At 36.1% G+C, this 144,179-nt stretch overlaps 8 protein-coding genes and 1 long non-coding RNA gene across 10 annotated transcripts; 4 read left to right on the forward strand and 5 right to left on the reverse strand.

Annotated features, from left to right (window-relative positions):
- The first annotated feature begins 15,861 nt into the window (after positions 1–15,861).
- Positions 15,862–19,952, forward strand: slc32a1 (solute carrier family 32 member 1). Its single transcript, XM_073851974.1, has 2 exons — positions 15,862–16,839; positions 17,562–19,952. The coding sequence occupies exons 1-2, from the start codon at positions 16,423–16,425 to the stop codon at positions 18,747–18,749; spliced, it is 1,605 nt and encodes a 534-aa protein (XP_073708075.1). The 5' UTR covers positions 15,862–16,422; the 3' UTR covers positions 18,750–19,952.
- A 2,515-nt stretch (positions 19,953–22,467) lies between these two features.
- On the reverse strand, positions 22,468–29,891 carry aurka (aurora kinase A). Its single transcript, XM_073852278.1, has 9 exons — positions 29,726–29,891; positions 29,314–29,382; positions 27,060–27,351; positions 26,936–26,969; positions 25,061–25,252; positions 24,140–24,278; positions 23,893–24,041; positions 23,561–23,735; positions 22,468–22,891 (listed from the first exon to the last, which is right to left on the reverse strand). The coding sequence occupies exons 2-9, from the start codon at positions 29,377–29,379 to the stop codon at positions 22,718–22,720; spliced, it is 1,221 nt and encodes a 406-aa protein (XP_073708379.1). The 5' UTR covers positions 29,380–29,382; positions 29,726–29,891; the 3' UTR covers positions 22,468–22,717.
- A 1,489-nt stretch (positions 29,892–31,380) lies between these two features.
- On the reverse strand, positions 31,381–39,018 carry prelid3b (PRELI domain containing 3). Its single transcript, XM_073852259.1, has 6 exons — positions 38,894–39,018; positions 36,056–36,224; positions 34,009–34,098; positions 33,561–33,631; positions 33,358–33,460; positions 31,381–33,175 (listed from the first exon to the last, which is right to left on the reverse strand). The coding sequence occupies exons 1-6, from the start codon at positions 38,923–38,925 to the stop codon at positions 33,059–33,061; spliced, it is 582 nt and encodes a 193-aa protein (XP_073708360.1). The 5' UTR covers positions 38,926–39,018; the 3' UTR covers positions 31,381–33,058.
- Positions 39,019–50,656: 11,638 nt separating this feature from the next.
- Positions 50,657–80,977, forward strand: pmepa1 (prostate transmembrane protein, androgen induced 1). The gene is made up of 4 exons (XM_073851402.1): positions 50,657–51,023; positions 73,733–73,887; positions 75,395–75,448; positions 77,043–80,977. Exons 1-4 carry the CDS (start codon positions 50,918–50,920, stop codon positions 77,535–77,537), a joined length of 810 nt encoding a protein of 269 aa, XP_073707503.1. The 5' UTR covers positions 50,657–50,917; the 3' UTR covers positions 77,538–80,977.
- Positions 80,978–90,295: 9,318 nt separating this feature from the next.
- Positions 90,296–97,787, reverse strand: pck1 (phosphoenolpyruvate carboxykinase 1 (soluble)). The gene is made up of 9 exons (XM_073851289.1): positions 97,722–97,787; positions 96,460–96,744; positions 94,956–95,140; positions 94,552–94,755; positions 94,288–94,475; positions 92,812–92,974; positions 92,498–92,722; positions 92,190–92,417; positions 90,296–91,147 (listed from the first exon to the last, which is right to left on the reverse strand). Exons 2-9 carry the CDS (start codon positions 96,681–96,683, stop codon positions 90,690–90,692), a joined length of 1,875 nt encoding a protein of 624 aa, XP_073707390.1. The 5' UTR covers positions 96,684–96,744; positions 97,722–97,787; the 3' UTR covers positions 90,296–90,689.
- A 4,601-nt stretch (positions 97,788–102,388) lies between these two features.
- Positions 102,389–116,399, forward strand: ccndbp1 (cyclin D-type binding-protein 1). Its single transcript, XM_073851494.1, has 11 exons — positions 102,389–102,517; positions 104,073–104,132; positions 104,213–104,292; positions 104,408–104,489; positions 106,974–107,070; positions 107,175–107,248; positions 108,453–108,529; positions 109,583–109,842; positions 112,002–112,062; positions 113,709–113,755; positions 115,966–116,399. Exons 1-11 carry the CDS (start codon positions 102,430–102,432, stop codon positions 116,075–116,077), a joined length of 1,038 nt encoding a protein of 345 aa, XP_073707595.1. The 5' UTR covers positions 102,389–102,429; the 3' UTR covers positions 116,078–116,399.
- On the reverse strand, positions 116,400–128,455 carry tgm8 (transglutaminase 8). Of its 2 annotated transcripts, none has more exons than XM_073851493.1 (13): positions 128,323–128,455; positions 127,344–127,505; positions 126,041–126,277; positions 125,839–125,957; positions 124,454–124,582; positions 124,153–124,330; positions 122,828–122,963; positions 122,616–122,725; positions 121,370–121,612; positions 121,010–121,288; positions 118,731–118,894; positions 118,514–118,647; positions 116,400–116,737 (listed from the first exon to the last, which is right to left on the reverse strand). In XM_073851493.1, exons 1-13 carry the CDS (start codon positions 128,372–128,374, stop codon positions 116,554–116,556), a joined length of 2,127 nt encoding a protein of 708 aa, XP_073707594.1. In that variant the 5' UTR covers positions 128,375–128,455; the 3' UTR covers positions 116,400–116,553. The 2 variants fall into 2 exon arrangements, with proteins under 2 accessions (XP_073707594.1, XP_073707593.1); XM_073851492.1 differs by having other exon boundaries at positions 127,344–127,508; positions 128,323–128,399.
- A 1,444-nt stretch (positions 128,456–129,899) lies between these two features.
- On the reverse strand, positions 129,900–144,110 carry gpr180 (G protein-coupled receptor 180). The gene is made up of 9 exons (XM_073851630.1): positions 143,875–144,110; positions 143,543–143,683; positions 141,562–141,762; positions 135,709–135,889; positions 135,571–135,620; positions 134,085–134,242; positions 132,737–132,928; positions 130,648–130,725; positions 129,900–130,567 (listed from the first exon to the last, which is right to left on the reverse strand). The coding sequence occupies exons 1-9, from the start codon at positions 144,011–144,013 to the stop codon at positions 130,421–130,423; spliced, it is 1,287 nt and encodes a 428-aa protein (XP_073707731.1). The 5' UTR covers positions 144,014–144,110; the 3' UTR covers positions 129,900–130,420.
- On the forward strand, positions 137,868–139,715 carry LOC141347684 (uncharacterized). The gene is made up of 4 exons (XR_012357404.1): positions 137,868–138,279; positions 139,161–139,289; positions 139,397–139,489; positions 139,570–139,715. It is a non-coding gene; the product is annotated as an uncharacterized lncRNA (long non-coding RNA).
- Positions 144,111–144,179: the final 69 nt, after the last annotated feature.

The raw sequence follows: 144,179 nt of genomic DNA on the forward strand, positions 1-144,179 counted from the left end.
AAGCACGTTCCCTTTTTTGAAAGTCACGTTACATTATTTTGCTGATTTGCATCTGAAATTAGGCTATTATGGAGGAGCGAAAGCGCACCACTGGAAAGGGGGCGGAATGGGGCGCAATAATCGTTTTTATCTTGATTACTGTATTTTTATGATCGTTTGAAGCCGAAATAGAAATCGAAAACTGAATTTCGATTAATTGCACAGCCCTATCCAAGATGTTTATGTCCTTCTTTCTTCAGTTGTGAAGAAATTATGTTTTTTAAAGAAAAAAAAAACTTTTTCTACTACTATGGTGCCCTGAGTTTGAACTTTCAAAATGCAGTTTAAATGCAGCTTCAAACGATCTCAAATGTGGTTGTAAACAATCCCAGCAGAGGAAGAAGGGTCTTAGCTAACGAAACAATCGGTTACTATTTTTTTTTAAATTGCAATTTATATACTTTTTAACCTCAAACGCTTATCTAGTCTTGCTCTGCCTGAACTCTGTTGTTTCTGGTTCAAGACAGTTAGGGTATGTCGAAAAACTCCCATCTTATTTTCTCCCTCAACTTCAAAAATCATTTCAAAATCGCCCTCCATCGCTGCAGAAGTACCGACCCAGTGTTCGCAAAGTGAACATGCAAAGAAGATCAAACACCCTTTACAAAAAAGGTAAAACAGTGATGTGGGACGATTTTGAAGTTGAGGGAGAAAGTGAGAGGTTTTTGACATAACCTAACTGTCTTGAACCAGGCAGGGCAAGACAAGACGAGCGTTTGAGGTTAAAACATAAATTGTAATTTAAAAAAAATAACCAATCGTTTTGCTAGATGAGACCCTTCTTCCTCGGCAGGGATCATTTAAAGCCCTTTGAAGCTGCATTTAAACTGCATTTTGGAAGTTCAAACTCGCGGGCACCATAGAAGTCCACTATATGGAGAAAAATCCTGAAATGTTTTCCTCAAAAAAAAAAATGTATGACTAAAGAAAGAAAGACATGACAAGGGGGTGAGTACAACTGTAATTTTTTGGAAGTGAACTTCTCCTTTAAGGTGTTTTTCTGATCATCTTCATGGACACACTAGAGCCAGGTTTGTTTAACCTGTCTGGCATTTACCTTCTAAGCTCTTCACTGGCGATCACACATTGACTCTAGAGCTTTGTCTTCCTCGCTGACAACGTTCAGAGATACAGGTCATTATATGAATCAATATCTAATCCGCCTTGGTGAGAAAACTCCCATTCAAACAAGACTAAAGTCCAATACAAATGTAATTAATCATAAATCATAACTGGTCAAACGTTTCAGAGAGAACGGGATTAAAGCGTGTTTGTGATGAGAGGACGGCGGGTCACGATTCACAGCTGTTATTCACAGCTGTATAGAGCCCAGAGCCATTTTCACCTCACAGACAGACAGACAGAAACACAGACAGACAGACAGCAGAGCTATTTATGCTGCTTCTTTCTCAGACTGAATTGCAGCTGTTGCAGCAGATAAAAACGGCACCTTTCAAGAGCGATTATCTGTGATCAGGTGTGAGGAGTAGAGACATGATAACAGCATATGTCTCTGTGTGTGTGTGTGTGTGTGTGTGTGTGTGTGTGTGTGTGTGTGTGTGTGTGTGTGTGTGTGTGTGTGTGTGTGTGTACTTTTCTGACACTCAGAGTGAAAGCAAAGGCAAGTCACAATTATCCCTCCATTACTGTACAACACAGAGAGTAAGACGGACAAAAGGAACATAAGAGAGGAACAGATCAAAAATAAAAAGCATTTACTCTCCCTCATGTCATCATGATGATGGATTTTTTGACAGATGACAGATTTTTTTTGGGGCAAAAAATTTTCTTTGAACAGTCAAATGACAAATGTATGAAATATACATACCATAGTCTCTTCTGCTCACCACGGCTGAATTTGTTTAATAAAAAAGTGTCAACTCAACCAGTCTCAAATTTTTGATTTTGTTAATATATTTCTAAAGAAAGATAAACATGGATAGTAATGAAAGTCAATATATTAAATGTCATGGATGGATATTTACTGAGTAATCCACTATTTTGCAAAGGGGGGGCAAAATGGCAATTTTCACCTGAGATTTCAGGGGGGTAAAAATGACTTCAGAAAGCTGGCAGCATCATGATGTTATTTTTAGAGATTGGTAGCTCTATTAGTAAAATCTATTGACTTTATCAATCTTTGTTGCATTATGTGCCAATGGTGACCATTTGAAAATAGGGAAACATCATTTTTAATTTTTTTTCTCCAAAGTTTGCAGGCCTGTAACTTAAATGTATTAAAGATATCTTAAAGGGATGGTTCGGAGTAGAATTGACTTCATTGCTATGCACTCCGAAACCCATGTAAATACCCCATCCAAAGTTTTTTTACCTTAGTCAAACATTTATGGAGATATTAGAGTTTTTCGAATTGCTTGTTACAGGAGTGAATGGTACATGTGATGTATCTCGTAAATTGCACCACTAAACGTGCAAGTAATCTTACCAAACTTGTACAGTAGTGTAAATAGGTTATGTACTCACAAAACGCTGCATCAGAACATTTGTAAGTCCACCATGAGTGTTTTAAAAACACGTTTTAGCCGATCCCTACTAGTCTCAAAAACTACAAATGGCGACACGTCGACGTCACTTCCCTGGTTTGAAAAAAGCACTTAAAAGTCCTCCTACAAGTTGACATGCACACAGATGTAGTAGGTGGACTTTTACGTGCTTTTTTCAAACCAGGGAAGTGACGTCGACTTGTAGTTTTTGAGACTAGTAGTTCTCCGGTAAAACGTGTTTTTAAAACACTCATGGACTCAGAACTGGTGTAACTGTTATGTCTTTCCCCGACAGGACTCAGACTCAGTACTTACTTATCTGTTGCTGCCTTCCCTGTAACGGGCCGCAGACTCAGAACAAGGAGTGTCTTTTGGAGAGGTGCCTTTATACCTTTCCGATGAGGAGGAGATTGCAATTTGGTGCTTCTCCATTTCCATGCTGTGATTGGCTGGTTCCATCAGAGCGGGGGGACATGGGGTAGCCCACCCTTCTTTCCTCTTGTGGAAGTCATTTGCATAGTCCAAACACAAAGTTAGAAAAGTGTCAATAATGTTTTACTGGTGCATTTCTCACTTTACAAAACACAATCAGAAAACATTTGGTCATTGAAATGAACACATTAAGTCCAAACATGATGGGAAAAGATTGAACTGTCATGCATGCATTCATTTGTCCATTAACAGCTGAGTTTGTGTAAAATGTTGCACTACACATCGCTGTCAGTGAGAATACTTATTTCTCTGAATATATAGTATAAGATGTGTGTGTTATGGTTCGCATCAGTTCAAGGTTTGAAAACATAGTTATGAATGGATTTGGATGGATCTTTGTGATCTCTCTTTGCTGTTGCGTCTGGAGATCCTAAGGAATTTTTATGGCTGTCACAGGACCGAACCTTAGGAATCAGTCTTAAGGTGTGTGAAGGGCAGAAACTGCGTCTTGACCAATAGGAAGTTCTGTCCTTCCCTGGTTTTTGTCCCAAAGGTCTCTTCTTGCCCTCAAAGAGGTGTCTGGCAGTTGTCCTGGCATCCTTATCTGATGGCGTTGGACAGTTTGCTTATGTTAGTCCACCAAGATCCAATCCAAATGTAGCAAACCTTTGTCCACTATTGTGGCCAGGGAGGGGCCCTCGTCATAAACTGGGCCCTGGAATGCGCGGTCCACTACAATAGTTCAGTCCCAGAGATATGGGGATCTCAGAGGCTCCATATTCAGATTGTTGAATATTACCCATTTTCAATTCTTGAAAACCAAATATTAATGACTTTACATACAATTCTATCAAAATTGCAGTCAACAGATTTTTACTAATTGAACTACCAATCTCTGTGTAAAAAACATTAAGATGAAGTAATTTTTAACCTTCTCTAATTTGGCTCTGAATCTCAGGTGAAAATTGCCATTTTGACCCCCCTCTATAAAATAGTAGATTACTCAGTAACTATTCATCCATGACATTTAATATTTTGGCTTTAATCATTCTACATGTTTATCTTTCTTCAGAAATAATATTAGCAAAATTAAAATTTTGATTTGACATGGAATAGCCCAGTAGTATTCTGAAACATTATTAAAGTTAAAAACTATTTTCTATATGAATATATTGTAAAATGTAATTTATTCTTGTGATGCTGTGATACATTTTATTTTTTGTAACATTATAAATGTCTATACTGTCACTTTTGATTAATTTAACTGTAGTTTATCACCGTTTCCACAAAAATACTGGCCAACACAACTGTTTTCAACACTGAAAATAATCAGAAATGTTTCTTAAGCAGCAAATCAGCACATTAGAATGATTTCTGAAGATCATGTGACACTGAAGACTGGAATAATGATGCTGAAAATTCAGCTTTGATCACAGCAATCAATTACAGTTTAATAGATATCACATAGAAAACAGCTATTTTAAATTGTAATAATATTTCCCAAATTTTTCCCAAATTTTACTGTATTGAAAACATTGAAAAATGTTACCCTCTTGATAATTTTAACAATAAAACATCCATCCAAACACATAAATAGCAAAGGCATGCTTATGAAACACCACATTTCAGAAGCTGAACTGGTATTATTGGCATCTATATTGTTTTCATGTAACCGAGTGCATGATTGAGGGGCCTGTCCACAATGTCAGATAATGGCAAAAGACAAATGGACCGTTTCCACAGCAAACAAAATGAATAGTCTTAGATTTCCCAGCCTCTCGTGAGGAGACCAGATAATGGAACATACCAAACTAAAAGCCAACCCTACAGGAAACATACAGCTCTGTGTTTGCTTTTCTACAGTGATGTGCATTTGTCGCGTCACAGTTGAAGGCACACGACATTGTATTACGCTGCACGCTTTGTGACACTTTTCAAAGAGAGGAATGATAGGGTTAAGCCTTTTACATTACTATTCACTTTCTGAAGAAAGAAAGTGGACAGAAAAAAGTGAGATGGGTCATATTGACCTCATGCTATCATACGCAGGTCAGAGCACAGCTGCCAGAAACATAAACCCTCCAAACTCCGCCGTAGATGAAGAGCTGACGCACGCGACGCGCACTTGACCTCAGAGCGAGACCCGTGAAAGGAAGCGGGTGTTTTAAAGGGCAGCGGGACTGCGGGGTGGAGCCCTGATGAACTACTGCCAACAGAGACGCACCACCTGCTATACATCAGACCACAGAAAGGGCTCGAGTCATGAGGAGTCTCAGATTTCTTCATCTTTTGAGATACTAAACATCAGGCATCTTTACACAGGCTGCTCTGTGCCTGCTCACAATTCAGTGTAAAGATGCATAAAGGCCAAACTAAATTATACCTGCTCACACACTAGTATACAGACTTTGTATTTGCTGTGTAAATGCATTTGTATATTTGTAGCAATAAAGTGATGGAACTATGACGTCATTTTGTAGGCCGATCAGCTGCTAGCATCACACTGGTTCCCTCGACAAAAAGACAATAGGATTTTTCCATAGGCATTTGGATTATCGCAAAAAAAAATAAGCTGTGTTCAACCATAGTTTATGAAACTTACATGTTTTGTCCATCAACACTGCAAAAAATGCTGTTCTAGCTTAGATTTTTTTTGTCTTGTTTCCAGACAAAATATCTAAAAATTCTTAAATCAAGAAGCATTTTCAAGATAAGTAAAAATTATTGTCTTGTATTCAGAAAAAAAAAGTTCATTTTTGCTTAAAACAAGCTAAATAATCTGCCAATGGGGTATGCAAAATAATCTTGTTTTGTCTGTTTGAAATAAGATTTTTTTTTCTTACCCCATTGGCGGATTATTTAGCTTGTTCTAAGCAAAAACTCACTTAATTTTGACTTGTATTGTATAAAATGATTTTTACTTGTCTAGAAAATCCTTCTTTATATAAGAATTTTTAGATAATTTGTCTGGAAACAAGACAAAAAATCTAAGTTAGAAAAGTATTTTTTGCAGTGAAGGTAATCCCCACAAAATAATATACTGCAAAAAGTAATTTTCTTGCTTAGATTTTTTGTCTTGTTTCCAGCCAAAATATCTAAAAATTCTTAAATCAAAATTGATTTTCTAGACAAGTTAAAAATATTATCTTGTTTTCAGAAAAAATAAGTAAAAATTAGGTGAGTTTTTGCTCAAAACAAGTAAAATAATCTGCCAATGGGGTAAGCAAAATCATTTTATTTCAATCAGAAAACTAGATTATTTTTCTTACCCCATTGGCAGATTATTTTGCCTCTTTCAAGCAAAAACTCACTTACTTTTGACTTATTTTTCTGAAAACAAGACAATAGTTTTTACTCGTAGAAGATCCTTTTTTGCAGTAAAGGATTTACTCCATGGATGAATTTTATTCTACATGAATCTTTTCTATAAAACTGGAATAAATTCAAAACTAGAGCCAAAATAAAACTGAAATGAATCAATAATAATGAACAGTAAGGAGTGAATAAGTTAAATAATCATAACTAAAGCACATATGAAAGCACCTGTTTCTATACATTTTGAAATAAGGTCCAATGAAAGTCAAAAAATCCTTGATTAATATGGATATTTTAATTAAAAACGAGTCTTTATAGTATTCAATAAAAATCTAGTAAATGAAATTATTAAATAACAGCAGAGTGAGCAAGTTTTTGATTATGTTCATTTCCTACCATACATATATATATATATATATATATATATATATATATATATATATATCAAAACTTAATTTTTGATTAGTGATATGCATTGCTAAGGACTTAATTTGGACAACTTTAAAGGCGATTTTCTCAATATTTAGATTTTTTTTTTGCACCCTTAGATTCCAGATTTTCAAATAGTTGTATCTCGGCCAAATATTGTCCTATCCTAACAAACTATACATCAATGGAAAGCTTCAGATGATGTATAAATCTCAGTTTTAGGTCTGGTTTTGTGGTCCAGGGTCACATTTATGCCTCTTCTGAGCAGTATTAAACAGTCTGTAAATGCCAACTCGGAAGCACCTCTGTGCCAACTTTGCGGTGTAGCCTTTACAATAACTAAAGTGTTTTGCAACCTTCTAACATCATACAGATGGAGTTTTCACACATTTCTGATAGGGTTATTAAACAGCACGTGATGCACCACACCAAACGTTCCTGTGGTCCAGATCCATACAGCTATTACTGGTCTGAAGTGTTTTGTTCACACATGGGTGAAATGTGTCTTTGAGTCAATAGGAAATAAAAGCTCACAGCGACTGCCGCCTCGGGGCTCGACTCTGATCAAACACCCACTGAGTCGAACGCGTGTGTGTTGTTTATTGATGGATGGAGCAGGAGTGCGTTTACTGATGGCCTCGGGTCTGACCCAGATCGCCTCTGACCCTTTCTGTGAGTCCAGCGCAGGTCAGTTAAAGAAGAAAACCCCTGAGAAAACCATGAATCGACTTGTGTTCCTCTAACATCATGACATGAATTCTGTTCATGGTCAAATGCAAGATGCTTACATATATTTTATTGGAATTATATAATATAATATAATATAATATAATATAATATAATATAATATAATATAATATAATATAATATAATAATATAATAGTCAAAACAAATATTATTTAGACACCAGATATAATTTTCTTTATATATATTTTTTTTTTTTTTTGGGTGCAGGACACTATAGTTAATTTATAAGTGAGGATAGCAAAGTAAATTAAACTGTGACATATTATACTCAAAATTTCTTCATACAGTAAAATTTATACAAATTTGGAACCAAAAATTAGATTTGACACTTTGATCTGACCGTGTTTTGTTACATGCCTTTCTATCAAAGTTATTTGACAGGATCAAGATGAATTTGTTCTTACATTTGTTCTGGCACAACTTTACTAACTCTTGGCTTCTTGTCATATTTTATAACCGTTTTCTAAACTATATAAAATAAACTGTGATAATGTGAGAAGTTTTGAAGGTGTCTGAAATTTTTTTGGTTTGACTGTATATCGCCAATGACATAACCCTCTGATGCATGATGGACAAGTCTTTAAATAATAAAAAAAAACCTTTAACCATTAAGGGTTTGACATCTTATAATGTACATGTTTTCTGGGATTATAAAGGTAAATTTAAGACTTTTAAGACTGTTAAAGATAAGGTATAAACTGATATCAATATGCAACACTTCACTGCAAAAAATGCTTTTCTTACTTAGATTTTTTTGTCTTGATTCCAGACAAAATATCAAAAAATTCTTAAATCAAGAAGGATTTTCTAGATGAGTATTTAAAAATGATTGCCGTTTTCAGAAAAAACAGGTCAAAATTAAGTGTGTTTTTGCTTGAAACAAGCAAAATAATCTGCCAATGGGGTAAGAAAAATAATCTTGTTTTCTGTTTGAAATAAGCTTTTTTTTTCTTACCCCATTGGCAGATTATTTTGCTTGTTCTAAGGAAAAACTCTTTATTTTGACTTTTTTTTCTGAAAACAAGAAAATATTTTTGACTTATCTAGAAAATCCTTGTTTTAATAATTCTTAGATATTTTGGGTGGAAATAAGACAATTTTTGCCGTGTTCAAAGTGTGAAAACACAATTTCCAACAGATCTCATAATGTAAAATGAAAGCTCCAGTGTTGTTGTTGTTGTTTTTTTCTTTTCCTGATTATATTGTATGTTTTTTGTAAATCGTATTTTGTCTGTTTGTAAAGAGTGTCAACATACTGCTACGCAAGAAAAATTTCATATTCGTCTGACAATAAAGTCACATCATCATCATCATATCAACATCTCATCATCATCTCCATTACTTTTAATTAGCTTATTACGCTTGAATCTCTGTTCCCAAACACTAGAATATGAAAAAAACTTGTAATACTGTACCTTTTGATCACACTGCAAAAAATAATGCTCCTTCTGAGTATTTCTGTCTTGTTTTCCAATGACTAAAGATGCTAAAATCAAGATACATTTACTAGAAATGCACAATTACTTAACATAAGCAGTCTTATTTTCTGAAAAATGCTTAACTAAATGAGTTTATGAGTAAAATATCATATTTATTTTCAAAGAGAAATTTGCATTACTCATTGATAAGAATGTTTTTTTGCAGGAATCTTTTTTTATTTGTATATTTTTTAAAGCAAATTACAAATTAATGAGTAAATTACTATTTTAATGAAAAAATAAACATTGTATAAAATAATAATCTATAAATAAAGAAATATTGCATAAATAAGTGTTTTCCTCTGGCAACAACATGCCTTTTATTTGTGCCCAGATCAATAGCGGTGATGTTGAATCATGTGCTGAGACTGTATTAATGAACCCAGACTCTATTCAAGTGCTCGAGGGTTTCCCGTGTGTCTGCCCGCTTCTGTAAATTGACAATCAACAGAGCTCTTTTTTCTCCTGCGCGGTCCAATTAAAATCAAAGGAAGAGCGTGCGATGACGTCACGACGCGCTTTTGAGCGCCGCAGCTCTGAATATTCATGAGTCTCGCAGCGATCGCTGCTCATATCTTTCATATTTGTCGAGATTTTATTAATGCGTTTCACATTTCATAGCCGAAACCGTCGCAGCTCAGTAGTTACGGAAGAAAACACATTCCCATCTCATCTGAATGAGCGCACTGTTATTAAAAGCAGGTGGTCCGCATCTCAATGAGTGCTCGCGTTTGTGTCGTAATGACTGTAATTATTGCTGTTTCAATGGGACTTCACTCACGGACAGTTCGGGTTTTACTCCAGAGGAAAAATAAGACAAAAACCAATTCCTGTTTAAATAGTCGATTCGAATTCAATTCCAGTTGCTCAGATGAAGTCAACAGCTTCAGAACTGCTGTAGCATTGATTTGTAAACGCGTGTTGTTTTGTTTAACGGGACAAAACTGTCCCATGTGGAACACGGCGCTGTTTCTCTTCATTTATTCATGAAGCGTTCGATGCGCGCGCACATGGACGCGCAATGAGAGCGCGCGCACGGTCTTTATTCAGTCGCTCTCGTGCCTTATTTGATTTATGTTTACAGTTGTGCATTTTGATGCTTTTATTCAATGCAGGATTCGAACTCGTGACATAAGCGTTACAGCCCCATGATCTACTGTCTAAACTAAAACTCAAATTTCAGTTCATGTTTCTGCACAAAACCTTACTAGAATATAATCTACCTAAATATATACTGAAATTATTGTTTTTACCATTTAGCATGAGCACATGCGCGCACGCACACACACACACACACACACACACACACACACACACACACATAGAGTCTATGTATCAGTCCATAATGGATGATAGCCGTGGCTGTAAGAAGCATATAATGGAAACAGATTGCTGTGTTGATTGTGTAGGCCTTAGGCTCTCCATCCCAGAGGAGCACTGCCAGTTTACAGTGTGTTCAAAGGAGAGGGCTAAAAGGCAATTACAATGTTAATGTGTCCTGGCGGGGGGGAACAAGGAGAGAAAATCCACAAGGTGATGGAGTGAGTCAGGACCGCTAGAAATACTGCCGTCTGGACCGCCAGAGGAAAGCAAAACGCCAGCAATCAACAAGGAAAGACACACGTATGAATATATGCAGGTCACTTGAGAAAAAAAGAGAAAGAGCTGCTCTCGTATCTGACATGTGGAGAGAGAGAGAGAGATTGAAGAGTGTATGTGTGTGTGTGTGTGTGTGTGTGTGTGTGTGTGTGTGTGTGTGTGTGTGAGCTGTGTTCATTCTCTGCTCTAGCAGGGTTAATATAACCCACATCTCTCCCGGGATCTCATAATAGGCCATTAAACAGGCGCATTAGGATAAATGAAAAGGCTTTTAAGTGGTTACCACAAGACCACCTGGATTTCACTCTCAGATGTGTGTGTGTTTATGGCTAAAGGGACAAATTTATTTGAGTTATGGGATGTGATTTTTCTGTTTTTATGCTTAGACTCTCAACACGTCTCAGCCTCAGTGAATTATCGTGATCAAGTTCAGGTTTACTTTAAATTTTTAGATAGCTAAAATATGCCTAATATGCATGCATACATACATCTATATATAAAGAATCATTAATTCATGTAGACAGATAAATCAAAGTAATACAGCAAAATAAATGTTCTGTAAACATTAGCACAAAAACATTATTTATATTTTTCATGAAACATTTCTCAAATGTTTCATCTAGCATTTTTTAAATGTTGCCATTTGTTTCAGAGCATTTAAAAGTAACATTACCATAATGTTTGGAAAATTATAAAATGGAATGTTCCCTTAACCTTTGCATAACCAAAAAAAAAAAACATTTAGAGAACATTCAAAAATAACGTTTCTTATAACTAAAGGGGAATGTTACCAAAACTTATTTTGTACTGGTGTCCTACACTCTTAAAAATAAAGGTTCCAAAAGGTTGTTTTTGCAGTGATGCCATAGAGATGAACCATTTTTGGTTCCCCAAAGAACCTTTCAGTGAATAGTTCTTAAAAGAACCATTTTGAAGAACATTTTAAAAATCAAAAGAATGTTTTTCGACTATAAAGAGAACCTGTTCTGCATTTGAAAGCTTCCATGGATTTTCAAGGTTCCCATCAATGCCAAATAAAGAACCTTTATTTTTAAGAATATAATTGTAATTATCTTTATAAAAGCAATCATAGGTAAACCTGTACACTCTTAGAAAAAAATGGTGCTTTAAAAGGTTCTTCACAGCGATGCCATAGAAGAACCATTTTTTTGGTTCCACAAAGAACCATTCAGTCAAAGGTTCTTTAAAGAACCATCTCTTTCTTCCCTTTTTATAATCTGAAGAACATCTTTCACCACAAAGTACCTTTTGGAAAACAGAAAAGTTCTTCAGATGTTAAAGGTTCTTTATGGACTCATTTAGACAAGAAAGGTTCTTCTATGGCATCGTGAAGCACCTTTATTTTTAAGAGTGTATGGACGAACTGCACTTAAACATTTTGCTTGTTAATCTAATTTTTGTTCTAAATGTTCATTTGCGAATCTAATATAAACAAACATATGTGACAATGGCATATGAGCCACTGCTGAAAGTGATTTTGTGAACATCTACTAGTGACTCCACTTATAAAAGCAGCACATTTTTGTTCTGATAGCAGCTAATCAGCACAATAATGTACTTGGGATTGTGATGCTAATAGTAATGGATTCGGAGAGGGGCCAATGCGCGCGATTGGCTAATTTCACTACGCCGCGTCCCCCGGAGACACACGTGTCTTTTCAGTTTGGCTCTCTAATTGAAGTGTGTTATGTGTTATTTTCTGCATCGCTGAACCGCAGAAGAGGCTGCCAGTGGTGTCGGCTCTTGGTTTCATACCGTGTCTGAAACGTAAGGAAAAAATACTGCAATGCAATTCAAAGCAGATACTCAGCTCTTAAAAAATGAAGGATCATTATTGCCATTGATGGTTCCATGAAGAACATTTAAAATCCATAGGACTTTCCATTGGACAAAAGATTACAATTGGGTTCTTTCAATTTTTACAATGAATTTCTCTGACAAGAACTGACGACCTTATTTGCATTGGAAGCATTCGACACTCTTAAAAATAAAGGCTCTAAAGGACTTTTTTGGATAGAAGAACCATAGAAGAACCATTTTGGTTCCACAATGAACCTCTCAGTAAACAGTTCTTAAGAGAACAATTTAAAAAACCTTTTCTAGATTTAAAAGGTTTCATGGATGGTTCAAGGTTCTTCAACCATCAATACCAATAAAGAACCTTTTTGTAGAAGAATGTAGCATCATGGCAAAACTCCCTCATTTGAACCTTTTCTAGAGAGTGTTGTTCCTTTAGTTAAAAAAATATATAAAACAGACACTTAAAATTAGGTTTCGTATTGTCATCACTGCCAAAAAAAAGCACATTAATTTTGAAGATCGCACCTCAAGTATTAAGTAAAGGAAAAGGAAAAGGAAAGGAGGTGACGTGAGGCCAATGGTGACCCATACTAGGAATTTGTACAATACACTGTCTCTATAGTTTGAGTATATTGCATTAATCATGTATTTTTTTATCCCTCTCACAGAAATGTGCTGAAACTGAACCACAATACTAAAAAACACCATGTAATATTTAAGATTGAATGCAAAATGTGTGTTTTGGATGCAAATACAGCCTTTGAACTATAGGAGCAAAGATGCATTCAAAAAGCCTTTGGAAAGTCATCAGATCTTCACTTCTTCAAATGACATTGCTTGAGCTCAAGCTTGCAGATGTGAGTTTGTCTGCAGTGAGCGATAAGCCTCATTACTCTGCGTCCCTTCTGTGCAGCATCATAGTTTTCCGTGTGAAGCTAATTAATGATCTGTCTCTATATAGCAGCAGAAGAAGAGGGAATTGCTCCGCTACACTAGCCCAGCTCAGTGAAGTGTGTAATGAGAAAAAGGACAGAGCCGAATGAAGCAGCCACCGGGACAAAGGACTGGACTGATCATTTGTCTGACGAAATCCTTTTGTTTCAGTACTCCGGGATCCACCGTGACAACACAAAAAGACAGACACAATCATGACACTGCTGTTCTCCAACAATAGCTCCGGATCACCTTGTGGAGCGAGATAACATTGAATCATTGACAAAGACAGCAGTGCGACACACCTGACTGATCCTGGATCAGTGTCCCCGGGGGACAGATTGAGGATTATGTGTGGAGAGACTCCTGGGAGAAGCACCCTGACCTCTTATTGCCCTCTATGATTTTTCTGAAGGGTCATAAACTGAATGAGAAACGGAGAGGATGTCAGATTCGAGCGCACAATGACGTGCCATCACATTCACGATGCAAAAATGAACATGAAATTAGTTCATGAGAATCACGTGTCTCCAAAAACACACACATGATTCACACAGAACAGGAATGTTGGGAAATATGACGACAGATAATAGTGGTTGTGAAGGTGAGGAAAATCGATATAATGCTTTTTCACAGTGGAGAACAATGACTTAACAAATCCTAAAAAAAATGAATGTCGAAACAACAGAATTAACCAAGCCTTGCATTAATAAATATTAAATGATTTCTTCATAATGCTCAGAAAGCCAAAAAGACATGTCCAGTTGCATGTGAATGGGGTATATATTATATTTTATATTGCATTCTATTATTAATTATAAAATATCAATTTGATCAAAGTCATCACCGTATTTTTTACTAAGTCGGCTGCTATTCTAATTTCCATCGTCACTCTTATTATCATCGTTGCTTTTCCCCATAATATATATCATCGGAATGGATAAACGCTCTGAGAGGCGCGTGATAAAGCCGGTGTGCGTCTGTTCTTGTCCTGATAGTATTTTCTCAGCTGTGCATCGCCGCGGATCTGTTTGCCTCTGATAACGCCGCTCCGATTAACCCGTTCCGCTCCCACCGGGAAACCGAGGCCGAGAGGCCGAGCACAGCCTGCGGGATAAAGCACATCTCCGGGGAAAGACAATCACTGATATGAGAGATTAGATATGGCCAATACACAGCAACACGAATTCTATATACAGTATGTTTTCCTACATTTACTGAATGTAAAGCACAATGTAGCCTTCGAATAAATTAGAAATACATTTAAATGAGGTTCAGAAAAAACCCTGACCAAATTAGCATTAAATTAGATGTTTTACTTAGAGTGATATTAATGAAAACGTTTCTAAAACATTTCGTTTTAATAAAATTCGTTTTACGAATTTGTTAGTGTTTCTTTATTCATAAGCAACGTTTCAAATAATTGCATTTACATAATTTCTTCTGATTGTTTTAATCACGTAATAGCCTTCAACAATCGCCCGATAAAGTTGAATAAATTCAATAAATTCGTTTTGTAGCATTTATTTATTTCAATGTAACTGTTATTTTGTTGCAAATATGATAAAGCGAATTGATCTAGTTTTGGTTATTCGTTTACATCTGAGCTTGAACTTAACATCTAATAAATTTGTAATTAGGTCAACATTTATTTATAAGTCCCAGGTTTATTTGTTTAACTTTTTTAACGACTAGTAATTTAGAATTAATTTCTTTCGAGAAACGGTAATACTGCGCGTTTTAAAGACCAAAGGATTTTATGGTATTTCACGACATTTTATAGTGAATAATTCGATCCGAACGAACAGGACTGTTATGTGCTCATAGGCCTAAATAATTTTATAAATCATAATTAATATAGATCGATCAGAACTACGCTTTCATAAAGTGCACATGAATATGATGAATACATGGCGAGAGGAAATGAATGGAAATTTCATCAGAGAAATAAAAAAACTGTCTCTATCGCTTAAAAACTTTTCAAAATCATCTTCATTCGCTTTAAAAAAGAGTCCGAGAACAAAATGCAGATTAACAGCCCAATGCACAATATTTCTGCACCGTGACAAATAATCCATGAGAAATACAAAATCATTAAAAAACTAAATAAATAAAAATAATAAACGCAGCATTTGCGATAAGTTAATATAAAGTAATCTATAAATCTAAAACAATAAATTCTGATTCATATCAGCGACGTATTTCTTGTTCATTCCCTTGTCGAATGAAGGAAGGTTTTAAATCCGTTCAGAAGAGTATTCCAACACCAACTCGAGGGTGGCAAGGCTCCTCTTGTTGAAAATGAGTTCTAAACCTTCATCTGAAGCAATAAAAACTGTAGAGCTCAAGATGCGACAGGAAAACACAACAAGAATATTTGGAGAACACTTTTAGTGTCCATGTAAGCGCTAGTAGGACGCGTGGAGACGGTTTATATATACGTAAAGTTATGCAACACTACGAGACCCCGGATGCCATTGGGTGTTGTGACCAAGTACATTGGGCATAATGAGAGTGGAGAGGAGGATGGGGTACTGCAAGCACCTCCCCTAGAAATGCAGCAAATCTTTACCCCGTTTTTTGTGGTGCGGAGTAGCGCGCGCACTGGGAGCCGGAGACGCGCGTTGCGCGCGAGACTCTTAGCATTGGCAGGCTGACGGTGACACGTGCCTCTCTCTCAACACCCCCGAGCTCCCGTGTACCGCATTGGCATCAGCGACGGCCACTGAAACGCAGGAGTCGACGCTGTGCCACGGATACAGAGAACGGAAAAGCCGCGCAAAACCGCGAGGGTCCTCCTTTACGCACTGGAACTTGCTCTCGCCCGGGAAGCGCGCATCAGAGTTCGGCCAGAAAAAAAGAGAGAGGAGCGGGCGAGCAGGATGCAGGTGCCAGGCATCATCTACGTCTGAAAGTGACATGAACCACGGAATTAGCAAAAACACCAGGCGTGAATTCAGTCACAACCGGAGATAACGAACACGCGTCTCCACGAGAGTCCGTTCTCTTCTCGCTCCGTTGATGCGCAGACAAAGAGCTCCGGTCTCCAAACTCTAAATTCGACATATCTAGAAAAACATTAGCAGAGCCATTCGAACAGAGGTATCTCGTTTAAGAGAGCAGCCATGGCCACGGTAATTAGAAGCAAGATCTCCAACAAGCTGTCCAACGCGGCCACCACGGTCACCAATAAGTCGCAGGCGAAGGTGAGCGGGATGTTCGCCAGACTGGGCTTCCAGGCCGCCACCGACGAGGAGGGTTTGGGCTTCGCCGCCTGCGACGATCTGGATTATGACCACAGGCAGGGGCTTCAAATGGACATCCTTAAAAACGACGAAATGGGTGGTGGAGAGGGCGGCGGCAGCGGCGGGGAAATGGGGGGCGAGGGGACGGTCGAAGGGGACAGCCATTACCAGAGGGATGGAACGGGTCCACCGCCCTCAGCGTCCAAAGACGGCGGCATCTGCTCCGAAATCGGCGGCCCGGACAAGCCAAAAATTACTGCTTGGGAGGCAGGATGGAACGTGACCAATGCGATCCAGGTAAGGACACATGCATATAAAATATTATTATCAATATGGAAAGTGTTTGCAAAATGTATATACATCATCTTTTAAATAAGGCAGTTTATTAAATGGCATAGATTTTTTCTTAAGCTGATGATGGGAATCTGGTTGATATTAAAAAAGACCTTAAGCTTTATAAAACAACATTCGATTAGTCCATTCAATATGCTTTTCTCTACTGTGATTCTGTGGGGTTTGCACGAGTAATTCCGCCTTTTTTCGACGTGCGTAAAGTGGAGACCATAATGTTCCTTTTAAAATCTCCGTTCCAAATTGCGCATTCGAAATGTGTGTTTTCTGCTTAAAACAGAGCATTAAAATACGTGTTTGATAATGGCATAAAAACGCGTGTTTGAACGATAAAACCCCCACATATTTAATCGTGCGCAGTTGAAGCTCTTAATATCAGAAGTGACGTCCATGACGTGACTCCCTGCCTATTTGATTCACCCTGATGACGACACAATGAGGTGAGCGTGACTTTGCTCACAGCAAATGGAATGTCCGGACTGAATTCAGCTGCATTCCTAATGCTCCATCAGAACACCTGCAGTCAGTGTAGAAGCTGATGATGGCGCATTCCCCCGCAGAACTTGCATAAAACACTTTGTATTGTGAATAGAAATCTAACAGAATGCATTGGGCATTACAGAGTGAAACATGTTGTATAAAGCCATGCTCTATGCTTATCTCCCCAGGGCATGTTTGTTCTCGGGTTACCCTACGCCATTCTCCACGGCGGATACCTCGGACTGTTCCTCATTATATTCGCCGCGGTCGTGTGCTGCTACACGGGGAAAATCCTCATCTCTTGCCTGTACGAAGAGAACGAAGATGGCCAGTTGGTACGAGTGAGAGACTCGTATGTGGATATCGCCAACGCCTGCTGCGCGCCGCGCTTCCCCGCACTGGGGGGCCACGTGGTCAACGTCGCCCAGATCATCGAGCTGGTGATGACCTGCATTTTGTACGTGGTGGTGAGCGGAAATCTGATGTACAACAGCTTTCCCAACCTGCCCGTGTCGCAGAGGTCCTGGGCCATCATCGCCACCGCCGCTCTTCTGCCTTGCGCCTTCCTCAAGAACCTCAAGGCCGTGTCCAAGTTCAGCTTGCTCTGCACCATCGCGCACTTCATCATCAACATCCTGGTGATCGCCTACTGCCTGTCCAGGGCGCGGGACTGGGCGTGGGACAAGGTCAAGTTCTACATCGACGTCAAGAAGTTCCCCATCTCCATCGGCATCATCGTGTTCAGCTACACCTCGCAGATCTTCCTGCCCTCGCTGGAGGGCAACATGCAGAAGCCCAGCGAGTTCCACTGCATGATGAACTGGACTCACATCGCCGCCTGCATCCTCAAAGGCCTGTTCGCCCTGGTGGCCTACCTGACGTGGGCCGACGAGACCAAGGAGGTGATCACCGACAACCTGCCGTCCAGCATCCGAGCCGTCGTCAACCTCTTCTTGGTGTCCAAGGCGCTGCTGTCGTACCCGCTGCCCTTCTTCGCCGCCGTCGAGGTCCTGGAAAAGTCTTTCTTCCAAGAAGGAGGGCGCGCCTTCTTCCCGGATTGCTACGGGGGCGACGGGCGACTCAAGTCGTGGGGTCTGTCGCTCCGCTGCGCCCTGGTCGTGTTCACCATGCTCATGGCCATTTACGTGCCCCACTTCGCGCTCCTCATGGGGCTGACGGGCAGCCTGACAGGCGCCGGCCTGTGCTTTCTCCTGCCCAGCCTATTTCATCTCAAGCTGTTGTGGAGAAAGCTCTTGTGGCACCAGGTCTTCTTCGACGTGGCCATATTCGTGATCGGGGGTATATGCAGCATTTCCGGCTTCATCCACTCCGTGGAGGGCCTCATCGAGGCCTACAAATACAACCTGCCCGATTAGTCTGGAAAACGGCCGGTGGTAGTTTGGTGATAAGTGTTACGCATCCCACATATTGATAACCAAACCGATAAGTTTCCCCCAGAAAAATAACAAAAGAAATAATAAATGAATAAATAACCATTCTCAACCCAGGTTCATTCAGATCTGACCTTAACGCACAATAAATCAGCCAATCTTCACGCATCCACATGAGAAATGCCTTGGACAGCAGCGCGCGTCACACTAATAGACACCAGAGCAAACATATATTTTTGTTTTTGAGCGAGCTAATGGTTTACAAGAGATTTTTTTTAGATTTCGACTCCACAGGAATCGAGAAAGAAATCATTTCACTTGCTAAACGCAAGTGCAAAAGCAATGCTGCGAGAGTGGAAATCTCCTGCAATACACCACTAAGAACAAAAACAACGAATTAATTACAGGGGACCAACGCCATGGCAATAAAAACACAATAGAGTATGGTTAAAATTATTTTTTCTTAATTCGATCTGAGGACACACACACTATTCTTATTTATTATCGCTTGCATTTACTGAACCAAAACGGAAAGGGCAAGATAGAAAATAATAATAATACTAATAAGACTAAAGGCAGCCTACTGGATGGTGAATAGAAGTACTTTAACTATGCATTTTGATCGTATGATGTCCATGCAGTATTAGAGATATTCAGAAGAAAACGAGGGTTTTATTCACACGAGGATTGCGCTGCGTTTCAATCTGACAGAAAACACACAAAGAGACTGGTATTTTTACACAACATCGAATAACGAACAAGAAAGAGTCGCTGAAGATGAAGACGAACAGGAGGAAACGAAAAACGAAATTCCAGAAGAAATTATTGGGAAATATAAATAAAAAAAAACCTTCCAATCGAATCACTAAATTTCAATGTTGAGCATTGCGTTGGTTATCGGATATCAAATGTGGTAATTTCAAACAATTAATGATGTTCATGTTCCCCTCAGTGAGATTTATTTATAGCGTCGTTGGATCGAAATCAAGTCTGACTCAATATTCGGAAATAAAGGGACTTGCATAAGACATTTTTTTCATTTTGTGCAATCCAATGGGTGCTGTGGAAATGTTATAAAACCGTATGTGTTGTGTTATTGTGGTTTAAAAGATGGAATGTATATCACAAAATCGTTATCATATATCGTGAAAATGAATATATTGAAGAATAAAGAAACGCGTGAAATTATATTGTACAACTGTTTTTTGGTTCTGTGTGATATGGAAAAAATGAAACACGTGCATCTTTTCCCTTCAAAACAGAATAAATCTACAAAACGATCCATCAGTGGAGTCCACCTCTCAGAGATTTATTCCAAACGCACATCTTTTGTTGAATTTTCAACATTTCTGTTTTTCGCTCATTCCAGGATTTGCAAAAGAGAAAAATAAAAGCCTTAACTGATGCATTACGATACAGCAGACTGCGCACATACTGCTCCCCACAATTGCGCTTAGAAAAATAGGCAGCTTTAATTCAGTATTATATATGTAAAAAAAAAAAAATAAAAAAAAAATAATAATAATAATAATAATGATTGAAGCTATTAATTGAATTACACAATGTCCTGTTTATTTCTATGACTGATTTCGGTCTCCAAATAGACTGTGCGTTTAAATAAATGGTAAAGCAAATGATAAACGTAAGCTGTCATTCGTCTTTCATAAGGCGCAACAGCCAATGACAGAATGAAGTGAACTCATGCAGAAAATACGCGACAGATTTTTGCTCTCGGCTCTGATTCCGCAGGTAAACATGAGAGCACACAGTCAGACATCTGCACAGGCTGTTTCTCATTTACTGGGGCTAAAATGAGAATAGAAACATACATAGATGAGCATTCACATAGACTATGGTTGCGTGCCTGAACAAAGCATAACTGAAAAGAACAAAACATCTAGTCTAAAGTCTATGGGAAGATAAAATACATTAGATTTTACAAAAAGATTATTTAAAAATACTTTAGATTTTTTTTACATCTGCACAAAATAATTTAGCATGACACTGGTTTGCCCCGTCATAGTCTAAGTGAAAAATCGAATCTAATGTCCCTTTATGTTTTAATATTAATGCAATAAACGCGTGTGGAGGTTTTTGGCAAATGTCGGTCGTGTTGGATTGTGGGAATTAGAGTCAACCAGGAGGAGCCATTTTCTCATTACTGGAGCGCGCGTTCCCTGAGACTGACTGGGACTGTAGTGTAGCGCCATCTTGCGCCAACAGTAAATACCAATACTACAGCAAATAAGATAACACTGATGTACATAAACAATCCACTTTTTTTGCACAGGATTTGAGGAGTATATCACAACAACAGCCGTCACCGTTTACACTTAGAAAATTGTCTGTTTGTAATTTCACTTCTTTCTCAAACACAGAGTGAGACAAGCCTTTTGAAACATTAATATTTTTGACTAAATTATATTTTATGGAAGTGAACAAAGCGCTTTTCGCATATGGTCTGCAATGTTATTAAGCCAACGTGAGTAACAAAAGTAGAATGTTTTGTTAAAGACTGTTTGGAATTGAGAAGAACAAACGGAAAATAAATAATCCTGTCTTTACTCACCCTCAGTGTAGTTCCACAGCCCAATGACTTTCTCCAGATAACACAGGTGGAGATGATTAGCAGAATGTTCTGAATGCTGTTTTCCACACTGTCGAAGCACAAAGCCGTTCAAACGATGTCAAATAAAACACCGGTAGTAGAACATTCAAGCAGTTATTCAATGAGAATCCGCGCTCATATCTCATGCCTGCATATTTTAATTTACGAACCTCAACCGTCACTTTTTGAGGCGCGAAGTTTGAATATGCGAAAGCGCCAATGAGATTCGATCGAAATAAATAGTAAAATCCACCATTCGTTATTTACATGAAGTAACTGGTTTTAGCTAACATTTACTTATTGCAGGTTTGCATACTATTGAGTTTGCATTTTACTGTTTTTATTTTAATAAATACTGAAAATGTGGGCGAGATGAGTAAATGTGTAAATTTAGTGTAGAACTATCATGGCATCAGGTTTACACAGCGGACGCAGTGCTTTCACATTTACTCCCGATTTCTCTCAATATGGAAACAAGAAGCCTGTCAGTCAATAAATGGGAAAAAAATAACTGAGATTAATGTACACTGCAAAAATGTTTCTTAATTTTGTCTTGTTTCCAGCCAAAATATCTAAAAATTCTTAAATCAAGAAGGATTTTCTGGACTACTAAAAAATTCTTGTTTTCAGAAGTCCAAATTAAGTGCATCTTTGCTTGAAACAAGCAAAACAATAATCTGCCAATGGGGTAAGAAAAATAATCTTGTTTTCTATTTTAAATAAGATTTTTTGGGCTGCCCCATTGGCAGATTATTTTGCTTGCTCTAGGCAAAACCTCACTTTTTCTTGAAACAAGAAAATAATTTACTTGTCTAGAAAATCCTCAAGAATTTGATATTTAGGCTAGAAACAAGACCAAAAAAAAAAGAGAAAAAAAAAAAAAAAAAAATGCATTTGAGTGCAGCTCAGATATTTTACGGTAAATTAAATAACTGCATTACTTTACTAGTTAATTAGAAAGTCATCTGACTTTATAACTCATGCTATAACCTTGTAATGCATTACCCCCAACACTAATAAAGAAAAGTCCTTCAACATTGTTTCTTACAGGAATTTATTCCCAAACAAACACAAAAAGCGTAATACATTAAAAAGTTCTATATTGAGCTCCTGACAAGTTATTATAAAAGAACATTTATTGTTTCAAGTAATGGTTAAAACTTTACAATTTGTCTTTATTACATATTTACAAATGCATGTAAATTGTAGCATTTGAACAGCACAACACGTAAAAACAACATACAAATCATAAAGTTACGGCCAAGAGCGGCAGCAAAGATCAGCATGATGAATCACTGCCACATTAGTTCGTTTTGTTCCACAAGTTCACATATGAAGAGTGAATTTAGTCACTGTTGGCTGGTGTGCGAGTGGTGGGTTTTTTGGTTGAGTTTTCCACCACCCATGGGTGCACCATGACGCCTTGGATGGGGAGCCGGTGCATTGGGTTGTGCTTCAACAGTCTGTTTATCAAGTCTCTGCTGCCCTCGCTCACATGAGCTGGGTAGGTGAACTCAACCTGGAGAGAGAAACAGATGTTTGAGGATGTGTGAACACCTGAATCAATCAAGACTGAAAACACAATGACAGTGGAAGCCTATAAAATACATCTACATCAGACAGACTGAAGATTATCTACATAAAATAGGTTTATATCATTTTGCAAGACAGAAATGTCAGCTGATCTTGACAGCACATTTTCCCAAAATAGAACTAAAAATGCTCAAATTAAATTAAGAGCCTCATTTCTTTAAATGCAACCCTGTTTCTCATTGTGGTCAATAATAAATTACATTAAGACTTGGCAGTAGGGTTCCATTACATTAGACATCACGATTCAGTACGTTTGCAGCAGATTAACCTAGTTTAAAATGTTTATTTCTACATGTTACCATTTAGTATTCCTAGTTTTTTTTTTTTAATAATACATTGAAAGTTATTTAAACAGGACTTACTAATAAATTAAAATTTATCAGTTAATGCATTTGTCAAGTGAGCTTTAATTTAAAATGTTATCACAATATTAATGCATACTAGCAAAAGTGTTAAAGGAAAAAAAAAAATCATTTTTTTAAAGTTTAGAGTTTTAAATATCTCAAACATATATTTCCTCCTGAAGGAGTAAATACAACAAAAATAATTAAACTTTTCATTGCAGTTCTGGTTAAATGCACAAAGTTAGACTTACTCTAGAAATCTTGCGGTATGTTTCTTCATGGCTCTTGGTTTCAAAAGGTGGACGGCCAACCAGAAACTCATAGCAGAGCACTCCAAGACTCCACAGATCGACCTTTTCATCGTGTGTTTTGCCTTCAATCATCTCTGGAGGAAGGTAGTCCAGAGTACCACACAGCGTTGACCTCCTGACAGACATAAAGAGACATATGAGAAACACACTGAACATACATTAACTCCAAACAAACACCCCAAAACCTAATCAAACAGGAAATTGAGCTGCACTTTAACGGTTAAATGACAAACACTGACATGCACAAAACCAAAGTTATAACCACAGCTGACCTGGAGGAGGGTGTGTGGACGGACCACCCAAAGTCTGCGATCTTCAGCTCTCCATTGGCCCCCAGCAGCAGGTTTTCAGGTTTAATGTCTCTGTGGATCACATTCTTCGAGTGACAGTAGCTCAGAGCATCTGCAAGCTCCATGATGTACTGCAAACAGACAATATACACACATTATTATGAGATGTTATCAGTCTTCATACATTAATCATGAGCGTTCAATATAGCAGCACACAGCGGTTTCTTACCGTGGCACTTCGCTGGTCGTCAAACGTCCCGCAGCGCTGGAGCTCTCCGTACAGCTCTCCTTTAGGAGCGAACTCCAGGATGAGATAAACGCGCGCAGTGTCGTGGAAATAACCATACAGACGCAGGATATTGGGATGTCTGAAAGGAGAGGAGACGGCAAGTTCACTTCACAACACACATCTTAATATCCTAATACAGGGGCTCCAACCCTACGGTTGGAATCATTTGAATTTTAATAACTCTGAATCCTAATGTTTTATGGTTTTGATTCTAACAAAGCTTTAAAAATAAATAAAAATTTAAAAAAAAAAAAAAAAAAAAAAAAAAAAAACCAAACACAACATTTACTAAAGAAGATTTTAAAGAATCTTTGCTAAACTTTTAAAACCATAGGCAAAAACTACTAATATAGATTTAAAACACTAAAGTCAAGGAAAATGTGAGTAATAAAACAACAAATAAGCAATAGCACAAAGAATTACAAATCAAGTCCAAGTATAATCAAGTGTAAAATGACACTGCATAGTTTTCTTCTTATTAATAAAACAGATTAATCTTGGTTAAAGTTACAAAAGTTATTCAGGGAAGATCAATGAGTGATTTTCTCTTTCCTTTTTGTCGTTTAACATTAACACCACAGACATATTCAGGTTTAATTAGACTGCGGTCATAAGACTAAACACACAGATCTAACATACTGTTACAGATGTGTTTTCTCTTTAAATGGTTTACATTCATTTAAGACAAACCCAACGGTTTACAAGTACATTTGTACATCATTTTGTCTATTCAAACCAGTTCTTGAGATCTAATCCTACTCAAAGCTGAAGTTTGCAAACATTCCCAGATTTGGTTTCATGAGAAATGAGTAATAATTGGAGTGATTAAAAACAGGCAGACGATGAGAATGCGATTCCTACCTGAGATGTGACTGGATCTCCACCTCCCTCCGCAGTTGGTGCTCCACTCCGGCTTTCTCCAGCTGCTTCTTGAACAGAACTTTGAGTGCCAAGATGAACTTAGTCTGCCGTTCCCTGGCCAGATACACGCTCCCAAACTTGCCTTTGCCCAGAGCCCGGCCAATGTCGAAATTCTCTAAACTCCACGCTTTCCTAAAGAACAGACAAAGACACAGAGACTGCCATGACTGCTGACTGATATTGAGACAACTGCAGCATTAAACACAGGGACAGAAAATAGTTTTTCCAAATGATCAGTTGACAGACTGTATGTCCTAGAGCCATTAGGAAAATATTCAAGAATGCAGGCGTTTATATATTTAAAAAAATAATAATAATAAAAAGTGACCAATTGATATCATACTTTCCCAGTTGATTATTCCATTAAGAAGTGCAAATATTTTGTTTTTTTCCTGAGTTTAATATACGCAAATAGGCATTTTCTATAAAAAAAAAAAAAAAAAAAACTTATTTGCATACATTCTGAAACAATCTGAGCACTGGATAAATCCAGGATCAAAATTCTCGTTTGATTTGCCATCATATTGGCGTTAGAGTTTTTTTTTTTTAGAGGGGATTTTTGACATTTTCACAATTTTATCAGGAAAAACTGAGAATTACAAATGAACAAATCCTTCAGTAAAAGCCTTCATAGAAAGGAATAGTTTGGTGTATGTAAGAAACTCTTTAAAGATGTCATAACTGAAATCTAAATGCAAATAAAGTATAATAAAAATACCTTAAGTACAGTGTTTTTTTCACTAGTCTAAAAGGCAACGTTATACACTGTGTGCATAATTATTAGGCAAGTTGATATTGTGGTCATTTTTTTTCCAAGCACATTTGACCAATTCCAAACCACATCAATGTAAGTGCAATGTGTCAGGTTCTCAGAGACTTTGCTTGGGCAAAAAATCCTAAAAAAAATGAACCTAACTTAAGAATAACATTCTGAAGTGTTGTGAAATACATAAAGGCTGTTTTTTTATAGGTTTTATAGACCGATGAGTTAAGAGTGACTCTTGAAGGACCAGCACCACATCCTCTTGTAGCACTCTTTCAAAAATATATTTTCCAGAATCTGGCAGTAAGTTAGCAGTTTATTTTGGTCCATCTCTGCAAGACAGACATTTCAGGATAGGAGATGCTACAAGAGGATGTGGTGCTGGTCCTTCAAGAGCCACTCTCAACTCATCGGTCTATAAAACCTATTTATATAAAAAAAAAAAAAAAAAAAAAAAAAAAAAAAAGCCTTTATGTATTTCACAACACCATGTTATTCTTATTAATTGAGGATCATGTTTTAGGATTTTTTGCCCAAGCAAAGTCTCTGAGAACCGGACACATTGCACTTCTGGAGACTCAAGGTAGGTTAGTTCTGGAAAACAGTGGCACTGGAGACTAAATGGTTCCTGATGGTTTCATATCTAATTCTTAACATGAGGTAAATCTCTTTTTTGCCTCATTTTATCTGTAAAAGAAAATGTGCCTAATAATTCTGCACACCTGAATAAAAGGAGTTCTTCACTTCCAGCCTTCATGGACAATTATATATCACTTAATTAAATACAAAATGAATAGTAGTTAAGATTGATGTGGTCTGGAATTGGTCAAATGTGCTTGGGGAAAAAAAAAAAAAAAAAACGTGACCACAATACCAACACGCCTAATAATTATGCTCACAGTGTAGTAGCAAAATAGACCAAAACCTCAATTGACCAGTGAATGATTTTTTTGGTCTGTAGCATCTAGTGACAGCTGCACTTTTAAGTGTAAATACCTGATATATAAATGTAGTCACTCAATATGATAGAGTATAATTTGTAAATTACTTACTTTGAAGTATTGGATAGTCCACTGGAAGGCGTTTCTGCAAGGCACAAACAGACAGAATCATTTTAACTTTCTCAACGTGACGTAATGTTATGAGATCAGACGAATCTGCAGAAGTCGTGCTTACGTTGTGGTCTGTCCTGTTTGCTGGGTTCAGTAGTTTTGTTAGGCTCAGCTACAGGAACCGGCTTTGGCTGCGGTTTGCTCTGTGCTGTTTTGAGCTGATCTGGATTGACGTTCTGGTCTCCAGCACACGTGGTTTTGACAGGAACTTGGACTCCTGCGGGTTTCTGCTGACTCACAGGACGCTGGACGCGCTGCGGTCCGTGTGCCGTGCCGAGAACACGCGTGTGAGGCGTCGTCACGGGCTTCTGAGCGCTCTGGGTCACCGGAACACGCTTGGGTCCCATGCCAGAAACCTGCAGAACAAACACATACATGGGTCAACAACTGATACTAGTTTTGAAAGTAAATCACTAAAAATTACACTATAACTTGCTCTAAATAACCTGATAACTTTCTGAGTAAATACAGATCTGAACATGAGATTTGGCATTGAGAACAGATGGAAAGCTGTTGAGCATTAATACAAACTCAACTCTTAAGAGTGGAGAGAGAGAGGAAGAAGGAAAAAAAAAAAAAAAAGCTAAAACAGCAAATACAAGCATCTACTAAAGGACATTTTACCATTTACTCTAATAAGTGCAGACCTGAACATAGCACTGTCTACACTACCATTGTTTTTGAACAATAAAGGCTTTTTAATGTTTTTTAAAGTAGTATCTTCTGCTTACCAAGCCTGTATTTATTAGAGCCAAAGTACATTTTTGAAATAGTTCTATATGAATGCATTTTAAAATGTAATTTTTTCTTGTGTTTTCAAAGCTGCATTATTAGCATCATTACTCCAGTCACATGATCCTTCAAAAATCATTTGAATATCCTGATTTGCTTAAAAAAAACAAAAAAAAAACACATTTACTATGTTGCAAATAGCAGAGATCCATTTTTCAGAGTTCTTTTATGAATTTTATGACAGAGAAACCTTTTGTAACATTATAAACGTCTTTATCATCACTTTTGATTAATTTAAACCATCCTTGCTAAAGTAAAGTATTAATTTCTATAAGTTCTTTCACTAACCAAGAAATAAATAAATACAAATATAGTACTGGCTTTTGAACGGTATAATGTTACAAAAGCTTTTTATTTCAGATAAATGCTGATCTTTCAATTTCATAGAAACCCAAAAAACTAATTTTAAAGGTGCCATAGAATGCATTGAGAGAATATTTTAAATTGTTCTCTGATATCTACATAGAAGGTATTTGGCATAGGAAAGGGCAAAAAACCTCAAGAAATGGTTTTACAGGTCCATTTACAACCCTAGAATTTGCCCCTGGATTAAAATGCTCTGTTATTTGGAAGCTTCATGAAAATTAATGAGCTCCACTCTGATTGGCTGTTTCACAGAGCTCAATAGCTCGCACATGGATAAAAAAATATTTAACTAGGAGCTCTAGCCGCTTTTAATATGCGGTTTGTTGAATCTGTCGTTTTGAATCACCAACATTTTACTCTCATTGGAGTGATCCATGTGATCAGCGCAGTCATCTCTGTTTATGTGGTGAGTGAAATCCTATGTTTTGCAATGTAACAGGCTAGCACTAGCATTAAGCTAACCGTGTCCCTTCTGTGGCTTGCCTTGTTTTACTGATGTAACCGATGATTGGGCGATGCAAATGTTGGAGGTGTAACTATTAACGATCCCCAAGACTGTTTCGTAACAGTCGGTGTTATGTTGGAATTGACCTATTTTTCGGTGGTCTTTAGCAAATACTAGATTTATATAAGGAGGAAACGATGGTGTTTGAGAATCATGGTTTGTCATGTCCATGTACACAACTGTTATTATTTAACTATGCCAAGGTAAATACAGTTTTCCATTCTAAGGCACCCTTAAATCTTGATCAACTAAACAGCAAATCAGAATGATTTCTGAAGGATCATGTGACACTGAGGACTGGAGTAATGATGCTGAAGATACAGGTTTGACCTCAGTAATAAATTGGATTTTAAAATATATTCACACAGAGAGCAGATATTTTAAATAGTAAATATTTCACATTATCACTGCGTTTGCTGCATTTTGAATCAAATGAATGCATGCAATCTTACTGTTCAAAAACTGTTGACTAGTAATGTAACTGCAAAATGAGAACAGAACTACTGAATGAACCTATTTCAACTGTGAAAACACAGCAAATAACAATAAATATTGAATTTGAGCGTTGATAAAAAGCGAAAATACAGCAAAGATGTTAAAAACAACGGTTTAAAGACAAAAACCGCATTTAAAATGCAAAAATATACAGAAATACCTTCTCATTTTCAGCTCGTTGGATCTTCATGTCTTTGCTTGATTTGATTCTAGCAGCGGTTTCCATTTTCTGAGTTTAAACAACGACATATTGGATTAAACAAATAAATGCATGACAACCTCAATCACATCACAAGATAAAGTAATTATCTTAGTAACTACATCAATATTCAGTCCAATAGAGAATAAATACATCGATAATAAAAGCACGACGAAGATTGAGGCCTAGCATGCGACGGCACCCGTTCAGTTGACTTACAATCTAACGTTTCCATCAAAACACACTTTGACAGATTAAAACAATTTAACAAACAAACTTTTTACAATTTAAACCATTAAAGTAATGAACTGGTCAATAATAAGTTTAATTCTAAAGCGTTTTCTCTTTGTGGTGATGAAGCAGCGTTCAGTACCTCCTTCAGCCGTTTCCAAACGACAAATCCACTTCTCAAATCCAACAAAAACGCGTTGATTTCCCCCTCGCCGAATTAATAACTCGTTACCATTCGCTAAAGCAGCCGTGTGTGCTATTTAATATCGACAGAATTGATTAATCACTATGTTTATAACTAGATCGGGCTAAACGATTCTCCTCAGCGGCTGAGACTCTGGCCTGTTTAAATTCAAATATCCCACTTTTAAATACCTTTAACTATTACTCGAATTATGATTGGTCAGATAGAGCAGTAAACTCGAATGCTATTGGCTGTTGGAGGATTTGTCATGTGACGCGAGGGGTTCGCAAGCGAAGCCGGGAAAACGCATCGTTGAAGAGCGGAAATGACCAGTAGGTGGCGCGAAAGATCATCATGCAAGCAAAAACAAACTTGATTTAGAGCTCTGGGCCAAAATTAAATGTTGCACTATATCCAACTATATTATATCAAATTATATTACATTTATAAAATGTAAAAAATAATTAAATAATTTAATCAATTAATTAAAATATTGTGGACATATTAGATTATGTTTAATCAAATCCACTTGTCTACATCTAAAAGCAAAAAATAAATGAAATTAAATAATTAAATAAAATGCTTAAACTAAAATATAAATGACAAGTTATAGCCATGAAATAAAAAAAAGAAATATAAACTCACCAAACCTCAATTTATTTGATCCAAAGTACAGCAAAAGCAGTAAAATATTAAAATATTTTTACTATTTAAAATAACTGCCTTTGATTTAAATATATTTTAAAATGTAATTTATTCCTGTGATTTCAAAGCTGGATTTCTAGCATCATAGTCACATTATCTATCAGAAATTATTCTAATATTCTGATTTGCTGCTCAAAAAAACATTTATTATTATTATCATAAAAAGAGCAGAGTAGAATTTATTCAGGTTTCTTTGATGAATAGAAAGTTCAGAAGAACAGTATTTATCTGAAATAGAAATCATCTTTAAATAATTCAATAATAAATGTCTTTAGCATCACCTTTGATCAATTTAAAGCATCCTTGCTAAATAAAAATATTAATTTCTATAATTTCAGATAAATGCTGATCTTTATATCCATCAAAGAATCAGAATATTAGAATGATTTCTGAAGGATCACATGACACTGAAGACTGCAGTAATGATGCTGAAAATGTAGCTTTGATCACAAAAATAAATTACATTTTTAAATATATTTAGATAGAAAGCAGGTATTTAAATAGTAAAAATATTTCTCAAAATTACTGCTTTTGCTGTATTTTGGATAAAAGAAGAGAATTCTCTAAAAAAAAACATTAAATATCTTACTGTTTAAAAACTTTTGACTGGTAGTGTATATATATATATATATATATATATATATATATATATGGTCTCTGCAGAAAGAAAGTGCATGCATTCTACCATCAGACATTATTTATTAAATGAATTCTACACTCACAAATCTCTCAGCTCCACCTTTTTCTGTTATTTCTGTGTGTGACAACATTAGTTTGACCAGAGCCAATGCACAATATTTTCTCTCTCAGTGTCTTCTCATCCATAATTCATCTCAATTCTGGTAAACAATCAAAGTAGTAAGAAACAATGATCATATTCAGTCACCAAAATAAAGCAAAATGAGCCGTTGTGTAGTATGAACATTAGTTTATTTCAGCATTTGTAAACAGCTTTGGCTGCGTTCAGAGAACAAATGAACAGAGATGATTACTGCGGTTTCACAGATGCCGTTACGTCAGAACCCAGCAACTCTAAAACACTACACACATTTAACTCATTCCTAAATGATTTCAAACTTTCCACCAGGTAGCTTTTTTAGATTTAATACTAAATATCCCAGTAACAAACATTTACATTCAGTATAAATAAGTCGTTTAAATGCGGTCGTTTTTATTTTGAGTTTGTCATAGCATTCCAACTGAAGTAAACCAAACATACAGAAGATCTTCAATCGAGAAGGAAAAACACAACCATCTGTAAATGCCTGACAGGGTAACATCCACAAACACAAGCACCGTCTTCACCGTCACGAATCACCAAATTCAGGATTGATAACTTTTCAGTTGCGGACGATGACGAGGAAGATGCTGAAGTTGAGTTTGTGGATGCATCAAATAACACAAACCTACTAAATATAAATAAACAATAAATAGAATGTATTTCACCCTCTTCAAACACTTCTGATGTCCCCCATCATCACACTAACATTTCACTTCACGTCTGGATCCATCAAGCCTCCATTAATGTACAAGTACAGCAAGTGTATGGCAAGCTGTTTTAGCCTAAAATACACCAAGTGCAACTCATCGTAATTGCATTCCTACTAGTAACAATGCCATTTAGAGAGCTCTCTAAATCGATATTTACTAGTAATAATTCCAATTAAAGAGCTCTAATTCAGTTTTTTCTAGTAAAAATTACAATTAGAGCTCTTTAAACCAATATTTACTAGTCAACAATTCTGATTAGAGAGCTCTGAAATTTAATTACTACTAGTAAAAATTTAATTACAGAGCTCTTTAATTAAATTTTCACTAGTAAAAAAAAACACATTTAAGATTTAATTATAGAGCTTTCTAATTTAACTGTTACTAGTAAAAATTCATTTGCGATGAGTAACACAGTATATTTTAGGCTAAAACGGCTTGCCAAACAAAGTGCACATGTGTTCACTACCTAGGGAAGGAGATAATTAGCATTGTATTTAACACTCTTAATGATGATGCATTGCACTGTTGTTTCATTCAGCATCATCTCTTCAGTGCTCAGCGTTTGAACTTATTAGTTTTCTAATGAGGCACGTTCTGAAGAATCCAACAAACATCCGCGATGGTCCTCTAAATTTCGTCTGGATGAGTTTGTTCCCTTCCTTGATGCTTTGATTAAGTGTTACTAGTATAATAGCAGTAATAAAAATAACTTATAATATTACTAACGATTTTCAAGTGTATAAGTGCTGGTGAAGCGATGCTAGCCAGCGTCCAACAGCTGCGTCTCTGAGTGTGGTTTGGCATACGTTCCTCCTCCGTCATGATCCCTCACCCGTCCCGTTACACTGATTCATTAAAACTAGGTTTGAGAGTCTGTCGTCCACGAGCGCTCCTCTTCCTCTTCCTCTTCGTATTGTGCGTCGACAGCGGTCGATGTCAAAGCTCGGACCGTCTCTCTGCCGCAGGACGTCCCCGTCAGCCTCTAATGTAGACGCTTGAATGCGCGGGACGCCGAGAATCAACTTCCACCACTGGAGAAAGACGCGTACAGGAGAGCGGCGACAGAGAGGAAGGTGCGCGGTGGAACGGGAGCGATCATTTCTCGGTGACAGCGGCGGCCATTGGTGTCCTCAGGGTTCCTCTGGCGGTGATGGCCAGCTCCTCGATCTCTGTGTTCAGACGTCTGATCACCCACTCCATCGCCTCTCGACCCTGAGGATAGACATCAACATGTTAGACTGAGCAGATCGGCTCTGAGCAACGTGCGATGTCCAGGTTTTGCATTTTATGATTTGTTGAAGACATTGATGTGAAATGATGTGTTTTACAAATCTGTCCTTCTCTTTCTAAAGTTGGGGTGTTTTGTTTATCCAAGCGTGTTTTGCTTTGCTGACCTTTCCTGCGTTGGTGGAGATGGTGGAGGCCATGAGTCCCTCCAGATAGCTGCTCAGACTGACGCCCTTCACTGAGATGATGGCCTCCTGGGTGAGCATGGTCCTGCAGGAACATCAGCAGCACATGAAAAACCTCAAACCTATTTGATATTGAGCTCAAACAGCTAGTTCATTTATATCAGAAAATACGTGAGGAGTCTTACTTTTCTGGGTCCTCTGGGTGCGGCCGGTAAACGAGCCGCTCGTCGACAGACACCAGATTAGTGAAGGTGATCTACGGTGAGAAAACCACAGCATGATGGCTATGACACATGTACAGAATATGCAGTTTATAACCATAACAGAGACAACACCCTCCTAGCCCGTCCCAGAATGCAACTCTTATTATGCACAGACAGGCCTCGTCTCATTCCAAGCATTCAATCACATAAACTCAATGCTCTCGCTTTTGAAGATTATAATGCTATAGAAAGGTGTGAGGATGAAGAAGGTAGATGTGTGAGAGAAGATGCGCTGACAAACCAGACGGAAAAGCAGAAACTCCCTGTCAGACTGACTCACACAGCATGAGTTATGAGGAATGTAATGTGCCCATGTGGTTACGGCATGTTCACAGACACGTGTTTCCCATATTAATATGATATCACTTACATTGGAGGACTGAAGCTCGAAGGTTTTCTCTTTGGGATCGACTACGGAGTGTTCCTTGATGTACGTACATGTCCTCGTGTTGCCAATTATCTGTGGAAAAAACCAGACAGCGGGTTGATGAATAAACCTTTTAATAATAACCACTACTGAACAGCACAAATACATGATTTAAAGCCACGTTCTTTAGTTTGAGTCAGTGTCAGTGTCTTGAGCGCCTTCTGAAGTGAGAACAGAACAAGATAAACTATAATTAAGCCACCTTCACTCTACCATTGCCTTGACTCTATTTACAGAACATTACTCAAACCCTCATGTGAACACGGTTCAGATCTCATTCATTTGTCAAAAAGACGCCACTATGGTGATTGTTTCCAACAACAGGAAAACTAAACAGATGAAACAGAGCCGGATGGGTTTGATTCTTTAAACACACAAACAAACATTTGTTCGTAATGTGTGAGTGAATCACATGCAAAGACTAAAAATAGCATAAAAAACAATCCAATATGTTGAGGGAAAAACAGGAAGCTTAAAGCTTTGGATGCAGATCAGCTGCGAAATGATGAGAAACGCACTTCGTCTGATGACTTGATCTGGTCAGATCTCTTTGCTCTCTTCGAGTTATTAGTGTTTAAAGGAGAAGTTCAGTTCCAGAACAAAAATGTACAGATCATTTACTCACCCCCTTGTTATCCAAGATGGTCATGTCTCTCTTTAGTCATAAAGAAATTACGTTTTCTGAGAATAACAATCAAGGATTTTTACTAAATATCTTCGTAGCGAGTTTGAACTTCCAAAATGCAGTTTAAATCCAGCTTCAAAGGGCTCTAAATGATCCCAGCTGAGGAAGAAGAGTCTTATCAAGCAAAACGATTTTTTTTTTCTAAAAAATAAATAAATAAAACTTTATATACTTCAACCTTAAATGCTTGTCTTTCCTAGCTCTGCGATGTGCATGCGTACTCAGGACAGTTATGTCGAAAAACTCCCATCTCATTTTCTCCTCCAACTTCAAAATAGTCCTAGATCACGGTTTTACCTTTTTTGAAAAAGGCGTTTTACATCCTTTCTTGTAAGTTCACTTTGTAAAAACTGGGTCAGTACTTCTGCAGCGATGTAGGGTGATTTTTAAGTTGTCTTAAACCCTGGTGCATTGCAGATCTAGGCAAGACCAGCATTTGAGGTTAAAAAGTGTATAAATTGTAATTATGTTTTTAGAAAATGACCAATCCTTTTGGTTGATAAGACCTTTATTCCTCGGCTGGGATGATTTATAGTCTTTTGAAGCTGCATTTTAACTGCGTTTTGGAAGTTTAAACTCATGGGCACCATAGAAGTCCATCATATGGAGAGCAATTCTGAAACTATTTCTTTACGACTGAAGAAAGACAGACATGAACATCATGGATGATTCAGTTCTGGAACTGAAACATGCATTTTCTATAAAGCTGCTTTGAAACAACATTTACTGTGGCCTGGAATGCAAAATCTCATGAACCTGATTTTCACCATTCCTCATTAATGCTCTGTTAGTACTAACTACAAACAAACTGTCTTGAGCTCAAGGAATCACACTGGAAAGTTTTGGCACCATAATAACCTCTGAGGGTCCTTGAGGAGATTGAATGTAACGGGTCAAGGATGACAAGCACAGGTCATTCAGACTCACGTCAGAGCGGGACACTTCATTCAGAAACAAGACACCAGGACGACATGTGCTGAGGACTAACTACACTGATATAACCGATCAGTCAGTTCAACTACAGGTCAGAAACCAGCACACCACAGAACTGAGGTTGCATACACTATGAGCCACGTCAGGAATAGCTGAACTCTTCCAATAGTTGGGATCCCAACACTGACAGGACTGAATTCTGAGTTCGGAGGGATTTAGTGGTTTCCACCAAAGGTGACAGGAACAATGAGTTACTGAGAGCTTCTGAGATTAACGTCAGCTGCCTGCTTTAATTCCGTGAAACATGCAGTTTGATCAAACAAACAAACAGATTAGTCCATCTTATCCAGAGGAAAAGCAGGAAGTCAGTACCGTTTTGACGATGGACGGCAGGCCCCATTCGGTGCTGAGCAGCCGTTTGCTGTGCAGCCGTCCCTGCTGGTCCACGTTACGGTCCAACACGTCCACACCGAACACGCTGGGGTTCATGGGGTTTGGGTATTTCTGCATGGCAGCTTTGGTCACGGTTTCCCATGGGTGGCTGTGAGAGACACAAACAGAGACATAGTGAACATTCAGGGCCTTTAATTAGAGCTCAAGCGCAATATGACAGTGAGACGGCGTTACATAATGCATCCGCATGCATCTGTGCATAACCGTAACATGATCGCTGAGGAGCGACTACAGTTGAAGCCGACATGAGCCACGTTACGTCTGCAATGTGACCGTGGGACATCACGAGCCGTTCATTTAGCGAAACAGGAAGAGCTTTGATGACCGATCGACATCTGATTCAACCACTGCTTCGAGAAATGCAAAATGAAACAACTAAATTTATGTCAAGAAGACTTTGAAAAATGGATAATAGTCTGCTTTTAACATTAAAAATGCACAACTGTGTTCTACATCCAAATAAAACTGATTTAGAATCAATGCACAATGTATCTTTCACAGGAAGCTTTCTGTGTGCAATCTTAAGGGACACCTTGATTTAACCCTCAGGTTGTGCTCCAGAAATGTCTTTTTCCTGAAAATGCTCATATTCGACTAAAACTGACTGACTGTGCTCATACACAGCATACTAACTTTGCAAAATTCACAAAAATGATTTCTGTAGTTCTTTTACGTTCCCCCCCCCACCCACCTTGTTACACATGCTGGTCCTGTTCAAAAATGACCAGCCTACAAAAAATGCTTATAAAATGTATTATGCTATCTTAATATTAAATACTGATCTTTTTGTCAACTTGTTTTCTTCCAATTAGCATAATTTTGTGCTTCTTTTTGGAACTGATTCATCATAGTGAATATTGCCAAAAATATCCATAAATAATGTTTTTTTGTATACTCAGAAACTGAGTATATCAATGACCTATAATCAATACGCTCCAAAAAGAAAAACAACACCTGTGCTAATGAAAGAAAACACATTGATAAAAAGACTAAATTCAATATTTGGTAATAATATGTGACCTTGGACCACAAAACCAGTCTTAGAGGAGAAACTGCAGGGGAAAACACTTTTTTTATGCACCTGTCAAATTATGCATATTAGCGCATATTACATTAAATAATGCCTCATTTGCATATTTAAACCTAACATTTAACAAACTTGTAATGCAAAAAATGTTTGCAATTATCAATGTAATCAACTGGGTAAGTAAGGTGATAACTATTAGTATTAGTATATTTTTTATTTATTTGTAGCAATAGACAAAAATACAATGTATGGGTCAAAATTATCTTAAAATTGTATGATTTATGCCAAAAATCATTTGGATATTAAGTGTTCCATGAAGGTATTTAGTAAATTTCCTACTGTGAATATATCAAAACATAATTTTTGAATAGTAATATCCATTGCTAAGAACTTCATTTGGACAACTTTAAAGGCGATTTTCTCAATATTTAGTTTTTTTGGCACCCTCAGATTCCACATTTTTAAGCAGATGTATTTCGACCGAATATCGTTCTATCCTAACAAACCATTCATCAATGGAAAGCTGATTTATGTGGTCCAGGGTCACACATAGCACAATTAAATTTTACCATTTTTTAAAGGCTAGGTCATTTTTGACCAGAAACACTGAAGTCTCCATTTCCTAATAAATATGACCCGAATGTGGCCAAATCTGACAATGTATTTAATGTTATTTAAGAAATGTACATAGTGTTTGTTTTTTTTATTATTACACAACATGTGAATAGTGTGCTCTAAAGTGTTTGGGAACAGAACAAACAGCTGAACTGCTCCTATAATAGGAAGCGTCTGGCGGCTTCGGCTTGTACATTCCGTTATATGAATGGTTGCCTGGGAGACCGTCGGCTGTCACATGACGCGTGACGTGTGGCGGGAGGTCCATGTAGGGGAAAGGTCGCCTGCACTCGCTGTCAAGGAGACTTACGCAATGTGCGGCACAAGACTGGATCCACACACGTGGGGTCAAAGGTCATGCATTCACATGAACATCTGTAATTCAGCCATTTCATCAGCCGGTCATCAGTCAATGTCCAACACAGATAGGAGGATTATGACACAACTACATAACACACTAATTAACCTAACCAACATATCACTAACCAGCAGGGAAGTTAGTCAGCTGCATGTTCATGTCCTGCTGACCCAGTAAAACACAAAACCACTAGTACTGACACTTCTGTGGTATAATTAGTATTGAAAATGATGTTTATTCCACACAAACTGAAAACACAATCCATATCTGTAGAGTCTAAGTCAGCATGATTCTTCATTAGTCTTTTAGCTGCCAAGGACATGGCAGTTAGATTGTGTAACTAACCTAATGCTAATGGTTCACAACTGTTTATCTAATGTATTTAGTACACACTGGGTGTACCCTGCAGTATTTAGTTCATCTTTAGTTATTAGTCATCAGCTGTTTCAATGAAAGTCATTGAATGTAACGTTAGATACTAACGTTAGCTGCATTAGCACATACCTTAAGTTACTAAATAGTACACTTTTACGTAACACCGTTGAAACGTTGAGGTTACCTCATTTAAACTATATAAACACAGTTAAGATTTAAAAAATAATAAATATATATAATTTTTAATAAACTGACTGACGCTTTGGCGCCTCGTGCACTTTCCCTGAACCGCGCTAACCGGACAAACCCGGTCAAACACGCCACGCCAGCGCTCACATGACCACTCTACCGCGATTAATCGACAAAGACGACATTCACTCACTTGAAAACGTGTTCTGACGTCCAGATCTTCATGGTTCTTGTTGTATTATAGGAGTTTAATGCGTGAGGGCTACTTGGTGACACCGCGCCGCTTCCGCCGTTTGTTCGAGAACACTGCCACTCGGCTCCGCCCACCGATGACGCACGTGCCAGCGCAGGACGCGCTCAGACCAATCAGAGCCGAGTGATCCGAATGGAAAACTCTCCCGCCTGCAGAATGTATGGAACAGCCATTAAAGCTCACTAAGGGAACATTACATGATATTGAGCGTTGCGTCAGGTGTTTCTAGTGCACATACTGTACAGGTGTAAGTGAGTGAGTGAGTGAGGATGATCAAGGTAATGCGATCTCATTTCTCTCAAGGACCGCGGAGCTGAAGGAGGTCGTGAAGTAGGTTTATTCTTCACGGGACATGAGAAGGTCACCTAGTGCATTCACCATGATAGTATTTTAAATATCTTGGAGTACCCATATATGGAAAAAAGTAATATGAAATATTATTGCAATTCAAAATAACATTTTTTTTTTAGATACTTTAAAGGAGTAGTTCACTTTCAGAACCAAAATTTACAGATAATTTACTCACCCCCTTGTCATCCAAGATGTTCATGTCTTTCTTTCTCCAGTCGTAAGGAAATTACGTTTTTTGAGGAAAACATTTCATTATTTCTCTCCATATAGTGGACTTCTATGGTGCCCCCCAGTTTGAACTTCCAAAATGCAATTTAAATGCAGCTTCAAATGGCTTATAAAATGTAAATGTATTTAGAAAATAACCATTCGTTTCGCTAGATAAGACCCTTCTTCCTCGGCTGGGTTCGTTTAGAGTCCTTTGAAGCTGCATTTAGCTGATTATTACTTTTATTATCAATGTTGGAAACAGATGTCCTGCTTAATATTTTTTGGAACCTGTGATGCTTTTATCAGGATTCTTTAATGAATAAAAAAGAACCGCATTTATTCAAAAAGTCTTTGCTATCTCTTTTTATCAATTTAACACATCCTTGCTGTATAAAAGTATTAAATTCTTTCGAAGAGAGAAAGAAAGAAAAAATGTACTCCCCAAAGAAAAGGTACAAAAGTTTTCTATTTTAAATATATGCTGTTCATTTCATTTAATTTCATTTTCTTCAAACATTTAATTTATCAAAGAATCCTGATAAAAAAGTATCACAGGTTCCCAAAAACATATTAAACAGCACTTTCCAACACTAATAATAAATCAGCATCTTAGAATGATTTCTGAAGTAATGATGCTGAAAATTCAGCTTTGCATTACAGGAATAAATTATATTTTAAAGTATATTAAAATAGAAAATCACTATTGTAAATTGCCTTAACATTTCACAATATCATAATTTTTTTCAGTGTTTTTAATCAAATAAACATAGCCTTGATGAGCAGAAAAGACTCCTTCAAAAAGCATAAAAAAACGTACTGATCCCAAACTCTTGAGCGGCAGTGTATATTTAAATAAATATATATAGTTTAATATATATAATATATATAATTTTTTTTCACAAGTTAGATTAATAAGTGATGTAGGGATGAAGACATTTGAAAAACTTGATTGGTGCTTTCCAGTCAGAAATTACCTTTAAAAAGTGCTCATAAATCTCTGATTATTCTATATTATCACCAAATAATTGTTTTCTTTTGATTAGCACAGGTTTTGTATTTATTTCTGGAATTGATTGATCGTAGGCCTAATTGATCTGAGCTTATGCATCTCCATTTTGGATTAATATTCACAAAATAATATCCACAAATAATGTTTTGTTTTGTTTTTCACTCAAAAACTGAGGAGCAATAAGACCTGTGATCAATCAGAACCAAAACTGAATACAAAACCTGTGCTAATTAAAAGAAAATAACTTGAGAAAAAGATTGAATTCAAGATTTGGTAGTAAAATAGCATAACACATTTATAAGCAATGTTTTAAAGGCTCATTATTTTTGAACAATAACAGCACAATCTGGGGGGGAATCCCAAATAACTACAAATATTATCTAAGTTTTTTTTGTGAAGTTGTTATGAGCAAAGTCAGCAGTTTTACTTCAGTGCAATAATATTAACTAGCATTTTCAGGAAAAAGAAGATCATCTCTGAATCAAAATGACTGGAACTCAACACAGGGGTTAAGAATTGTAACCATTTTAGATCAATTGTTTTTTAAGTTCACAGGAGACATAAATATAGTCTGTTTCCAGAACATTGACTGCTGGAGTAGATCGTGAACAAAAATAAACCAGCAGCATGTGACGCACAGACGGCACATGATGAGCACATGCCTGCCATCCTCATTCAGTCCTGTCACTTCATATATTACATGCTATATACAGTCATTTGGCTTTTTTAGTTGTATAAGCCAAGTAAGCCTGAATACGTGTGTGTGTGTGTGTGTGTGTGTGTGTGTGTGTGTGTGTGTGTGTGTGTGTGTGTGTGTGTGTGTGTGTGTGTGTGTTATATATCCATGTGTATAGTTTAGTGTATATCCTGATGTTCTATAGTCACTGTGACTGTCACATTTCATAATCACTGATTACACTCATAATGTCCGTCTGCTGTAGACATGAGCAACACTACTCAGTTTCTGAGCCAAACACCCTTTGAAATGAAGCGTTACACATCATCACACACAGTTCAGACACGCATACAGCTTTTCATTTGATATCTGAACCCTGAAACATAACTGAATGTGCCAAATAACACAGCAACTGCTATTTATAGTAAAACAAGGATATTCAAACTTACTTTATAATCAGAATATTTCAGGAAAACGACATCCACTAAATAAGCGAACGTTCAGCAAAAGCCCACATTCAAATAGATAAACTTGTCATTTTATATAATTATCATTACTCTTTGAAACGGCATTGGATTTGATATGTCCAGTTCAGCATGTTGTATTATAAAGTGTAAACCCTTGACAGTCTTTAACAACTGTTTAGACTGAATTATTAAATAGACATCTTCAGAAAACCAGGCTCTGTTTGAATAGGACATTGAGTCTTGATTCATTTCATTATTAAGAATCAGGCGCCCTCTGCTGATGATGAGTTGTAATGCTTTTCCAGAATTTTCACTTATAAAAATGTCCTCCCACGAAAAATAAAATAAAATGATTTCTGTTTAAAACACGTATGATATATATACAATTCTAATGACTATAATAACAATTATTTATCTTAAAAGCTCTGTAGCTTTCAATAACAGCAGCTGGAATTAATAATATTATATAATTTTAATAAATATTAAAATTAATAAAACAGACAAATATTGTATGGATATCCTAAGACATTGAATTTCTATCACATTTTTTGTTTGTTTGTTTGTTTGTTTGTTTGTTTGTTTGTTGTTAATTAATATTATAAAATATAATAAAAATTGAGTAATTATGTATGCATGTGAAGTAATTGCATATTTAAGGGTGAATAAAAACATATAATACCATGTTAAACATCAACTGTTTTACTCTTTACTTTTACTAATACTACATATCAGCTTCAGTCATTGAGAAGACATGATCTAGGAGCTACAGTCTATGGCAAGCTGTTTTAACCGAAAATATACTAAGCGTTACGCATCGTAATTGCATTTTTACTAGAAACAATTCAATCAGAGAGCTCTCTAATTCAATTTTTACTAGTAAAAAACACATTAAAGATATGTTTCATTGCAGAGATCTGTAACTGAATTAAAGCGATCTCTTATTGGAAATATTACTAGTAAAAATGTATTTAGAGAGCTCTCTAATTGGAATTGTTACTAGTAATAATTCAATTGTAGAGCTCTGTAATTAAAAATGAATGAAAGTCAATGGAGACAGTAAAAAATCATTTGTAGAGCTCTGTAATTGGAATTGTTACTAGTAAAAATGCAATTACGATGAGTAACACTTAGTATATTTTAGGTTAAAACGGCTTGCCACAACAGTCATTTGGATTCATTTTCTGAATGATACAGTGTTTCAGTCATTAGATCTGAACTGTCTGAGAATGTGAGGTTTAATGTTGGTCTTCTCTTAACAAAGTAAGTGATTTCCCCAGTAGGTGGCGCTGCTTTCATTAAGTTAACATTCAGAGCTTGGTCTGTTGAATCTTATTATCAAGGTCCACTTTCATGCAGAGTTTAGCTCCTACTCCAGCTTGATCAGGGATGGAGCTAAACTCTGCATGAAAGTGGACCTCGAGGGCCAGAGTTGAGAACCTTTAAAGTTGTCCAATTGAAGTTTTTAGCAACGCATATTACTAATCAAAAATTAAGTTTTGAAATATTTACAGTAGGAAATTTACAAAATATCTTCTTGAAACATGATCTTTACTTAAGGCGAGACACCGCAGGTGAATAGGGAAAAAAGATTAAATAATAGTTATGACCTTACTTATCCAGTTGATTGATTACATTGATAATTGCAAACATTTTGTGTATTACAAGTTTTCTAAAATGTTAGGTTTAAATATGCAAATGAGACATTATTTAATGAAATATGCACTAATTTGCATACATTTCTAGAACAAAAATCTAAACACTGATTGAATGCTTTTACAGAGGGGATTTTGGGTCTTATTTTGTCACTCCATAATTCAGAAAATACTTAGAACAGACAGAAAACAATGTATTTTGTTTTACCATTTTGGGGGGAATAAAATGTTATATAAAATCAAGCAAATTCTATATGAACAAATCCCTCTGTAAAAACCTTCAGGATATAGATAGGAATACAAATGTAAAGTTTGGTGTGTGTAAGTGCTGCTGAAGTTGAGATTTGTGGCTCAGTGTAGGAAAAAAAAACTCTTGGCCTTTAAAAATATGTATTGTAATTGAAATCTATTGACACAAATAGATAAAGTGCTATAAAAGAAACACTTAACAGTGTCTTTTGGATATTTTCTTTCCACTAGTCTGAAAAAACACTTTATGAAAAACCAAAAATCCCCAAATCTCAAATTTGACAGGTGCATGAAAAAAAAAACAGCATTTTTGCCTGCAGTGTCTCCCCTTAATATCCTAATGATTTTTGGTATAAAAGAAGAATCTATCATTTTGACCCATACAATGTATTTTGGCTATTGCTACAAATATTCCTGTGCCACTAGGACACCAGCATCACTCCTCTGTTTACATCTTGATGTGATGCTCTCTGTGAGCACTCGGCTCCCTATCGCTGTGTGTGTGTGTGTGTGTGTGTGTGTGTGTGTGTGTGTGTGTGTGGGTTTGAGCATCGGGATGAAAGCTAACTGACGCTGATGAGGTAAAGGACGAGTATCGACCTCACAGCATTCAGAGGCGTTCAGACGCTCACAGAGCAGGAGGAGGATGAAAGGACAGAGAGACGTCACACACAGACTGCAGACAAACTCTCAAATGATCATCCCTCCATCCCTTGAAGGTCAAGAACGACTGATCTTTGTGCTTGTTCTTACTTTCTAAACTGTTACTGTGAGCCACAAACATGTGGAGAGCAAGTCTCCATCAGCACAGGCTTGTTTCCATGAGAACATCTGATCTGATGCTGCTGTTTTGGCTGCTTAATTGGCGTGTGGGTGTTAATTCCTGCAATCATGGGCTTATTAATTGCATTTTGTCTTATGCTGATGATTCAGCTGCCTCACATCTATAAATAAAAACACAATCTGTCCTGAAAAACAGTTTGGAAAGTCTAATGAAAAATTCATTCAAAAATTCTGAAAATTCATTTCACCAATGATGTGCCCAATAATAAATGCATATATGCAATATCACATCATTTACATGAAACATACACTGAGTTTGACTGGACACACAACCTCTGACATTAATATATGTGACCCTGGACCACAAAACCAGTCATAAAGGTCAGTTTTTTAAAAAATTGAGATTTGTACATCATCTGAAAGCTGAATAAATAAGCTTTCCATTGATGTTAGGATCAGACAATATTTGGCAGAGATACGACTATTTGAAAATCTGCAATCTGAGGGTGTAAAAAAAATCTGAATATTAAGAAAATCACCTTTTGAGTTGTCCAAATGGAGTTCTTAGCAATGCATATATTACTAATTAAAAATTAAGTTTTGATATTTTTACGTTAGGAAATGTACAAATTATCTTCATGATCTTTACTTAATATACTAATGATTTTTGGCATAAAAGAAAAATTTATAATGTATTTTTGGCTATTGCTACAAATAAACCTGTGCTACTTAAGACTGGTTTTATGCTCCAGGGTCACATATTTAAAAAATATGGGATGTGTTTTTCCTTCCTTACAAAAGTAAATAATTCAGTTTTGTGCTGTCCTTGCATGATTTTATGGTTAGTTTTAATTTATTATATGATTAAATAACATTTTAAATATTATTTTTATGTCATCATTGCTTTATCTGTTTGCAGCAAAGTCTTTCATGCAAATGTGATGAACAGTGTTTAATAAATTGCAATTGAACTCACTTTCTAATGATTTTTTTCTCTTGTGCACTGAAAAAAAAAGCTTTTCTTGCTTAAAAAATGTCTTGTTTTCAGCCAAAATATCTAAAAATTCTTACATCAAGTACAATTATTTTCATGTTTTCAGAAAAAAACAACAGGCAAAATAATCTGCCAATGGGGTAAGCAAAATAATATTATTTCAAACTGAAAACCAAATTATTTTTCTTACCCCATTGGCTGATTATTTTGTTTGTTCTAAGCAAATACTCTCTTAATTTTGACTTGTTTTTTTTTTCCTGAAAACAAGACAATAATTTTTACTTGTCTAGAAAATCCTTCTTGATTTAAGAATTTTTAGATATTTTGGCTGAAACCAAGACAAAAAATCTAAGTAAGAAAAGCATTTTGCAGTGTGTTGATTTTGATCTAATGTAAAAATATCAAGAGCTGAAGGTCGTTTCTGAATTTTTCTTTCCTCCAGACACACATTTTCAGCTCATAATCTCAGACAGCAGAATCAGAGAAATAATAAGAATCAAATCTCTCTTTTTCCAGTCTAGACGCTGTTTTTTCCAGCAGCGTGATGCATTTGTTCAGTCAGCAGCACTCAAGTCACATCATGCGCCGCTTCATTGTTATTGCTCTCAGAACACTTCATTTGGGTCAGATGACTGAGAGACCAGACAGACAGAGAGAGAGTGTGTGTGTGTGTGTGTGTGTGTGTGTGTGTGTGTGTGTGTCATTATCAGTCCTGCATGCAATTCCAAATGGACTGATGTCTCTCTGGATCTGCTCCACAATGTTTATGATCTTTTCTTCTTTGTTGTCTCTTATGTTTCCTCCTTCTCTCTCTTGTCTTCCTCTCATTGTGAGTCTCACACATACACACACAGATCCAGGTGGTTTGTGTCTCTGATTTGGATAAAAATACAGCAGAAGACAAAAGCAGGAGGAGAGATTCCCTCTGAACGATGCAGACATCATGAAATGAAGCGGAAAGCGCTCCGTCTCTGCTCTCAGGTGTTTGACGCTGATGTCTAGACAAATGATTACAGCAAATGAGAGGCAGGCAGACACACAGAGAAAGAAAGAGAGAGAGATGTCTGAATGCTGGAGTTTATCCGTGTGCTCTGTGCTCTCAGCATAAGCGTCAAATGAGCAAAAGCATGTGTCTAAATCATGTAAATGTCAATGTTTCAGTCATGTTTGATCATCTGTTTAATGTCTCGATTTGCTGACACATAATAAACCAAACAGATGAGTGAAATGTCATCATGAACAGACTGTCTTCTCATCTGATTTGATTGCTTCAGCTTGCAAATCATAAATATATGATATTTTTAAATGTTAGAATTGATGTCACATAGTGTAGTTTTAGAGACCAATTTAAAAGCAATGATTTGAAGCAACATGTTTTATTGTGTGTCCTCAGCATTCATTTCTAAATTTGTTTTATCATTTATGATTATGCATTTTCATGATTTTATGTTTTTTTAATTGTTACTATTATAAAATAAATACTTCATATTTTTTGTACTTATGCTTCCATTTCATTCAGTTGATTTTATTTATTGTTCCGTAATATTATGCAATATGTAAACAAAGGTTTAATAAATATGAACAAATGTACATCAAACAATAAAATACACAATATATTAAAAACAACCTTTAATATCTGCAGCAAGTACAAAACAGACAAAAAATGCTTTTCTTACTTATTTTTTGTCTTGTTTCCAGCCAAAATATCTAAAAATTCTTAAATCAAAAAGGATTTTCTAGACGAGTAAAAATTATTGTCTTGTTTTCAGAAAAACAAGTCCAAATTAAGTGTGTTTTTGCTTGAAACAAGCTAAATAATCTGCCAATGGGCTAAGAACAATAATCTTGTTTTCTGTTTGAAATGAGATTTTTTTCTTTTTACCCCATTGGCAGATTATTCTGCTTGTTCTAAGCAAAAATCACTTCTGAAAACAAGAAAAACTTTTTTTACTCGTGTAGAAAATCCATCTTGATTTAAGAATTTTCAGATATTTTGGCTGGAAACAAGACAAGAATTCTAAGTAAGAAAAGCTTTTTTGCAGTGTATATGATTATTTTTATATGGCATTGTATGTAGCAATATATTTTAATTTAGATATTCTAACTTTATTAAAACAACATATATACAAAATCAGTACTTTTATATTTACTTATATAATATCAACATGTATTGACTGGTTTTAGGATGGATATACAGTATGTAACATATTTGTTCAAAATGCAAAAATACACATACACATCTGTAATATTCATATAGGCCAGATATATACATCAATATATAAAATTGTTACAATTTCTAATACATTTTTACTTCGTATGACAATATAGTTTAATTATTTAAATATGAGGTTTCATAAACAGTTCCCTTTCTATTCAGATTTGCGTGTTCATCTTAATAACGCTGAGCTCTTCTGCTCTATTTGGAGATCAAACGGATGAAAACAGAGGAAACTGTTGCTCAACAGAGTTTTGCTTTCTAACATCATGTGAGCGTCCAGCCGTATGAATCATCGTCTGTAAAGGTCTCAGACAGATTATGACATCAGAGAGTCTGATTAGGACACAGAAAACCAAACACACAGAGAAGAGCTGAGGAGATCTAGGCCTTCAGATCATCATTAAACTGAAAAAATAATTTGCATGTGATAGATTCATTGTGAATAGTTTTGTGATGTGCTGCTGCAGTAGAGCGTCAGAGACAGACATGAGCTCATGTAATTGCAACTTTTCATCTCACAATTCTGACCTTGTTTCTCACAGTTCTAAATGTATATCATGTAATTCAGACTTTTTCTCAGAAATGCAAAAAATAAATTATTAAAAATAAATGTGGAGGAAATATACATATTTCAGACAACATTGAACAGTTAAACCATAAATGTAGACATCAGCAGGAGGGTTAAACTGTAGTAGATCATGGCAGTAGTAATGGGTTCGATTCCTAGGGAATGCTTGGAGTGATCAGTTGTATGTTGAATGCAATGTAACCAGTGTTGGGGAAAGTTACTTTTAAAAGTAATGCATTGCAATATTGAGTTACTCCCTAAAAAGTAACTAATTCAGTTACTTAGTTACTTTTTATGGAAAGTAATGTGTTACGTTACTTTTGCGTTACTTTTTAAATCTGGGCAGGGCTTGCTTGTTTGTTTTTAATATAAAAAGTTGTATTTTTGTCAAATGTAAAAGCATTTTCACAGCAAAAGCCTCAGGCTTAGAGAAAAGTAAATCTCCGTCTGTACAGTAGACCGCAGAAGAACAAATGTCAACTCTTCAGCAATAAAAAAAAGAAAACAAATGTTAGATTATCTTGAGTCATTTCTGCTTATTAGTATGGATGAATTGGATCATCGAAGGTCGGCAGCAAAGACATCAGTTAATAAAATGGGATTAAATACATAAAGGATATTTGTATTATTTACCATATTTAATTATTGCAGTTTTGCGTTGAATTTCAGTGTTTTTATTCATTTTGAGGAATACTGTATCTGTTTTTTTAGTGAGTTAGATGAATTAATGCATGTTCACATTTATTCTAGAACTAAAGGAACATCTTACTCACAATTTCTCTCACCATGGAGACAGGAGAGCTTTTAATCAATAAATGGAGGAAAAGTAGCTGGTGTTACTTATTTGAAAAAGTAACTCAGATATTTTCTTGTCAATTAAAAAGTAATGCGTTACTTTACTAGTTACTTGGAAAAAGTCATATTATTACGTACTTGCGTTACTTGTAATGCATTACCCCCAACACTGAATGTAAGTCACCTTGGAAAAATGCATATATGTAAATGTGTTTCTGGCTGACTGCATCAGTATTGCACTCGGGGTCACTGAGATCCTGACAGCAGACAGACACACCTTTCACAGAGTTGCTCAGGCATGCTGAACAAGCTACTGATCAAACTATATTTAACTACTCCAATTTGTTAAGAAACTCGTATAGGTGTGACCATCAGCTTATACAAACACACTGACACTGTTTGCATTACATATCTCTGCAGAATAATGACATTTCATATATGTCATGGGTAAAGTTTTAATAAATGTGTTTAAGTTTATCTACAACAAAGTAGCATTATAAGAATTTTAAAAATGCACTCGTGTGTTCTGGTCTCAATCAGGAAAGAAATCTGCACAGATCAAGCACTGTTTACAAGCCAAAACAGCTCTAAACAAATATGTGACCCCGGAGCACAAAACCAGTCTTAAGTAGCACGGGTATATTTGTAGAAATAGCCAAAAATACATTGTACGGGTCAAAATGATCAGTTTTTCTTTTATGCAAAAAATCATTAGGATATTAAGTAAAAATCATGCTCCATATCGATATTTTGTAAATATTAAAAACTTAAGTTTTGATTAGTAATATGCATTGCTAAGAACTTCATTTGGACAACTTTAAAGGTGATTTTCTCAATATTTCGATTTTTTTTTGCACCCTCAGATTCAAGATTTTTTAATAGTTGCATCTCAGCCAAATATTGTCTAATAAAGTCTTATTTATTCAGATATATAAATCTAATTTTCAGTTGACACTTATGACTGGTTTTGTGGTCAATGGTCACAAATGTGGCTGGATTTTGATGTGAGAGACAACAGAAAATTGACTTCTTCACTGGAGGAGGCATTATTATGGACTTGTATTTTAGTTCAAAATGTCTTAATGCTGACTTCTCAAGATGTTATCTGATGGACTGGAGTGGTGTGGATTACTTGTGGATTATTGTGATGTTTTTATCAGCTGTTTGGACTCTCATTCCGACGGCACCCATTCACTGCAGAGGATCCATTGGTGAGACAGTTATGAAATCACACATTTCTCCAAACTCATCTACATCTGGAATGAACCTGGGGGTGAGCACTTTAATTTTTGGCTGAACTATTCAAGCGAGATTCCGTTTCTGACCAGAGGAGGGCGTTATTCTCTAAATGCTCAGAGATGGAGTCTGTCTGTCAGAAGCACTGCGACACTCAAAACTGAACATATGAATCACGTTTGTATTTCACAACACAACACATTTTTAGACACATGACGTGTGTGGTTTTAAGTAAGAGTGCAAGAATATGAAATAAGTGTCGTGTCTGAAACAATTTCGAGTCTGCCTGAAATCGGCTTGGAATTTTCATTCTCATAAAAAAGCTGAAACAAATTGATAAACGCGTGTGTGTGAACAGCTCCTCACCCCGTTTGACTTTGATTGGCTCATGCACTCTGTGAAAGGCCAAGTCTGGCAGTGACGTGATGCTGTCTGCCTCTAGGCCCCGCCCCCGCGCTCTAGCCCCGCCCCCCGCGGGTTCCCAGCCAACTTGGACTTGAATGAGGTGCGCGCAGACGGCTGGAAAGTAGTACAAACCGTCTGGGAATAACACCGGGAATACTGGAGGACAGAGGCCAGACAGCGGGACGGGGGTGGGGGGACGGCGGCTAAAGGAAAGCCGCCTCACAACTGCCTGGAAGAAAGAAGCCTCGCTGAAGGAAGAGGAAAAGCCTGCGTCAATGTTTTTATTCGACAGCGCGCCGTGAAGCGAGCGCCGTCCGTCCGTTTTCCGCGTCGATCCGTCAGATTTCTTCAATGTTCAGCTTCATGGGTCTGATGAACGGAACCACCGACACCCACACCAATGTCTCCTGTACATGTAACTGCAAGAGATCCACTTCATTCCAGAGTATGGCGATCAGTGAGTACCCCGGAGCGTTTTCTCTCAGTTTTGCCTGACGCTCCTCACTAAAAAAGATTCGAATCGCGGCAGCGCTAACGTTAGTCAAACTGCGCTTCGATTCGAATCGGCTTTCGCGGTTCTTTTTGTAACGGACATTAACACAATCACTCGATGTGTTTATGTTGTTGTTTGACTATTTATGCTGGTTATTTGCTGGGTAACGTCCCAGATAGACTCCTCAGAAAGTTTTGACGCGGACTAGTTTATGTGGTGTAAGGATCTGTTTAGTAGGTGAAGCGGTCAGTGACAGACAGACTCGTGCGACTCTATAATCATTAGCTCACATTAGATCACTGGCACGGAATATGAATTATGGTCTTATTCATATGTCCGTGGAGATGTTTCTGTTTAAAATAGAATAAGAATGACATGTACTTTTCAGCGAGTTAAAGGAACAGTTCACCCAAAAATGTAAATCCTGTCATCATTTATGATTCATACAGCAGTACATAAGCTTTCTATTGATGTGTGGTTGGTTAGGATAGGACAATATTTGGCTGAGATACAACTATTTGAAAATCTAGTATCTGAGGGTGCAAAAAAATCAAAATACTGAGAAAAGGTGTTGTTGGTTTTAATGCATATTACTAATTAAGTAAGTTTTGATATATTTACGGTAGAAAATAAAAAAGTATCTTAATGGAACATGATTTTAATGTCCTAATTATTTTTGGCACACAAGAAAAATCAATAATTATGACCCATGCATTGTATTTTTGGCTATTGCTACAAATATACCCGACTTTTCTATATGTTTTTCCATTGCTAAAGTCAATGGCTACCAGTTACTCTTCAGTTCATTCTTCAAAATATCTTCTTTTGCTTTCAACAGAAGAAACAATTCAGAGTAAATGATGATTAAAATCTTCATTTTTGGGTGAACTACTAGAGTTCTGTCTGCAGTGTGCACAGGATAATATTGTGATGTAATAATGTGCAGATTTTCATAAGCCTGCTGAAGATCTGGTCTGAAGCGTTTTGATGTCCTCAGGCTGGCGTGTTTATCAGACGGATGTGGTTTGCTCTCAGTCAGTCAGACGGTTGTTGTCGGTCGACTGCGCGTGTGACGTTCCGTCTGCTCTGAAATCCTCAGCTGGGAGTTGCCCGACTAATACTTAATTTGTAGTGACTAACTTATTGTTCAGACAGCTGCCCCCTGTTGTCCAGCAGACTCACTCATTCGTGGAATTCTCTTTGAGGACGCGTGATTAACCGTCTTGCAAAATCTGTCTGCCGTTTCCAAATAATCTTTTGTAGAGGAAAAGCTGAACGAATAACAAGGTGATATCGGTAAGAGCTCGGAGTCCTGGGAAAAGATCTGCTGAATTCCAGAACGGAACGCTCCGTCCGGTTTGGGCTTCGGCATTTGCTGGCTAATAAATAATGTTCCTTGTAATCACAGCTCCTAAAAACAGCTCTATCTCTGTTTTCAGACGTTGTCTTGCCCTTGTTTGTCTAGACAGGCTCTCAGTCATTTCTGACCTGATGATGTTCTCTGGAAATGAAAGCAACACTCCTGCAAACGTCCAGTTTATCAAGTCAGTCGGCGCTGCTTTAATCAACTTATGAACTCATCAGGACTTCACCCAGGAGTCATTTTTATTTTCCTGCTGTCTTTGAGATTTGGACATGCCCTGACGGAGATTTCTAAATTGCCTGAAATGCCCCGGTTTTGTCTTATTAGTGTGTTTGCATCGCTTTTGATTGTTCTCTGTAGATCCCGCTTTCTCGCAAGCCACGATTGGTCGGTGGTGTAGAATGCCTGCACGCCATTGGTCAAAATTCTTGTCTGTCATTACCTTTAGCAAGTATGAAAGCAATAGGAAAACAAAGCCAAACCCTAGACGTTTTAGGCAATTTAGAAATCCCGGTCAGTACATGTCCCGGAGGACGTGTGGTCACCCTCCAGTCCCGTTTCGAGGCCGCGAGCGAAGCGGAATGAATGTGAATCGGCTTGTAGTAGCTTGTCGGCATTTATTGTTATTTTGTGGGATGGAAGCCTGTTTGTTTCAGCTCGCAGAAACAGTGCTTTAAGCAGATTTGAGGGCTTAACATTTTCCTTCAAGTGTAGACTTCAGGTGCTCGGCTCTTTTCGTACAAGCTGCGTCTTGGAAATAGAAAGTGGATGGAAAGCATGGACACATCCGTGCTCTGGCTCGCTTCGTTCATGATCGCTGAAGCCAGGAGAGATTGAGTGATAGACGTGTGTCAGCGCCTGTCAAATACGACTCTCAGTCAATCTCTCCTGGCTTCCGTGAACATGAAGTGTTCAATAAAGATGTGGCGTCTCAAAGTAGAAATCTCAACTCAAATTACAAAAGAGAACATTTTGCATGCATTAAAAAAAACCTGGTTTAGGATCATAAGATGCTTTTGCATTTTTAGACACATTTAATCTTTATTCCTGTAATTTTTTAATTGATAATTGTGCATCATCTGTTTAGCACCCATATCAAATTAAAGCCATAATTCATCCTAATTCATGCATGGAATAAAAGACTTTGTGCTTTTAAGTAAGTCTTTTGATTTCCACACTGAAAATTATATGTGACCCTGGACCACAAAACCAGTCATAAGAGTCAATTTATAAATAAGCTTTCCATTGATGTATGGTTTGTTATTTGGCTGAGATACAACTATTTAAAAAATCTGGAATCTGAGGGAGCAAAAAAATCTAAACACTGAGAAAATCACCTTTAAAGTTGTCCAAACGAAGTTCTTAGCAATGCATATTACTAATTAAAAATTAGGTTTTGATATATTTACGGTAGGAACATGATCCCAATATCCTAATGATTTTTGGCATAAAAGAAAAATGTATAATTTTGACCAATACAATGTATTTTTGGCTATTGCTACAAATATACCCAAATATTGCTACTTAAGACTGGTTTTGTGCTCCAGGGTCACATAGAAAAATTAGTCATGAAAACATGTTTATGCATGACTTTAGCTCAATATATAACTTAAGCAAAATGAATGAAGTTATAAAACTTTAATTATTTATTTATTTATTTTGACAGTAATAGGGCATCATATATGATAATTCTTTCTCTTGTTTTGAGAAAGTTTTTGGTCTGGTGTTGTATAATTTTGACCCATACAATGTATTTTTGGCTATTGCTACAAATATACCTGTGCTACTAAAGAGGGAAAAAAATGGATCATGAAAACAAGTTTTTGGTCTGGCGTTGCATTTTCTTCGTTAAAATGCATACGTGTGTAAGATCTTCACCCCTATCTGTCGGGATGAGTGGGAACGGTTAGCGAGAATCACAAATGAGACGTGAGCGGTACGCGTTCTCATCACAGACGCCCCCCGCCGCGTGTTTACGGGAACCCGAGCTCCTTCCTCTCCAGTGCTGATGAGTTTGTGACACACAGACCACCCACTGTACAGCAGCAGATGAGATCAGCTCCTCGCTTACAGGAATCGCTCTTCGTCTGAAACGGCTGTTGTGTTTGGAACACAGGCTGGACCGGATCGTCCCTTCAGGGGAAGATGGGATGGTTTTCTCCTAACAGGATATTACGGCTGGCGGTTTTCCTCTGATCCTTTGTGTTGTGTGACTCTCTAGGGTTTGGCGGTAGCTGCTAGATGTTGTGGGCAGATCTGGCATCCGAACAGGAGTCGTTGTCACCCATGTAAACAATGTGGTTGTCAGTTATAATGAGATTGTTTGGATTTTTCTTCTTAAGAGGAAATACATGGTGACACAGATCAGCTGAAGACGTGTCACAGAAAAATGTCTTTCTGCTCCTTGACCTCGTTTCACTGGAAAACTGCTGCAGTTTTTCTATGCTTCTATATCACGTCAAAATAGGCTTCATTTGTTCCTGTAATTTTTAATTGATGCGGTCGTGCATACAAATCTATGAGCAGCATCTATTTAATATGCATATCAAATTAAGGGGTTAGTTCAACCAAAAAATGCAAATCCTCTGATTAATTATATTGAATCACGTTTTTTCAAAAATAATTATTTGTGCTTAGAAGATGAGCAAAAAGTCTTAAAGATATGTAATGAAACCAATGGATTTGGTCATCAAATAATGACAGATTTTTTTATTTTTGAGTGAACTGTCCCTTTTATAACTATATTTAACATTGTTTACTGATGCATTACTGGGATGCACAATTTAGAGTAAATAATCTAACTGAAGAAGAGAATTCAAGAAAAATGTAGTTAAAATTATTTTTATTTTACAAATGTGACCCTGGAGCACAAAACCTTAAGTGTGTCTTAAGTAGCATGGGTATTTTTGGAGCAATAGCCAAAAATACATTGTATGGGTCACAATTATGCCAAAAATCATTAGGTTTTTAAGTAAAGATCACGTTCTATAAAGACATTTTGTAAATTTCCTACTGTAAATATATCAAAACTTAATTCTTAATTAGTAATATGCATTGCTAAGAAATTCATTTGGACAACTTTAAAGGCGATTTTCTCAATATTTAGGATTTTTTGCACCCTAAAATTTCCCTTTTTTAAATAGTAAATTTTTTTATTTATTTTCAAACATACAACTTTTATGTTAATGGAAAACTACAGGAATTCTTAAAGCGTATTTGTACTTCTCATTACAATTTTTGTAAAAATGGTTTTGTGGTTTGATAATGGCACTGATTTATATTGCAGTTTTGGTTTGTTTTGGATGAATGCTCATAAGCTTGACAGTAGACTGTCGTTCCTGTAATTTGTGAGTTTCGTGACTCTGCAGTGAAACGCTGCTGGTCTGCTGTTGATTTGGGGTTTGTCGTGTCTTTGTTGGGTCGACGCTCCTCTAATTATCCGGCCTTGACCTCGTGACGCGTCGCAGTGTCTCTGAGGCCCGAGGCAGAGCTTTCTGATACAAACACATCTGTGGCGATCAGGCGCTGAGGAAACACCACTGTGTTCTGCTCTTCACAGCACAGGAAGAGGAAACAGCTGTGCTCCAGAACGTCTGTTTCAGATCCACGGCTACATAAGAGCCGTCCCGTTCGTCGACACTGTGTCCTAAAGAAGTTTGTTCTGTCATGTACTCGGTGTCTGACTGGTTGCGTGCGAGTCTGTTCCTCAGAAACGCTATCATATGACTTCAGAGGAACAGAAACTATACAACCACTAAAAAGTTTGGAATAGTTAAGATGTTTTGGAAGTCTCTTCTGCTTACCAAATCTGTTAAAAAATACAGTAAAACACTGTAATATTGTGAAATGTTACTGCAATTTACTAAAATAGTTTTTTTTTTATTGATGATTGTGTTCAATAATTAAAAAATTCAGCTTTGCATCAAGAAATAAATACATTTTTACAATATATTTACATAGAAGACAGCTATTTTAAATTGTAATAAAATTTCACTGTTTCTAATGTATTTTTGATTAAAATGCACTGTATTAGTGTTATTATATGTGACCCTGGAGCACAAAACCAGTCTTAAGTAGCACAGGTATATTTGTAGCAATAGCCAAAAATACATTGTATGGGTCAAAATTATACCAAAAATCATTGGGATATTAAGATCATGTTCCATGAAGATATTTTGTAATTTTTCTACTGTAAATATATAGAAACTTAATTTTTGATTAGTAATATGCATTGCTAAGAACTTCATTTGGACAACTTGAGGCGATTTCCTCGTTATTTAAAAAAAATTTTGCACCCTCAAATTTTCAAATAGGTGTATCTCAGCCAATAATGTTCTATCCTAACAAACCATACATCAATGGAAAGCCAATTTATTCAGCTTTCAGATCAGGTATAAATCTCAAATTCCAAAAATGTACCCTTATGACTGGTTTTGTGGTCCAGGGTCACAGATTATCATTTTAATATTGGATAGATTTCGAAAAGCTGTCAATGATTTTATCACTTATTAGCTGGAAAAATCGTTCTGAAAAAGTGATTCCAGCGATATCATTCCACTGTGTTGTTATCATTATAGTTGTGGTGTGGAACAGTATTATTATATTTTTTATAGCTATAGTTATTGATTTCAGTGTGAATGTGCCTTTATGTACTGATGTTATGGTGCTTTTCTAGTGTTTTTGTCCTTTTTGAAGCTTGTATGTTGAAACAGTGTCAAATTCTTCTTGAATCAGGTTTGGAGAGACTCACAAGTGAGTGAATAATAACAGGACTGTGGTTTTGGGGTGAAATGGCCCTTTTAGGTTCTTCTGTTGAATATTGGCTGATGTTGTTGATGTTCTCGATCTCAGCTGGAGTTTATCGGCGATGGCTTGCTCATTCTCCATAATGGCTGCGTCTCTGCCGTGGACATGCTGCTAATTGCAGGGCTGCTTTGACTCACCTCCGTCAGCGCATTTAGTCTGCGCTCGACTGACATCACCGTCTCACAGCGTTTAGTCATCGCTGAAACACGCCTGTCCTGACACGTCCCACAGCTTCATTCAGAGAGAAACGCCGTATGTCGGTCCGCTAGGGTTTCGCCAGTAATCGACTGATAAAAGCAGTTATCTGCACTACTGGACGATTATTTAAAAACAGCCAATGATCAGTGCCGATTATATGCTGTTAAAACATGTCCGACTGCAACTCGTGTGTGAAGGGAATGTCTGTTATGTGTAAAATGTGGGGCTGTCAAAGTTAATGCAATATTTACACATGAATGCAGTCTTGCTTAAAAAATAGTGCCCTTAACACAGGTTTCAGGGTTGCCAGTTCTTCAGTTTTGCCTTTATTAAGCATTTTTTGTAGCACCTTTCAGCCACTTTGTTACTTTTGATAGAAAAAAAGTATCGGATCTCAAATGCTGTTTTGCCACTCTTAAAGGAATACTCCACTTTCAGAATAAAAAACTCCTAATAATTTACTCACCCCCATGTCATCCAAGATATTCGTGTCTTTCTTTTTTCAGTTGCAAAGAAATTACGTTTTTTGAGGAAAACATTCCAGGATTTTTCTCCAACTTCAGAATCATCCTACATTGCTGTTTTACCTTTTTTTTGTAAAGGGCATTCAACCTTCTTTGCACGTTCACTTTGTAAACACTTCTGCAGAGATGTAGCATGATTTTGAAGTTGGAGGAGAAAATGAGATTTTCGACGTACCCTAACTGTCTTGAACCGGAGTGCATGCAAGCATTTGAGGTTAAAAAGTATATAAATGTGTAATTTTTTTGGAAAATAAATAACCAATCGTTTTGCTAGATGAGACCCTTCTTCCTTGGCTGGGAGCCCTTTTGAAGCTGCATTTAAACTGCATTTTTAACTTTGAATCCATTGAGCACCATTCAAGTAAAAAAAATCCTGGAATGTATTTCTCAAAAACACTTGATTTCTTTGTGACTGAAGAAAGACATGCACATCTTGGATGACATGGGGGTGAGTAAATTGTCGGGAAATTTTTATTTTGGAAGTGGAGTAATCCTTTTAAATGTGGCATGACAGATCGATGTAGAGTCAGTGCGAGTCTCTGCCACTTTATTACAAGGTATTGCAAGAAATAAAGATGATTGTGCATCAGAAAGTGTAAAAAAAGAACAACTTACTGAAATGTATCTTGTCTCAAGCAATTGACCTGTCAGTGTTTTAACCAAAAGAAGGACGTCAACCTTAGCATTTACCTCAGGAAAGTTCTTCAGCGTTAACAGTTGGTTAGTTAGCTATAAAAACACTAGAGAGAGAAAGCCAACAAAAACCAAACTATCAGTATCAGTTCTCAGTAATCAGATATGGGTATGACATATTTCGCATCAGTGTTAATATCTGTAGTGTTTAAGTCCCTTGTTCTGTCCTTGAGGAGTCGGGCTGATGTGTGAGCGTGTGTGTTGGTCTCTGAGTGTTTTGTCTGTCTGTGACCGCAGACGAGACGCGAGCTTGTGCTCCGTTATCTGTCCCAGTATCGGTCACACGCGGCTACACGCCTCGACCGTGTGTGGTTTGGATCAGGATCTGGTTACAGAAGATGATGTGAAATTGTGAAACCTGTTTTTCTTCCGTTCCCAGTCTTTTGTGGTTTTTCCCTTTCCTCTCTCTTCCTCGTACCACCGGCGTGAGAGAGATCTAGCCTGTTTATCTGTCTGTCTGTCTGAGGAGCATGTGCTGCTCCGCTCATTGGGTTTCATCACGAGCTGCCATCCTGTTTGGATGCGATTCAGAATGTGCAGCGCTAGTAATTACACGACTGAACGTGATGAATCGCTCCGGAATCAGCTTTCATGAGTCTGTGCTGTCAGTCTGATCTGCTCAAATCACTTTAAAATATTGTTGGAGCATTGTGTTTTGTTTTTTTCTAGAAATGTAAAGAGATTTTTTAGTCCAAAAGCATGTACACTTCGGCAATATCTGATATAAAATACATTTATTGTATAAAATATACAGTAAAAAAAAGTTAAATATTATTAGTTTGAAACAGCAGGTTTCTATCGAAGCCCATTTCCGGCACTGAATAAAATGGAGAGAGAAAAAAAGGTTATTTCGACTTTTTTTTTCTCAGAATTGCATGATACACACTCACAATTCGGACTTCTTTCTCAGAATTGCATGATACAAAAATGCAAGTCGGACTTTTTCTTCTCAGAATTGCATGATACAAACTCGCAGTTCTGACTTATTTTTCTCCAAATTGTGAGATATAAACTTAAATTGCAACTCTGCAAAAACTCGCAATTCTGACTTTTTTCTCAGAATTGCATGATACAAAAATGCAAGTCAGACTTTTTTCTCAGAATTGCATGATACAAAAATGCAAGTCAGACTTTTTTCTCAGAATTGCATGATACAAACTTGCAATTCGGACTTTTTTTTCTCAGAATTGCATGATACACACTCACAATTCAGACTTTTTTCTCAGAATTGCATGATACAAAAATGCAAGTCGGACTTTTTTTCTCAGAATTGCATGATACACACTCGCAGTTCTGACTTTTTTCTCAGAATTACATGTTACAAACTCGAAGTTCTGACTTATTTTTCTCCAAATTGTGAGATATAAACTTAAATTGCAACTCTGCAAAAACTCGCAATTCGGACTTTTTTCTCAGAATTGCATGATACAAAAATGCGAGTCAGACTTTTTTCTCAGAATTGCATGATACAAACTTGCAATTCGGACTTTTTTTCTCAGAATTGCATGATACACACTCACAATTCAGACTTTTTTCTCAGAATTGCATGATACAAAAATGCAAGTCGGACTTTTTTTCTCAGAATTGCATGATACTCACTCACAATTCAGACTTTTTTCTCAGAATTGCATGATACAAAAATGCAAGTCGGACTTTTTTTCTCAGAATTGCATGATACACACTCGCAGTTCTGACTTTTTTCTCAGAATTGCATGATACACACTCGCAGTTCTGACTTTTTTCTCAGAATTACATGATACAAACTCGAAGTTCTGACTTATTTTTCTCCAAATTGTGAAATATAAACTTAAATTGCAACTCTGCAAAAACTCGCAATTCTGACTTTTTTCTCAGAATTGCATGAGACTAACTTGAAATTCTGATTGTTGAAAATGGTTGTGCTGCTGCAGTAAGCCACTGCTTTGCGGATGATCTCTGTTGTGTCTTAAGATGCACAAGGTGTGTGTATTTTGTGTGTGTGTGTACAGTAAGTACAGTAGACACTGTCCCGTCACATTTTTATATTATAATCCATTCATTGATGGTCTTTGTCTGTGTGATCCGTTATCAGTTTCAGACTCATATCAGCGAGCGTTGGCTATTTTAGTCTCCATTAACAGTTCCTGTCTGAGTGTGTGAGTTAATAATTAAGCGCTCTGGCAGCGGCCCAGGTGAAGGTAAAGCTAGTCTGGGCTCTGTTTGCCCGTCTATGAGCCATATGCTGTTGGCAAAGGCGCGAGGAGATCAGCTTTGTTTCTGGAGTGTTCAGCAGTTTGCAGACGTTGGTTGGCCAGTGCGGATTTGCGGTCCGAGTCGAGCTGACAGCCGAACCAAAGCCTGAAGAAATCCAGCCTCAGGTGAACTTCACTCTCGTAAAGCAGCTGGACGTCTGAGACGCTTTTCCTGGAAACATGGAGTTAGTTTAGTTAACCTAGAGATCATGTGCCGGACCGGTGTTGTTCATCTGTTCTGATGGTGCCGGTGTTTGTTTGAAGGTTTGCGTGACGTTCGGCTCTTTTGTGTTCAGTGAGTCTCACACAGACGCTTCAGTGTCTGGAGCCGTAAATAGCAGATGGAGTGTGTGGGAATATAGAGACACCCCTGAGACTCACACACACACACTCTTGATTTCATTAGTCATTTGTTATGTCACGTCTGCGTCCGCTCTCCCAGCATGCTCTCTGAGTCTGACTTCTCTTCAGAGGAACGTTCCTGACTGTGAGCAGCTCCAGTTATGACCATGTGTGTGTGTGTGTGTGTGTTGAATCATGGGAATTCTCTTATATCAGGAACTTTTGTCATTGGCCAGACAGTCTGAGAATGAGACAGAATTAGACATAAGTAGGATTTAAATCTGCCCTTTTCCACAAAAAAAAACTAAATAAAAAAATAAATGATTCATATTTAAATAACACATAAAATATTTTTTCATAATGTAATTTTTCTACATTTTGGATTTAAAAAAATGTATGTGTGTGTGTGTGTGTGTATATGTGTGTGTATATATATATATATATATATATATATATTTAAAAAAAATTTAATCCAAAATGTAGAAAAATTACATTATGAAAAAATATTTTATGTGTTATTTAAATATGAATCATCATAAAGCTACTGAATTCATAAAACTTTACCAATATTATTAACCTTTTAAAATTATGTTTGAAAGAATGTGTTAATGCCAATGTTCTGGAATATTATTTTTTTTAACTTTTTTTTAATTTTTACACAGTAACCTATTTCTTTATGCCTGTATTTACAAATTGATATAATGTAATATTTTACAATATAATGTAATATATTGTAATGTTTCTATTACATTTTATAATTTAAAATTGAGTAGATATAGATAAATAAATAAATGAAATCAAATAAATATATATTTAAAAAAAAAAAGAACATTATAAATATTAATGGGTCAAAGACGAAAAGGGTTTAAGCATAAAAACAATAAGTATATAATACTGCTTTAAATTGTTGTTGGTTTTCCAAAAATAAATAAATAAATAAATAATCTCTTAAATTTAATTGCATTTTTGTTTTTGTTTTTCTAAGCAAAAAATAAATATCGTAACTTACAGAAGACACCCACTAAAATGTTATTCAGTGTCAATCTTGTCAGGCATATTTACAACAAAAATCAATTTATGACATATTAAAAGACTAATTACTTTCACCCCAAATACTGATTAGTTGTAATTCTACATTTTAAAATGTGCTGCTATCCTCGGTTTTGCCCATTTGTCAGTAAGAATTTTTTACTCATTTTAAACACAATAAAATTTTAAATTCTTTCTATATTTTAATATTTACAAGTCAGAATAAGCATGATGTTTAAATTTTTACATAAATATTGTGTTACACTGAATGACATTATAACATTATTTTAACCAAATTTTGACATTTTATTCTGCAAAAACAATAAAAAAGTAGACACTTTACTTACATTGAATGTATTTCTATGGACATAAAATCACTTTTGTGATTTATTTTTAACTTGGACATCTTAACGTCTTTGACCCTTATACAGAACTTTTATTTTAGTAATTTGTAGTAAAGCCCTTAAAGTTTCTGTCTATTTAATGATTTCTTTTTCAAATGCTTTTATATATATGATTAATAGTTGTCTCAGAATTAACTACAAACATCATCTGTAAATAAAAGTAATTGATATTAAGTTATTTAAGATAAAAACATCCATTGTTTGAAATGAACAACTAATGTAGGTTGTGTGTGTGTGTGTGTTTTAGACGTCTCCTCAGTCTCACAGTCTCATCTGAGTCTTAATTACTGTCTTGGATTAATTCAGATGTATGTAAATGAGCATTTTGCATATGAGACGCTGCAGCTGTAGGGCCGTCTGTGCTGCAGGGGTCAGAGGTCAGAGAAAGGACCAGCCCATGAAATAAAGGCCGATGTGTGAGAGAGATTCTAAATCACAGTATTTCTCAGTATCTCTTCCCATGTTTGTCATGTTAGTGACGCGCCGAAGCCCACGTTCTGGAATATTTGTCTCATTGTCTATTGTCTCTCTAGTTTTTTAATAGACAGTAGCCTATTTCTTCATGCCTATACTTTTAATAAAATGTTCTAAAATAATATAAAGCATTCTAGTGTAATTTTGTCCTTTAAATTTCTATTATATATGTATATCATCACCTATTTATTATAAAATATACCATTAAATATTTCACAAAAATATAATATAATATAATAGTAATTACAATATTACTAGCTACAATAATGCAATATATTATTATAATTATAATGTTTTATACAGTGTTTTAATTTACTATTTCTTTCCTTTACTCAAACCTTTCATTATTTCACATTTTTGAATCATTGTTTTACCGGATACGAAGAATTTAATTTTCTAAATGGCCTGGATTGCATGAATTGTTAACCCTTAGACTAATAATGTGACTTTGACTCAGACTGATCTGTCTTTCCTTCTGTCTGTGTGTCTGTGTTTATCTGCCATTCAGCTCATGCTGTTTCACTCAGTGTTCTCGTCCACCTTCCCTCAGTAGTGTGCTCCGAGTGAAGCGTGACCTCTGCTCTATTTCAGCCGTGTGTTTGAACGTGTCTGTCTGAGAAACGAGTCTGGGAAGTGTTTGCATTGCTCTGTGTCTGTGTGTTTCCATCAGGTTGTTTTGTCTGAGCACACAGACGGGTGTCGTGCCGTCAGACGGGTTGGTCGCGGTCACATGACATTAATAGTGTCTGTTAGCGACAGGTATGACGGCTTCTGCGGAGGAATCATCTGTTCTGTGTTTGACTTCTTTCGAGCTCTCAGACAGACGCTGGTGTTATTATCATCAGCTAAAATTCTGACTTTATATTTACCAATTCTGACTTTATAACTCGCAATTGTGGGTCTATATCTCACAGTTCTGAGAAAATAAGTCTGAATTCAAATGACTAAAACTATTATAATAAACAAAAGTAAATATATAATAATGTCAGAATTCACATCTTGCAGTTTTGACTTTATAATGATACTAAAATAATACTGGTGGTAATCTCGTCTGTACTGGTTAGAATAATGAATAGTGAAAGTGTCTGCAGACACACAGCTGATAATAGGATGAATTTTCATACGCCTCAGACACACAGACGCATCCTGTGTGTGTTTATAGTGTGAATTCTCTTTAGTATGTATAGTATGCAAATCAGAATGCAGCTTTAGTTTTCTAGGCATTGTCTGTATTTATGGCTGATTTTAACTGCTGTCCCTGTGAGTGAAAGAATCTTGGCCCGAAGTGGGTGAATTTGTACCGTCTATTGTTTTAACATTTGTACTTCCTGTCACAGGTGTCTGTAACGAGAAATACAGAATCTAAACACGTTCCAAACATCTCAGAGTGATCAAACTCAGATTAACCTGCGTATTCCAGTCAAAGCACAACATCATACAGCACTGTAAAAATCAGTAATACTTTAACTATGTTAACATGAACTTACAGTAAAAATAATTCTAAAACATTTATTAATCTTAGTTGATGTTAATCTAGTGCATTATAAAAAAAATCTGAAGTTTTATTAGTTAATGCACTGAGCTAATATTAAGAAGGGTTAGTAATATTTTTACTGCTGCAAAAATATATTGCTTATTATTAGTTTGTGTTAGTTAATGCATTAAATGTTAAAAATACGAGTTTATTCTAGTTTTAATAGATTATCGGAGTATGTTTTACAAGAAAATACTATTTCAGTTGTTCTAATCAAAATGTTTAATCTGTGATTCAGTGTTTTATTTGCCCTTTCTTTTAAATAATTTGTGAAATTTACCAGCAGTTTTCAGTGAAATGTATTTCAAATTAAATTCTGCATTATTTTATGTATTATTAATTATGTAGCCACTCCAAAAAAAATGGTTTAGAAACAGTTTTCACTCTGAATTTTGAAGTAAATTTTACAAACTGTGATAGTTTCAGTAGAAGAACTGAAATTATAGTTTCTTTATAAAATGTACTGTAATCTTTTTTTTTAAGAATTAGTTTGCACTGAGTTGTGCTGTTTTAGTAGGTTTAGTCTCAGGTTTGTTCTCTGATAAACGCTCGACCGTGAGGCTGAGCGAGCGAATCATTCCAGCGCGATGAAGCACAGGCTGGAGTTTATCCAGAGTCTGGAATGAGAGCTGGAATGTTATTTTGCCCGCGGGGCAGGAAGGTGCACCTGGCATCGGCCCGAACACAAACACGGCTGGAGCGGCTCGAAGCGCACAAACGCCTGCCGAAAGCGAGACGGAGTGTGCTGAAACATCCCTGGGACAAATCTGAGAACATTTTGCATGTTTTCATCCAGTGGTCACCTTGTCATTGGCGTTTTAAATTTGGTTTGTATATGGTGATTGATGTTTTCATTGGCTGCCGCTTTAATTGTTCTCAGCCCAACCTTCCCTTCATGGTTTGTGTCGGCGAAGGATGACGACGGGTTTGTATTTTTCAGAATGAGTTCAACCGTCAGTCTCTCCCTCTCTCATTAAAGCATAGTTTGCATTGTTTACCGCATTTTCCGCCCTCGGCGTGTTTGAACGGAGTTACACAAACACACACGACATGTTCAGACCGATTCTTCAAGGCCCACCTGCGCTGCCGACTGCCGCTAGACCAAACACACACATGTCTGCAAAACAAGCGCCTGCTTATCCAAACATGCACATCTGAACCTTCACCAGTGCTGTGCTAACGCAACCCATACGGCCTAGTTCATCCAAAACTGAGGAAGTTCTTGTCTCAGTGTCAAACACTGAATATATACAACAACTGATGTTTTGGCCAGTATTTGATGACTAAAGGAGTAGTTTGTTTCTTCAAACCAATTTGTAGAAATGTGTGATTCTGTCTCACCAATGGACACTCTGCAGTGAATGGGTGCCGTCAGAATGAGAGTCCAGACAGCTGATAAAACATTACAGTAAAAGTCTATAATCCATGACAACGCTTCATCCAGTGAAAAAGCGGTGTGGTCTGAATCAGGAGAGAAATCTGCACAGATCAAGCACTGCTTACAAGCCAAAACGGCTCTAAATAAATATGTGACCCTGGATCACAAAACCAGTCTTGAGTAGCACGGGTATATTTGTTGCAATAGTCAAAAATACATTGTATGAATCAAAATTATGGCAAAAAGCATTCAGATGTTAAATAAAGATCATGCTCCATGAAGATATTTTGTAAATTTCCGACCATGAATATATCAAAACTTAATTTTTGATTAGTAATATGCATTGCTAAGAACTTCATTTGAACAACTTTAAAGGCAATTTTCTCAATATTTAGATTTTTTCACACCCTCAGATTCCAGATTTTTTCCAAGATTTTCAAATATCTTGGTCTAATCCTAATAAACCATACATAAATGGAAATCTTATTTATTCAGCTTTCAGATGATGTATTAATCTCAATTTCTAAAATTGACCCTTTTGATTAGATTTGTGGTCCAGGTCCAAATATGGGGCTGGATTTTGATGTGAGAAACAACAGGGGATGGACTTCTGGACTCATATTGTAGTTAAAAATGATGGATTTGTTTCAGCTTTTGTCTTCTTAAAATGTTAACTGATGGACTGGAGTGGTGTGGATTACTTGTGGTTTATTGTGATGTTTTTATCAGCTGTTTGGACTCTCATTCTGACGGCACCCATTCACTTGGTGAGACAGTGATAAAATGACACATTTCTCTAAATCTGATGAAGAAACAAACCCATCTATGTCTGGAATGACCTGACGATGACGACAATTTCTGCACGTTTTCATTTTTGCCTGAGCTGTTCCTTTAGTGTCCTGTAGAGGGACTATATTCGCTATAAAGTCACATGATCTTGTTTTTCTAAAACTCTGACTAACCAATCAGCATGAGGGCTGCGGCCGTATGTTTTATGATGTTCGTCTCAGTCAGACAGCGTGAGTGTTTCCCACAGTCTGTTCTCAGTGACCGCCAGCACTCATAAGTCAGAACGAGAGGGTCTGTCTCTGTCTTTGTCTCTCTCTCTGTCTCTCTGCTTTGTCATTCCCATGGAAATTTGCAAGCAAATTGTGACACCCTGTGACCTCTCCCTCTCTCTCTAACACACACACACACACACACACACACACACACACACACACACACGACTACCACACCCACTCACGTGTGTGTGTGTGTGTGTGTGTGTGTGTGTGTGTGTGTGTGTGTTATGGGTGTTTAATGGTCTATTTGGCAAAAAAGAGAGCACTACGCATTGCGAACACACACCCCTCATGTAAATGAGCACACTGTAAAAAACAATTTGTTGAGTCAAGTTAAAATAGTTTGTCACCTGGCTGCCTTAAAATTTTAAGTTCAGTCAACTTAAAATGTTAAGTTGTACTAAGCGACAACTTAGATATTTGAGTTGATTCAACTTAAAAATTTAAGGCAGCTGGGTAACAAATTATTTTAACTTGACTCAACAAATTGTTTTTTACAGTGCACATACTATAGACTTCTGTAATTGTAGAGTTTATTTGCAAAGACAGATAACTCGGTTTTGAAAATTTTCAAAAATCATGTTTTTTATTATGTTATCATACTTTTATTGTGTAAGTTAACTGTATTTATTAGTTATTTTTACTATATATCAAAATAACCCAACTGCAGTTTGATTGAGATTAATTGGAATGCACAATAAAAAACATGACTGATAAAAACAATGATCAATTTTTGCAAATGAACTCTTCATTTATAAACAAATCACCACTGACTAATTCAAACCCTAAAAGAAGCCTTTTTCTATTTAAAAAAAAATTAATAGATGAATATTTGTGTATTTTATATATAATATATACAGGATCAGCTGTATGTATTTGATATGTAATGTTCATATAGAAATATTCCATAACATTTGCTTGGGGAAGTATACATGAATCAGTTTTTCCAGTTTAAAGACGGCCCTAAATGCTCCTAAAGGGAGGTTTGGTCGGATTTAAACTCGTTTGTGAGGTCAGATTTGTTCCCAAACTGCAGCTAAACAAACACATGCGCGCACACACACACACACACACACACACACACACACACGCACACACACCCCTCCTCTCTGTCTGTCTGTTCAGTGTTGTCTGGCTCGACTGTGACCGCGAATGACCCGTGAGAAACAGACCGGGGAGGGGCGGAGCTTTGACCTCTATTGCCGCCTCACGACCCCTCCGTCACCCCCGTCTGATCTCTGAGTGTGTGTGTGTGTGTGTGTGTGTGTGTGTGTGTGTGTGTGTGTGTGTGTGTGTGTGTGTGTGTGTGTGTGTGTGTGTGTGTGTGTGTGTGTGTGTGTGTGTGTGTGTGTGTGTGTGTGTGTGTGTGTGTGTGTGTGTGTGTGTGTGTGTGTGTGTGCCATCATCAGCTGCTCTTTGAATAGACGTCATAGTGTCAGTATTACGGCCTCATCGACTCAAACGACTGATGCTTTGTTGTTGTTTTTATTGATTCCTCTGAAAGTTTGAAACGCCAGAGCTGATAACAGACTAACTGCACATCAGTGATGAAGAGATGTTTGTTGGATCTGTTATACAGGAATATATATGGCTTTCATAGGTTCTAATAAAACTGATTTAGAGGGACAACCAGCACATGATGCTAATGATTTAGTCTCTAGTGCCATGAATGAGCTGTGTGTTTATTTCACTGTAGTTTGTTGTTCGATCAGAGTTAAAGCTCAGACAATCTGTCCACAGATAAGGAAATAATTCATAAATGAAATGATGTTGTTGTTGTTTCTCTAAGAAAACAATGCCATTTCTGTTCCATGTGTCCTCGTGAGTTAAAGCTGTTCACACGAAGAACCATAAGCATGGTGTTTTAATTATTGCTCTAAATCTAGAGTTCACACCGTGACTTTAACAATAGTGACACAAAGGAACAATATCATTGGAATCACTTTTTTGCAGCTGATGAACAATAAAGATTTTAGTTTTATATTTTAACTTTAATGTTTTTTTTGTATTATTTTGTATTTCAATCTCTTTTTTTTTCTATTTTTTATATAAGGATTTAATTATTATGTATTTAATATATTTGAGTTTTTATTTTTCATTTACAGTAGTAATTTTATCCAAGCTAATTAATTTAAAATTAATCTTAAATTTAATTGCCAAAGCAACATTTATAATTTTTTGCTCCGTTAATTTGAAGTATTGTAAATAATTATAAATATAACAATAATATTTCAGCATAATTTCAATCAACAAAAAATGTTTTTAATTGTTAAATAGTAATAGTTGGCTAATCAGAACGTTATTGTGTGTTGTGTTCTATATCATTATAATTTCTTGTACTGCTTTAAATTCTAATGCATATTAAAATAGTTTACATTTTTGATCAATTCTGTTTAGTGACTGATGCAAAACATTCAAAATGAAACATTTAACAAAAATGTTGCCATTCATTTTAAATGTAACAGAGTTACATGAACATGAAATATTTATATATAAATATATCTTTTTGGTGAGAATGATGCAGTAGCAGATAAATATGCAAAAATACATTGCATGGCTCAAAATTTTTGATTTTTCTTTTATGCCAAAAATCATTAGGAAATTAAGTAAAGATCATGTCTATGAAGATTTTTTGTAAAATTCCTACTGTAAATATATCAAAATGTCATTTTTGATTAGTAGTATGCATTGTTAAGAACCTAATTTGGAGAACTTTAAAGGTGATTTTCTCAGTATTTAGATTTTTTGCACCCTCAGATACCTAATTTTTAAATAAATGTATCTCGGTCAAATATTGTCCTATCCTAACAAACCATACATCAACAGAAAGCTTATTTATTGAGCTTTCAAATGATGTATATATCTCAGTTTTGTAAAATTTAACCTTATGACTGGTTTTGTGGTCCAGGGTCACATATATATATATGTGTGTGTGTGTGTGTGTGTGTGTGTGTATACAGTCAGTCATTGTGAATGTGTGTTTGTGTCTGGTTCTGCGTTCGTGGCTCCCTTCACGTCCTCGCACCATCAGCTGTCTCGCACTCTTTTTGTTTTCATATGCAAAACTGACTCGCTCAGACAATTCAGTCTAGACCGGCGGCGCTCAGGCCCGTCCCTCTCATACCCATCTGCCCCAGGGGTGTGTGGGAATGCAGGAGCCTCAGTGTTAGTTTGACTCTGGTGGATGTGGATGTAGCATCATGCAGCTCCATGCGGTGGACGGGTCTCATCCGTGTGTTCAGACGCACTGCAGCGGTGAGTCTGACGCTCTTCATAGTGTTTTAGAGAAGCTGCTGTGTGTTTTTACGGCTGTTGGAGGTTCAGGACACTGGGTTTGTCTGCTTAATATTGTTTCATTTAGTTTCGCGTCAGTTGTTATACTTGCATATGTGATGGTACAGTTGAGATCAGTATTTTAACGTTGATGCTGACTAAACTATGAAAATATCTGCATATCTATTTAACAGTTTAGGGTAGGGCTGGGCGATATGGCTGAAAACTATATCACGATATCAGTGTTTCATATCGGTCGATATCGATAATTATTGATATTTTTATGACCCATTTAAAATAAGGACCAGGAGAAAAATATATTACACTCAAGCATTTTTATTTTAAACTTAACCTGCCTCTGATCATAATCCCCTCAGTTATTAAGACAGAAATGTCAACAACCATGGAAAACTCAAATAATTAAAATGTAAACATAAGTCTAAAGTCACAATATACACTTAATTATCTCTTAATCCTCAATTCAAACCCTATTCATTGTAGATGAAGTGAATGGTCAAGCTAATGTATGGCCCAGAAGTATGGCTTGACCACAGGTCAGAGGTTGTTGCAAAGTTCTTGGCTGATTATATTTTTTTCTGCACAGATTGCTGGTTGCCAGTAGCCAACATTACTTCTTTCCCGGTACTTTAGCCTATACTTTGTGTAATAACAAAAATATCTATTTAAGTGAAAAAATAAGTCCAAAACTTTCAACATTTTGAATAATAGGGCCTTACAATCTTTTTTTTTTTTTTTTTTTTTTTTTTTTTTTCAGAAATTCTTGTTTTAATTTTTCTGATAATCAAATGAAAGCAAAATCACAGATTTATTTTTAAAAATAAAAATAAGCAGAGCTTTACTGTTAAAATTAATACATGATAAAAATGATATTCAGTTAAAAAAGGTTTAATAATAATAGTATTTTTTCAACAATTAAGTGGTGACTCTTTATTTTATTTTTATCATATATATATTGTTTTATGTAAGTTATTTAAATGTGAACATATAAACACCTACATTATACTGTACAGTAATACAAGACTAATATTGTTCTGTTACATGTTAAACCGTACTTTTATTTTGACAGGTTGCCGTGAAGTTTCAGTGTGTAATACAGTATGAATGATGCTAGTTTCACTAATGAAACGGTAAAATTGACAAAAAGTGACACTCACAGCAGCTTTGGAGATGTATTTATTGGAGTTTGTCTGTTCATGTGAGATGCAAAGGCCAAAAATTAGCGGGAGCGTCACGTGTGCAGTATGCGTGTAGTGAAAATAAAACGCGTCTCCTCCATTCATACAAGGCAAACGGAACATGCAGGATTCTTATTGAAACGGTCTTTTTGCATTTCAGTTTTCACAGACACTAGTCCATATCGCGATCTGAATTAATTAACAGACCAACTTTTGATTTATTCGTCCAAAAATCGACGAATTCCGCGGCATTCCGCCCTATAGTAAAGTCCGTTTTTATGAATGGAGTCCGCGATCCCGTCTGTGATTAGACATTGTAAATGCGCGATCATGTAGAGACAGAAACCAAATGCCTTCGTGTAAATAAGATAAATAACATAAGGCTATTTAGTTTGTTTAATACAACAACATGGACCCGTTCTGTAGGAAAGATAACCTTAATTTCTATTGTGATCTGGCGCTATGAACTGAACGTTAAAGGGGGGCTGGGCGGGCCGACGAAGAATACAAAATATCGAACGTTTTATCGAACACATTTTTTATTGATATCGATCTCTTGTCTATCGCGATATATATCGTTATCGTTTTATCGCCCAGCCCTAGTTTAGGGTCACTAATTAATATACTTTTATTTATTAAGGGTGCATTGGTCAAAAGTGACAGTAAAGACTATCTATAATGTTACATAAGATTTATATTTAAAATAAATGATGTTCTTTCTATTCTTCTGCAAATCATGAAAAAGAATCTATCACAGTTTACACAAAAATATTGTGCAGCGCAACTGTTTTCAACATAATAATCAGAAATGTTTCTTGAGCTGCAAATCAGCATATTAGAATGATTTCTGAAGAATCATGTACAATGTTGAGGAAAGTTACTTTTAAAAGTAATGCATTACATTGAGTTACACCCTAAAAAACATTACGTTACTTAGTTACTTTTGTGTTACTTTTTAAATCTGGGCAGGGCTTGCTTGTTTGTTTTTAATATAAAAAGTTGTATTTTTGTCAAATGTAAAAGCCTTTTTACACCAGAAAAGTAAAGAAAAGTAGAGAAAAGTAAATTGACGCAGAAGAACAAATGTCAACTCTTTAGCAATAAAAAAGGAAAACAAATGTCAGATTATCTTGAGTCATTTCTGCTTATTAGTATGGATGAATTGGATCATCGAAGGTCGGCAGCAAAGACATCGGTTAATAAAATGGGATTAAATACATAAAGGATATTTGTATTATTTAACATATTTAATTATTGCAGGTTTTTATTCATTTTGAGGAATACTCTATCTGTTTTTTAGTGAGTGAGATGAATTAATGCATGTTCACATTTATTCTAGAACTAAAGGAACATCTTACTCACAATTTCTCTCTACATGGAGACAGGAGAGCTTTTAATCAATAAATGGGGTAAAAGTAACTAGCATTACTTATTTGAAAAAGTAACTCAGATATTTTCTTGTTAATTAAAAAGTAATGCGTTACTTTACTACTTACTTGAAAAAAGTAACATTATTACGTACTTGCGTTACTTGTAATGCATTACCCCCAACACTGATCATGTGACACTGAAGACTGCAGTAATGATGCTGAAAATGCAGCTTTGATCACAGAAATAAATTACATTTGAACAGATATTCACATAGAAAACAGCTATTTTAGATTATAATAATATATCAAATTTTTTACTGTATTTTTGATCAAATAAATGCAGCACTGGCGAGCAGAAACATTATTAAATCTTACCGACCCCAAACACTAGGGTATAAATGTGTGTGTGTGTGTGTGTGTGTGTGTGTGTGTGTGTGTGTGTGTGTGTACAGTGTATCTGCTAGATGTTATTAATTGTTTTTGGAGTTTATCTGAATTGTTTAAAGTTTGGTTTGGTCTTTGGAAATAGTAGTGATTCTGAATTATTATTATTATTAGTAGTAGTAGTAGTAGTAGAAATAAAAAGTGTTATTCTTGCTTTAAAGTGTGAATTTTACTGTAAAACAAAGTTCCTGAAGATCTTTTTTAAACTTACTTTGAATCAGATATTTTTTGAGTCTCTTCTGAACTTTACTTTCATGTTTACTCAAGTTTTCACTTATATTAGGAACACCTTTATTCCAGTACAGATGCATTCAGTGTGATTAACAGTGTTTGTGTCTGTGTCTCTGCAGCCCAGCTGGAGTTTGTTCAGATTCTGGTGATCGTGGTGGTGATGATGATGATGGTGGTGGTGATCACATGTCTGCTGAATCACTACAGACTGTCTGCGCGATCTCTCATCTCCCGGCACGGACGAGCGCGCAGACGACACCTGCCCCTGCCGTCGGTAAGAAACACACACACACACACACACACACACACACGTGTTGGGTTTACATGTTTTATGGGGACATTCCATAGGCGTAATGGTTTTCATACTGTACAAACCGTACTTTCTATGGCCCTACACCTAAACCTAGCCCTCACAGGAGATTGTGCACACTTTTACTTACTCAAAAAAACTCATTGTGCATGATTTATAAGCCTGTTTCCTCATGGGGACCTGAGAAATGTCCAAAATCTACTGGTATTCCTATCCTTGTGGGGACATTTGCTCCCCATAACGTGATGAATACCAGGTACACACACACACACACACACACACACACACACACACACACACACACACACACACACTGTCTGTGACGGCTTCATTCACACACACTGATGTCAGTCTCACTCCGTGCGTCGCATCTCTGTGGAGTAACTGATCTAATTTTAGGTTCAGCTGGGTCACATTATCACTGACTCATGACGCTCGTGTGTGTGTGTGTGTGTGTGTGTGTGTGTGTGTGTGTGTGTGTGTGTGTGTGTGTGTGTGTGATGTTATTAATCATCCCATAATTTTGAGGTTTGCTCATGTTTGTGTGTCTGTGTTAATCTAGATAATTTAGCAGTTGACCGGACAGTAACTTCCTTGTAATTCCTCATCCTTATAAAGACTCACTGAAGGAATCCTGACACCTAGTGGATGTAGATCAGCTTCCTCACAATATGACACACTTTGCAAAAATGTCATGATCAAAGGCATTATGATTCATCATGTTATCATAATTGAATCACGATTGAAACAGAGCCAAATGTGTGAGAGGCGACCAGTGCATTCATTCTGAGAAATGATGCTTTCAGAGATTCTGGATTAACAGAACTGTAGGAAATTAATGTAGAAATGTGATACATGAACCACAAAACTAGTGTTAAGTAGCACGGGTATATTTGTAGCAATAGCCAACAATACATGATGTGGGTCAAAATTAAAAAAAATTCTTTTTAATGCCAAAAATAATTAGGATGTTAAGATCATGTTCCATTAAATATGTTGTGAATTTCCTACTGTTAATATATATAAACATATTTATTGATTAATATGCATTGCACAACTTTGCAGGTGATTTTTTTTTTTTTGCTGCACCCTCAGATTTCAGATTTTCAAATAGTTGTATCTCAGCCAATATTGTCCTCTCCTAACAAACCATACATCAATGGAAATCTTATTCATCCATGGTTGACTGGTTTATTGGTCCAGGGTCACAAATAAAGAGGCTAGTAAAGATCTAAAGTAATGTAATGATGAGTGAAAATCAGTAAACATAACATCCTGATTTGAGCTGAAATCATTGTATTATGTGAGCAGAAAGTGTGGAGTGACAGACATAAAATTAGCAATAACTCCTTTTGAAAGTGATCAACATAATATTAAATTAATAAGAAGCATCATCAGAGGTTCTTGGTTTGTCCTGCTGTTGTTCGTGTTCCTATATAATTTGTATAATCTGTTTTTCTTGTTTTCGCAGGAGGGCAGTCTGTGGTCTTCTGACGGTCCCAGCTCTTCTAGTGCCATGAGCGAGGTATGATTTATTTCAATAATAACTACACAGAATACAGCTTGCAGTCAAATGTAAACCTGGTCAGCTACTTAGACTGTGCATGAAATACAATTGTATTACAGATAAAACTGTAAGTTAAATATGCAAGAGCACAAAGTAGGGCTGTCAAATTTTTTACATTTTGAATATTTGTCAAATTCAAAATAAGAACCCACATTCGAATGCAAAAAAGTTGCAATTTTAGGTGTCCAAGTTTAAAAAAAAAACATATCTCGAGACTTTATGGTGGGTTTTTCCTCATCCCACTGCATCTCATGTTTTTAAATGAAAAAAGTACTCTGTGATTGGCTTTTGGTCCTTTGTATTAAACTCACAGATTCATGCATGATGCTGTTTTGTTAAATAGTTGTTTAAGCAACTTAATTATAATTGGTTTATAAACATTATTCTAACATTATGCACTTTTTTCACAGATAGTCATGTTATTTCATTGCGTTGAATAAATGTGCATTAGTAATATTTTGCTCGATGCGCCCTCTTGTGGCCTCAGGAGAGAAGCCAAAAGCTTTATTTCTCACCCCAACTGAAATTATGCATTTTAAATTCGAATAGAATTCAGATTTATGTACAAATTTTAAATTTACAATGCCCTGCAAAAGTATTCATACCCCTTCATTTTATTCACATTTAGTTTTGTTGCTGCCTTATGTTAAACTGCTTTAAATTACTTTTTTTCCCCACATCAATCTACATCTCATACACCATAATGACAAAGCACAAAACAGGTTTGTAACAACTTTGCAAATTTATTAGAAATAAAAAACTGAAAAGATCCCGTTGCATAAGTATTCATACCCTTTTCTGGGACACTGGAAATTTATCTCAGGAGCATTCACATTGCTTCTAGATGTTCCTACACTTGGAGTGGAGTTAAACTGTGGCAAATTCATTTGCATGAGTCTGATTTAGAAAGACACACACCTCTCAGAAAAGGTCTAACAGCTGAAAATGCAGATCAGAGCAAAAACCAAGATAACTGCCTGTAGAGCTCAGTGACAGACTTGCGTTAAGGCGATGATCTAGAGAAGAGTTCAGAAACAAATCTGCTGCATTGAAGGTTGACAGAAGCATTCTCCATAATGGAAGACGATTGGAACAACTAGGACTCTAGAAAATGTCCAAGCTGACAGAGATGGAGAGGAGAAAAGGTGAGGCAAAGAATGGCAGATAATTGCCAAATGCAGATGTGCAAAGATGCTCACATCAGACCCAAAAACACTTGAGGCTGTAAAGCTGCTTCAACTATGGACTATGTTAAGGGTGTGAAGTGAATACTTATGCAATTTACTTATTTCAGTGTTTTATTTTTAATACATTTGTCAAATTTGCAAATCTGGTTTGTGCTTTGTCATTATTATGGTGTATGGAGTGTAAACTGATGTGGGGGAAAAATCATTTAAAGCAGTTTAAAGTAATGCTGCAACAAAACACAATGAGAAAAAATGAATACTTTTGCAAGGCACTGTAGTTTCTCAACCCTTTTGACAGCCCTAGTACAAAGTGAAGATGCACCATGAGAGTTTGTTCTGATGAGGATCCCGTCTGTCTCCTGCAGGTTTACGCTCCTCGACCGCCGGACCGGGTGCCGTCGTACCTTCAGCGTGAGCGTCTGTCCCGCTTCCAGCCCACGTACCCGTACCTGCCGCACGCCATCATCGACCTCCCGCCCACCATCTCGCTGTCAGACGGAGAGGAGCCTCCGCCGTACCAGGGCCCGTGTTCCCTTCAGCTGCGAGACCCGGAGCAACAGCTGGAGCTCAACCGCGAGTCGGTCCGAGCGCCACCCAACCGCACCGTCTTCGACAGTCCGCTCATCGACGCCTCTCTGCACCCGCCGAGCGTCAACGCGGGCATCAGCGCCCGGCGCCTAGAGGAGGCTCCGCCGGCGTACAGCGAGGTCATCGGCCACTATTACCACCCCACGTCACTGCCGCGCCACACACAGACTCACTCCGCACCGCCGGCGCTGGTGCAGGGCCTCATCCACATCAGCCGCACGGACAGCAGAAACGCACGCAACAAAGACAAAGAGAAAGCACGGCACGTCTAGAATCAGCCGCTGCTTCCTGTCGGTCAGGGGCGGCTGCACAACAGACTCACGAGAGACACTGAGAGACGCCGCTTCAGACTTTCTATAAATATTTACGTGTTCTTTGTCCTCGATCTGCACTCAAACTCGACGACAAACACATACCGCTTCCCTTCGGCCCGTTTCCCTGAGCGATGGAGAACAGCTGGTCTTCCGTTTAGAAACGTTAATTGGAGTCTTGTGATTCTTCATCACAGTCGTCAGTAAATGTGCATGACTTCCTCGTGAGAGTTTTGCATCGGACTGGAAGTGTTTGTTCAGTTGTTTGTTTGCGGTCAGAAAGAGTCGGCCGCGTGTCGAAGCGCCAGCTCTGAGGGTGTGTGTGTGTATATAGGCTACTATATAAATATATATATACTGTACATGTATATGGAAGCTGAAAAAACAAACTTAAAGCACGATTTTAGAGTTATTTATATAAATGTCTAAAATTGCACTATTTTTAATATAACGATACGGCAGGCCTCGGCTTGCGATCGGTCCACAGACGGTGTGAGTGTCCCGGACGCCGGTTAATGATGAGCGTGAGCGAGTTAACTCGGGTAACTTTGCTTCACAGCTCGACTGAACAAATCTGAATCGGCCGGAGGAACGTCGCTGAGAGTTCTAGAGATCAACGGTAGTCGTTTTACAGCTAGAGGACTAGTTAACTAGCGTAGTTAATTTCAGAGCTTCGGTTTCTCAAATGTATTTGCCTTAATTTTATTCTAGATTCTAGAAATCTGAATTCACAATCATTGATGTTTAGAACCTAAAGGGTTTCTTCTGCTCGGCTGTGGCGCAGCGGCTCGGGTTCACACGCGGCGTCTCTTATAGCACTTTACCGACCGGGGAGGAAAACAATCGACGAGCTGTAGTCGCCGGTTTCGTCTGGAGTAAACGAGCACTCAGGCAAATGAATATGCAACTGCTTTCCGATCGGACGACGCGCGCAGAGCTGAAATCACATTGTGGGATCCGTAACGTCCACCAGGAGAGACAGCCGCTCGGATTCTGAGTCACTGAATCAATGAATATTTAATTGAACACAATCTCATTCACTCGCTGCCAAATAGTGACTCACGGGAAACAAGCGTGGTCGAGTCGAGCTGCTCCTGGTGAATCCCACGATTCGGTCTGCGCTCGTCTGTCCGCTCGGGGAATATCGGGTCAGATTTTGCCGTGTTCGCTTGTACTCCGGAGAATCGCTGCTAACAGGAAGTCAACCGCTGGAGAGAGAAACTCAACGAGTTCTATAACTAAATGTACATTATAAATGTAGTCATACTTTAGTATTGTTGTAGTCGTTTTTATAATATATATGCCATATTATAACTAAATGCAGACTTTAGTCTGGCTGTCTAGTTAGTTAGTAACTAACTATCAGTGGGTCATTCTGTTTATTAGATTTTAGTCATAGATGTTCAGAATCATTAGTTTGCCATCTTTAATAACACACACTGCTGCTCAGAAGTTTAAATCATTAGTCTCTTATGGTCATCAAAGTTCTATTTATTTGCTCAAAAATACAGAAAAAACTTATATTGTGAAATATTATTGCAATTCAAAATAGCCTTTTTTTTTTATTTTAACATACTTTAAAATGTCATTTATTTCTTTTATGCAAAGCTGAATTTTCAGCATCGTTACTCCAGTCTTCAGTGTCACATGATCCTTCAGAATCATTCTAATATACTGATTTATTACTTTTATTATTAATTTTGGAAACAGTTGCTGCTTAATATTTTTTTTAGAACCTGTGATACTTTTTTAGGATTCATCGATGAATAAAAGTTAACAAGAACAGCGTTTATTCAAAATAGAAATCTTTTCTAACAATATGAATATAGTAATAAGTCTTTACCATCACTTTTTATCCATTTAACACATCCTTGCTAAATAAAAGTATTAATTTCTTTCAAAGAGAGAAAGAAAGAAAAAATGTACTGACCCCAAACTTTGAACAAGGTGTTTGTTACAAAGGTTTTCTATTTTAAATAAGTGCTGTTCTTTTTAACATTCTATTTATTAAAGAATAATGAAAAAGTATCTCAGGTTTCCACACTAATAATAAATCAGCATATTAGAATGATTTCTGAAGGGTGCTGAAAATTCAGCTTTGCATCACAGAAATAAATTATATTTTAAAGTATGTCCAAATAGAAACCACTATTTTAAACTGCATTAACATTTCACAATATTAATTTTTTCTGTATTTTCTGAATTGTCTCTTTCAAAAAGCATTACAAATCTTACTAATCCCAAACTTTTGCACAGCAGTGTATATTCCATATTACGAAACTTTAAACTTTAATCTGATTGTCTAAATTTTAAACTGGTTAGTTGGTCACTAACTACCTATGGGTTGTTATTTTAATTCTACTTTAGTCATAGATTGTTCAGAACAATTTGTTAGCCGTTATGATGTATTTCAAATTATCATTAATTGTCCAAATGCAGACTGTTTGAATTATCCGTGGGTGGTTCTCTCTCCGGCCGCGGCGTGACGTCTTCCCTTTACAGAGACGGCCGTTTGTTCCCTGCGAGATGCCAGTGTGTCACATGCCCCCGTCAGCCAATCAGGTGGCCGTTGACAGGAAGTGACATTGTATGCATGATGATGATGATGATGATGATGAGGTAGTTTAGTGGAGAGAGTTGCAATATACCGACTATTTGCCTTTTGATAATGTAGTTTGTTGTTTAGCTCAGAGTAAAGATGTACTAGTTGTTTTTCTGTTATTGTTGCTTCTTCAGTTATTAAGGTCATTTTTGTTTTGCTCACACAGTAAACAGACACTGGCTTTAGTCACTCCGTCATCAGAGCTGGTTAAAGAAACGTGACGTGTGCCTTCCAGTCGCCAGTACAGACGTGTGTGTTTCGTTCTGTTGCCTTCATGTGTAATTCAATTCTGGAATAGAGAACATGTGAATGCATTTGATTCAGTCAAATTAAGCACAAGATGAAACCAAACGACGGCTCTGCTTCACGGGTGTCTGCTCATCTTCTTCATGTTGGTTCCACAGTCTGGATGATGGATGGAGTTTCTTAATCAAATCACTGATCATGTGAAAAGAGGCATTTCCAAAGAAGGACTTTTCTCTCCAATCCTGTGTGACGGTGATTGAAGCTCTTATGTTTTCTCTGCTGTTGCATTGCTTTGGCTATGAAGCTGCCACTGAACGCTCTCTGGGGTCGCAATATGAACGTGGAGAACGTGTGCGCGGCTCAATCCCGTCTTCAGGCCCGTTGTCGTCAGTAATGGCCGCTTACGTGTCACTCTTTTGTTTTTATTTATATCAGATCCTGAAAGTGTTACTGGTGTTTCTCTTTGGGACAGTGTCTATTACACACCATCTTATACAATCTCATGCATTTCAGTTAGCTGCCAATTAAACAAATAAAACATTTTATAAAATAATGCATCTGCAGGTTTTTGTTTTTATTACTCTTTTGCATGCACATACATACTAGTTTTGTGTGTTTTATGTCTTTTGTGGTTTAAAAGGTTAAAAATGTGACCCAGGATGACATGAGTGTCAATTTCTCGAAACTGAGATTTATACATCACCTGAAAGCTGAATATCTGCAATCTGAGGGTGCAAAAAAATCTAAATATTGAGAAAATCACCTTTAAAGTTGTCCAAATGAAGTTCTTAGCAATGCATATAATCAAAAATAAAGTTTTGATATATTTATGGTAGAAAATTTACAAAATATCTTCATAGAATATGATCTTAATATCCTAATGATTTTTGCATTAAAGAAAAATCTATTATTTTGACCCATACAATGTATTTTTGGCTATTGCTGCAAATATACCTGTCCTACTTAAGACTGGTTTTGTGCTCCAGGGTCACATATATGATTAAAAAAATGCATCAATATGAAAACGAAGCACTTCAGGAATAGACTTGCATTGCCTTTGGAGCACATTCATATATTCTGTCATCATACAGGTCATTAGTTGTTTGATTTAATGCTGTTTTTCAATCACAGATCCTCTGTTTTTAAGTATTGAGGTAATTGATCTCACAACCTTTAACCCTCTAAAGCCGAACGTTTAAAAAATGGTTTTAAAACATTCAAATGTTTAGAAACGGAACAGTTTATTGAACCTTTAGGCTTTTTAAAAAAAAAGTTGGCATGTTTACGTTGGCATTTATTTGATCCTTTAAGGTTTTATAGCTTATATAATGGATATCAGATTTATAGAACAACCTAAAATTTCCAAAATTTCAAGGTCACTGCTTAGTCCTGTTTTAACGTTATCCTAACAGGAGTAGAAGGGCAGTTTTTAGACTTTTATAATTGAATTGTATTCTGAAGCACAGTGTAAAAAACTTAAATGAGATATTTGATTAAGTAAAAAAATTAGAAAACACTTACAGATGTTACAAGTTTTTGGGTTGTAGGTTAAAGGGATACAGCTGTGACTGGAAACTTACAATGAAATGGATTTTTCTACCTAAGAGATGTGTTTTATTAATGTCTACACCTACCCCAACCCTAAACTTAGCCCTTACTATACAAAAACAGTATTATTGTTGTACAGTGTGCTAAAAATATCATTAGATTGATGTGTGCATGCCCAGTAGCCAGAGCTGTATCCCTTCTAGCCTAAACCAAGTTATTGGTATTAATCAGTGTTGCCAGGTCTGTGATTTTCCATCAGAATTGGGCTACTTTGACACAGTTGCTGCAGGTTGTTATTGATGTCCACGGATTAAAGTGACCCCAATAACATCATATTTAGCTCCTGAAATATAAATTTACTAGAGGAACCCCGACAAAACAATGTGTATTTTATCCCCCGGAACACGGTTTTTAATGGGTGGACCCCCCTTGGAATGCAATTGGGCTAGTTTTAAGTAGGGCGGGTTTTGTTGTTATAACCTGGCAACCCTGGCGCTAATTTTCTTAATTATCTAACAAACACTATTTAACTGGCTGCATTCATTTGAATTTTCACTGAGATTGTAAAATTGCAGGTCACTCTAAGTTGACTGAAACCACAACATTTGTTTGTTTAGATGAAGGGACGCCTCTTTTTAGCCACTGCAAGAGCAGTTGCCCATTCCAAATTTGTGTTTTCTTGATTATTGCAGCTTTACAGTGTCACTAATTCATTCAAGTCCCTCAATAAGGCTGGTCATCCACGTAAGACAAATGCACAAGATGACAGGATAATGTGCAGACTCTCAAATGGGAACTGGTTCAACACTGCAGCTGGAATTGGTTGCCAGATCAGCACTGAACAGAGTAAGGATCCGTTTCAGCACATTTAAGAACATATGGACTGAAAGTGCACTCAGCAGTAATCAAACCTCTCATCAGCAGAGAGAATGAAAAGACTAAGCTCACCTTTGCTGAGGAGCATGTTGTGTGGACAGAGGAGAACTGGCTCAGAATTCACTTTGAATTTGGGAAACGTTATGTTTGGCATCAAACTGAAGACAATCAATAAATCCACGCTGTTTCGGCCCAGTAAGTGTTCATCGAGAAATATACACTTATTCTAATGTTTGCTTTATCAAAATCAGTCAAGATTTAATGGCTAAAACATACATGAAGCACCAGCTGAAGGTGGACGTTTGTATAATTTCACTAAAAGAGCTTTTACCTGGGAAAAAATGCTCTAAGATATACATTAGATGATCGAAAGTGTGATTATAGATTATGAGAGTCACTCATATTGATCATTTACAGTAGGCTTTATAGGGTTAATGACTGTAAAATGGGGTCTCAGTGCTTGTTCTTCATCTGTTTGCAGCTGTCGATCCAGCAGGTGGCGCTATAAGACATCAGATCAGTGAGTAGTGAAGTTCATGGTTTGTCCAGCAGATGTCAGACTCAAACCTGGTTTTTCAAGAGACTCTCCTATAAATGTTCTTCATAGCAGAGTCTGATTTAGTACACTGTAAAAAGTTTTCACCAGTATCAACTTAAAAACTTAAGTTTAGCAGCTGCCTTAAGTTTTTAAGTTAAATCAGCTTAAAACTACAAGTTATTTTAACTTATTACAATAAAAAACGAGTTGATATAACTTGTGAGTTTAAATGACTTAAGTTGATTTAACTTACAAGCTTAAGGCAGCTGCTAAACTTAAGTTTTTAAGTTGAAACTGGTGAAAACTTTTTACAGTGTAGAAATCACTCTGAGATTGTCTTCAGTACATCTGATAATGACTTTTAAACAAAGAAGGACACAAAATACAATAATAATCAGTGGCCATTTCCTGCACTCTTAAAAATAAAGGCACTTCACGATGCCATAGAAGAACCTTTTTTTTTGTCTAAATGGTTTCTTTAACATTTGAAGAACCTTTCTGTTTCACCAAAGGTTCTTTGTGGTGAAAGAAGGTTCTTCAGATTGTAAAAAGGTAAGAAAGGGATGGTTCTTTAAACAACCTTTGACTGAATGCTTCTTTGTGGAACCAAAAATGTTCTTTGGCCTCGCTTTTAAAGCGCCTTTAATTTTAAGAGTGCAACCTTAAGTATCTTTTACAAGGGAATGGTTTCAATCTTCACAATTTCACATTTAAATGAATGCATTACTTATTTGTAGTTATTTATGAATATACTATCAGTTTCTGAGTGAGAATTGTCTCAGTTTTCAGCTCAGGTACAGCAGATGGTCATAGTTTGTGCTGGTTTAGTAAAGCTCAGACGTATCCGGCTCATGCTGGTTAATCGAGTGCTTTCTCTATCAGCGTTTGAGCAATAGGCTTCAGTTCAGGTCAGTCCCGTGTCAGCTGTAAATGTGCATCTGCTAACTATTACTAACACACACTCTTCATCATCATCATCATCATCATGTGAAAGTGCTGAATCACGATGGACTGATGCACATGTGCTCAAGACTCAAAACACATGTTGAGCCGTCTGAGAGAAGCTGCTGGTTCTGTTAAAGTAATGAACAAGCATTCTTTCAGTGAAGTTAACACTGTTTATTCTGCGTTATCTGATCTTTAAAGAATAGTTCATCCCAAAAAAAATGAATGAAGAAAAATCTGTCATCATTCTGTCAATGTTGATAACAATAATACTAAAAAATCAAATTGAATGGCTAAAGCCGACAGAGAAACTCAGACAGGTTTGGAACAATATGAGGGCAAACCATGACCAAATTTTCATTTTGTGGTGAGCTTTCATCTTAACTATCGGGCACGGGTCAAAGATGTTAGGATGTTTACTTCAAAAGAAATTTACGAAAGTGGTTTTATGTGCATAGAAAGACATTTGATGTAAGTGTCTGCTTTTAAGGTTTCAAATACATTTTTGTAGAATAAAGTGTCAACATTTGGTTGAAATAATGTAACAGTCATTCAGTGTAACAATATTTATGTAACACTTTAAACATCATGCTTATTCAGACATTTTAAAATATATAAAAGACTAAGGACGTAGTCAATTTACTTGTGTTTTGAATGAGTTTAAAATTCATATGGACAAAACCTAGGATGATGGCAGATTTTTACTCATTAGTATTTGGGGTGGGAGTAATTCATCTTTTAATCTGTCATAAATTGATTTTTGTTGTAAATACACCTGACAAGATTGACACTGAATGACATTTCAGTGGGTGTCTTCTGCAAATTAGTAAAAATGCATATTTTTTGCTCAGAAAAAAAAACGAAAATGCAAATAAACTAAACGGAAAACTTTAATATTTTCCTGGGGAAAATGACAATTTAAAGTAGTATTACACTTTTGCATCTTTGACACTTATGCATCACTTTATACATCACTCACATTTCTGTTAGACGTTATTTTAAAATGGTTTAGAGAACCTTCAAAAATACAGTTTTTGCTTTTCTTACTTAGATTTTTTTGTCTTGTTTCCAGACAAAATATCTCAAAATTCTTAAATCAAGAAAGATTTTCTAGACGAGTAAAAATGTTCTTGTTTTCAGAAAAAAAAAAACAAGTCAAAATAAGTGAGTTTTTGCTTAGAACAAGCTAGATAATCTTGACATCTTATTTCAAACAGAAAACAAGATTATTTTTCTTAGCCCATTGGCAGATTATTTAGCTTTTTTTTTTTTTTTTAAGCAAAAACTCACTTAATTTTGACTTTTTTTTCCTGAAAACAAGAAAATTTGTACTCATCTAGAAAATCCTTCTTGATTTAAGAATTTTGAGATATTTTGTCTGGAAACAAAAATCTAAGTAAGAAAAGCATTTTTTGCAGTGTAGCATTGCCATGATGATAATAAAATAAAACACTCTTCTTAATCTTGAAGATATTTTAGTTCTCATGACCTCATTTCTTTGGAGTGAACTGCTGGAGTTTGTTCTGATCATCCGGCTAAAACCTGATCAAGTCTTTCAGCCGAGTGTGATTCAGTAGTTTGGACTCCTAAACCTCGCCTGGAGTGTTGAAATGTCTGTTCAACGGTTATTGGTGTGATATGATATGTGTGTCCTGAAGTATGGAAACTCTAGTATCCAATAAAGAGGGTGAGAAGAACAGCGTGTTCATTTGCTGGAGCCACTGAGTTAATGTCCAAACAGTTGCTGAATGCACAACTCGCGCTGATAAGAGCTCAAAAACATGTTGTTCCTGAAGGGCTTTGTCTGTATCTCTGTCACAGAGTCTCAACCTGTTCTTCTGTGACAGATAAACAAGAGCCACACCTCAGGACAACCTCGTCATTTCACAGAACAAAGCGTTCAAAACCGCTCACAGAATACTCCTGCATTTCTATTACATGACAAACTTGCATTACACAGATTTAACAACTTTATCGGATTTGTCAGTAATGCATGAATAAATTCTCAGATTTTTGCATAAAAAAAACAATTGTATGTGTTTGACTTTATTCACATAATCATGTTTTCAAAATGCATTGATTCAAATGGCTTAGAGTGAGTATAAACTTTGTAATTGCAAAAACAATTGCATATATTCACGTAAGTATAAACCTGGTCAAATCTGGTCATGAAAATATTATTATTGAATGATCAAAAAGACTCGTTTATGAACTGTTCAGGGAAAATGACATTGTATCATTCTGCAAACATGAGACTGTTACGTTTGAATGTTCTCTGAACATTTAGAAGTTACTTTTTAAAAATCTTAGTTAAACTTTTATTGGTCATATTACAGAAATCTGAGTTGTTTCATGGGTTGTAGCAATAGCCTAAAATGCATTGTATGCATTGCAAAAAATGCTTTTCTAGCTTAGATTTTTTTTTTGTCTTGTTTCCAGCCAAAATATCTACAAATACTTAAATCAAGAAGGATTTTCTAGACAAGTAAAAATTATTGTCTTGTTTTCAGCAAAAAAGTCTAAATTAAGCGCATTTTTGCTTGAAACAAGTAAAATAATCTGCAAATGGGGTAAGAAAAATACTCTTGTTTTCTGTTTGAAATAAGATTTTTTTTCTTACCCCATTGGCAGATTATTTTGCTTGTTCTAAGCAAAAACTCACTTCATTTTGACCTGTTTTTATTAAAACAAGAAAATAATTTTTACTTGTCTAGAAAATCCTTCTTGATTCAAGAATTTGTAGATAGACAAAAAATCTGAACTAGAAAAGCATTTTTTGCAGTGTGGGTTACAATTATTTTTCTTTGATGCCAAAAATCATTAGGATTAGTAAAGATCATGATATTTTGTAAATTTCCTACTGTAAAAATATCAAAAGATCACTTTTGATTAGTAATATGCATTGCTAAGGACAACTTTAAAGGCAATTTTTTTCAATATTTAGATTTTTGTGCACCCTCAGATTGCAGATTTCAAAATAGCTGTATCTCAGACAAATACTGTCCAATCCGAACAAACCATGCATCAATGGAAATCGAATTTATTTAGCTTTTAGATGATGTATAAAATGTTTCTCTGGTCCAGGGTCACGCATAAGATCAGACAGTTTTAGTTATTGTTCATGGAAATTCAAAGTCACTGAACCTGCAGAAAAAAAGATCATTAGAGCTTCATTTGTGAATTCTGCAGGAGAATATCATTGACTGGCTGTCAGCCGTTGGTCGATCACTTCAATAGTTTTCTGTCATGTATTTTATTTTCCAGCGGAATGAATGAACTCCTGACTCAGATCCTGCTGCTCTTTGCTCTGGTTTCTCATGGACGCCGTCCAACAAGTTCCTGCTTCCCTAGAAAGACTCACGTTGGCAGGAGCACAAGTGGAGCGTCAGCGGCTCGTACTGACGTTATATGAGGCTCGGGTCTGAAACGTGCCCTATTTACCCAGCATGCTCTGCTGCACACAGATAACGCTCAGCTTTGAAGTGTGTGTTTCTGCAGTTGAGAAACGCGTGAGCAGCTCGTCACATCACTCACACCAGCAAATATGACTGAACCGCTGAACATTATGCAAGTGTGTGACAAACGTCAGAATGACTGAACTTCAGTGTCACTGAACGTCAGCGGACGGACTCTCAGAGGTCAGGAACCTCATCTGGACTCAGTACTGTTGCTTTAAGATGAGCAGGGGTCCGAAGCCCAGTATGGAGCACATTACGTACGGAGTACATTATTTTTAAACATTCAAAATGATGAATCAGTTCAAAATATTTACGTGCAACATAACATGCATCTCATTTCCTTACTATTCCTCCACCTTTAACAAAACCAGTTTTTAGTTCATCTCCTTAATAGTTATCAATAATTATTATTTTTAAACAGACTCATGTTTCTTTCCTTTAAAACATTATTGGCGGTTTTATATTGAGTTTTGTCTGTATTTAAGTTTCTCAGAGTAACAAATGAATGATTTGAATGCATAATAAAAAATCTTGCAGTTACTCTCTGTAAAAAAGTTGTTTTCTGAGATGTCTAATAAATGTGGCATTTTATATTATGAATATTGTTGGGTCTTTGCTTTTGTTCCACTTCATCGATTTGGATAAAAGCGTCTGCTGAATGCATGTAAGTTTGAATATTAATTACAAAAATGTGCTGAAGAGCAAAGTTTCTGTCCATAAAAAGTTTGATAATGAAGTCTGATGAGCATTTTAGCTGAGCTGACTGCAAAAATAATACATGAAGGCCTGATTTCACAGACAGGATTTAGACTAAACCAGGATTAGGCCATAGGTTTTAGGACATTTAAGTAATTTTTTATAAACTGCCCTAGACAAAACATTACTGCTTTAGTGCATCTTGAGACAAAACAAAGGCATTGATATATTTTAGGATCAGTTTCTTTCAGTTTCAACAGCCCAGACTTACAATTTAGTCTGAGACTAGGCTTAAACCATTTCTGTGAAACCTGGTGACACTTTAGTCCACATTTACTGCCCATTCAACCGTTTTTTGCTGTTAGATGCTTTTGTCATGACTATTATGCATTGATGCCAGCACAATGGCAGTTCATTTTCAGTTTCTGCTTTAGTTCTTTATTTAATGTTATTTTGTAATGATCTGCACCTGCAGGATCTGTTCTGAATTAAAAAGTTTGACTGATATAAGTGGCCTGTGGGGGCGTGTCCTTCAGTCAGGGATGCTCTGATTGGTTGATGTTCTGGTAGTCCTCTGCTCTTCTTCTCTTATGTATTTATCAGAAATCATCCAGACAGGTTCATACACCACCTGCTGAATGGGAGAGTGTCATGTCACCGCTTCAGCGTTCTCTAACAAGGGCTGCCCAACCCTGTTCCTGGAGATCTGCCATCCTACAAAGTTCAGCTCCAACCCTGATCAAACACACCTGAACCAGCTGATTCATCTCTTAGGTAGCACCTGATAGTTACAGACAGCTGTGTAGGTAGATCTCCAGGAACATGGTTGGGCAGCCCTGATCTATAATATTCTGTTAATTATTTCTGTCTCCTCAATGCCTCATTAATGTTGTACTTATGTTAGTATGTTTATCATTTATTCATTAAACCTCCTAATATTCCAGAATCGGAGATCTTTCAGGTCAGACTCCAATAAAGATCATGAGAACGTCTAATGACTGATGAAGATCAGCTGCTTGTGTTTCTATCACTGCTTCTCCTGTGGTTTGCAGGTTTTCTGCAAAGATTATGAAGGTAAGGTTAAGACTTTTTATTACCAAGTAAAGAAAATTGTACTTTAAGCCTCACAAACACTAGATTATAAAAATATCTTAGAAATTATGTTCTTTCGTAGTTCGTCTTGTTTTCCGGTGCAAATGTCTAAAGATTCTTAAATCAAGATACGTTTACTTCAGAACCAAAATGACCTAAGAAGTCTAGTTTTCTGAGAAACTGAAGCATGTTTTTTATGATTACAACAAGCACAAATATCTGTCAGTGGAAAGGGAAACTAGTTTTTATTCCTCAGTGACAGATTTGTTCTTGTTTAAATCAGAAATGCACTTTATTCTAATCACTCTCTCAGAAAACAAGACGTAATATGTTCATTTGGCATCTTCAGTAAATGTATCTTGATGTAAGGATGTTTAGATATTTGATAAGACAGAAATACTAAGGAAGATATTCATTTTTAGCAGTTCATGCAACATTTATTGCCATGAATTTAGGACTTTCTGCTCTGATTTAAGATCTGTGTTGTTAAGACTCACAGGAACCATGGGCTTTTCAGTATTAAATAGAAAAATAGTTCAGTGATCATCAATAGTTTTATTTACATCATCTGCTGAACTGAATTTAGACTGAAATATTTGTAAACATTTTGTCATCAGTCTGTCAAAAGCTTATGGTTATTTCACACACAGCTGTAAGTAGTCGTATGTTAATGATGATCTGTAAAACTGTAAGTAGAGAAAAACACAAACACTGGATATACATTTAAATAACTTTATTAATATCTTGGAAGACATCAAATACAAGTCCTAGAAATACAAAAATAATTTAAAACATTTAGAAAAATGAAATAGTTCAGCTGTTCAAAGTTATTAAAGTCTCCAGCTGAATATAAATGGAAACACTGACTTTTTGCATCAATAATTTATAAGGTTAAATAACAAAGTCCTTTAATTTCCTTCCTTACTTCTTCAGCATCACAGATGTCATCAGATCTTCAGTCAGATGTTAATTTATAGGCTCAAATCAGCCTCTGATCACAAAAACAGCTTCAAAAACTCTTAAAATCTTTAAAATATCAGTTCTTCTGTCTGATAGATAGATTGAAACCCTAAACTCTCCACGCTGAGCTCATGCATGGTCTAAAGAGTTTCTCACAGCTGTCTGACTCTCTGCTCCAGCAGCTCCAGCTGTCTCTCCATCTCTTTGGGGAGGTCATCATTCACCTCACGCTGGAAGTACGCTCTGATGTCCTCCACCTCCTGTTTCCAGAAGTCTGCAGAGATGCTGAAGAGCTCGTTGAGGTCCAGGTCTGCCGGCAGGCCGTGGAGGTTCAGGGCTCCGGCGGAGGGAACGTACCCGACCGGGGTGGGCATGGCTCCGGCCTCACCACTGATCCTGCCGAACATCCACTCCAGCACACGGACGTTCTCGCCGTATCCGGGCCACAGGAAGCTGCCGGACGAGCTCTTGCGGAACCAGTTGACGTGGAAGATCTTGGGCAGTTTGGCCTCAGGCTTCTGCTCCATACTCAACCAGTGAGACAGATACTGACCGAAGTTATAGCCGAAGAACGGACGCATGGCGAACGGGTCGTGCATGATCGCTTTCCCTGAAAACAAACACAAACTGATTTAACATTTCAGCAGTGGCATTTATTTCCTCCAGCATGACAATACATAGGGCTGGACCACAAAACCAGTCATGAGGGTCCATTTTCTGAAATTGAGATTTATACATCATCTGAGAGCTGAATAAATAAGCTTTTCATTGATGCATGGTTCATTAGGACAATATTTGGCTGTGATACAACTATTGGAAAATCTGAGGGTGCAAAAAATTCTAAATATTGAGAAAATCACATTTAAAGTTGTGCAAATGAAGTTCTTAGTAATGCATATTACTAATCAGAACTTTATAAAATATCTTCATGGAACATGATATTTACTTAATATTCTACAGATTTTAGGCATTAAAGAAAAATTTATAATTTTGAGCCATACAATGTATTTTTGGATATTGTTATAAATGTTCCCTGTGCTACTTAAAACTGGGTTTGTGCTCCAGGATCACAATTTTGCTTAGAAGCTTCATACTGTTTGTCAATTATGAAGCAGCTCTATTACATCTGAATAACTCTATACTGTGGCAGTTATACAACAGTCAATTGATAACTATATCAAAATATGATGTGGCCCAGAACCAAAGAGAGCTTACAAACACTGTTTAAATGGAACATTTGTGATCCTGGACCACAAAACCAGTCATAAGGGTACTTTTTTTGAAATTGAGATTTATACATTAACTGAAAGCTGAGTAAATAAGCTTTCCATTGATGTATGGTTTGTTAGGACAATATTTGATACAATTATTTGAGAATCTGAGGGTGCAAAAAAATCTAAATATAGAGAAAATCACATTTAAAGTTGTCCAAATGATGTTCTTAGCAATGCATATTACTAGTGCATGCATTTTTATATATTTATAGTAGGAAATTAAAATCTTCATGGAACATGGTCTTAATATCCTAATGATTTTTGCTCATGATTTTGACCCATACAATGTATTTTTGGCTATTGCTACAAATATAATTTTGAAGCACAAAAGTATTTGAAAAAGGCTCTGTTGAATATGAGTCGGATCTATAATCTCACCTTTGTGTTCAGCGGCCGCTGTGGCTTCAGATCTCATCGCTGCTCCCACAAACACTCCGTGAGCCCAGCTGAAGGCCTCATAGACCAATGGGACGCCCTGCGGCCGTCGACCGCCGAAGATCACCGCCTCGATGGGGACTCCTTCAGGAGACTCCCACTGCGGGTCGATGATGGGACACTGAGCGGCCGGTGTGCAGAAGCGTGAGTTGGGATGAGCGCACGGTTCACCTGGAGGAGACACACGGGGAAGGTGAGAAGCGGGACGAGACCAGGATGAGATGTGAAGAAGCAATGAGATTGAGACCTACCGTCCTCTGGTGTCCACGGCCGGTTCTTCCAGGACGTCAGCGTCACGCCTTCCGGCAGATCCTCGTCCATGCCCTCCCAGTAGACGCCGCCGTCGCTGGTCTCGGCCACGTTGGTGAAGAGGGTGTTCTGGCGGACGGTGGTCATGGCGTTCGGGTTGGTCTTGGTGGAGGTTCCTGGCGCCACACCGAAGAAGCCGTTCTCTGGGTTGATGGCTCTGAGATTGCCTTCAAACACAACATCAGTGAATGAGTGAAAGCATCTCAGCAGTTAGAACTCATATGGTGCGAAGTGCTTAAGCATGGTTTATATGTACCTTCTTTGTCAAACTTCATCCAGGCGATGTCGTCTCCGACACACTCCACCTTCCAGCCTGGGAGCGAGGGGTTCATCATGGCCAGGTTGGTCTTTCCACAAGCGCTCGGGAACGCTGCCGCGAAATACTTCTTCTGTCCCGCCGGGTTAGTGATGCCCAGAATCTACAGAAACACACAGTTATGTTACTCATTTGGGATGAAAGAGTATCAAAAGGAGTATTACATGCGAGTGTGAGTCAATCTTCATTCATAAATCAGTTAATAATTCTCATGTTTTTTGTGTTCATTCATCTCCTGATTCTGTTTTGCATTCAATTTACATTTATGCATTTGGCAGATGCATCTGAAATGCATTCAAACTATATATTTTTTTTAAGGATGCACCAAATTTTTGGCCGAAAATGTCCTTTGGAACTGAATAACAATAATATATTGATATTTAATCATTATTATTGTATTTTCTGTCCAATTTTATTGTTATTTTCAGGAAAATTGGTTATTTTATTGGCTTGTTTTTTCTTTTTTTTGTATCATTTAAATAATTGAGTAAAATAATCTTACAAAATTACTATATTATTTTAAAAAATTGTACATAATTATTACAAAGCATTTTCAGTTTCAGTTTCAGCCCATCATTTTCATTTTGTTGCATCCCTAATTTTTTTTTTGCAAAAAATTTACTTCATATTATTTTTCTTTGCATGGTCCTGTTCACCTTATTTTGTTAATGTAATAGCAGGTGCATGCTTTTTTAACTTCTGCAAAGCTTTTCAGTTTTTTTTTTTTTTTGCATGCAAAAATCATGCAATGCTGCTTAACATTGCAAACTGGTATTTCCTTTATTATTTTGATTTATATTAGTATATTATTCTCATTTTATTTTATTTTAAAGTATTTAAATATTTATGTTTTTGGCTTTTGTTTTTTAAAAGTAGTATCATTCAAATTATTGAGTAAAATTTAAAAAATCTTACAACACTACTTTATAATATTTAATAAAATAAATAATTATTACAAAGCATTTTCCGTTTTGGTTTTCACCCAAGTGCATCCAGAATTTTTGTTTTCAGTTTCGGCCCAGTATATTAATTTTGGTGCATCCCTAATTTTTTAAAAACATTTTCAAAGAATTATTTTTGCAAAAAATAAATTCATATTATTATTTTGTTTTGCATGGTCCTATTCACTTTATTTTTTAATGTAATAGCAGGTGCATGCTTTTTTAACTTGCTTTCCAGTTTTTTGTTTTTTTTAGCTGTATGAAAAGCAAGCAATGCTGTTTAATATATTAAATATATTTAAATATATTTTTAAAAACCTATTTTTTTATTTGTATTTATGTGTATATTTATTTATTTTTAATGTATAAAATCCAGACTTGAGCTGGGTTACCGCTCCATCTGGATGTGATTAGTGATGTTCCGGATTGAGTTTAGTTCTAGTTGTCAGAATGACGCAGCGTGTTTCAGACTGACCAGCATGTGTTCGGCCAGCCAGCCCTCTTCTTTGGCAATGCGGGATGCGATACGGAGAGCGAAGCACTTCTTTCCCAGCAGGGAGTTTCCTCCGTATCCGCTGCCGAACGACACGATCTTCCTCTGGTCGGGGATGTGAGCGATGAGGGTGAGATCCGGGTTACACGGCCAGTTGTTCACCAGCGGCTCTAAACACAGAACATGAGCATCACTTTCTACTCTAAACACTGATGAGAACTCCTCAGGTGAACAATGAGCTCTTACTCTTGAGCGGCAGAGGACAGCCGACCGAATGCAGGCACTTCACAAACTCTCCGTTCCCCAATGCGTTCAGCACAGCTTTGCCCATACGGGTCATGATCCTCATACTGGCCACCACATACGGAGAGTCTGTCAGCTCCACACCGATCTTAGAGAGAGGAGAGCCCACTGGACCCATGCTGAACGGAATCACGTACATCACACGACCTGCACACACACACACACACACACACACACACACACACACACACACACACACACACACACACACTCACACACACACACACACACACACACACACACACACACACACACACACACACACACACACACACACACACACAGGGCTTTTAACATCATGTTATGGTACAGAATCACTGCAGGATGACAGTCTGTTAGCTCTCTACCTTTCATGCATCCTGGGAAGCGCAGGTTCATGGCTTTGTCCCATTCCTCTGGGGACATCCAGCGTCCGAGCTGACTGACGCCGCCGTCTCGTGGAGAGGGAACCGTGTCTCGCTTCTCCGGCGTCACAATCACCGTCTTACTCTCCACACGGGCCACATCCCGCGGATCTGTACGAGCCAACCAGCTGGAAACACCAGAGACTGGTTAATGCACAGATTTAACCCTCACACATATTCTGCTCACTCTATACTCATTTAAAATGACTTGCTCAACCTAAATATCAAACATTCACAAAATCTATAGACAAGGATATTTAAATCCTTTTTACTGATGCACAAGCTCCAGTGAAAGAGTGCAATGCCCTAGTAAAGTATTATCAGTAAATCACTATCTGACACTGGAGATAATGTATAATAAAGAGGTTCATTGCACCTAATAATACTTGAGCAATCATGTCTTGTGTTTTTATCAGCATAAGCAATGTCACATTTTCAAACGAGCTGCTTTTTTGAAGTAATAGATCAAACAGAGTTGCAAAAAAGGTCTGTAATTAGTTCAGTTTGATACATTCGCACAGTTCATTCATACACTGAATTATTTGCAACAGTACTTTTCCTACAGTCCAACAAATGTCTTCTATTGTTTGTCAATTATAAAGCAGCTCTATTACATCTGAATGACTCTATACTGTGCTGGTTATAAAGGCAATTATACAGTAGTCTATTGATAACTATATCAAAATATGATGTGGCCCGGTACCAAAGAGAGCTTACAAACACTGGTTAAATCAGAACATTTGTGGCCCTGGACCACAAAAGCAGTGGAATAAATAAGCTTTCCATCGATGTATGGTTTGTTAGGATAGGACAATATTTGACCAAGATACAACTATTTAAAAATGTGGATTCTGAGGGTGCAAAAAAATCAAACTGTTGAGAAAATCGCCTTTAAAGTTGTCCAAATTACGTTCTTAGCAATGCATATTACTAATCAAAAATTAAGTTTTGATATATTTACGGTAGGAAATTTACAAAATATCTTCATGGAACATGATCTTTACTTAATAGCCTAATGATTTTGGGCAAATCAATAATTTTGACAACATATTTTTGTCTATTGCTGCAAATATACCTGTGCTACTTAAGACTGGTTTTGTGCTCCAGGGTCACATTTTTATGTTTTTTTTTTTTTTTTGTTACACAAAGATGCTTTATCATACAAGCTTGTTTCTATATAAAAAGATAAAATACAAAAAAGCATCATGTAATTATTTATTTTTTTCTCAGAACTGAGCTTGTATCTTACAATTCTGACTTTATATCTCAAAACTGTGTGAGAAAAGTCAGAATTGTTAGATAAAAAGCATTTTTTTAATCGTGTGGTGGAAACGTGCTTCTACTTGATCCAGAGTAGAGCAACAGTGATCTTTACTCTTTTATATTCATCCAGCAGTGATTTCTGCTTCTGCTGTGTTGTGTGAATGAAGTGTGACAGTGATTTTACCAGTTGTTGTATTTGCTGAGTTTCTTGATAACTCCCTGTTCCTCCAGGAGGCGCAGGATGGAGCGGTTCTCCTCGTCGGAGCCGTCGCAGATGTGCAGGGCGTCCGGCTGACACAGGTTCACGCTGTTCTCGATGAACTCTCGCAGGGACGCGCTCAGAGACGCCAGATCTCCCTGCAGGACGCGAGTGCTGGGCTGGTTCTGAGACTGCAGCTGAGGAGGCATGGTGCTGATGGAGCGTTTACCGCGGTAGAGACACAGAGGAGTCCAGGGGCCACACGGGAGCCTACAGCAACAAGATCACAACGCAAGATCAACTTTGTGATGTAAAAACACTCCACTGCACAAAAATGCTTTTCTAGTTTAGATTTTTTGTCTTGTTTCCAGCCAAAATATCTACAAATTCTTAAATCAAGAAGGATTTTCTAGACAAGTAAAAATGATTGTCTTGTTTTCAGCAAAAACAGGTCAAAATTAAGTACATTTTTGCTTGAAACAAGTAAAATAATCTGCCAATGGGGTAAGAAAAATAATCTTGTTTTCTGTTTGAAATATTTTTTCTTACCCCATTGGCAGATTATTTTGCTTGTTCTAAGCAAAAACTCACTTCTTTTTGGCCTGTTGTTTTATTAAAACAAGAAAATAATTTTTACTTGTCTAGAAAATCCTTCTTGATTCAAGAATTTTTAGATATTTTGGCTGGAAACAAGACAAAAAATCTAAGATAGAAAAGCATTTTTGCAGTGTATGATGTACAAACACTCCACTGCAAAAAATGCTTTTCTTATTTAGATTTTTTGTCTTGTTTCCAGCCAAAATATCTACAAATCAAGAAGAATTTTCTGGACTAGTAAAAATTGTCTTGTTTTCAAAAAAAAAAAAAAAAAGTCAAAATTAAGTGTGTTTTTGCTTGAAACAAGGTAAATAATCCGCCAATGGGGTCAAAAAAATAATCTTGTTTTCTGTTTGAAATATTTTTTTCTTACCCCATTGGCAGATTATTTTGCTTGTTCTAAGCAAAACCTGACTTGAAAATAATTTTACTCATCTAGAAAATCCTTCTTGATTTAAGAATTGTCTGATATTTTGGTTAGAATCAAGACAAAAAGTCTAAGAAAAGCATTTTTTGCAGTGCACATGTGGATATTAAATGACCACTCTGTTAAAATATGAATTATAAATATTAAATTCAATACAGCAAAATATTAACATTTATAACCACTATATTATTCATAAGCAGACAAAACACAAGACAAGTTTTACCTTTAGTGTAATAGGAGTGAGTAGATTCAGCAGCTCTTCATCAGTCAGTGAGGATGAGGAGGGTCATCAGTGTTCTGCTCATTGACTGGACACTTTGTCTTATTTATACAAGACAGAGCTCAGGAGGAGGGAACAAATACACACACACACACACACACACACACACACACACACACACACACACACACACACACACACGAGTGAATGATTAATTCTCAGAACACGCATCGTAACTCCAGTTAATCATTGAATCATTTCACTGTCCTTTTCACTGGAAATACTCGATCGGACCGAACCTAACTCGACCTCTGACCCGCTGCGGTGTGATGCAACAGTTGAACCTAAAGCATCACACGGTGACGTCATGCGCCGCTGCGGCTCCGGCGCTGATTGGTCGATGAGCTGGAGGCTCGACTCTGGCCAAAAGTGTGCTGGACTCTTACTCAGCACTAACTATAGTTCATTAAAGGTTTGGGACAGAGTAGGTTAAGACGAAAAACACTGTTACATTTGCTTTTGACTATCACATTGTTACATTTGGTATCTTTATGGCACACAAAGAAATTCAATTTCTGTGCAATAATATGTTAAATGTAGCAAAGTTTTATATACACAAATGTAGATTTGTTAAAGTTTCCCCTTGTTTTACAGCATTTACAAATGATTTTAGAATTACATTTCAATCCATAAAACATTTAAAAACAAAAAGTGGCTTAAAACTCTCTAAACTTCTGTCATGGATTGACCCCTTTCCACAATTGAATTACTTTGTGTTACAGTATTATTTTAACTTGGGTGTCATGTCTGTCATTTCTGTTTCCAAATGAGTGTTCAGATCATTTTCCTTATCAGAAGAACATTTCAACCCTTCAGATAAAGTGAACTGATTCTGTGTATTCTGGACTCTATGTGAAACAGTCTTATACAAGAAATTACAAATAAATACATTTCCAGTTAAGTTATTAAAAAAAATACTATTGGCGTCCAGTTTTTTAAACATTTTAAAAGCATTTTTTCTTGGTTGTGCAAACGTTAAAAGGGGGATGTTTCATTATAACATTTTGCAAACATTATAGGACGTTACTTTTGAATTTCTGGAACATTTGTAACATTTTTTGTAAATGTTAGATGAACATTCAACTTAAATGTTTCAAAAACTTCCATAAACGATGTATGAATAAGGTTTTTGTGCAAATGTTATTATGATGAACCGAAAAACTTTGAACAAACGTTCTATGAAAGTTACTGGAAAAACTTTGGTCAAAAGCTGGATAAATAAGATTTCCATTGATGTATGGTTTGTTAGGACAGGACAATATTTGAAAATCTGGAATTTGAGAGTGCAAAAAATTGAAATACTAAGAAGTTAGGAAATGTACAAACTATCTTAATGAAACCTTTACTGATCTTTACTTAATATCCTAATGATTTTTGGCATAATTTTGTCCATTGCTACAAATATGCAAAAAAAAAAAAAATCAATTTGGCCTTTATTCTGCACATGAAAAACAAGAATGTTCTGCAGGTGTATGTGGAGGAATGAGACGAGGTGTGACCTGTCAGAAGATGAAAACAAACAAAGTAGTACATGACAAGAAGAATACGTGACATGCTTATCTGAAGACTTGTTTTGGTTAAAGCCCATCTAATGCTCAACCTCAAGTCACAAAGAGCTCAAAAACACAAAAGATAATGACCGGATGGCTTTAACGACAGCCTTTTTCAACAACATATGATAAGCTGCCATAAATACAGTCAATGAACAGCTGTGAGTTATTTAACACCGCCGCAGGCCGGTTTGTGCCTTCACTTGTCAATCAAATTCTCTTACAGATTCATGTGAGATGTAGAATATTCTTTATTCAATTGTAAAGAAATAATGTTTTTTGAGGAAAACATTTCAGGATTTCTCTCCATATAGTGGACTTCTATGGTGCCCGCGAGTTTGAACTTCCAAAATGCAGCTTAAAAGGACTCTTAATGATTCCAGCCGATGAAGAAGAGGCTTATCAAGCAAATCAAACAGTTGTTTTCTAAATACATTTACAATTTATTTAGACTTTTTAATCTCTACACGTACACACAGAGCTAGACAAGATGAGCATTCAAGGTTAAAAAGTATATCAATTGTAATTTTTTTTAGAAAATGACTGATCGTTTCGCTAGATAAGACTCTTCCTTCCTCATCTGGGATCGTTTAGAGTCCTTTGAAGCTGCATTTAAACTGCATTTTGGAAGTTCAAACTCAGGGCACCATAGAAGTCCACTATATGGAGAGAAATCCTCAAATGTTTTCCTCAAAAAACTATTTCCTTACGACTGGAGAAAGAAAGACATGAATATCTTGGATGACAAGGGGGTGAGTACATTATCTGAACATTTTTGTGCTGGAAGTGAACTACTCCTTTAAGATTTCAGATTTTTCAGAACAGCTCATGTGAATACAGTGAAATAAAATCTACTGTAGGGCAGATGTTCATATTTTGTGTGTTAGTTTTTTTTTTCAAGTAACGCATTACTTTTTAATTGACAAGAAAATATCTGAGTTACTTTTTCCCCCATTTATTGATGAAAAGCTCTCCTGTCCTCATGTTGAGAGAAATTGTGAGTAAGATGTTATTTTAGTTCTAGAATAAATGTGAACATGCATTAATTCATCTCACTCACTAAAAACAAAGTGTTCTTCAAAATGAATAAAAACACTGAAATTCAATGCAAACCTGCAATAATTAAATATGTTAAATAATACAAATATCCTTTATGCATTTAATCCCATTTTATTAACCGATGTCTTTGCTGCCGACCTTCGATGATCCAATTCATCCATACTAATAAGCAGAAATGACTCAAGATAATCTAACATTTGTTTTCCTTTTTTTATTGCTGAAGAGTTGACATTTGTTCTTCTGCGGTCTACTGTACAGACGGAGATTTACTTTTCTCTAAACCTGAGGCTTTTGCTGTGAAAAGGCTTTTACATTTGACAAAAATACAACTTTTTATATTAAAAACAAACAAGCAAACCCTGCCCAGATTTAAAAAGTAACGCAAAAGTAACAAAACGCATGACTTTCCATAAAAAGCTAAACTAAGAAACGTAATGAGCTACTTTTGAAGAGAGTAACTCAATATTGTAATGCGTTACTTTTAAAAGTAACTTTCCCCAACACTGGCCTACCTATAATGATATAATGTTGGTTTCATTAAGAGGTTTTCAGTGCTGACTGTGTATTGCACCGATGGCACAGGAAGACAAGATAAAGCACTGTAACACTCATGAATGATGAGCTCTTTGAACAAATTCACTGATAACCTTCTGAGATCTGCAGATGTTTGTCAAGTTGAAGCTGTAATGCTCTTTGAACTCCTCTCTGTTCGTCTGATGGGTTTGTCATGTAGACATGAAGTGACTGATGTGATGAAAGTACAATACAAGAACAATAAGAGCGAATGTGACATGATGTTCCATGAGGACACAGGACACTGAACATGTTTATGTGACACACAATCTATTGAATAAGTGAAATTCAGCGTAAGCATCTTCTTAGAAAGGTCAACATGGTGCAGAATTTGTTTTGGTATCTTGTTTACACGTATGATATGAAATCATTTACACAATATGTGCAATTCACAGAAAAGAATTCCATATTTCTGTAAACACAGTCTCAAGTCACATTTATTTCTACATATTTTTTTTATATAGATTGTGTTAAAGCAGCTCCACCATGCTGCTGGCTGTTTTAGATTGCAGCTGAGAAAAATACTCTGACAATACCATGGTACAATGATGGTATTGAATAATAATACCATGCAACTTTATATATATAAAAAAAAACATTGGGTTGCATTTATTTATACAGCTTTTTTCAAACACAGATTGTGTTAAAGCAGCTCCACAATGATAAACAGAAAAATAAAAGTGTGCATGTTGTAAAATGAATCAAATTTCAGCTGTAAAGCAGATTATTATTCAGATTAATATCAATCATTGAATGATGTGAAACTGCTGCCGGCTGCTTTTGATTGCAGCTGAGAAAAAACTCTGACAATTCCATGATACAGTGATGATATTGGATAATAATTCCATGCAACTTTATTAGAACAAAAACATTTGACTGAATCATATTCATTTATAACCACTCAAGAGTTCTTCTAAGAATACAATGGACCATGGTTACTATTATATGTCTAAAAAAAAACATGATGCAGTGGTAGTTTTATCATTTTCACTGATTTAAACCATTATCCAGACTCAAAATGAATCCAGCCGCTGGTTTAAAGAAGCTAAACTTGTTTTGTTGTCGTCGAGCGCCACCTGCCGTCCAAATCACTGCTGTTGGCGACCACTTTATTTAATAGATCCTTGTTTTTAATCATTAATAATTTAGTAGCAGCGTATTTAGACGTAAACGCAAAAACTCTCATTTTGTTTTCTTATATATGTAAAGCGCTAAGTGTAGCAGTTGTTGCACGAAGCCCTACATGTCTGTAAAAAAAAGTGCAGAACATTTATTATATTTTAATTTAATTTTTAATTGTATAATTTTCATTCAAATGTTTATTTGTTTATAATATTGTAAAAGTTTACGCAAATATGTTCAAAACAACGCTGCGGTGCACCACAGATACATTCCGGCGGGATTCACCCGATCTTTCGTTCCGCTTGATGTTCGTTCCATGGATCCACGAGACAGACGCGAACCGAATCATGAGCGCCGATAATTCACGTCCAGATGTTTTGCTGCCGTTACGAAACCTCTGTAACACCGTCAAATGCAGCAGAGATCGAGTGAGAGGTATGATGGGATCCTGTCATGTCATTTAACGACAGACTTTAGCTGTGTTTGTGTGACGGCTAACGGCTAAAGAGCGCGACAAACACACAGGAACACTGCGATATAAACAATAAACCCGACAAACTCACACACAAACAAACTCACACAGAACAAGTTAAACTTAGTGACTAAAATATTGTTGTTTACATCTTTTCTGATTCTAGCAGTCGGTAGTGTTTATGTAGTGAACAGTCATGGTGTGTTGACACACATTCGCTGTCATTTAACAGACATGATGAAAGTGTGATTTCTTAAATAACTAAAGATTATTAGAGATACCGCTACAATGTTCAGGTAAATTATACTCTAAAGTTGTTCTACAGTATTTATACTGTCACGGCGAGACACTGCAGGTGAATAAGGTACAAAAATAACTAATAGTTATCGCCTTACTTACCTAGTTTGTTGATTACATTGATATTTGCTAACATCTTTGTATTAGGTTTTCTAAAATGTTAGGTTTAAATATGCAAATGAGTCATTATTTAATAAAATATGCGCTAATTTGCATACATTTCTAGTGCAAACATCTAAACACTGGATGAAGTCAGTTTCTAAATTCTTGTTTAATTCTATTTGCCATATTAGAGTCAAATGTTTTTACAGAAGGAATTTTGAGTATCTCATTTTGTCACTCCATTATTCAGAAAAACATTAGAACAGACAGAAAACACTATTTGTTTTTAATTTCGGAGGGAATAAAATGTTGTATAAACTCAAGCAAATTATATCTGAACAAATCCCTCTGGAAAAACCTTCAGACAGGAATGAAAATGCAAAGTGTGGTGTGTGTAAGTGCTGCTGAAGTGGAGATTTATAGGCAAACCCAATGTTTGCAAATACTCTTATGCACATACGCCAATATCCTTTGCACTAGAATGTGACAAGTTTACAAAACTCATTTATCTCCATGCTGCTACTCTGCACTTTGCACTTCTGTCATATTGCACCTTGTATTGCATTACTGTAAAATACCTCAACCTGACCATTCTGGAACAGTAGGATAGTCTGGTAACTGTAAATTATTTTTAAATTTATCTGTTTACTGTCTATTTGCACTATGTTTAGTCTAATGTTTAGTTTACGTTTAGTGTGTGTCATATCTTGTCTTAAAATTGCACATTGGAGTATGGGAGAAACGCAATTTCAGTCTGCTGTGTAATGTAGTGTTGCATGGTTTGATTGACAATAAAGTTGACTTGAACTTGAACTTATGGCTCAGTGTAGGAGAAAAAACTCTTGGCCTTTAAAAAACTCTATTGTAATTTAAATCAATTGACACAAATAGAAAAAGTGCTATAAAGGAAAGACTTAACAGTGTCTTTTAGGTTTTTACTTTCCACAAGTGTGAAAAAACAGTTAGGGTTATGAAAAAGCAAAAAGCCCAAAATCTCAAACTTGACAGGTGCATGAAAAAACTATTTTTGCCTGCAGTGTCTCCCCTTAATTATTAGACACTCTTAATTATTAAACAGACATGTATTCATATATTGATGTGATGTGTTTCTGTTTTCAGATGGAGAGTCGAACGAGTGCAGCGGCACATTCAGCTTGTCAAACTTCTGGGAGATTCTGAGTTCGGTGTTTGTGATTCATCTAAACATCATTTGACTCCAGAATGACTCTAAATGACTCACTCGTGTTCTTATTCCACAGGTGAAGCTGTTAAATCAGCGTCTCAGGAAGCAACAAAACTCAGCGTGATGTTCTCAAGGCCACCGATGCCATCAGAGGCGGTGCGTCTGACCCCATTAGACTGACCTTTGACCCCTGCAGAATATGAATATAACTGTGTCTGTCATGCAGTGTTTTTGCATCTGAAATAGCGTTGGTCTGTTTGTCCCCCTCCAGGACTGTGGGAAAATAGCCGAATCTGTTCAGAAGAGTGTGCTGACATTGTCTACAGTTTACTTTTGGTTACCAAAGAGCCAAGGTAACTTACACAAGTACTAAGCACTAGTAGCAGCATTCTAACCAGCTGATTGACGTCTCCCAATACTTCAATAATCTAGCCCAAAATGCAAAATGATCTTGTGAGAGGATGAATACTGTCAGGATCAGTGTTGTGGGTAATGCATTACAACTAACGCAAGTTACATAATACTGTGACTTTTTCCAAATAACTAGTAAAGTAATGCATTACTTTTTAATTGACAAGAAAATATCTGAGTTACTTTTTCAGTAAACAAAGTACACCAGTTACTTTCCACCATTTATTGATGAAAAGCTCTCCTGTCTCCATGTTGAGAGAAATTGTGAGTAAGATGTTCCTTTAGGTCTAGAATAAATGTGAACATGCATTAATTCATCTCACTCACTAAAGAACAAACACAGTGTTCCTCAAAATGAATAAAAACCTGGAATAATTAAATATGTTAAATAATACAAATATCTTTTATGTATTTAATCCCATTTAATTAACCGATGTCTTTGCTGCTGACCTTCGATGATCCAATTCATCCATACTAATAAGCAAAAATGACTCAAGATAATCTAACATTTGTTTTCCTTTTTTATTTATTTTATTTTAAATAAATATTTATTTATTTATTATTAAAGTTGACATTTGTTCTTCTGCGGTCTACTGTACAGACGGAGATTTACTTTTCTCTAAGTCTGAGGCTTTTGCTGTGAAAAGGCTTTTACATTTGACAAAAATACAACTTTTTATATTAAAAACAAACAAGCAAGCCCTGCCCAGATTTAAAAAGTAACGCAAAAGTAACGTAACGCTTTACTTTCCATAAAAAGCTAAACTAAGTAACGTAATTTGTTACTTTTTTCAGGGAGTAACGCAACATTGTAATGCATTACTTTTAAAAGTAACTTTCCCCAACTCTGGTCAGGATACTTCATCAGAATTTTATTTAGTTATTTAGTTTATGAAGAAGTCATGATTTCTGCATTTAAAACACAGTATAGAAGCTGTCACTTGGGCGCTACCTTTTAAAAGACAGTAAGAGTGATGGGAGAAACAAAGCTTTTCAAAACGATGAATTAGTTGAACAAATTGTGAATCACTCGAAATGGCACACACTGCTGGTCAAAACTGTGCAAATGCAATAAAACCTCGACCTGAACTTGCATAAAACACCTTTTATGAAACAATTGTCAAGCCAAGTAAGTTGAATTGAAAGTATAATCTATTAAATGCAATTAACGAATCATCTAATAGCATAAAATGTAAGGTGTCTGTTTATTATGTGTTATTTTATGTAATAGCATGCCTTGTTCTGTTAATAGCCGACTATTAACTACAGCCCTTCCTTTCTGTTATACAGATTTAAAGATATCTCTGTAATGAAATCAAATGAAACCACAGATACTAGTCTTGAAGCGGTTGTGATGTAATGAAGCCCCAAATAACTTTGGCAGTTGGGTTCACGAAGCAGTGTTTTGAAAGTGTCTAAAACTAAGCATTTATTATTGTTAATATAATTATTAATCCTTCACAGAAAATTAGGTTGTTACAGCAGCAACCACAAATTCAGTCCTTGCACGCAGACATATCTACCTAACTAAACATATAACAAAGAACCCTGAACACACCCCCACACAACAAAAACAGATATATTACACATTACCCAATAAAATACATTACAATTATTGCACTTAGAAAAAAAAACGAATAGCTTTTTATTTAGGTACTAACATGCATGTTTAAAGTACTAATACACACGCTTTAAGGGGTAAATAAGTTGCAGAGGTGCATCTTTAAAAGGGTACTGCACTGATGATAGCTTTTGTACCTTTTTTCTGGGAGTGTAATAGTTTACTGTCTCTTTACTGTTGTTTGCACTGCAAAAAATGCTTTTCTTACTTAGATTTTTTGTCTTGTTTCCAGACAAAATATCTAAAAATTCTTAAATCAAGAAGGATTTTCTAGACAAGAAAAAAATTGTCCTGTTTTCAGAAAAAAGAAGTCAAAATTAAGCATGTTTTTGCTTAAAACAAGCAAAATAATCTGCCAATGGGGTAAGAAAAATAATCTTATTTCAAGCAGACAACTAGATTATTTTTCTTACCCCATTGGCAGATTATTTTGCATGTTTCAAGCAAAAACTCAGTTAATTTAAACTTATTTTTTCTGAAAACAAGACAATATTTTTTTCCTTGTCTAGAAAATCCTTTTTGATTTAAGAATTTTTAGATGTTTTGGCTGGAAACAAGACAAATTCTAAGTAAGAAAAGCATTTTTTGCAGTGTGGTGCTGTCTGTAGCATCTCTGTTCAGTCTTTGACATTAATCAGCTCTTGAAGATTCATCTGCTTGTCTTTATTAGACATTTTTCTGTTACACAAGCGTCTCATGACCCTGTAATGAACTCAGTGTTTGTGTTTCACTCTGATTGTTGAGAAACCTAGTATGTAACTGTCTGACAAGTGACCCAGTGAAGCGAATGTGTTGTTTAATGCAGGAGTTGCGCTGAGGAAGGCGGTCAGAGACGCGACGGCGGAGGTGCTGGATGGACTCGTTCAGCTGCTGGAGGTCATTCTCTCCTCTCCTGGAGAAAGGTTTGATTATATTTTCATTTATCGTCAATTTTCTCATGTAAATTCTGTACGGTGTGCAGAGTCTGTATTAGTAGTTTGATGATCCAGTAGTATGTTTTTCTCAGTCTGTCGCAGGAGCAGCTGATGACCACTGGAGGCGTCTGGGCCGCGTGTGACCAGTTTAACCAGCTGCCGAAAGGTTTGAGAGCTACTAAAGAATCCTAGAGTAATTTACCTCTGCAACAGTGCAGAACCAAAACACATGAAACGTTTGTGACTTTTTGGATTTATTTTGTACAACTTTCATCACTTAAATAGTTCTTAATCAAGTTTAAGATGTTTCTTCAGTCACAAAGTAATTAAGTTTTTGGATGAAAACATTCCAGGATTATTTTCTATATAGTGGACTTCAATGGTGCTTGACAGATTGAAGGCTAAAAATGCAGTTTAAATGCAGCTTCTAAGGGCTCTAATTAATCCCAGACGAGGAATACAGCTCTTACACTGCCAAAGAATGCTTTTCTTACTTAAATCTTTTTCTTTGTCTTGTTTCCAGCCAAAATATCTAAAAATTATTAAATCAAGAAAGATTTTCTACACAAGTAAAAATTAAATTTATTGTTTTCAGGAAAAAAAACTCAAAATTAAGTAAATTTTTGCTTAGAACGAGCTAAATAATCTGCCAATGGGGATGCAAAAAAATTATTTCAGACAGAAAACAAGATTATTTTTCTTACACCATTGGCTGATTATTTAGCTTGTTTCAAACTAAAACACACTTAAATTTTACTTGTTTTTTCTGAAAACAAGACAATAATTTTTACTTGTCTAGAAAATCCTTCTTGATTTAAGAATTTTTAGATATTTTGGCTGGAAACAAGACAAAAAAAAGTTAGAAAAACATTTTTTGCAGTGTATCTAGTGAAACAATCAGGCATTTTCTTTTAAAAATGAATAATTATAGACTTTTTAACCTCAAATCCTCATCTGCGATGCACATGTGTACTCTGTGTACTCCGGTTCAAGACAGGTTATGACGAAAAACTAATTTTCTCAACTTCAAAATCATCCTCCATTGCTGTTTTTTTAAAAAGGGTGTTTGACTTTCTTTGCATGTCCACTTTTTAAACACTGGGCCGGTACTATTGCTGCAATGTAGGACGATTTTGAAGTTGGAGGAGAAAATGAAAAGAGAGTTTTTTGACAATCCACTGAGCACCACTGAGGTCCACTATATGGAGAAAAATCCTGGAATGTTTCCTTAAAAAAATTAATTTCTTTGCAACTGAAGAAAAAAGAAGTAATCCTTTAAATTTATTTCTATAGTGCATTATGCAGAGTTCACATTAGAATTAATGGCTGATTTCGGTTTTCGGTGTTTTATTATACTGATGTCCTCACAGATAACCGCAGTGTCGTGTTGAGGGTCTTAACATCATATGTTGGTTTGGTGAAAGATGCCTTGGAGGAGATGGAGCAGGTCAGAGATCATCTAGCACAGTCTTATGGCTTCAGTGCCTTGCGAAAGTATTCATACCCCTTAATTTTTTTCACATTTTGTTATGTTGCAGCATTATGTTAAACTACTTTAAATTACTTTTTTCCCCACATCAATCTACACTCCCTACTCCATAATGGCAAAGCAAAAAATAGGTTTTTAACATTTGTGCAAATTTATTAGAAAAAAAAAACTGAAGAGATCCCGTTGCATAAGTATTCATACCCTTTTCTGGGACACTGGAAATGTATCTGAGGAGCATTCATATTGCTTCTAGATGTTCCTACACTTGGAGTGGAGTTAAACTGTGGCAAATTCATTTGAATGAGTCTGATTTAGAAAGACACACACCTCTCAGAAAAGGTCTAACAGCTGAAAATGCAGATCAGAGCAAAAACCAAGATAACTGCCTGTAGAGCTCAGTGACAGACTTGCGTTAAGGCGATGATCTAGAGAAGAGTTCAGAAACAAATCTGCTGCATTGAAGGTTGACAGAAGCATTCTCCATAATGGAAGACGATTGGAACAACTAGGACTCTAGAAAATGTCCAAGCTGACAGAGATGGAGAGGTGAAAAGGTGAGGCAAAGAATGGCAGATAATTGCCAAATGCAGATGTGCAAAGATGCTCACATCAGACCCAAAAACACTTGAGGCTGTAAAGGTGCTTCAACTATGGACTGAGTTAAGGGTGTGAATACTTATGCAATCTATTTATTTCAGTCTTTTATTTTCAACACATTTGTAAAATTTGCAAATCTGGTTTGTGCTTTGTCATTATTATGGTGTATGGAGTGTAAACTGATGTGGAGAAAAACTCATTTAAAGCAGTTTAACATAATGCTGCAACAAAACACAATGTGAAAAAAAAATGAAGGGGTATGAATACTTTTGCAAGGCACTGTAAATGAAGATTGTTTTTTTTAATATAGTTGATGTTCACATGAGTTTAGGCAGTTAATGTGACTCAGTTTGACTCAGTTGTCTGTGGAGTCCATGTCAGTGTTCATGAGAACTGCTTGTCTTCTCTCTTCAGGCTCTGGCTGAGGCTCAGGATCCGTTTGGGGATGTTTTAGATGATGATGATGATGAAGCAGACGGTCGTGGTAATCAGGACACGTACTGGTCAGAGTCGGACCGGCAGCTGATCTCTCAGTGTCAGGGTCTGATGAAGGCGTCCGGAGCGAGTCTGCGCAAACTCTCCTCCGCCGTCAGAAACAACGGCAAACTGGATACGGATGAGAACATCGCGCAGCTAGACGACCTCGCAGACGCGGCTAAAGAAATCAGTCCGAGGTGCGACGATTATAGAAACTATAGAGCAAAATTATTAAAGTCGTACAGCTTATTCTGTAAAATATGAAATCAGTCCTGGATCAGAATTAGAATATGATGGCTCTGCAATAACACATTATTAAAATGTAACTTCACTCAGATCATGGTGAAATTGAATAAAGTTGAAATGTTTTAAATGATACACACTATCATTCAAAAGTTTGAGATCAGTAAGGTTTTGTTTTTAAAGAGATGAATATTCATCAAGGATGCATTAAGTTGATCAAAAGAGACAGTAAAGACATGTTACAAACAGGGTTCACAAGAAACTATTGAACTTAGCATATATAGTTGGACAATGCAGACTGAGCCGCCTATTGTGCCATCAGCTCATTGCTTGGCACCTAAAGCCTTTAAATATTGCGTACTGCCTTAACCAAAACCACATTTTAAACACTTTTTGCAGTAACAGTCTTTTTATACACCCTTGAATTTTTTTATCCGTTTTGTGTCATTGTTTCTGCTCCACAGAGGATGTGTTAAATTGGACATTACGCCTTGATTTTAGAGCTACTACCATAAGAAAAGCCTAATTTTAAGCAAGTAGATCCCTGTTAATTCAAATGTATCCATGCTCTTGTTTTATTTATAGTAAGTTGGCAGTGATGCACAAAGGAAATAAACAAAGGTTATATAAAACTAGAAATTCTAATGTGTAAATGTAAATATTTTGTAAAAGTTTAGATTTTTTATTTTAGGGATTTACTGATGACTTCTTTATATTAGGGCTGTCAAACGATTAATCGCATCCAAAATAAAAGTTTATGATTACATACTATATGTGTGTGTACTGTGTGTATATATTATGTATATAAAAATACACACACATACGTGTTTATTAAAGAAAAATATTTTAGATTTAAATATAAAATATTTATAATTTTATATATAATCTAAATTAAATACAAGTTTAACTATTCATAAAAATATATTTTTTAATCTATACATGTGTATTTATATATACATAATAAATATACACAGTAAACACACATTTGATATGTAAAAATAAACTTTTATTTTGGATGCGTTTAATCATGATTAAAATCTACAAGCTTTGGAAATTTGAGTCTTTGAGCTTTGGAAAAGTATACTGCCCTCCAAAGGCAAAGTGCAGTAACTACGCCAACACTGAAACTGAGAAAAATGCCTTTAAAGTTTTTACGCCAGCTAGTCAAACATGTTGACACTCTCGATTCTCTGAAACGGGACAAAATTAAACCAGGAGACTTTGCCACAAGACAAAACGGTTGCCACAAAGTCCATTTTAAGCCTTGATTAAATTTTGCCAAATGTGTAGTTACTGCACTTTGCCTTTGGAGGGCAGTATAGTATTTTAAAATGAAAAATGGGTAGGAAACCTGTACAATAGATTTCCATTCCAAATAAATGCTGTTCTTTAGATTTTTCTGTTCATCTGTGAATCTGTGAAAAAATCAAATGTAAGGCAGTTTCCACAAAAAAACAGTTTTCAACATTGATAATAATCAGAAATGTTTCTTGAGCAGCAAATCAGCATATTAGAATGATTTCTGAAGCATCATGTGACACTAAGGACTGGAGTAATGGTGCTAAAAAAAATTCAGCTTTGATCGCAGAAATCAATTACAGTTTAACAGATGTTCACATGGAAAACAGCTATTTTACATTATAATATTTTTTACAATTTTACTGTATTTTTGATTAAATAAATGCAGCCTTGGTGTGAGCAGAAGAGACTTTTGAATGGTAGCATAAATGTTGTTTCTGACTGATAAAAGTTGGTAAATTCACTAGTAATCAAATCAAATGTTTGTTTGGCTTAGTGAGGTCATTGCATTGATTTTCTCTCAGCTAACCCACTCCTGACCCCTAAACTTCACATCAGTACATGTTTTGTCTGTTTTTCCAAGCCCTTTGAACTAGTGATGACCAGTCAAATGTGTCACTCGTGGGTTGACAAAGTATTTCACAATGTTTGACAGTTTGGCCCTCTCTAGTGTAGTCAAAACAAGTACAAACACTCACAGTCATTCACACATTTTCTCCTGTCATTAAATCACGCCACACCAAACATCACCACCCAGCCAAACCTTCTTCATATCGCAGTGTCTGATAATGACGGTTGTGTTTTATGTCATTAGCGTTGATGACCTCGCCCTCAGTCTCTACCCCCCCGTGGACCGGTCGTCCGTCGAGGTGAACGTAAGTGCAGATCACACCTTCATCACGCTCACGGGACGAGTTCAGACGAGCCCCTCGCTCCCCTGGACGAATCCCAGCATGACATCATTCATCTGGCGCAATATTATTAATAGCATCACCGGGACACAAGGTGTGTCAGAACAGTTAGTCACGAGGAACAGGTGAGTTGTGGGCGTCCGGACGTGCAAATGATCCGGCTTAATCAGAGTTGATGGGTTCGGATTTACTGGAGGATTCAGTCACTGCTGCAGACGCTCTTCAGATCATGACTGAACTAGTGCACATATTTACTGTACGTCAGGGACACAAATGAGCTCTTACAGTGTTTGCAGTTTTAGCTTTGTAAGGACGATTTTTATAAACATTTTATTAAATGTAACTTTGGTTTAAGGCGAGACACTGCAGGCGAATAGGGTAAAAATTAACTGATAGTTATTACCTTATTTACCCAGTTGATTGATTACATTGGTATTCGCAAACTTTTTTTGTATTGCAAGTTTTCTAAAATGCAAATAAGGCATTATTTAATGAAGTATGCACTAATGTGCATACATTTCTAATACAAAAATCTAAACACTAAACACAAGTTTCTAAATTCTAGTTTAATTTTTTTGACATATTAGAGTCAAATGTTTTTACAGAGGGGATCTCATTTTGTCACTCCATAATTCAGAACAGACAGCAAACATATTTTTGTGTCAGTTTTTTGGGGAATAAAATGTATAAAATCAAGCAAATTCTATATGAACAAATCCCTCTGTAAAAACCTTCAGGATATAGACAGGAATACAAATGTAAAGTGTGGTGTGTGTAAGTGCTACTGAAGTGCAGATTTATGGCTCAGTGTAGGAGAAAAAACTCTTGGCCTTTAAAAATATGTATTGTAATTGAAATCTATTGACACAAATAGATAAAGTGCTATAATAGAAACACTTAACCGTGTCTTTTGGATGTTTTCTTTCCACTAGTCTGAAAAAAAAAAACACTATGAAAAACCAAAAGCCCAAAAATCTTTACTTCGACAGGTGCATGAAAAAACGTTTTTGCCCCTTGAACAGTTACTTGAATCAGTCACAACATTAGAGAGCATTTCAATTTTTTTCAGCTACAACAAAAGTGGAACAGAAACTGCACTTATGCTTATTTTCACAGTTTGTAAATGTGTTTACAGAAAAAAAAAAGTATATAATGCGTAATGTAAATAGCCCATAATTTAATACAAAAAAATTAAAAGTTACTCATTAGAGGATGAGGAGGACTAAACCAATCACTAGGACCACTAAGACCATTTCACTTTAATCTGTAAAAATAAAGTCAAATCTATCTCAACTGAGCAGGAAGTTGGGGTGTGTTTTGTACATTTTGTTTGGTTAAACCCCCACCTCTGGTTTAGATCAGGGCCACAGCCCTGCATAGTTCAGCTCCAACCCTTAATTATCCAGCTAATCAAGTCATTTAGGTTTATTTGTAAACTGCTCATTGTGTGTGTTGGAGCAGGGTTGTGGCCCTATAGGAACACCTGGACGTTTGGCGCCCCTGCTGTAGATCGAACCCTTTTATGACAAAGCATTTGGCTGCTGCTGTAGATGTTTGGCTGTAATAGTGCTTCTGAATGATGTTGATTGAATGATTCTTCATGATTATAGGTGTGTAAACTGGTGTGTGTGCTGAAGAAGGTGCTGGAGATCACCAGGTGAGAGACTGGTTTAGTCAGGTAATCACTAGTCTACCTGAACCTGAAAAATCACTGCAGTTAGGAGGAGAAAATGTTCTAATTATTATCATTAGTGTCTTGCACAGTCACATTTCCAATCATTTCTTACACCCTTCATCATTTTTCACACATCAGTCATGTCCCACACAAATTACATCTATTTTAAATATACAACAAATGGCAAAATACAAAAGTATATTTTAAAATATGTCTAAAATGTATGTATATTATATTTTAAAATATATATATATGACCCCGTACCACAAAATCAGTCTTAAGTAGCACGGGTATATTTGTAGCAGTGGCCAACAATACATTGAATGAGTCAAAATGATTAAAAATCATTAGGATATTAAGTAAAGATTGTGTTCAGTGGAAATATTTTGTAAATTTCCTACCGTAAATATATCAAAACCTAATTTTTGATTAGTAATATGCATTGCTAAAAGCTTCATTTGGATAATTTAAGGCTATTTATTTATTTATTTTTTATTTTCCAGATTCCAGATTTTTAAATAGTTGCATCTCGGACAAATATTGTCCTGTCCTAACAAACCATACATCAATCAAGCTTATTTAAGACTATCCCTTATGACTAGCTTGGCCATTCTAATATGCTGATTTGCTGTTAACATTGGAAACGTTTGTGGATATTTTTATGAACCTGTGATAGATTCTTTGATGAATGAAAAGTATTTATTTTTAATATTAATCATGTTAGATCAAGTGACACTGAAGACAAGAGTACTGGCTGATAAAAATTCTTTAAATTATATTTTAAAGTATATTCAAATAGAAAACTGTTATTTTAAATTGTGGTAATATTTGAAATATATTTTGGTATATAAAAGAGAAAGTGAATACAAAATTATATTAATAAATTTTGTATTAATAATACAAAAGTATATTTTATTAGTCTTTAGCATGTATTAGAAATATATTTTGTTTAGAAAGAATCTTTTATTTTTTTCTGTGTGCTATGGGGTTTGAATGGAAGCCCGTTTCCGCCACTTTTCTGACTTTTTTGTCACAATTCTGGGATATATAAATGCACAATTGAGTTAGAAGGTCAGTATTGTAGGATATAAACTAGCAATTCTGACTTTTTTCTCACCATTGCAACTTTGTATTTCTTCTCGTCATTTTAAGAAATTAACTTAAATTTAAAGTCCAGTTCTGGGGAGGAAAAAAAGACTGATAGGTTCACAAAATCGCAAGTTTATATCACACAATTCTAACTTTATTTCTCAGAATTGTGACTTTATATCTCGGAATTCTAACTATGACTCGCAGTTGCGACTTTATATCACACTTTTGACTTTATTTCCTTGAATTGCGAGTTTAAATCTTGGAATTCTGACTTTATAACTCACAATTGCGACTTTGTCATTTTGTTTATATCTTGCAGTTCTAACTATAACTCGCAATTGTACGTTTAAATCCCACAATTCTGACTTTATTTCTTAGAATTGCAAATTTATATCTTGAAATTTATACTTTATAACTCGCAATTGTGACTTTATATCACAATTCTAACTTTATTTCTCAGAATTGCGACATTAAATCACCCAATTTTGACTATTTCTTAAAATTGTGAGTTTATATCTTGGAATTCTGACTTTATAACTCACAATTGCGACTTTGTCACACAATTTTGACTATTTCTTAGAATTGCAACTTTATAACTCGCATTTCTGACTTTATATCACACAATTCTAACTTTATTTCTCAGAATTGCGAGTTTATATCTTGGAATTCTGACTTTATTTCTTAGAATAGCAAATTTATATCTTGAAATTTTGACTTTATAACTCACAATTGCAACTTTGTCACACAATTTTGACTTTTTCTTAGAATTGTGACTTTATAACTCTCATTTGTGACTTTATATTACACAATTCTAACTTTATTTCTCAGAATTGCGAGTTTATATCTTGGAATTCTAACCATAACTCGCAATTGCAAGTTTATGCCTCTCAATTCTGAGAAAAAAAAACTCAGAATTGCAAGTTTATATCATGCTATTCTGAGAAAACAAGCCAGAATTGTGATTGCAATAACCTTTTTGCATTTTTTTTATTTTTTTTAATTGAGTGGTGGAAGCAGGCTTTCATAGGTTTGTCACGCCTGTCAGAGTTTCAGAGGTCCGTCTTCTTGTCCTCATGTGGTTGTGATGGTGTCTCAATCAGGTCCAGTCATGTCTGTGCGGAGGCTGATGTTTCCTGGGTGCAGTTTCTGAGCGGCGCCGTCGAACACAACCTGGAGAAGATCAGATCACTTCTGCACGACTGCGTCTCGTAGCGGCGCGTCACAGACAGGGTTTGCTCGGATAAACCAGGTTCCGCTGCTTTTATTGTTCTTGTAGAAGAACGTCATGCTGATGGATTTCGAACAGCAGAAAGTGTTTTATAAGGAGTTTGAACTTTGTCTGACTTCCCCAAGCTATGAATTAGTCCATCTCTCTGAATGATGCCGCAATTCATGTTCACAGACGCTTGACCTCTGATATAAATACTTTATTATTGCATATTTAGTGATGTTTTCACATTATTCATAACATTGGTCATGCTCATGCTCTTTCTGTAATCGCTCAAAACCTCCTGCAGTAAATTGGATCAACAACTTTTGCTTTACATGTTTATTTATTCAGACTGAACACAGATTAGCTGTGTGGATGAACTATAAATAATCTTCATTGTTCACGGCTGCTGTTTGTGCAAATAAAGCTGAAGTCATGTAATGGACAGTCCTGTCCTCTGATGGTTGTTCTAGTGTTGCTATCTGCTAAAGCTGAGGAATGCCATGCGTGAGGTGGAGGGTCGCACGTTGATGTCCACACTGGATTTAATGTCTCTAAAGGTGGAGCTGTCAAAGTTGGCCACCAGTTTCTTTGGTCCGATTCTGTAGGGCTTGAACGTCACCTTCAGTGTGATTCTCTGTCCCGGACCGAGCTCCACCACGCTGACGAACACAAACCATTCATGTTAAACTCTTAAAACTTTTTAAAAAATGTATGTATTAAATCACAATTCATTAAACATTAATAATTTTGAAATAAAACACTTAAAACTAGTTAAATAATTAAATGTTAATTTAAAAAAATCTTTAGAAAATAGTAAAAAAAAAAATTTTTTTAATTAAATAATCGTGAAATAAAGAGTTCATTTGCAAAAATGAATAAATCGTGCTTTTTTTTAAATTCTGCATTTTAAGTAATATCAATTAAACTGCAATTGGGTTTATTGAATAAATAATATCAACTAAAAACATACAGCCAACTAACTCAATGAAACAAAATTGTAACACTTTAAAAACGATGAATGAAGTAGATCATAAAAAATGTATGTATTAAATTAATATTAAATAACTTTAAAGTAAAAAACAACAACCCAAACAATAAAACAATGTGAATTAAATTAGAAAAATGTCAAATTAAAATGTAAAAGTTAACCAAGTTTTTTGAGAATAAAATGTCAAAATTTACTTTAAGTTGTGTTACATTGTCATTTAGTGTAACAATATTCATGTAAAAATTCAAACAACATGCTTATTCTGACTGGTACATATTCAAATATATAAAAGAATAAGGGAGCATATTACATGTTATTGTGTTTTAAATGAGTAAAACAATTCTTAGTAACAAATGGGCAAAACCTAGGATAGTGGCGAATTTTAAACATTTAGAATTACAACTGTTTAGTATTTTGGATTGGAGTAATTCATCTTTTAATATGCCATAAATAGTTTTTTGTTGTAAATATACCTGACAAGATTGACACTAAATGACATTTTAATGGGTGTCTTCTGTAAATTAGGGAAAAATGTTAGATGGTAATTTTTTGCACAGAGCAACAAAAACAAAAATGCAATTAAATGAAATGGAAAAGTTTTTAATTGATGAAAAACAACAATTTAAAGCAGTATTAAACTTATTGCTTTTATGCCTTAACCCTTTTTCGACTCTGACCCATTAAATCAACTAATTAAATTAAAAGTAAAATAAAGCTAAATGTTACCTGTTAAATGTTAAAAATTACTTACTGTAAATATGATTGTAATTATATTGTATTCAGTTAAGTAAATATGTGACCCTGGAGCACAAAACCAGTCTTAAGTCGCTGGGGTATATTTGTAGCAATAGCCAAAAATACATTGCATGGGTCAAAATTACTGATTTTTCTTTTATGCCAAAAATCATTTGGAAATTAAGTGAAGATCATGTTCCATGAAGATTTTTTGTAAAATTCCTACTAGAAATATATCAAAATGTAATTTTTGCTTATTAATATGCATTGCTAAGAACTTAATTTGGAGAACTGTGAGAAAGGTGATTTTCTCAGTATTTCGATTTTTTTGCACCCTTAGATTCCAGATTTTCAAATAGACGTATCTCAGCCAAATATCGTCCTATCCTAACAAACCATACATCAATAGAAAGCTTATTTATTGAGCTTTCATATGTTGTATACATCTCAGTTTTGTAAAATTTAACCTTATGACTGGTTTTGTGGTCCAGGGTCACATATATGAATAAAGTAAATAACTATTATTAATCAAAATAATTCTTGTTTTTTTTTATTCTTATAAAAATTAAATAAAATAGCTTGAGTAAGATCTACAAATCTATAAGATTAACACTAAAATGTAATAAAATAGTTTGAGTAAAATCAGAATGAATCACAGGATAGAGTGTGAGCGAGTGTGAGTTCAGTGTGTGCAGGAGGAGCTCTGACTCACTTGGATTGCTCTGTTTGTTTGAGCAGGCCGCTGCCGGTGAGGGTCATGGAGCAGTTGTTGAGCGGAGCGGTCAGAGGATTCTCAAACACCACCTCAGCCGTCATCTCACTGTCCTGCATAGGAGTCCCGCTCACCTGAGACACACAAACACAGCGCTCACAGGTTAGACCCACTCAACTAACCACATCGACATCAGAACACGAGTGAAGACACGCACCGTGACCGTCAGCGTCGGACTGTGAGGAACCACGTCTTTCTCCGCCAGATAGGCCTCCTTTGAGTCGCTCTTATCCGTGGCGATCACTGACACTTTGATGCAGTTGTTGTCCATCAGTTTGGGTCCGTATGCGGAAAACGGCACCGTGAAGGGAATCGTTTGCTCTGGAACAAACGCACGGGTTCTTGAGTTCATGTAATGTTCACTCTGTGTGTTTTGTGTAAGCCAGGTGTCACTGGTCAGTCGTCAGGATCAGTGGCGTAGCAAGTTATCTCTGGGCACCATTTGCAAAAAATGTGTACAAGCCCCACAATCATGATTTTTCTTAAAGGAGTAGTTCACTTTCAGAACAAAATTGTACAGAGAATGTCTTGTCATCCAAGATGTTCGTGTCTGTCTTTCTTCAGTCGGAAGGAAATTGTTTTTTGAGGAAAACATTTCAGGATTTCTCTCCATATAGTGGACTTCTATGGTGCCCTGAGTTTGAACTTCCAAAATGCAGCTTCAAATGGCTCTAAACGATCACAGCTGAGGAAAGAAGTGTCTTATCTTGTGAAACGATTGGTTATTTTCTAAAAAAAAAAAAAAAAAATTACAGTTTATTTACCATTTAACCTCAAATCCTTAAATGCTTGTCTAGCTCTGTGTAGAGATGAAAAAGTCTATAAATTGTAAATGTTTTAGAAAATAACTGATCATTTCGCTAGATAAGACTCTTCTTCCTCGGCTGGGATCGTTTAGAGTCCTTTGAAGCTGCATTTAAACTGCATTTTGGAAGTTCAAATTCGGGGCACCATAGAAGTCCACTATATGGAGAGAAATCCTTCTTGAAAAACAATTTCTTAATGACTGAAGAAAGGAAGACATGAACATCTTGGATGACAAGACATTCTCTGTACATTTTTGTTCTGAAAGTGAACTGCTCCTTTAAGTACATAATTATTTAGGGTATAAATGCTTGGAAATCATATTTAAAGTCCGTTTTTAAGTCCATTCATTATTTGTAGAATGCAAGTCTGATCAAATACATAAAATGATAAAATACAAACAATACTTGTGTTTTTACACTCATTAATTTGTAGTGAGATAACTATATTCGTGTGAGGTAAATATTCGCTGAGTTTGGATCATTTTTGTGATGTGCTCCTCCTCAAGACAGAGATGCGAAAAACACATCTTTAGCTATTTTACAAAAGCACAATGTTTTGTTGATATTGTGAGTTCACACAAATAAAAGTTTTAGGTTTCCACTGTTATTAAGCTTTAGCTTTCACTTTCCGCACAAACAGCCAGTGTTGGGGGTAATGCATTACAAAAAACACAAATTACGTAATAATATGACTTTTTCCAAGTAACTAGTAAAGTAACACATTACTGTTTAATTGACAAGAAAATATCTGAGTTACTTTTCCCCCATTTATTGATTAAAAGCTCTCCTGTCCCCATGTTGAGAGAAATTGTGAGTAAGATGTTCCTTTAGTTCTAGAATAAATGTGAACATGCATTAATTCATCTCACTCACTAAAAATCAAACACCGTGTTCTTCAAAATGAATAAAAACACTAAAATTCAACGCAAACCGGCAATAATTAAATATGTTCAATAATACAAATATCCTTTATGTATTTAATCCCATTTTATTAACCGATGTCTTTACTGCTGACCTTCGATGATCCAATTCATCCATACTAATAAGTATCTGTTTTCCTTTTTTTTTTTTTTATTGCTGAAGAGTTGTCATTTGTTCTTCTGCGGTCTACTGTACAGACGTCAATTTACTTTTCTCTAAACCTGAGGCTTTTGGTGTGAAAAGGCTTTTACATTTGACAAAAATAGAACTTTTTATATTAAAAACAAACAAGCAAGCCCTGCCCAGATTTAAAAAGTAACGCAAAAGTAACGTAACGCATTACTTTCCATAAAAAGTCATTAGTAACTCAATATTGCAATGCATTACTCTTAAAAGTAACTTTCCCCAACACTGCAAGCGAATGGATAGGCGTCTAACAGTGCACATTATCTAGGTTAAATGTTTAAATTACTTTAACAAACATAAAATGTTCCAAACATTAACTTAATTTAGAAACAAAATGAAATCTAGCCACTTTGCCATTAAAAAACAAAACTATTTTAATGACTGCAACATGGGCTCTGATAGTTGTCAGACAAGGGCAGGACTCTATTGGTTCCCTCGTTTCAATTAAAAGTTGTCCCTCGGCTCAGCGCTCTCCCAATCTGCCCCGGGGCCATATGCACCTGCGTAGGACTAGTCCTCTCACCTGATTTGGGTTGCAGCTGAACATCGGTGGTGTGATTCCAGACTCCGGCCGCTGGGTTTCCTGTGTATCTCATGACCTGAGCGCTCATCTTCAGCGTCAGATCCTGCGCTTTGGTGTTGTCGCTCTTCAGAAGCAGCTTGAGTCCGATGTCGGCTCCGTTCAGCGGCGCTCCTTCCAGACTCACCTTCATGTGGACGTTTGGACGCGGCGTCTCGCTGATCTTCAGGTCCGTCACGCGCTTCACGGCCTCGTCGTACACCGCTCTCTCCTTCTCAGAGCCTGAGGGACACAGTCTTACATGCTCAGATACATTGATGGACTCTGAGGGTCAGATATGAGCTCTGTGTGAGAGATACTGACCTTCCTGGTGTTTGTACAGGTGAGTGATGTCTTGTCTGTTGTTGCTGCCCACAGCTTTAGTGCTGATGCTCTGTCCTACCATGTTTGAGTCTGATAGGATCTTCTTTTTGGAGCCGTTGGCCATGACCAGCCATGTGACTTTGTCTGCGTTGACCTCTCCAAACACAAAGGGCACGTCGTATTTGACGTCGGTGTGACCCTCCAGGATGGCTCTGACCGGCGCTGGACCACAGCAGTAAGTACCTGAACCAAATATATCATCATTATCTCTGTTAAACGCTTCGTTTTCACTGAGGATTCACTCACGTAATGTTCTTTAAAAATGTAATTAAAACCTATCAAGTCAATATGTTAAGTAAAAAAATTAAATAAAAATAAAACTACAATTAAATAATAATATGTAAAAACAACAGTCTTATTAACAAATACTTATATATATTAAGTAATTTATTAACCTACTGTAAATAGTTTGAAAATAAAAACTAAAATACATAAAATCAAGATAAAATGAGGTAAATAACTTGTTAAAACAAAACTCTAAAACTTAAATGATAATCCTAAAGTATTACATTTAATTTAATTATAATTTACCAAAATGAAATAACTTTCAAATCAAACAATACATTAAAAAAACAAATGTGAGGCTGGACCTACAAAACCAGTTATAAGGATCAGTTTTTTTTTTAATTAAGATTTATACGTCATCTGAAGGCTGAATAAATACGCTTTTTATTGATGGAAATGGTTTGTTAGGATAGAATTATTTTGCAGAAATACAATTATTTGTAAATCTAGAATCTGAGGATGCAAAAAAACAAAAAAAAACTCAAACTTTTGAGAAAATTGCCTTTAAAGATCTCCAAATGAATTTCTTAGCTATACTACTAGTCAAAAAATAAGTTTTGATATATTTATGGTAGAAAATTTACAAAATATCTTTATGGAACATGATCTTAATATCCTAATGATTTTTTGCTATAAAAGAAAATTAGATAATTTTGACCCATGCAATGTATTTTTGGATATTGCTGCTAATATACTCATGCTACTTAAGACAAATGTCAAATTAAAACAAATCTTTAAAAAAAAAATCATAAAAAGTCATAATTTAAATTACCAGTAAATAACTTAAAATAAAAAAATTCTAAAAAAGCAATCATTTTAATTAAATCAAATTACAACAAATAATGACTGAAGTTATTGAATCTCTGATCTGATTGTAGATGTGGATGCTGCATCTGTTCACCTGAGCTCTTCTCCTGCGGCGTCGGGTCCAGAACCTGCCAGCCGTCGTAGAACGAGTCCTGAGAGAGATCCGGACGCCTCATCCAGCCCTCCACCCAAACGTGGTAATTCCTGCAGAACATGCACTGTGTCAGAGACTTACTGCCGTCCAATAATGATAAACACACCATCACAGATCCGTTGAAGAGCAATAGTGTGACGTCAGACTCTCACCAAACACTGTCTTTGTTCGCTTTGGGTCTCACGCCGTAGTCACTGAAGTATTCATCAACAATGAGGTTCTGGTCCGTGTCGTGAGCCGACTCAAAGTTAGTGACGACGCGACACGGGATCCCCAGACATCTCAACGCTGCAGACACACAACAGAGGGATTACACTTCACCAAAACTACCACAAACTACGATTTCACTGCAAAAAATGCTTTTCTTTTTGTTTTTTTTGTCTTAAATCAGGAAGCATTTTTTTAGATGTTTTCAGAAAAAAACAAGTCAAAATTAAGTGCAGTTTTGCTTGCAACAAGCTAAATAATCTGCCAATGGGGTAAGAAAAATAATATTGTTTTCTGTTTGAAATGACATTTTTTGCTTACCCCTGTTGGCAGATTATTTTGCCTGTTATAAGCAAAAACTCACTTAATTGTGACTTGTTTTTTTCTGAAAACAAGAAAATATTTTTTACTTGTCAAGAAAATAGAATAGAAATATTTTTGTTGGAAACAAGACCAAAAAAATCACTGTATGAAAAACATTTTTTGCAGTGTTGATGCTTTGAATAAATGTTATCTGTATAAAAAATATTTATTTATCTCTCTCTCACTCTCTCTCTCTCTCTATATGTGTATATATATATATGATATGATATGTGTGTGTGTGACCCTGGAGCACTAATCAATTTTTAAGTAGCACGGGTAATTTTTCTTTTCTGCCAAAAATCATTAGTATAATAAGTAAAGATTATGTTCCATGAAGATATTTTGTACATTTCATACCATAAATATATAAAAACGTAATTTTTCGTTAGTTATATGCATTTGCACCCTCAAATTCCAGATTTTCATAGTTCAATAGTTCTATCCTAACAAACCATACATCTTATTAATTCAGCTTCAAATAAATTAATTTCAAAACTTTTGACTCTTGATTGACACTTTTTGTGGTCCAGGGTCAAAAATCTTTCTTTATTATTATTATTATTATTATTATTATTATTATTATCTTTACCATAAACAACAGGTTTGGTACTTGAAATTTTGAAACTTGAAACTTTTTTTATGGCTAGTTGCCAAGGCTATGTTTTTGGGTCTTGTTTTTGTTTAGTCTAACGACGTAATGTACCAAAATAACAGAAAATATATATATATATATATATATATATATATATATATATACACACATAGATATAGAAATTGCAAAAATCCACAAAAAACTTGGTAGCAGTTTAACAAAAAGTAAAATGACAATGTAAATAAATGAAATAAAAAATAAAATACTAATAATAGAATCTTAGTAATACTGAAACAACATTGAGTGTGTATGTACCAGTGCACATGACCGCTGCAAACACCCAGCACTGCCCGAATTTGACGGGATGGCAGTCGTATTTGAACCAGCGTCTCAGGATGTCCACGCTGCTGTTCCAGTTGGACGGAAGTGTGCCTCCGATGAAGGACCCGTCCCACTTACCCATCAGCACTCCCTTATCATCGTCTGCGTTGATCTAAACACACCAATATTCATCAGTGCTCATCTGCATATGATAATGAGGCAGCTCTTTCATTCCCTGCTGCTGAAATAACTCTCAATGAATCAGATGTGAATGTGTGTTAATCAGGTGTTTTACCATAGCGCTGACCACTCGACTGACGTAGATGGGGTTGCAGCGCGCTGAATGATCCTCTGGGGCGTCTTTCAGACACTTTGGGTTCAAATCCAGCATCTTCAGGCAGATGTTCAAGATATCCTCCTCAAACTGCAGGAAGCACAGACAGACATCAGCTCAGATCCTGTGTGTGTGTGTGATCACCAGTGTTGGGGTAACGCATTACAAGAATGTATTACTGCTGTATTACTCTTACCTTTATGAGCAAAAATTGTGATTTTAAATGTAAAGACAGGTATGCCACATACTTTTTATTTGGAGGTGGAATTTTTGCATTAACTTTACGCAATATAACGTTATTGTATTACAAGAATTCTTTAGTTTTAAAGTAGTCGTTTAAAGCACCCTAAAGATATATTTCTCATGTCGGTAAGGTAAAGTTTTGGATCAAGACCGAGACGGCGAAAAGTGCATCTTTAGCTATTTTACAAAAGCACAACGTTTTGTTGATATTGTGAGTGCACACAAATAAGACCTTTTGCAGTTCCGAATGATGTATTTTAGGCTTCCATTGTTATTAAGCTTTAGCTTTCACTCTCTGCACAAACGATCAGTGTTGGGGGTAAAGCATTACAAGTAACGCAAGTTCTGTAATAATATGACTTTTTCCAAGTAACTAGTAAAGTAACACATTACTTTTTAATTGACAAGAAAATATCTGAGTTACTTTTTTTAAATAAATAACGCCTGTTACTTTTCCCCCATTTATTGAGTAAAAGCTCTCCTGTCTCCATGTTGAGAGAAATTGTGAGTAAGATGTTCCTTTAGTTCTAGAATAAATGTGAACATGCATTAATTCATCTCACTCACTAAAAAACAGATACAGTGTTCTTCAAAATGAATAAAAACACTGAAATTCAACGCAAACCTGCAATGATTAAATTGTTAAATAATAGAAATATCCTTTATGTATTTAATCCCATTTTATTAACCGATGTCTTTGCTGCCGACCTTCGATGATCCAATTCATCCATACTAATAAGCAGAAATGACTCAAGATAATCGAACATTTGTTTTCTTTTTTTATTGCTGAAGAGTTGACATTTGTTCTTCTGCGGTCTACTGTACAGACGGAGATTTACGTTTCTCTAAGTCTGAGGCTTTTGCTGTGAAAAGGCTTTTACATTTGACAAAAATACAACTTTTAATATTAAAAACAAACAAGCAAGCCCTGCCCAGATTTAAAAAGTAACGCAAAAGTAACGTAACGCATTACTTTCCATAAAAAGTAACTAAGTAACATAATTAGTTATTTTTTAGGGAGTAACTCAATATTGTAATGCATTACTTTTAAAAGTAACAGTGGCGATCACTAGTGTGAATGTGTGGTATGTGACTGTTCTCACCTGACCAAAGTCCCAGCTCATAGTGGTGATGTAATCTTCCACTCCTTTATACACGGTTCCCTGCTCGTTCATGACGTACTCCTGCCGCTCCGCTTCGTTCGCCAGAAACACCCAATCATCTGGAGATAGAGAAGGAGATGCTGAAGCTCATGTGGATCATCTCAGAATCAGATCATCAGCTTCAGCTCAGATGCAGACGTACCTTTACACCAGGGGTTGAAGAGCACGGTTACGGCGCTCTCGCACGCACTGGAGCCGCTTCTCAACTTCAGAGAGTAGAGGCCGATGCAGGCGTCTGGCGGACACAGGATGGACAGGGTGACGGAGGACCAAGAGCCACTCAACACCTTCACACTCCAGCCTTTAGCAGCGCTGGTGCAGTTTTGTGGCTTTGTGCTGCAGGACGAGAGCGTGCCCTTCTGTTCACACGCACCAGGACCTTACACACAAACACACAACATCAAACGTTTACTTCAGTCTTTAGTGTTGCATGATCCTTCAGAAATCATTCTGAAATGCTGACTTGCTTCCTCAGAACTTTTGGGCAGCACAAGTGTTTTCAACATTGATAATAATTAGAAATGTGTCTTGAGCAGCAAATCAGCAAATGTGACCCTGGAGCACAAAACCAGTCTTAAGTAACACTTGTGTATTTGTAGCAATAGCCAAAAACACATTGTATGGGTCAAAATAATCGATTTTTCTTTTATGCCAAAAATCTTCTGGATATTGACTAGAGATGATGTTTTAGAATTAGGTTCTTAGCAATGCATATTACTAATCAAAAATTACGTTTTGATATATTTATGGTAGAAAATTTACAGAATATCTTCATGGTTTAAAGGTGATTTTCTCAATATTTAGATTTTTTTTTTAAATAAAAAGTTAATTAATTGATTAATTAGTTTTGAGCAACAAATCAGCATATGTGACCACAAAAGTGGGTTAAAATGATATATTTTTCTTTTATGATAAAAAATCATTAGGATATTAATTAAAGATGATGTTCCATGAAGATATTTTGTAAATTTCCTACCATTAATATATTATAACTTAATTGTTGATTAGTAATATGCAATCCTAGGAACTTCCTTTGGACAATTTTAAAGGTGATTTTATCAATATTTTGATTTTTTTTTTTTTTTTTGCACCCTCAGATTTTCATATTGCTGTATCTCAGCCAAATATTGTCCTATCCTAACACACATTAATGAAAAGCATATTTTTTTTCTTCAGCTTTCAGATGATGCATAAATCTCAGTTTACAAAAAGTGACCCTTATGGCTGGTTTTGTGGTCCAGGGTCACATTAGAATGATTTCTGAAGACTGGAGTAATGATGCTAAAAATGCAGCTTTGATCACAGGAATAAACAGATATTCACATAGAAAACGGTTATTTTAAATTCTAATATTATTTAATATTTTTTCACGTATTTCAATCAAATGAACGAGCAGGAGAGACTTGTGCTGTGACTGTAATGGCTGTTTTTGTTTTTATTTCTACCTGTCTCCACAGTGAGCTCGATGTCGTTCTGATCTAATCGCTCGCCGCTCAGGATCAGACTGAAGGCTTGTCCTCTGCGCACGATCAGACGCTCCACCGTGATTTCATTGGTGTGGTGATCGGTGTTGTTCTTCACACATTGCAAATCCAATTTCATCACAGCTGCTGGAAACACAGGGTTAGTTCACGACACAACTAGTTTGGCAGGTTTGTTTCAGAGCCCTTCACGATAAGCTTAAAGACGAGATGACAGCGCATATTTCATCACAAGAACTGGCTGTAGATCAGGTGTGGTCGATCTGATGAATGGAGAGCATTTAGATTACGTTTTACAAACATTGATTTCATGATGTTGATTTATTCACATGTTTCCACTGAGAAGAAGCTGCTGTTATGGAGATCAAGTTGAGTATTTCTACAGCGCCTATATACAATACAGATAGTGTCAAAGCAGGTTTACAGGATTAAACAAATAAATAGTGTGTTGATAATGCAAGAGGAATATAGTAAACACTCAATTTTCCAGTTAAAGTCATTTCATGACTGATTTAGCTCAGTTCAGTTCAAACAGTATCTGTTCAGTCATTAACCCTAAACTAACACTGACATCCTAACATCAAGAGCTGCTTTAGGACAAACTTCACTCATCACTCATCTGAACTGAGGATGCATTCGTTTAGCAGATGCTGTTAAACCCGTTAACGGTTCACAAATCAAACCTCACCTGTGATTTTAACCACAAAACCTCTAAAGTAGTCCACTGTACTAATAGACACACTAATACAGAATAAAACCATGTCTAATTAGAAACTCTGAAAGAGTCAGTCAAACTTTATCTATAACAAAAACTATAAAGGACTCAAATGAAAGGTGTAGTTTAACTATTAATATTATTAGGTTATCATTTTACTAGTCTACTAATGTTCACAGAAATTAAAAATCTAAATCAGATTTATCAATAGAAATCAGTTTGACTCACCTTGATCTTGGCTGGCAGAGTTTCTATACTGCAAAGTCCGTACTGCTCTCATGCTTGTCTCGTTAGATGAGTGTGTGTGTGTCTGAAAGTGTGTGTGTGTGTGTGAGAGAGAGAGGAGCTTTATATCAGCCGATCCCCGTCGCCTCCCATGAGCAGAGAAACCACCCGTCAGAAATCTGTCAGTATTTTATCTGTAACTCCTACAGCGGTGTGGAAATACAGCAATCATCTCACTTATGATGCTGTTACATCAGTGCTTACAGGGAATGGAAAAAATGAATTCATCAGAGATTACGAGAGCAAAGAAATCAGTATTTCACTGTAACAATGTGGCAGCATTAGTTGACTTCAGTTACTGCTTTAACTAACAATGAGTGATACATTAGTTACAGTATTTTGTTCTTTGTTAGTTCATGTCAGCTCATATGTGTTCAAATAATATTAACTAAGATTAATAAATGCTTCAGATCTATTTTTCATTTAAATCTGCATTTATAAATCTTAATTGGACATTTACATTTAAATCATCAATCACACAGTTCAGTTTCTCAACAGAAATGTGTTTTAGTTTTAAAGAATAGCTCACGCAAAAATAAAAATACAAGATTAGGATGAGTTTCTTCATCAGATTGGTATAAATATGTGATTCTATCACTGTCTCACATGCAGTGAATGGGTGCCGTCAGAATGAGAGTCCAAAAAGCTGATAAAAACATCACAATAATCCACAAGTAATAAGAAACAAAAATAAAATATTCAGTTGAGTTTGTTTCTTCATCAGGTTTGTAGAAATGTGTCATTTCATCATTTGTTAACCAATGGATCCTCTGCAGTGAATGGGTGCCGTCAGCATGACAGCTGATAAAACCATTTTTCCTCCAGTGAAAAAGTCTCCTGTTGTCTCTCGCATCAAAATCCAGCCACATATTTGTTTAGAGCTGTTTTGTCTTGTAAACAGTGCTTGATCTGTGCAGTTTCTCTCCTGATTCAGACCAGACCACTTTTCACTGGATGAAGCGTTATTATGAATTACGGACTCAATGTATTTTAGTTAAAATGTCTTAATTATAGATTTGTTTCAGCTTTTGTCTTCTCAAGGTGTTAACTGATGGACTGGAGTGGTGTGGATTATTGTTCTGTTTTTATCAGCTGTTTGGACTCTCATTCTGACGGCACCCATTCACTGCAGAGGATCCATTGGTGAACAAATGATGGAATGACACATTTCTACTAATCTGATTTTTTACATCTGCATCTTGGGTGAGGATGTTTTAAGGAATTGACTAAAGAAATTTAGGAGTTTCTCCAAATATTATGAAGAAACTCATTCTAATCATGGATAATCTGAGGGTGTGGACATTTAAAGCTATTTTTTGGGCTTTCTTGTAATTGGTGTTTATAAATTTCTGTTTTTCATTTCATTATCCACACAGCAAACAAAACCCAAAGAGGGTTTACACAGATTGTGACGCACATGATGAGCAGCTCCATCATCATCATTGTGATGTCATAATAATGAGCTAATCTCCTCATTAGCATATGCAGATTACTGTAATCGCCACAGTGACAGAGAGAGGTTTAGTGCGCATGAAGTTTATTACCACAATGTTTGACACAGTTCAAGTCTTTAACTTAACAACACATGCTCTAGTTAACAGGATTTTCACATCTTTGTCTGACACTGAATGGATCCAAAAAGGATCAATAAATATCCTCAGTATTGATTATAAGTCCCGCTTCAGTGATTGTCATTTCAGGCACTTGTGGGGAAATCATGTGCGACCACAAATAAATCACGACGCAGCCGAGAAATCAGAGATGCTTTCATTTTCTTATTGCTTGAACAGAGAACAAACGCTGAACTTCATCTTTCTTCTTTTGCAGAATCCCAGGCTGGTGAGAATGGCAGACTGACTCACATCAGGTGTGTCTCCACACATCAGCTGTGATGTAATCTGAGATATGAATAAGCCCTGGGTGATGTAAACTGTTTCACTCCCTCGTGTGCGTCTCTCCGGCGTGCGATCGCATCTCAGAGACGTTCTGCTCGACGCCGGACGCTGATGAGCTGCTGGAGAGCGGATCTCCCGTCTGACGCTCAGTAGCGGCTCCTGTGGCTCATGGTGAGCGGCAGAGTGACCGACGACAGCGACGACACCTCCCAGTACAGACTGCGCGACAGGAAGAGCCGGTACAGAACCACCACTGAGATGGACTGGCACAGGATCACGCCGATCGTCACCACCTGCGGCACAGACATCAGACGGGGTGAGAGAGCTCTCCTGCTGATCAGGTTTCAGTGATGGAGGGTTGTTTCTCTCTTACCTTTTCTTTCTGATGTTCACTGAGAATCGCAGAGAACAGAACCAGCACCGGATGACACAGGAACCACAGGAAACAGCCCTGAAACGGCACACAGCGTCACTCAAGTGTTCATGGGAACAAACTCTGGTTTAGGGTGGAGTTGTCTGGTTTTAGGTCAGACAGTCCAGTTTTGACCAGCACATGCACAAAACCTGTCTTAAGGACACTCTTAAGGAAATAGCCAAAAATACATTGTATTTTGTATTTTCTTTTATGCCAAAAATCATTAGGATATTAAGGCAGGACACTGCAGGCGAATAGGGTAAAAAAATTAACTAATAGTTATGACCTTACTTACCCAGTTGATTGATTAATAATTGCAAACATTTTTTGTATTACATGTTTTTTTTAAATGTTAGGTTTAAATATGCAAATGATCCATTATTTAATGAAAAATGCGCTAATTTGCTAAATCTAAACACTGGATGAAGTCAGTTTCAAAATTCTTTTTTTGACATATTAGAATTTTTTTTTACAGAGGGAATATTGGGCATCTCATTTCATCACGCCAAGCAAATCATATGAACAAATCCCTCTGTATAAACCTTCAGGATATAGACAGGAATATAAATGTAAAGTTTGGTGTTTGTAAATGCTGCTGAGGTGGAGATTTATGTAGGAGAAAAAATTCCTTTAAAAATATGGATTGTTATTGAAATCTATTGACACAAATAGATAAAGTGCTATAAGAGAAACACTTAACAGTGTTTTTTGGATGTTTTCTTTCCACTAGTCTGAAAAAACACTTTATGAAAAACCAAAAAGCCCAAAATCTTAAACTTGACAGTGTTTCTGTCTGCAGTGTCTCCCTTTAAATAAAGATCATGTTACATGAAGATATTTTGTAAATTTTCTACCGTAAATGTATCAAAACTTACTTTTTGATTAGTAATATGCATTGCTAAGAACTTTAAAGGCAATTCTCTCAGTATTTAGATTTTTTTGCACTCTCAGATTGCAGATTTTCAAATAGTTGTATCTCGGCCAAATATTGTCCTATCAACTATCCTAACAAACCATACATCAAATCTTATTTATTCAGATTTCAGATTTTGTGTAAATCTTAATTTCCAAAAATTGACCCTTGACTGGTTTTGTGGTCCAGGGTCACATATCATTAATAAATAAACAGATTAAACTAAGTTTAAGCTAATATTAAGTGACATACAGTTTAGACACAGTATTGTAAATACTAACTGTTTTTGCTCCAAAATGGTTTAAACTGAGTCCACATAACTGTGTTTCATTCTTAAATCATTCAGTGGCTCATTCATAAAGACTCATGAATCATCCGTTTGAATGAATCGGTTGAATTAATGACTCACTTGTTATGAATGACTGAGTGACTTGTTGCCACCTGCTGGTGGTTTTAATCTCTATTTTATAATATAATTTTTTTTTCAACATTTTATATTTGTATATTCAATATATTTTGTATTTAAACCATTATCTTATTACATTATCTATGCAGTCTGTGTAGATACATCCAGCTTCTGTGCCACTTTTGCAGTGCAAGGATAAATTTTGTCTGATTTCATATAACCCTATAATGACTGCTTTTATTGAATGTTACCCTGGACCACAAAACTAGTTTGTTTGTTTTTGTTTTAAATAAACGAGCTTTCCTTTGATGTAAGGTTTGTTAGGACAGGACAATATTTGGCCGAGATGCAACTATTTGAAAATCTGGAACCTGAGGGTGCAAAAAAATCTAAATATTGAGAATATTCCCTTTAAAGTTGTCCAAATGAAGTTTTTATTTGCATATTACTAATCAAAAATTAAGTTCTGATATATTTACAAAATATCTTCATGGAACATGGTCTTAATAATTTTTGTCATAAAAGAAAAATGGATCATTTTGACCCTTACAATGTTTTTTGGCTATTGTTACAAATATACCTGTGCTACTCAAGGCTGGTTTTGTGCTCCAGGGTCACAAATATAAAACTGTAAAAAAAGAAGACAGTTCTGGAAGTTCTAGAAATGTTTCTCTGACTGCATATTTTTCATATTTTAGTTCTAGAAGCGTCCGTCGTGCTGCGTTCACCTTGGCGAAGCTCAGGTAGAAGTCTCGTTTGAGCGCGCTCCGCTCGGCTGAGATGATCTGATAGAGCACTGACGCCAGGAACAGAGCCAGAGACACACGCAGCACCATCAGCAGCCAGCCGGCCACACTGCGCTGAGAGTGAAAACTGTGGTGCTCCGTGTCATCCAGCTGCTCCCAGATCAGCAGCGCCCCCTACAGACACAACACACACACAGCAGCATCAGTCACTCACTATCTGCACACAGCTCCACATCTGCCTCACAAACTAATCATGATTCAACTACAGGAATAACAAACATATCACATACTCTGCATGCTCATACTTATAAATCCATCATATTCAATGAAAGATAAGAAAATCTGCTTTAGAGCCAGGGTGATTATTGTTAACTAAAATAATGAAAACATTTTTTGCTAATTGAAATAAGGCTGAAATAAAATTTTAACTTTTAAAAATTAACTTTTTAAAATGTTTACACTGCAAAAAATGCTTTTCTTACATATTTTTTGTCTTGTTTCCAGCCAAAATATCAAAAAAGTCTTAAATCAAGAATGATTTTCTAGACAAGTACAAATTATTTTCTTGTTTTCAGACAAAAAAAAGGGCAAAATTAAGCGCTTTTTTGCTTGGAACAAGCAAAATAATCTGCCAGTGGGGTGAGAAAAATAATCTTTTTCTTTGCTTACCCCATTGGCAGATTATTTAGCTTGTTCTAAGCAAAAACTCACTTAATTTTGACTTGTTTATTTTGAAAACAATTTTTACTTTAAGAATTTTTAGATTATTTTGGCTGGAAACAAGACAGTCTCAGTAAGAAAAGCAAAGTAAAAAAAAAAACTACAGTTGATCTAAAACAAAAACTGAAACAAATAAATAAATTAAACCCAAATAGTAATATTTTTAAAATAACCCAGAAACTAATTTAAAAAGGAGCAAACTGCTAGAAATGTAATGTAAAACTGAAAATATGAAAAAAAAAACCTCATGTAAAGTACTCCAAATCTTCTAATGCTGAGAACTAATTCATGTGCATGGTTTAAATTTAGATTTTTATGAAACTTCTTGTGTGCTTACAAATAAGAAATAATCCACACATTTATTAGTGAACAAGATCTGGTGTTTTATCATATATAATAAAATATAATATAAATGCAGTTATTAAGCTGGTATTCACACACTCTTGAGCACATTTACTCATTAAACGAATGATTTTATCCAAATGAATGCACCAGTCTCTGAGGTGGCTGATGCTCAGTGAGTTTTATTCTATTCTTATATGTATATTTCATATTTGTTCTATTGTGTGTTTTGTGTATAGGTCTGCTGACGTGTGTTTGTGCGGCTGACCTGAGCGATGACGACGGCCAGAGCGAGCGCCGTTGAGGCCGGAGACGAGTCCCACTGCAGCGGTTTACTCTGAGACTTCCTGCTGCGGCTCAGAGACCAGCCCACGCACAGACTCAACAACATGTACAGCATCTGCACCTGCGCCACCATGTCACACACTGACACACACACACACACACACACACACACACACACACACACACACACACACACACACACACACACTTTAGCCAAATCATCTTACAGTGAATTTAAAGTGTACCTTTTCATCAGCTCACAGGTCAAACATCTGCATCAAATTAAATTCACAAAAGTGATTTTATACACACTGCCGTTCAAATGTTTAGGATCATCAATACTGCATTTATTTGATCAAAAATACAGAAAAAAACTATAATATTGCAAAATGTTATTACAGAATAAAATAATGGTTTTAATAAAAAAATTAGTAAATTTTCATCAGCCATTACTCCAGTCTTCAGTGTCACATGATCCTTCAGAAATAATTCTAATATTCTGATTTATTATTAGAATTATCAATGTTGGAAACTACCAAATTTTTTTTTTTTTTTTGGAACCTGTGATACTTTAAAAGTATAAAGAGTTACAAAAGAACAGAATTTATTCAAAAGATAATTATTTTCTAACAATATAAGTCTTTGCTATCACTTTATCAATTGAACACATCCTTGCTAAATAAAAGTGATAATTTCTTTCAAAAAAAGAAAGAACAAAAATGGACTGACCCCAAACTTTTGAAACGTAGTGTATATTGTTAGAAAAGATTTCTATTTTAAATAAATGCTGTTTTTTACTTTTTATTAATCAAAGAATCCTGAACAAAAATATCACATCTTCCAAAAAAATATTAAGCAACACAGTTTCCAACACTGATAATTCTAATAATAAATCAGTATATTAGAATGATTTCCGAAGGATCATGTGATGCTGAAGACTGGAGTAATGATGCTGAAAAATTCAGCTTTGATCACAGAAATAAAATAGATTTTTAATGTATATTAAATAGAAGAACGTTATTTTACATCGTAATAATATTTCACACTATTCATTTTTTTTCTGTATTTTTGATCAAATAAACAGCCTTGATAAGCATTAGAAACTTATTAAACATATGTTAAAAATCTTACTGATCCCAAACTTTTTTTTTTTTTTGATTCTTTATTTATTATTACAGTAGAGCCTGAGATTTGCCCATATAAACCAAAAAAAAAAAAAAAAAAAACAGGATTTCAAGAGGTCTGCTACAATGTCAATAAGGTCCAACCAAAATTGTATTGTCTTTCTGGCGGTACCATGTAATTTGTCTGTGGTACATTCCAAGCAGGCAATGTCCAATATAACTGGGGTCACTGATCCCAAACTTTTGAGCAGCAGTGTACATAGAAAGCACATTAAATGCAAGTAAAGTGTCAGATCTGAAACCAGAGATCATGTGACTGACGGTGTGCTGCAGTGACAGACTCACATTCGGCGAGGCTCCCCGTCAGCGGCGTCCCCACTCCGTCTCGAGCGTACCTGAGGATCCAATCACACACATCATCATCATCATCATCATCATCTTCATCATGATAGTGATATCTACATGAGGTGCTGTGGTTCTGACCGGGCCATGTGTATGTAGTTGAGCAGCACTGATGTTCCCTGCAGCAGCAGCGCCGTGGATAACACCTTCAGCACCGTGTGCATCGGGCCGCCTTTGTTCAACGCCTGCCACAGCGGCTGCACGTAGATACACGACGCCACGAAATACGCCAGGATCAGCAGGAAGTAGAAACTGTGTAGCCCTGCCAAGACATGCTTTCATTACATTGAGTGTTTGTGAGCAGAACACATTACTAGTAACGCAAGTTGCATAATAATATGACTTTTTCCAAGTAACTAGTAAAGTAACGCATTGCTTTTTAATTGACAAGAAAATATCTGAGTTACTTTTTCAAATAAGTAACGCCAGTTACTTTTCCCCCCCATTTATTGATGAAAAGCTCTCCTGTCCCCATGTTGACAGAAATTCAGTAGCAGTATTAACATTAAGTGACATGGCATCTGACGCACGGAAACCACTGGCACATGCCACTGCTCAGTGGCACATCGAGTGACACTTCCGGTTTTCAGTGACATCTGTCACCGCAGAGTGGCATGTGTCAGTGACACTTGTGACATGCCGATGGATTATGTCAGTGTCACTGTCACTCGAGTGACACTTCCGTTTTTTAGTGACATGTGTCACCGCAGAGTGGCATGTGCCAGTGACACTTGTGACATGTGCCAAACTGCCGATGCATTATGTCAGTGTCACTGTCACGGAACATGTCACTGCTGTGGCACACTGGCACCTCGAGTGAGACTGTCGCTGTCAGCTGGAGTTTAACGTAGACCGTGTAGCACACGTACTTAACGGCCGAACTTATATTTATGACATTTCTTTCAAACATAGGGTTAATTACATTAATTATTCCGTACAACACCCGTTACGCTTTTTCATGTTTTCAATATTTGTGTTGTGTATTTACATATGTACTTACGTTTATTTTACGTTTTGTTTTATATAGCCAATTTTTTTTTTTTTTTTTACAATCTATTTAAATACATATTCTAAATACATTTTTTGACAGTGTTTCACATTTCTCCCTTCTTTGCATAGAATGTACAGTTCCGCTGTGTCATTTGGAATTATAAAAGACAGATAGGGGACCAAAATTGTAATGTTAATTTTGTACCAACCTGCAGAAGGTATGTGCTATCACTAATTGACACTTACCAGGCACTTATCAGGCATTTCAGATAATTGTAAATTAGCATGAAAATTTCACAAACCATTATAAAGTGACACCTACCATTCAGAAAGGCTTTATGACAACTGGCATACACCTTTGATAGGTAAGTTTAAGTTGGAAAGATTATTTATTTCATACAAAAAAAGATTGTTCCATTATTAAAAAACATGGAGTTGGATCATGGTTTATCCCAGGATTACATTTTATTTTTATTTTCACCTAAATACCATGCTGGAAAAAACCTTTTGTGGTGCCCCTGGCTCATTGTCCTTTTCTCTTAAGATGATTAGCAACTATTCTATACCAAAGTCCCTTTAGAGCCAGTCATTGGTGTTCATGTCATTTTTGACTAGAGAAGTTTTTCTTTTTCCTGAAAATACTAGTTAATGTTATCGCATTGAACTGAAACTTAGTGACTTTGTTCACAGAGACTATAACAACTTGTCCACATTTATTATTTTTATTTTATTTATTTTACTTTTTTTGTGTGTTTTTTTTCACCTTGTTACACCTATGGTGTTCCCGGTCAAAAATGACAGACCTACACAAAATAGCTTATAAATCCCTCGTTATGCTATTTTATCCCCAAAAATTGGATTCAATCTTTTTATCAACTTGTTTATCTTTCAATTAGGACTGGTTTTGTATTAAATTTTCAAACAGTTTAATTGTAGGAGTCATTTATCCGAGCTTATGCACCTCAGTTTTTGAGTGAAAAAAAGCATTATTTGTTAATAATTTTGGCAATATTGAGAAAAATATGAAAATAAATTGCACTGTTGATCACACTAGTCTACTTTAATGTTTAACTGAAATGATTTTATTTTGTATAAAATGGCACAGTGTCACACTTGTGGTGTTCCTGCTCAAAAATGACCGGCCATTAAAAAGTTAATGTTGAAGATGTGGTTAAATGAGTGATTTAAGCAATTTTTTTTAGGCCTGTCATTTTGACCGGGAACACCATAGGTGTAATAGGATTTTGAACACCACATGAGGGTTAAATAGTCTCATAAATGTGGTTTCTTTTGCTCAAATACCATTAAAAAGCTTGTTTTTCAGGCTAGATCAGCCAGTGCACATGCTAAGTGTGCATCTCAGATTGTTGACTGTTTCTACAGCAACAGAGAATTCTAATAGCAGCTTCAGTGATGCGATGATGATTAGCGATTGGCTCTTTTATTCAGATTGGCCATACTGAGCTTTGCATTTTTCCCCATTCAAAACTTTAGGAGTGACACGTCTTGGGTATTCTGTAGTCTTTGTTCTATACCGTGTTTTTTTGTTCTTTGCCATGTCATAACCTGATGTTGATCAAATTTACATAATTGTTTGTTTGTAGCACTCAAAAGGCTTTGAGACTTGGAATTGAGAACATAATCTCAGATGAGGACATACAAGTGAGTATCAAATCATAAACATTTTTGAACGCACACACACAAACATGTTATATTTTTAATGTGTGTGTTTTTTTTAAGAATTCTCTTCTGTTTATCAAGCCTGCATTTATTTGATCCAAAGTGCAGCAAAAACAACTACATTTTGAAATATTTGTACTATTTAAAATAACTGTTTTCTATTTGAATATATTTAAATAATGTATTTTATTCCTGTGATTTCAAAGCTGAATTTTTAGCATCATTACTCTAGTCACATGATCCTTCAGAAATCATTCTAATATTATGATTTTCTACTAAAAAACATTTAATATTGTTATTATTATTATTATGTTGAAAACAGCAGAGTAGACTTTTTTTCAGGTTTCTTTGATGAATAGAAAGTTCTAAAATAGAAATCATTTGTAACATTATAAATGTCTTTATCATCACTTTTCATCAATTTAAAACATTCTTGCTAAATAAAGTTTCTGTGATTTTGGTGTAGTGTATAATGTTACAAAAGCTTTTTTATTTCAGATAAATTCTGATCTTCTGATCTTTCTATTCAAATAATTCTGAAAAAATTTACTCAACTGTTTTAAATATTGATGATAATAATAATAAATGTTTTTGAGCAGCAAATCAGCACATTAGAATGATTTCTTAAGGATCATGTGACTGGAGTAATGATGCTGAAAATGTAACTTTGATCACATAAATTACATTTTAAAATAAATTCAAATAGAAAGCAGTTATTTTAAATAGTATATATATTTTACAATATAACTGTTTTTGCTGTACTTTGGATTAAATAAATGCAGGCTTGGTGAGCAGAAGAGAAGTATTTAAAAAAAAAATCTTAAATGTTCAAAAACATTTTTAACAGACTTCTGTTCCCACAGGCTTTACATAAAGCTTTTCACAGTGAGGCTCTCAAATCCTGCCGATTTTACATGTGGAAACATCCTGAGACATTGATTAAATTCAAGCAGCACTTAAAGCCACAACAGTGCCATTTCAGTCAAAGTGATGTAAGAAGCGAAAGTTTCACATTTTACTTGCTGTATATTTTGAGTTATATTACCACCAGAACTGTTCCTTATCCTAAATGATTTAATATTCTCATGTTTAATAATAGTTAATCAAACTTGCTGACAAAATAAAGAGAGCAGTGGATGCAGATGAAGATTTTGAAGACCTAAACTACATCTTTGATGTCATGCTTCCAGAGGTTGGTGGTAATTGTAATTTAATGCTGATTGTTGTTATTGAATGTTTGGTGGTAACATCTTTTCTTTTCTTTTTTTAAAGGTGACTATACTTGTTTTACAAAGACTGGAAAATATTTGCCGCTATGTGGTTGAAGTTTTAATGGCCTCTGGCATGGTTAAGTTTCACTGAATTGAGCTTTGCAAAACCAGCTACCTATTAAAGAAAATTGCTATTGCTTTAACTAACACACTTGTTGAATGTCTTTTCTGTCTGGGCTTGCTGAAAAAGGTATAAACAGTACATTTTATATGCTACCATTGACTGACATTGGGGATTAGTTTACAATAACAACTACAAATTCAACTAAAATATAGATAGCATTTAATAATGTCATAAGAGGTTCCCAAACATGGCTTTAATATTTAAAAAGAATAATTTATAGAATTATGCAAAAAGAAATTAAATTATTTACTAACAATGTGAAAATTAATTTGTTGTGGAGATGCCTGAATGTTTTGTTAAATTATTTGACTTTCTGTAGCCACATTATACTAGAGATCAAGTTTAATAGACCCACATTACTGCATTGTGAAGAGCAAATGTCAAGTTCCAGTACACTTCTGAATGGTTGGCCATAAAGCCTTTCTGAATGGTAGGTGTCACTTTATAATGGTTTGTGAAATTTTCATGCTAATTTACAATTATCTGAAATGCCTGATAAGTGCCTGGTAAGTGTCAATTAGTGATAGCACATACCTTCTGCAGGTTGGTACAAAATTAACATTACAATTATGGTCCCCTATCTGTCTTTTATAATTCCAAATGACACAGCGGAACTGTACATTCTATGCAAAGAAGGGAGAAATGTGAAACACTGTCAAAAAAATTTATTTAGAATATGTATTTAAATAGATTGTAAAAAGAAAAAAAAGTTGGCTATATAAAACAAAACGTAAAATAAACGTAAGTACATATGTAAATACACAACACAAATATTGAAAACATGAAAAAGCGTAACGGGTGTTGTACGGAATAATTAATGTAATTAACCCTATGTTTGAAAGAAATGTCATAAATATAAGTTCGGCCGTTAAGTACGTGTGCTACACGGTCTACGTTAAACTCCAGCTGACAGCGACAGTCTCACTCGAGGTGCCAGTGTGCCACAGCAGTGACATGTTCCGTGACAGTGACACTGACATAATGCATCGGCAGTTTGGCACATGTCACAAGTGTCACTGGCACATGCCACTCTGCGGTGACACATGTCACTAAAAAACGGAAGTGTCACTCGAGTGACAGTGACACTGACATAATCCATCGGCATGTCACAAGTGTCACTGACACATGCCACTCTGCGGTGACAGATGTCACTGAAAACCGGAAGTGTCACTCGATGTGCCACTGAGCAGTGGCATGTGCCAGTGGTTTCCGTGCGTCAGATGCCATGTCACTTAATGTTAATACCGCCTCTCCAGAAATTGTGAGTAAGATGTTACTTTAGTTCTAGAATAAATGTGAACATGCATTAATTCATCTCACTCACTAAAAACAGACACAGTGTTCCTCAAAATGAATAAAAACACTGAAATTCAACGCAAACCTGCAATAATTAAATATGTTAAATAATACAAATATCCTTTATGTATTTAACCCCATTTTATTAACCGATGATCTTCGATGATCCAATTCATCCATACTAATAAGCAAAAATGACTTAAGATAATCTAACATTTGTTTTCTTTTTTTATTGCTGAAGAGTTGACATTTGTTCTTCTGTGGTCTACTGTACAGACGGAGATTTACTTTTCTCTAAACCTGAGGCTTTTGCTGTGAAAAGGCTTTTACATTTGACAAAAATACAACTTTTTATATTAAAAACAAACAAGCAAGCCCTGCCCAGATTTAAAAAGTAACGCAAAAGTAACGTAACACATTACTTTCCGTACAAAGCTAAACTAAGTAACGTAATTAGTAACTTTTTTAGGGAGTAACTCATTATCGTAACGCATTACTATAAAAGTAACTTTCCCCAACACTGGTTGTGAGTCTCTCAGTGACTCTCATGTGTTTGTCCTGCAGTGAACTCACCTGCCTCCTCAGCGCTGAAGTGATCCAGCGGGTTTCCTGCGGCGTCCGGGTTCATCATGGTGATCTGGAAGCTCACGTCTTCTAGCGCGCCGTCCATCTGCCCGTCCTGACAGGTGTAGCGGTCCACGTACATCACGTGCCACGTCTGCGGTGTGGACTGATGCGGTACGGTCTGGTTCTGCTCCTCTTTGATCAGGTTAACTGGAAATGTGAAATATATGTGACCCTGGAGCACAAAACCAGTCTGGAGTAGCACAGCTATATTTGTAACAATAACCCATTGTATGGGTCAAAATGATCAAGTGTTCTTTTATGCAAAAAACTCATTAGGATATTAAGTAAAGATCATGTTCCAAGAAGATAGTTGGTCAATTTAATATGCTCTAAGAACTTCATTTAGACAACTAAAAAAGTGATTTTCTCAGTAAGTTTTGCATCCTCAGATTCCAGATTTTCAAATAGTTGCATCTCTGGCCAAATACTGTCCTGTCCAAACAAACCACAAATCAATAGAAAGCTTATTTATTCCCTTATGACTGGTTTTGTGTCAACAGTATTATTACAATTACTGATAAAACATCTATAAATGTTGTCCTTTTTGCTTTAAGGCGAGACACTACAGACAAAACCAGTGTTTTCATGAGGTCTATTTTGCTTTTGTAACATATCTTATATTATACTAGTGGAAAGAAAACATGCAAAATACACATTAAAGTGATTATTTAATTTCACTTTAATCTGTAGATTTCAGTTCCAAGAGTTTTTTTTTATTTCTATTTTTCTATTATTTTATTCCTTTCTATATTTTGAAGATTTGTTCATATATAATTCACACTTGATTATACCACATTTTACTCTTAAAAACATGGTGAAAATGTTTTTTTTGTCTGCTGACAGTATTTTCTAATTTATGAAGTGATGAAAAGAGAACCAAATTTCTGACCCTGGAGCACAAAACCAGTCTTAAGTAGCAATAGCCAACAATACATTGTATGAGTCAAAATGATCCATTTTTCTTTTATGGCAGAAATCATTAGGATATTAAGTAAAGATCATGTTCCATTAAGATATTTTGTAAACTTCCTACTGTAAATATATCAAAACTTAATTTTTGATTAGTAATATGCATTGCTAAGAACTTAATTTGGACAACTTCAAAGGCAATTTTCTCAATATTTAGATTTTTTTGCACCCTCAGTTCCAGATTTTCAGCTTTCAGATGATGTATAAATCTCGATTTCAAAAAATTGACCCTTATGACTGGTTTTGTGGTCCAGGGTCACACATGTGTTTCCTGCAGCAGCAGATTGATTTTTATAATATGTGACCCTGGACCACAAAACCAGTCTTAAGTCGCTGGGGTATATTTGTAGCAATAGCCAAAAATACATTGTATGGGTCAAAATTATTGATTTTTCTTTTATGCCAAAAATCATTAGGAAATTAAGTAAAGATCATGTTCCATTAAGATTTTTTGTAAAATTCCTACTATAAATATATCAAAATGTAATTTTTGATTAGTAATATCCATTGTTAAGAACTGAATTTGGAGAAGTTTAAAGGTGATTTTCTCAGTATTTTGATTTTTTGCACCCTTAGATTCCAGATTTTCAAATAGATGTATCTCGGCCAAATATTGTCCTATCCTAACAAACCATACAGCTTATTTATTGAGCTTTCATATGATGTATATATCTCAGTTTTGTAAAATTTAACCTTATGACTGGTTTTGTGGTCCAGGGTCACATATTGATCAACAAATGTAGATTATAGAATAGTTTATCCATCATTAACACAGCAGGATTGGTTTGAGCTTCATGCGAACATCAGCAGAGCGCCTGAAACTGATCCCTGATAAGAAGATGAGCGTCTGCATTTGCAGTCTGGGGTCAAAGTTCACACGTGTCACATAGAAAGACAGAAACATAATGTTGCACTGAACATAAGCAGTTAAAGCAGTCAGAGATGTGAAGAGTCTTACTAGAGATGTGAGCGGAGCTGACTCTCTCCAGACAGCTGAGATTGTCAAAACCCTCCGACCCCTGAAACAGCAGCAGTCTGGCCTCTTTCTGCACCGCCAGCAGCACATTATCCACACGATACGCCACCACACCATTCTCACCTGAGACACACACACAGGTGGATCATAAACTCATATGGACAGTAATCACATGTGCACATTCTAATCAGACTGACACTAAACAGCAACATTCCTGCATTCATGCATGCATGTGAACAGACAGGCAAAGATATATAAGAGCACTTGCAAATGCCTGATGTCAGTGTAACTGCAGTTTAATATCAGACACTCACCGTGATACAGAAACCTGCTGATGTATTGCCCATCATTCTCTCTGGCCGCTTCGCTGCTGAAAACCCCAGAAACCGTTTTCCCTAATGCAGGACATGAGGTAAACAAAAGAACAATGAGGATGATAAAGTACAAAAACATTATTTCATTTCAGCAGAAGCTCTTATTCTCTTCATTCACTGCTATCAATGAGGTAATACTGTGCCTTTCCGCCCACCGGCTGATCGACGTGTGCTGCAACCAATCCCAATACGCTATTTCAGACTAGCGCAGTAATGCGACCAATGAGAGCGCGGCGGAGGCGGGG

This window comes from Garra rufa, chromosome 12, assembly GCF_049309525.1.
Source record: "Garra rufa chromosome 12, GarRuf1.0, whole genome shotgun sequence".
Taxonomy (NCBI): domain Eukaryota; kingdom Metazoa; phylum Chordata; class Actinopteri; order Cypriniformes; family Cyprinidae; genus Garra; species Garra rufa.

Coding starts and splice junctions, on each gene's coding strand:
- slc32a1 (XM_073851974.1), top strand. CDS start 16,423: ATGGCCACGGTAATTAGAAGCAAGATCTCCAACAAGCTGTCCAACGCG. Junction 16,840..17,561: donor ACGTGACCAATGCGATCCAG/GTAAGGACACAT, acceptor TTATCTCCCCAG/GGCATGTTTGTTCTCGGGTT.
- aurka (XM_073852278.1), bottom strand. CDS start 29,379: ATGGAAACCGCTGCTAGAATCAAATCAAGCAAAGACATGAAGATCCAA. Junction 24,279..25,060: donor GAGATCCAGTCACATCTCAG/GTAGGAATCGCA, acceptor CTCTCCTTTCAG/ACATCCCAATATCCTGCGTC. Junction 23,736..23,892: donor GTCCACACACCCTCCTCCAG/GTCAGCTGTGGT, acceptor TATGTCTGTCAG/GAGGTCAACGCTGTGTGGTA.
- prelid3b (XM_073852259.1), bottom strand. CDS start 38,925: ATGAAGATCTGGACGTCAGAACACGTTTTCAA. Junction 36,225..38,893: donor ACGTCAGAACACGTTTTCAA/GTGAGTGAATGT, acceptor TGTCTCTCACAG/CCACCCATGGGAAACCGTGA. Junction 33,461..33,560: donor CACCCAGAGGACCCAGAAAA/GTAAGACTCCTC, acceptor ATGTTCCTGCAG/GACCATGCTCACCCAGGAGG.
- pmepa1 (XM_073851402.1), top strand. CDS start 50,918: ATGTTCAGCTTCATGGGTCTGATGAACGGAACCACCGACACCCACACC. Junction 73,888..75,394: donor GACACCTGCCCCTGCCGTCG/GTAAGAAACACA, acceptor TTGTTTTCGCAG/GAGGGCAGTCTGTGGTCTTC. Junction 75,449..77,042: donor CTTCTAGTGCCATGAGCGAG/GTATGATTTATT, acceptor TGTCTCCTGCAG/GTTTACGCTCCTCGACCGCC.
- pck1 (XM_073851289.1), bottom strand. CDS start 96,683: ATGCCTCCTCAGCTGCAGTCTCAGAACCAGCCCAGCACTCGCGTCCTG. Junction 95,141..96,459: donor CTCAGCAAATACAACAACTG/GTAAAATCACTG, acceptor TGGTGTTTCCAG/CTGGTTGGCTCGTACAGATC. Junction 94,756..94,955: donor CTTCCCAGGATGCATGAAAG/GTAGAGAGCTAA, acceptor GTGTGTGTGCAG/GTCGTGTGATGTACGTGATT.
- ccndbp1 (XM_073851494.1), top strand. CDS start 102,430: ATGAGCGCCGATAATTCACGTCCAGATGTTTTGCTGCCGTTACGAAAC. Junction 102,518..104,072: donor CAGCAGAGATCGAGTGAGAG/GTATGATGGGAT, acceptor TTCTGTTTTCAG/ATGGAGAGTCGAACGAGTGC. Junction 107,071..107,174: donor CTCTCCTCTCCTGGAGAAAG/GTTTGATTATAT, acceptor TGTTTTTCTCAG/TCTGTCGCAGGAGCAGCTGA.
- tgm8 (XM_073851492.1), bottom strand. CDS start 128,374: ATGAGAGCAGTACGGACTTTGCAGTATAGAAACTCTGCCAGCCAAGAT. Junction 121,289..121,369: donor CCTGTACAAACACCAGGAAG/GTCAGTATCTCT, acceptor TGTGTCCCTCAG/GCTCTGAGAAGGAGAGAGCG. Junction 118,648..118,730: donor GTCCGACGCTGACGGTCACG/GTGCGTGTCTTC, acceptor TGTGTGTCTCAG/GTGAGCGGGACTCCTATGCA.
- gpr180 (XM_073851630.1), bottom strand. CDS start 144,013: ATGTTTTTGTACTTTATCATCCTCATTGTTCTTTTGTTTACCTCATGT. Junction 135,621..135,708: donor AACTACATACACATGGCCCG/GTCAGAACCACA, acceptor TTGGATCCTCAG/GTACGCTCGAGACGGAGTGG. Junction 130,568..130,647: donor GTGAACATCAGAAAGAAAAG/GTAAGAGAGAAA, acceptor TCTGTGCCGCAG/GTGGTGACGATCGGCGTGAT.